The 128,972-nt window shown below is 41.9% G+C and overlaps 1 protein-coding gene across 1 annotated transcript; it reads left to right on the top strand.

Moving 5' to 3' along the window:
- Window positions 1-28,128: 28,128 nt before the first annotated feature.
- LOC145341212 (rho guanine nucleotide exchange factor 4-like) lies at window positions 28,129-86,489 on the top strand. The gene is made up of 9 exons (XM_080186134.1): window positions 28,129-28,174; window positions 41,665-41,738; window positions 46,011-46,208; window positions 56,774-56,953; window positions 64,090-64,322; window positions 73,400-73,529; window positions 78,316-78,447; window positions 85,154-85,400; window positions 86,365-86,489. The coding sequence occupies exons 1-9, from the start codon at window positions 28,129-28,131 to the stop codon at window positions 86,487-86,489; spliced, it is 1,365 nt and encodes a 454-aa protein (XP_080042260.1).
- Window positions 86,490-128,972: the final 42,483 nt, after the last annotated feature.

Consider the following 128,972-nt stretch of genomic DNA (forward strand, 5'->3'; position numbering starts at 1 on the left):
CCAGGAGTGTTACAAGCCTGGAGAACTGAGAATTAATGTAAGCCTGTGTGCCTCATTAACTGATTCTTATGATTAATTTACATCTCTATGGATATTGCTTAAATTGGAACTAATAGAATGAACTAATAGTTAAAAATTATACCTCATCATATTTAAATATTTCAATTGGTAGAAGTTATGCTAATACCTTTTGTTATATTTTAACTGTGTTGTTAAATAAAGTTTGTTTAATAAAGACTTCCTAGTGGGTTAATAGAATCACACCTGGAGTGGGACACCTTATGCTCACATTGATGCCAAATCAAAAATAGTTGGGGTCTAAGATAATTTCATAACATATGTTGGAGTTTCTCACCCTAACATTATGTTCCAATTGTTTTCACCAATGACCTTTCCCACTAACCTCGCCAGACTATGAGGGGTCATTGGGAAGTTACTCTAATTAAATATTGCCCACTGGAACCAGGATATAATGCTAAAACCAGAAACATAAAACAATTGAAAAGGTATAAAAGCAAAATACTGTGGATGCTGGGAGTCTGATATAGGAACAGGAAACGCTGGGAATCATCAACATGTCAGCTAGCATATTTGGAGAGAGAAACAGACTTAATATTTCAGATCAGTGGTCTTTCACCAGTCCAATTCTGACCAAAGGTCAGAAGCAAATAAAAAAACTTGAAGTAAGTAAAGGGGTGTCATTTTTAAGATTTACTACATCAGAAATCAATAGCTAATCGCTGTGTTCAGGCCACAATTGCTGAACTGTTGTCCCTCGGGTAAATGTGACCTCCACAATAGTGTTTGTATGAGGCATTGTGACATAGAATGTTAGTATCTATAAACCTTGAGTCTATAGTTTGCCACAATTGTTGAGATCACTTCCTGTTGGTTTATTACTAGAATTAATTTTGCACCCATCCCCTTTAGAACTTAATGTGTAACATTGGGATCTCTTGATTATACAGGCTGATTGAAACTGAGTGGACAAAAGGGTTAACTTTGTTTAAGCAAGGTTAACTTATGGGTAAGTCACGTGGTAGCCTACATGTTTTCAACTTCTTTCTTGCCCGTAGGTCTGAGTTGTTTCTCATTATGAATGATTGCATGTTAAGCTGCTGCTTGGGCAAACACTGGAAAAAGGGCAATAACATACATGGACCCTAGAACAATTCAGAAAGAGGTTTGTGAGAGATATATTCCAAAAGAACAAAATGTTTATTGGTTGGTTCTGAGCAATTTTGCAAGACCGATATATAATATAACAGACACTTCATTTAATGCTGAGAGGAAGTGAGAGAACATGCTGTTCCTTCACCTTTGAGTTCAACTTCCATCCCAAATAATACTTTAAACTATAAAAAGCCAATTCACAGCTCAGTACCAGCATCTGATGAAGGCATTAGCTGTTCAATGGGAGAAGGGCCACACAGTAGATGTGTAAGGATGAATGTCACAGGTACAGTTTAGCTGGTGATGGAGAAACATTAAGAGCAGAATGTGTATCAGGAATTTGCAGCAAGTTATTCAAGAGGCCCCAGTGGAGACAAGACTGCACAGTGGTTACTTTCAGGGTTAAATAATTCATTTAAGCCTATACTAAAACAATAAAAGTACATGGAAGAATGAAGTTTAAAAGCTTTCTTCGTGCAAAGGTTCAGATTTGACAGCGCCACATATAAGACCCCCTGTACAGTTCTGAAAGTCTTTTCTCTACTCTTGATACCAATCACACTCATCAAATTGGTTTCAAGTATTAAGCACCTTTATTGATTCTCTCAGCAATTGTACATACTCACAATGGCATTGTTGCTTAGGAATCCCACTAACTAGGATCCATCTCAGGTGGTTAATTCTCAACTGATCATTCAGCATAACTTCTATTAATAATACCTCTATTCAGTCAATAGCTCTTCACTGCAGCTCCATCTTCTTATCACCATGAGGCAAACTCTGCCGCAAGATTCCACCACGAGTATGAAAGGAGCAAAAGCACAGTTACATGATTAAACTTCATCAACAGAAAATTGAGCTGGAAAAATGGCCATTCAGGAATGTGCAAATTACCTCCTTCCTGCCTCAAGATACTCCCATTGTTGGCATGTGCCTGGAGTTACTCCCTACAGAGGGCAGGATATGACCGAGGATGTCCTGGATGGCCAGTGTGTGGTTGAATAATCCAATCAGATGATTTGATTTAAGCTATTACTTTATATGTCATGGACCAGAGTCAAGAAGTGTATAAAGACACAGCCCTCAAGAGCATTAGTACTGTGGTTGGTGGAATTGTCTGGTCAGTCTATTAATGATACCTCTAGGCCTTCGCCTCCCCAGAACGACCTTAATAGCTCTTACATATTGAGTGTCTGCACGTGTCTCCACTTGCTGGTGAGAACTCCCACACAATCGACAATGTTACTTCCTGTGTACAGGTCATCATGATGTGCACATGAACACCCAAGTCTCCCAGTTCCTACAAGGAAAAGGTGGGACCACAGCATCAGGTACACACGCTACTGGGAACAAATAGAAATGTAAAGAATTATTAGATTCTATGCATAAAAATGCAAGTTTTGATTTCACGAAAACACAATTCTAAACTGGAAGAGCATACTTATTTCAGAAACTAAAATATAATGTACTTTTTTTTTAAAGGCAAGTTCTGAACCAGGAATTCTCTGACATAGAAAATAACATCCCAGTGGAGCCATTACCAAACATGCAACAGGCTGGAAAACAGGTAATGACAACAGTAATCAGAGAGCCAAAGTCCCACCTTGAAAGTATACTTGGCAGATCAGGTCCAAGTTATATCATGGCATGTCTAACTTTTTGCTCAAAGGCAACATGACTGTTTGGCTCAATGCAAGGAAACTGATTTCCAAAAGGCAAAATATCGCAGACAGGAACAATCTGAAATATAAACAAAAGATGGCGGAGACACTGAAAGGTCAGATAGCATCCAGAGAAAGCAAAACATGGCTAGTGACATTTCATCACAACTGGAAAATGCTGCAAACATGACAGATTTTAAGCAAGTATATAAGCAGGGAAAGATATGCGTGAAGAACAAAAGGTCAGATTTGTGATAAGGTGTATTGCAGAAAGGATTTAAATGTTGATGATGAATAACAAAAATGGGTAGTAATGGTGCAGGTAGAAAATGAAGCAAAAGATGAAGTTAGAGGATCAGTAAATAGACTTCTGTCCATGTTGACTCAAACATATCAATGTAACAAAAAACGTTCATAAAAATAAGACTCCTATAGCCCAAGAGTAGCTTTCTTCTAGTATTTAGCACAGTTTGTACTCCATATACTGTATGTCTGTAGTGGGCATCCTGAGGCCCAGAGATCACATGCAGCCCATCTGGGTTCTGAGTACAGCCCATGCAATATTTTGTTGACTGTTGCCCATGTGCTGGGTTGCCACATTCCCGTCCACATTCTTTTTTCTCTAAAATTATATGCATGTAAAGCAAGGGCAAGTGAAGTGAGGTGCATGCTGATTGCGCACAAATTGACTGCAAGAGCTGTGTGTTTAAAGTGTAAATATTTCTTTTGTTTTTACCACTTGAAGTTGACAACAGTTATATTAATAAAATAAGATTAAGCATTTCCTATAACTCGTTATGAAATATTTGGCATGTGTTCGATTTATATAATCTTATTCATGAAGTCATGGTTAGTGAACAAGCCTGATTTCAATCTTGCAACCCATTGAGATGAAGGAGGGCCACTTAAGCTGTCTACTCACCAGCCTAGGTTGCTCAACACTGCTTGTATGTTAACTTCATTCTCTATCAAGTGACTATTAATGATGGCAGTGTCACTCAGATATTTTATGTTCATGGTTGCTCAACACTGCTTGTATGTTAACTTCATTCTCTATCAAGTGACTATTAATGATGGCAGTGTCACTCAGATATTTTATGTTCATGCTGTCTTTGCTCACTTTAACACATAAAAGATCGATCACCCCGAAAAATAGTGTTTGCATTGCAATAAATTTAAGTTTCAGTAGAAGCTGTATGCACTGAAAGCAAAGAACATGAAAATGAGACATTGGAGGATTAAGGAATCAATCATATTTGGAAGGGGAGTTGCCGCTGGCAAGGCAGCATTTATTATTGCCCACTCTAGTCACCTTTATGAGTATCAATGACTGGAACTATATGAAGGTTAAATCAAGTAAGGGCGGTTGTTTCTTTTCCCTTAAGGACATAAGCGAACCAGACAAGTTTTTATAACAATCTTTCATGATAACACTTTTTCTGGTGTCATTCCAATAGATGAAACTAATCTTATTTGCTATGATAGGATCTGTTTCATGCCTGCACTGCACTGTTAGTCTTGTATCATAATTGTATATAGATGTCACAATCTGCAATCAGTCAATTGATGGATTTCGCACTTGTTTATCTCTATAATTTCCTGGGATTATAGCACTTGTAGGGGTGGGGGGAGGGGGAGATGTAATCAAGTGGGGGGAGGGGGAATGGTGGCTGGGCCCGGGCATGTTCGGGGGCCAGTGATTGGGCGATGGGCAGGTGCATGGCCAGCGATGCAGGCTCACGGGGCTGGCCAGCGATCAAGCTAGCCAGCAATCAAGAGTTCAGCAGATGGGTAACTGCACATGCACCGATCTTGGCACTGACAGATTGGCACATGTGCAGTGGCCCACCCAGCGCTATACTGCCGGCTTCCTCAGCAGGGATAGACTACGTCCACTGATTTCTAGCGTGATTCACACTAGTGCAGTGCATGGCGTGTGGGGGATTCATTTTGAAACTCTCATTCCGGTGTGATTTATTGCAGTTTTTAACGTAAATTCGACACTTAGAATTTTTTTGGGAGAATCGCTTCCTTAATCTTTGTGTGCAGTTGTGGGGTGGGGAGCAGGATTGTTAGCCTATGCTGTACTCAGTCTCATTCACTTTCTCCACCCCAGGACCTGCTGGGAGTACATTGGGCCCAAATCAGCCCTCTTTAACCCAGAGAGCCGCCTTTCGATCACACAAATCATGTCCATAACTTGCCAAACATGTTCTGGTGAGGTCTGAGGCTTAATTTGGGTTAAGTGTCTGGCCTCCAGATTCCATATATGATGCATGATATTTGTTCTAGATCTAAAAATTGATTTAATAAACTTTCTACTTCGCAGCATTTTTCCTGACACCATTCCAAAAACAATTCCATCGTGGAAGACTTTTTTTTGATGCTAGCATAATATTATCCTCTGTTTCTCAAGCTAGATTATGATAAGAACCCAAAAAAACAAGTATGGAAGGCAGATTTGAAGACAACAAATGTGACAGCACAAACACCTCTATCCCCTATAGGCATGGTAAATAATGTATAATAAAATTGACATCCTAATTACCAGATATCCTTCCTGTAATATGGAAACAAGAACAGTGCACATGTTCCAAGTGCTAGTTTCTAATTCAATCGCTTTCGAAATAAGAATACAAAAATGTAAGAGATAGCATCAGGAAAGGTCATATGGCCTCCACTATTCAATAAGTTAATGGCTGAATTTTCAGATTGATTCCATTTTCCCGCTCTGTACCTCTTGATTCCGTTAGTGCTCAAAAGTCCAAGGGCACTAACGTGAGGAAGAATATTCCAAAGGTTCACAACTCTGACTGAATATTGTCAATTATATTGTAAAATACAATTTGTCTTAATTATTGCTTACTGTCCCATTCATTTTTGTAGCAACAGCAATCTTAGGGGATAACACTCAATCCCCTCATCTAAGTCATTGATACAGCTGAGGTCCAAACAGCATTCCTGGTGTCCTAGAAATTACTTTCTTATTCGTACTCTTTGAACCAAAGTGCTTTGTTTACTTTTTTATGCTCTTGTTAACCTACATCACCACTCTGTATATCTGTATCCCTGATCACTTTGCTCTTCTTTCCCAACTGGACTCTTATTTTCTAAAGTGTATATGACCTGTTTATTCTTCCTACCAAAATGGGCCAGCACACCAAAAAGCAAGTACAAGTTCAGGAGATTTATACGTATCCTCAACATTTTATGGACATCTTTCATAGATTTGATAAGTGGATCATCTGAAATCTTTTTAGAGGTTGCAACTCTTAGATGGAATAGACATTGGCAATGGATCACTTGGTATATCAAAAGATGAATGCAGTTCCTCTAATTGATCTTTGGGGTGTTTTCATGGCAAACCATCCATTGATGTTGGCAAAGAAGGAGTTGATTAGATTTGGAGGTGTTTAACAAAAAGCAGGGAAGTTCCAGAGAATTACCAAATAGAGGTGAGCAAATGAGATAGAGGATGATTTGTAATAGCTGAAGAAGAGATACATTTCTCTTCCTCAGCTATTATAGCTGACCAGTTGATATAATAGTGAGCAGAGGTAATATCAGGATGGAAATAAGCATATGCACTTTCCTTGGACCCTAGATTTGAGTTAGAAGAAAACAAAGGGAGACTGCGGCAGTGAAAGATTGAATCGGGTTCAGTGATAATTTATCGGTGAGTCCATGATGACAAAAGAGGAACTTAAGAACCCTAAAAATAAAAGGTCCCTGCAATATTCCTGCGAGTGTGGAATATAACGAGAATATATGGTATGGACACCACAAGTGGACAGGCTTTGCTAGCTTGTTAGTTTTTAGATTTTCTCAATGAATTTCCCATGTTGTCAAAGGGATGGTAATCTGTCAATACTGCAGACACTGAGAATTCACTTCATTGCTGTCACTGATGTCAGAACTGCTGAAGAGGGATGATGAGAGTCCAAACACATAGGGTGGAATATTTTGGCCGATCATGCCAGCGGAATTTTCTGGTCCCACTGCAGTGAACGGAGATGTTGCTGAGTGGCAAATTCTCTGTCCCCGCTTGGACTGGCAGCAGGGCATGAATAGCTGGTAAGATCGCGCCCATGGTATTTGGTGAGAATAAAACAACAATAGCAGAGATATTATGGTACTGGGTGTATAGGAGGAAATTTTGCAAGCAAATAACAGAAAGGTGCAAGAATTACAGAGCAGTAATGATGGGCAACTTCAACATCCTAATATAGACTGAGAAAATAGCAATGCAACGAGAAAAGAGGAGGAAGAATTCCTGAAATTTGTGTGAGAGAACTTTTTTGTTAAGTATTCTTCCAGCCCAATAAGGAAGGAAGAATTGTCTGATCGAGATCTGGGGGATGAAATGGGGCAAATGTAAATTGGGTCAGTGGAATAGGGGAAGAAATTGTGATTCCAGCTTCCAGAAAACCCCATAGTCTGCAATCGCAACATATCAACTATCGTGCCATTTTAATTATGTCTTAATTGATTAATGTTAATTCGTTATTAATAAACACTGCTACTCCCAGTGCAATTTACTACTGCTAGTAAAGGCTAGGTAAGAAGGCAAATGGCATGTTGACCTTCATTGCAAGGAGTTTCCAGCACAGGAGCAGGGATATGTTGTTGCAATTATACAGGGTTCCTGGTGAGGCAATACCTAGAAAGTTCAGTGCAGTTTGGTCTCCTTTTCTGAGGATGGATGTTCTTGCTCTCAAGGGAGTGCAGTGGAGGTTTACCAGGCTGATTCCAGGGATGGCGAGACTGATGTGTGAGGGGAGATTGACTAGGTTAGGATTGTTTTCGTCAGAGTTCAGACAAATGAGGGAGGGAATCTCATAGAGACTTATAAAATTCTAACAGTACTAGACAGGGTAAATGCAGGGATATATTCCTGATGGTGGGGGAGTCCAGAACCAGGGGTCACAGTCTGAGGATTAGGGGTAGATCGTTTAGGACGGAGGTGAGGAGACATTTCTCCACCCAAAGAGCGGTGAGCCTGTGGAACTCAATACCACAGGGAGTAGATGCCAAAACAATTAATGTTTTCAACAGGCGGCTAGATATGGCACTTGGGGCGAATGGGATCAAAGGTTATGGGGAGAAAGCAGGATTAAGCTATTGAGTCCGACTACTGAATCAGCCATGATCATAATGAATGGCTGAACAGGCTCAGAGGGCCAAATGGCCTCTTCCTTTCTTCTACGTTTCTAGTAAACCTTACAATGACTAATACATTGAGCAAGTTTTGAAGCTAAACAAACCAAATATTCACCAATTATTCATTTATCTGTTTTTCTGTCTTTGATTTCTCTCAGAATGCAGCCACTCTGCTCTGGAGCCACAGACTGGATTGGATACCTTCCGTGTGGTCCTGACTCCCTCCAGAACTTCTTTTCACCCACGCTTCTCAGTGGTGGTTCCATTTCTGGGTATTCTTTTGGCCTATTCAGAGCAGGGGGAAGTGGGATTGGATAGCTCTAACAAAGTGCCAGCGTAGGCTTGATGGGACTAATGGTCTCCTTCGTTGCAATATCATTCTATAATTCAATTGCTCATCCTCCAGATTTCTATTTTGGGTACCCTTTAGGTTCAGAACAACCAGCATTGTTTTATTCAGCTTTTTCAATTGATATCTTCATTCATATTTAACAGAGAGGTGTAGTGAAACAGATACCAACTGTTGTATTGAATATGTATAATTGCTGCTCTTACCCCATAACCAATCTCCTTAAAGAGTGCCTATCTGTCAATCAGCCATTGCTACTTTCATTTACCTTCTAAAATGTCCAAAGAAGAAACAAAAGAGGGAGCTTTCCTGTTATCATTTTAAGCATACCTTAAGTTGGTATAATTGTGTTTTCTACAGCTATTAAAATAGTGTATCTTTCTGTTCTTGAAGCCAATGACTGTGGAGGACCCATATAAGCTGAAGTATGAGGATCATGTATATCAATTGATTAATTTGAGAACCAGTGATGTCCAGAAACCTGAAGAAGAGGTAAACAGTAGATTTTAATAAATGAAAGAGATTGTAGCAAAAACCTATCATTTGTGGGTCCAGGCGACTGTCTTGTTTTTATGAAACAGGATCATCGATACCATTGCTGTAAGCTAACTATTATAAACACATTTTCAGAATATAAGCACTCAATTGCAAGGCATCTGCTGCCTTGTTGTAATTTCCTCCTGCATGTGCTACCTGACCTTCAGCCAAGTCCAGGTAGGGTGATCCCATGACGTTCGGAATGTACCATATTTTATCTAATACTGGAGACTTCTATCGCAATCACCCTCTTAACATGACAGCAGCAATTCACAAATTACAACACTGACTTAGTAATAATAGAATTCAGCATTAATCAGTTTAATCCAACAAATTTCAGAAGTGGTTTCAAAATATTTAGTGTTAAATTGGGCAGCGCCCAGAAATGGATTAAAATTTAAATAACCCACACCATCGCTTTCGGTATAATCACAAAATCATAGAATCCCTAGGGTGCAGAAAGAAGCTATTTGGCCCATTGAGCCTGCACTGACAATGATCCTACCCAGGCCTTATCCCCATAACCTCATGTATTTACCCTGCCAATCCCCTTAACATGAAGAGTCAATTTAGCATGGCCAATCCACCTAACCCATACATCTTTGGACTGTGGGAGAGAACCAGAGCACCCGGAAGAATGTACAGTCTCCACATAGACAGTCACCCGAGGCCAAAATCGAATCCTAGCACTGTGAGGCAGCAGCGCTGACCACTGTGCCATCGTGCTGCACCTACCGAGCAGGCCACTATTGTGCCACTTGCTAGTTTACATGATTAAGTTCTTCCTGCATTGAGGCAAACAGAACTGCACACAGCACTCTGGCCGTCGTCGAACCAAAATTTTGTACACTCCAACTTAAGCTCCCTACTCTTATAATCAATGCCACAGCTGAAAAAAGGCAAGTATCCTGGAAACTTTCTGAACGACTCTATTAGTCTGTTCTTCCATCATCAGGGACCTGTGGACAAGCAAACCAAGAGCCCTCTGTTCCTCTGAGCTGAGTGTCCTGCCATGCATTGATAACTCCCTTGTCTTGTTATTCCTTCCAAAGAGCATCACTTTGCATTTTTCAGGGTTAAATTCCATATGCCACTGATCTGCTCATCTAACCAACTCATCTATATCTTCCTGCAACCCAAGACCTTCTTCCTTACTATTAACTATACTGCCAATCTTCATGTTATCCGCAAACTTATTTATCATCCTCGCCCTACCCTGCCACATTTTCATCTATATTGCAATATGTATCATGAACAGGCGCCAGAATGTGGCAACTAGGGGATTTTCACAGTAACTTCATTGCCCTGTTAATGTCAGCCTACTTGTGACTAATAAATAAACTTACTTAACTGAAAAATAAGAGACCTAGCACTGATTCCTGTGGTATGCCACTGGGCACCAGCCTCCAGTCACATGAACAGCCTTCTACTACAACCCCCTGTCTCCTACCACTAAGCCAGTTTTGGATCCATCTTGCCAAGTTACCTGGGATCCCAGGTGCTTTTACCTTCTTTATCAGTCTCCCATGTGGGACCTTCCCAAAGGCTTTGCTGAAATCCATACCAACTACATTAAGTACTCTACCCTGGTCACTTCTTTGAAAAATTTAATCAAATATGTTAGATATGATTTCCCTCTGATAAAGCCTTGCTGACTATCTCTGATCATACCTTGCCTCTCCAAGGCAAGGAGATTCATTATCTCCTTGAATTTTCTCCAGTAGTTTCCCTACCACTGATGTAGAACTCACTGGTCTGGATTTCCCTGGTTTATCTCTACCACTCTTCTTAAAAAGTGGTCCTCCAATTTGATGGACATTTGCTGTCCTCCAATCCTGTAGCCAGAGTGGAATTAAAATTTTGTATCAGAGCCCCTGTAATTTCATCCCTTACTTCCCACAGTAGCCTGGGATACAGCACATCGGAACCTGAGGATTTATTCACTTTTAAGTCTGCCGAAACCTCCTCACTCCTTATTCAAGAGCCTCACAATTCCTCTCCCCAAATTCTGTACCTACACCATTCTCCCAAGTGATGACAGATGTGAAGTACTTGTTTAACATTGTACCAATGTCCTCCAGATCCACTCGCAGATTGCCCCCTTGTGGGCCCTAATGGGTCCTACTCTTTCCATGGTTATCTTCTTTCCTTTAATATAGTTATAGAAAATCTTGGGATTCTCCCTAATCTTACCCGCTAGTGTTTTTAAATGCCCCCTCTTTTCTCTCCTAATTTCTTCCTTACATTTCCCCCTGCAATTTCCATACTCCACTAGGGCCTCCGTTGATTTGTTCCCTTTGTACCTGTTCTCTGGGCTTGTCAAAGGGAACGTGTTGGGCCTGTACTGTCCTCACTTCCTTTTTGAATGCCCCCTTACTGCTCTGCTGTATATTTTCCCACAAAGAACTGTTCCCTGTCTATTGTTTGTTGATGTTGTACAATATTTAGTGCCATTCACAACTCTTCAGGTGTGGAAACAGTTTGCATCTGTATGCAGCAATACCTGAACAACATTTGTGCCACATAAGTGCTAGGCAATGACCATAAGTGCTAGCCAATGACCAATTGGCTAAGCTTCCTTCAACTAGACATAATTTAACCTTGATGTTCAACAACATTACTGTTGCTGAATCTACTACAGTCAACATCCTGGGGATTTACCATTGACTGAAAACTTAACTAGACCAGTCATGTAAATAGATTAGATTGAAGAGTAGGTCAGGGACTGAAAATATTGTGTTGAGTAGCTCACTTCCTGATTCTCTGAAACCTAATCATTAGGCACAATTCAGAGTGTAATGGAATATTCACCATTTGTGTGGATGACTGCACTTCCAACAACACTTAAGAAGCTCAACACCACCCAGGACAAAGCAGCCTGCTTGATTGGCACCCCATCCACCATCTTAAGAATTCACTTCCTTCACCATTGGTGCACAATCCCGGAGGTGTGTACCAGCTATAAGATGCTAAGCAATTGGCTAAGCTTCCCTCAACAACACAAACCTGCAGTCTGTACCATCTGGAAGAACAAGGGCAGAAGATGTGTGGGAACACCAACTGCAAGTCCCTTTCTGAGCCAAACATCATCCTGACTTGGAATTATATCACTGTTCTTTCACTATCGCTGGATCAAACTTCTAGAACTCCCAACCTAACAGCACTGTGGGTGTTCCTACACCACATGGACTGCAGTGGTCCAAAAAGACAGCTCACCACCACCTTCTCACAGAGAATTAGGGTGGACAATGAATGCTGACATTGCCAATAATGCTTATATCCCATGAATGAAATTTCAAAAAACTGTGTCAATAGCCCTCTCAGCTCAGTGCAACATATCCCATTCACCTACCAACAATTTCTATCAATCATTACTCATACCTAACAGTCATAGCTGCACATCACCCTCACACATTTAAAAACACTCTTACCAGCCTTACTGCCATATTCCATTGTTTGCACACACACCAAGCTATTTCATCATGATAGACATGTCACCCAAACATACTGCGCCACAATCAATTACACATTTGGTGGTATTTAATGGAGGCAAGGGAGGTCTTGACTGCTAGCTAGGAAGCCTGTGAGAGCACAGTGGTGCATTCTTTATGAAGGATGCTATATTAAATGCAAGCGGGCATTTAACTGGACAGATTTACCTGGGCCATGCCAGGATCAAGGATTCCCGAGGGTGGAAGTCTTACTCGCTAAGCACTGCCTGCCAATCAGAGACTGGCAGTTCTTCATTGATTGGCAGCTTCACCATGGAAACTGAGTATGGATGTGGGCAGCAAATGCAGATGTTCATTTCAGCGGGCCCCCTCTTTCCCATGCTGGGTCCATTGATCAGGCATTGATTATCTTTGAATAATAACCCCCCCCACCACTGCCTCCAGGAACCCAAAAGCAACAACAAACTACAGCAGTGTTTGTTTTGAGGACCCCCTGCATGGCAAGCCTCTGCCTGCAAACTCCAAAAGGATACAATATTTAGCAAAGAAATCTTATTGATAACCAAATAAAAACATTGTGAAAATAGATAAGCGTGAAAATGCATTACCTGACAAACTAAAAACAATATTGGATGAGAGAATCATATTTATTTCAGAAACGAAAAAACCTCTGCTTTTTTAAAGGTAGATCTTAGAGACAAGCAACCTAAACCTAATGGAAAAATTAAGCGCAGTCCAACACAAAAATCCAGAGCAGGGGAAGCAAGCCGTTTGGCCCAACAGGTCTGTGGATAGCGATCATGCTTTTTACGCAAGTCAATACACACGCACTTATGTCAATTGACTTTGCATTCTGAGGGCAGAGGGTGACTCCAGGTCAAAGTTTGTGCCCCATATCGATGTTTCAAAAAGGCTCATGGGGCTCAATAGATCGAGTCACATGCCTGGGGGAGAAGCAGCAAATTTAAACATTCCACAAGTTTTAATGAGCCTTGTGCCCGGTTTGTGCAGAGGATTGCCATCACCCCCCTGGAGTCAATGGGTAATGACTATTTGAGATGATGGGAGGTTAATAGGCACCTTATGATCACGGCATTAATGAGGTAAGGGGGGCATTCATTGCAGGCTGGAGAGCTGATGAGAGCCCTGTGCTGCCTCCTTTATGAAAGGCCCACTAAGGATTCCCAAGGGTGGAAGCCTCACCTGCAAGAGCTGCTAGTCAATCAGATTCTGGCAGTAATTCATTGATCACCAATGCCATCAGGGAACCTGGATATGGATGTGCACAGCAAATGCAGATGATGGCTTTCAGTGGGTCCCCTCTTTCCCATACAGTGTCAATTGATTAGGCATTAATTATCTTGGAATAATGAACCCCCACCACTGCCTCCAGGAGCCCAAAAGCAGCAGCAAACTCCAACAGTGTTTATTTTTAGGGCTCCCCACGTAACAAGCCCCCTGCCACCCAATGGGCAAATGGTTGGCGTGGTGGAATGAGGCATTAGTTATGTACTTAAGGCCCTTAATTGGCAACATGGCAGAAAGGTGGTGAAGTTCCCATCTGGCTTCATACCACCTGATTAAATGCCATCTTTCACCAAACCCACCATGAAGAATGGCATTTACTTCTGCCCGCCATTTAAGAAGAACAAGTGTATTTCTTCAAAACCTGGGACTGAATAGGGGAAACATTATTTAGTGATCATTTTTCATTCAAAGAGAATATTGCTGTCACCCTTTGTGAGTTTATCTCTCAGAGACATTTTTCCCAAGGGTATGTGCACCACTCATTTCAGATATATAACCTGTAAAGCACTCTTGATTGTACAATGCTATGTGTAATTATGTTGGGGGTTGTGGGTTTTAAACAAAAAGAAAAAGACAAGGTTTGCAGGTGGAGATTCAAACTAACAACAAGGTTTATGGCAAGAGACTCCAAAACACCCCAACGTCATCACCATTAAATCATGTGACCGGCTCTTAAAGTAATCACGCGACTGTTAAATATATAACATTCTGAAACTCCGAAAACAAACTGTAAATCCTTACTACTAATATTTAGTAAAAAAATCTTGCTGATAGCCAAAAAACATTGTGAGAATAGATAAGAGACAAAATGTATTCTCTGACTCAAACTAAAAACAATATTAGATGAGACAATCATATTTAATTCAGATACTAAAATAACCTCTGCTTCTTTTTAAAAGGTAGATCACACTGACCAGCAACCCAAATCTAATGAAAACATTAAGCGCAGTCCAACACAAAAACCCAGATCAGGGGAAGCAAGACAGTTGGCACAACAGGTCTGTGATAACATTCATGCTTTACACAAGTCAACACATGTGCATCTAAGTCAATTGGCCTTGGACTCTGAGGGAAAGAATGGCCCCAGATCAAAGTTTGTGTCCCATTTCAATATTTCAGTGAAGTTCACAAGGTTCAATAGCTCAAGTCACATGACTGGGGGACGAGAAGCTAATTTAAACATTAGCTTAATGATCCTTGTGCCCAATTTTTGCAGGGGCTTGCCACATATTTGGCATTAGTTTATTTATTAGTGTCACAAATGAACACTGAAATGAAGTTACTATGAAAATCTCCCAATCGCCACATTCCGGCACCTGTTCGGGTTCACTGAGTGAGAACTTAGCATGGCCAATGCACCTCACTAGCATGCCTTTCAGACTGTGTGAGGAAACCAGAGCATCTGGAGGAAACCCACATAGGCATGGGGAGAATGTGCAGACTCCGCACAATCAGCGACTCAAGCCAAGAATCGAATCATGGTTCCTGGCGTGGTGAGACAGCAGTGCTATCCACTGTGCCGCTGTGTGTCCTTCTGACACCTTAGTTGCAGAGTGCATCAGGCATTCAATATTAGACAGAGAGAGACTTGGATTTTCAAGACTAATGATGCAGATTTCTACTATTACACCATCATCGATCTGGAGTCAATGGCTAATGACTATTTGAAATGATGGGAGGTTCATACGTACTTTAGGATCACTGCATTTGATCAATTTTATAGCTGACCCACTTGAGCTTATTTATGAAACTGGGTATAACAAGGTGAATTGACCAGAATGGACACCAGAATTAATGAGATTTGAATAACAAAACACTGCAGCTTGAGTAAAACAAGATTTTCACCACTTTCTCCATAGTTACAAGCCCCTACTCCATTGCTTACCACGAAGAACTTTTGTCTAATATCTTGCTTGGTTACCTCTAAATTCCATGGCTTGTTTATTTTGTGAATATCATTGCATTTGTTATTCAATTGTCATGACTGAAACCAAACTAGTCTTTTTATTTGATTTATTATTGCCACATGTATTGGGATACAGTGAAAAGTATTGTTTCTTGCACGCTATACAGACAAAACATACCATTCATAGAGTACATAGGGGAGAAGGAAAGGAGAGGGTACAGAATATAGTGTTGCAGTTACAGATAGGGCGCAGAGAAAGATCAATTTAATATCTGGTAGGTCCTTTCAAAAATCTGATGGCAGCAGGGAAGAAGTCTTACTATTTTCAATATCACCAATTGCGAATCTGTGATGTGGTGGTTTGACAATTATTCTGTAGATTTCCCCAGTTCTTCTCTCCACTGAAAGGAAATTATTCACATCCCCTGCACAGGCCAGTTGATAAACCCTTTGGCCTCTGAATAAGTCATTTAAAGTAGTGACAAAATGAACTACATTAGATGGTTCAAGAAGGTGATTCACTATCACGTTCTCAAGGGACAATTGGGGATGGACGGACAATAAATGTTGGCCTTGCCAACAGTGTTCACATCCCTTGAAAGAATGAAAAAAGTTACAAATTACAACTTTGCTCTCTGACCTGTCATAGCTTGATTTTAACGAGGGAATTATTTTTTATTTCAGTTACAGTTTCAGTTACAGGGCAACACAATGGTTAGCACTGCTGCCTCACAGCACCAGGTTTGATCCTAACCTTGGGTGATTGCCTGTATGAGTTTGCACATTCTCCATGTGTCTCCTTGGGTTTCCTCTGGGTGTTCTGGTTTCCTCCCACAGTCCAAAAGATGTGTAGATTAGGTGGATTAGCCATGGTAAAATGAGAGGCGTTACGGGGATAGGGTGAGAGGGAGGGCATAGGTAAGATGCTGTTTTGGAGAACTGATGGCCAATTGATGTCCTTCTGCACTCTATTTCGATGGTTCTATTAAAATCACCTTTCATTTTGTTCTTGAAGCTGGAATATGAACGTAGGCAACGTGAAAGTATGAAGAAAAAAATGAAGACCAGACATAGCTTAGTAAAGAAACCTGAAGCGTCCACAGGCAAGGTAAAGATAATCTTAATCACAGAGAGACATGAATGAAAACATTAGGTGGTAGTAAGGTGCGGGTGACACGAGGCATACTTTTATTTTCTTTTGCCCATATTATTTTCTTAACATCAACTTCTGTACCATATTTTTTAATTTGGGCACCAAACATAGATGCATTTTCTTTTCATAATATGTGCTGCTTCACACATTTTCAATTTAAAAAAGCTTGCAAATATTGCACACCAGATGTCATTTTATAAATGCCAGTCTTAAGACCCACGTCAGAAACTCCAAGGTGCTCTGTGAATTTAGCCTAGACCCTAAGTCTCTAGCAGCTTCCAGTCTTCATACTTCAGAGATAGGAAAAAATACCTCTTTCACTCTGCTGTTCCCAAAACGGCAACACTCAAACAGCAGAATCTCCAACTCCAGAGAAGGGAAACAAGGATCGCTGCTCTTTCTCTCAAAGTAAAAAGTCTGACAACACCAGGTTTTAGTCCAACCTATTTATTTGATAATATACTCGCAAGCTTTCGGGTTAGCCCCTTTGTCACCTGACGAAGGGGCTAACCCGAAAGCTTGCGAGTATATTATCAAATAAATAGGTTGGACTAAAACCTGGTGTTGTCAGACTTTTTACTGTGTTTACACCAGTCCAACGCCGGCATACCCACATCATGACTTTCTCTCAAATCCAGACAGCACCTGAAAACAACTAAGCTGAAATTATCTGTGAAAACCTAACTTCCCAGTCATATGATCTGATCTTTCAATCACTCCAGTCAAACTCTACTCTGTAATCCCAGGGGAATACTAAAACAACAGGCCACTGCATTAGTTCAGATTGAAACAAACATGCTATCAATCATACTGCATCAGTAACATTAGAGGACACTGGTTGTAGACAAGATGGCTCTGAAAAAGAGCCAGGGACTATTTCAAACATCTTTCAGAGGAACTTGATTAAAATATAATTCTTAAAGGGACAGTATCATCACGCCAGCATGAATAAAGGTGGGAGAAAGGGAAGGCAGTTCATCTGGGGCATGCCCTACACACATTGGGGGCACCACCCTTTCTCCAAGATGCCACCCACCGTTCTTTGCCTGATGAATCATGGCCGTCCCCCCACCCACTCCCCTTGCTTACACCTTAGAACTTAACAATTTTGGGCAACCCTGCTCCTCTTTGATCTTCTTCCTGTAAAGCAAGGAGTGGCCATTACTTAGCTCTGGCACTGCTGGCAATGATGGAGCTGCCAGCCAGCTGGGTTGACCAGCAGTTCCTGAGGGTGGTACATCCTCCTGAAAGAGGGACAGAAGTCCCATTATTCACCAATTTAGACTGCATGCAGTGTACTGTGGTTGGCATGAGCAAAAGCTGACTTTATTTTGTGGTGAGGGTTGGGTGAGGGGGGAGTAGGTGGGTAAGGGGACATGAGCAGTCTGCCCTTCTTTAAAATGCGACCCCTTCTGTGGGAACTTGAAGTCCTTATATGTCTGTGCTGCACAGGAGAGGGATAAGCCAGACAATTACTTGCTAGAGAGCTCAGCATCAGTAGTGGAGTAACATTTGGAAAGAAATCAGTCGGATAGACTTTCTTGAATTTAAACACAAGCGGGGTTAGTTTTTATTGTGCTAAAAACCCACCCATGACCTACCATAAAAGACACACATCCCAAATCCTGCATACACGTACACTGCAAAAGAAAACAAGTTGCTATATGGAGGAAGCAGAAGTGATCTTTATGTTCCTACAGTGAGTCTCTGATGATGGTCTGTGGTTGCAGCTGTAATTTCTGAAGGCAGTCTCTTTTAACCTGCAATCCATCTTTTCCCAAAGTGATATGCTATGGCACTTGAATTTTCTTTAAATTGAAATTCTCCATCTCTGTGATGGATTCCAAAATGTAATAGAGATAGGTCTCTGAACTTGAGAACAGTAGAGAGAGGGAGATGCTTTTACTGATCTATTCTGCAAACTTTGATTTTTGTTTGACATTCATTCTCATTTTCTTTATCTCTGGCAGCAGGCAGGTTGGCTGATATGCCATGTGAATGGCCTTCACAGCACAGTCATTGTCCCCTCTGGCAGTGGGATTCTCTCACCTGTTGTGAGAAACTCTATAGCTCAACAGGTCAGATAGTTAATTCTGTGTATCCTGTTAACCATGATGAAAGCCAAGTATGATGCAATATTAATGTCTCAGTTAATCGAATTGCCATCAAAACAGATAGGGTCCTTAATACCCTCATGCATAAAAAACTTTGTTACTCTCTCAAAATTCCTGGTAGTCTCTGTAGTCGGAAAGTTGAGTGGTCCTTTGTCCTTATATTTTAGAGAGAGTTTAGGCAACGGCAGGTGTTAAGTCATTCAGGGAATCAGCCTGCAGCCATGCCTCTTTGCAAATCCACATTTAGTAGTTTCCACACTTGGCCAACTTGTACATAAGGCGGCCTCTGCCACCATTTTAAAGTCAGTGTCATTGCTTGGCAAAGTCCTTTTAAAGATGTTCGATATATTTCTGCTCAGTCAATAATGTTAAAGATTAACAGTTTAAGTTGCACATGACACAACTTCACCAACTTTTTGTCAAAGAGACATTTACTCCTGTGATCAGAATTATGGAAAGTAGATACTTGACAGAAGATCATTAATTTTCTATTTAGACAGGCCACGTTCTAGTATAGCTTGTATAGCTTGAGCTAGTTCCATTCTAAGCGATACTGGTGTGGTACCACAACACCCGTGAATGGAAGGTGTCACATAAACAATCAAGAATGAAAGAGGACAAGAAGATGGCATAATGATAGTGTCATTAGTGAAAGTCCATGCTCTAGAGACAAAAGGTAAAATCCCACCATGGCAGCTGGTATAATTTAAATTCAATTAATTCATAATCTGGAATGGAAAGCTATTCCCAATAATGGTGACCATGAAATTATCATTGATGGTCATAAAAAGCATTTTTGGTTTGTTAATATTCTTTAGGGAAAGAAATCTGCCATCCTTATTTGGTCTGCCCTACTTGTAATCCAGACCTATAACAATGTGGTTGACTCTTAACTGGCCTAAAAAAAAACTTAGCTCAAGAGTAATTGGGATAGGCAACAAATGCTGGTCTTGCCAGCAACATCCATATCTCCAGATCATGATAAAAGCAGCTCTCCCCCTGCTGTTCTCAAGTCCAGAGACTTAGCTCTGTTACATTTTAGAATCTAACACAGATAGAGAATTTCAATCTAAAGGAAATTCAAGTGCCATAGCATCCACTTTGGGAAAAGATGGAAAAGGAGACTGCCTCAAGGTATCTCCCTCCTCTTTCATTCTTCCTTGTTATCTTTTGATTCCTGCTGAATGGTGTGACCATCATTTCAGGGCATCTTACTGTGAAAGCAATAACTAGGGTGGGGAAATGAAGTAATTCAAGACTCTTAAATATTTCTTTTGCTTTTGTTCTTGAAGGTGAAGCCTAAAGAAAACATATATGAAACAATTGCAGGAGGTTCAAAATGGCAAAAGGAATCCATATATGACACAGTGACAAGTGAGACAGAGTCGGAAGAAGAAAACATATATGAAACAATTGCAGGAGGTCCAAAATGGCAAAAAGAACCCATATATGACACAGTGGCAAGTGAGACAGAGTCGGAAGAAGAAAACATATATGAAACAATTGCAGAAGGTCCAAAATGGCAAAAAGAACCCATATATGACACAGTGGCAAGTGGGCCAAGGTGGAAAGAAAAACACATAAATGAAACAATGGATGCAGGTCCAAAAAGGCAAAAAGAACCCATATATGACACAGTGGCAAGTGGGCCAAGGTGGAAAGAAAAACACATAAATGAAACAATGGATGCAGGTCCAAAAAGGCAAAAAGAACCCATATATGACACAGTGGCAAGTGAGCCAAATCGGCAAGAAGAACACATATATGAAACAATAGACGCAGGTCCAAAATGGCAAAAAAAACCTATATATGACACAGTGGCAAGTGAGCCAGGTTGGCAAGAAGAACACATATATGAAACAATTGGAGCACGTAGCAACATTCCAAAGAAATCAACAGTTAAGAAGCAGGTAAAGGGAAAACAGCAAAAATCATATTGAAAGAACTTTGATTGATATGGTGCTGTAACACTTCTTCAGGTAAAAGTTGAATGAATTAAATTTGAAGTATTATGGGGAGGTGGTGGCGTAGTATTGTCACTGTAATACAGAGAGCTAGGGTAATGTTCCGGGGACCTGGGTTTGTATCCTACCATAGTGAAATTTGAACTAGAAGTCTACTGATGACATTGAAACCATTGCTGATTGTTGTAAAAACACATCTGGTTCAGTAATGTCCTTCAGGGAAGGAAATCTGCCATCCTTACCTGGTCAGACCTACATGTGATTCTAGGTCCACAGCAATGTGGCTGACTCTCAAATGCCCTCTGAAAAGGCCTAGCAAGGCACTCAGTTCAAGAGTAATTAGGAAGGGACAATAAATCCTGGCCAACGACACCCGACCTCCTATGAATGAATGAAAATAACGTTTTGTTATATGGGAAAATGCAGTAGTCAATTTGCTCAGAGCAAAACGGCACAAGTAGCAAATGTGATAAATGGATAATCAGTGTGATTTTCATGATTAAATGTTGGTCAGGAGAATTGGGAAATGTAAATTCCTCACTGCTACTTTGAAGACGTTATCACATCTTTTACCTAACACATCGATGATACTGCCATAATGTCTCATACAAAGGATATGAATGCAATCCTCTCTTAGCACTCTTCATTTCCTGGTAGTGGGATTGGAACACATCCAGGTGACTTCCATGGACCATCCATTTTGCTGGGACAGTGACAGGATATAAATCAGTGACTTATTATCTGGGGATAATAATCACTTGTTGTGATTCTGGAACAAATCTTGATTTAGGTGGCCAGCACTCGGCATTATAGAACATAGAAAAACTACAGCACAAACAGGCCCTTTGGCCCACAAGTTGCGCCGATCATATCGCTACCTACTAGGCTTACCTATAACCTTCATCCTCATTAAGTCCCATGTACTCATCCAGAAGTCTCTTAAAAGACCCTATCGAATTTGCCTCCACCACCACCGATGGCAGCCAATTCCACTCACTCATCACCCTCTGAGTGAAAAACTTACCCCTGACATCTCCTCTGTACCTACTCCCCATCACCTTAAACCTGTGTCCTCTCGTAGCAACCATTTCAGCCCTGGGAAAAAACTTCTGAGAATCCACCCGATCAATACCTTTCAACACCTTATACACCTCTATCGGGTCACCTCTCATCCTTCATCTCTCCAAGGAGAAAGGACCGAGCTCCCTCAACGTATCCTCACAAGGCATGCCACCCAATCCAGGCAACATCCTTGTAAATCTCCTCTGCAACTTTCAATAGCTTCCACATCCTCCTGTAATGAGGCAGCCAGAACTGATCACAGTACTCCAAGTGGGGTCTGACTAGGGTCTTATAAACCTGCAGCATTATCTCCCGACTCCTAAACTCAATCCCTTGATTGATGAAGGCCAGTACACCATACACCTTCTTAACCACATCCTCTACCTGCGAGGCCAATTTAAGAGTCCTGTGGACCTGGACCCCAAGGTCCTTTTGATCCTCTACACTGCTAAGAGTCATACCCTTGATATTATACTCCTTCATCCCATTTGACCTGCCAAATGGACCACTACACATTTATCTGGGTTGAAGTTCATCTGCCACTTCTCTGCCCAGTCTTGCATCCTATCTATGTAACACTGCAACTTCTGACTTCCCTCCAAACTATCCACAACACCACCAACATTCGTGTCATTGGCAAACTTACCAACCCATCCCTCCACTTCCTTATCCAGGTCATTATACCCTAAGACCTGAAGGATGGCGGGAGTGTGGGGTCCGGGTGAGGGCAGTGGCTGACTGGCACAATGTGTGTGTGCTCCGAGTTCACAAGAATGAGGGTCCGATGATATTTTTAAGATTCAGATGACATTTCCACATTAATTAATACCACTATTTGTTTCTTCAAACCACCCACTATTCATGCTGCAAGTTGAAAGGTAGCCATTGACAATGCTACTTAAAGAGATCATGTCATCAGATAATACAGGAAATTATTATGACAATGTTGACTTGAGATTAAGCATGAGAGCTCTCTTATGTTTTCCCTGGTACTTCCATCTGCTATTCATTTTCACATCCAATTTTTCCATCCTTTTACAATATCCCTGCAAGCATATTTTGGTTTTTGTGCAAGCCAATTCCTCACCCTTCCAAAATTCGCAAGCTGTCTCTAAGCAGCATGAATGTCACTGGCAGTGAGCCTCCTGTATATGATACAATGCTGAAAATCCAAGGGTGAGGTATCTCACCCACCATCTGCCCAAGATAGGTAAGACACAAAAATCAACCTCACAACCTCCTGAGTCCAAGGGGTAACCATAAGAACATAAGAACATAAGAAATAGGAGCAGGGGTAGGCCATCTAGCCCTTCGAGCCTGCCCCGCCATTCAATAAGATCATGGCTGATCTGTCGTGTCTCAGTTCCACATTCCCGCCCTCTCCCCATAACCCTTAATTCCCTCGCTTATCAAAAACCCATCAACCTGCGTCTTAAAAATATTTAGCGAGGCAGCCTCCACCACTTCAACGGGCAGAGAATTCCAGAGATTCACCACCCTTTGAGTGAAGAAGTTCCTCCTCAACTCCGTTCTAAACCGCCCCCCCCCCCCCTTTATCTTGAGGCTGTGCCCCCTAGTCCTACTGTCCTTTCTGAGCAGGAAGAGTCTCTCCACCTCTATCCTATCCATCCCATTCATCATCTTATATGTCTCAATGAGATCTCCCTTCATTCTTCTAAACTCTAACGAGTACAAGCCTAGTTTATTCAGCCTCTCCTCTTAGCTCAACCCCCTCAACTCCGGTATCAGCCTAGTAAACCTCCTCTGCACTCCCTCCAAGGCCAAAATATCCTTGCATAAGTGCGGCGACCAAAACTGCACACAGTACTCCAGCTGCAGCCTCACCAGTGCCCTATACAGCCGCAGCAAGACCTCCCTACTTTTATATTCCATGATGTGGAGAAGCCAGCTTTAGACTGGGGTGGGCACAGTAAGAAGTCTCACAACACCAGGTTGAAGTCCAACAGATTTATTTGGAATCATGAGCTTTTGAAGCACTGCTCCTTCATCAGGTGATTCCAAATAAACCTGTTGGACTTTAACCTGGTGTCGTGAGACTTCTCACTCCAACGAATAAGCAGTACTCAAGCTGACACTTAAGAATTAAAAAAAAAGGTCAATACCCAGTGCAGGTCCACTATAATGTTACTGGTGTTATAGTAAAAAGAAAGGATTTTAGATGTTGGCTGGAATTTTCTGACATCACGTGTAGCCGGGATTCTCCAGTCCCGCTGCTGTGAATGAAGATTTGGCTGAGTGCCAAATTCTCCATTCTGGCTGGTAGCGGTAGCAAGGTGTACGAGACCAGGGAACTCAGGCCTTTTCCTCCTAGTGGAATTTTGAAAGATACGGAATGACAGGATCAAGCCTTTCAAGACTACAAGTGGTTCTGATAAAGAAAGTATTTAATATATTGTTTCTACTGGTTAGCAACCCAGCAATGAAAATAAAATAAAGACTTTCATTTATATTGTGGCAGGGGCTTTCCCAAAAAAATTCCAAGTGTCAAATTTGCATAAAAACTGGAGTAACTCAGGTTGGCTTTTTTAGCGAGATTTTCAAAACAAATGTCCCACACTCTGTTATCACAGAGCACCTCATAAAGATTTATACTGAACATGTAGGGGCAGGGACTATTCTCGCTGTAGAGGCCAGCAGCATAGGGCTGAATTCATAGCGGAGATAGGCACATGCGCAGTGGCCCTGCACTGCCAGCTTTCCAATGCTGGCCAGCCCCATGTCCCCTCATCACTGCCCCTCGGACCCCACCTTACCGTGATTGCTGGCCTTCTGAATGTCTCCAGGCCAGCTCCGAAACTCCCCGGCCCACTGGCAGTCATGCTCTCCCGATCTCCGCTCCACTCCACTGGCATCCTGGAATCAATACCCATGCAGTTCCGAGCCCAGGTAGGCCACCCCACTCCCCCCTCGCCCCGCAACTCCCCCCCCCATCCCACAACTCCGATGGACAGTCTCGATCAATGTCCTTTCTCCCTCTGGCACTGATCCCAAGTGCAGAGTGGCAGTGGGGCCGCCACCACCGATCTACCCCCATAGCCCCCCTTGAACTCCAGCCTCCCTCTGGCCACACTCTCTTGACACTGCCTAATGCCTGGTGGACAGAGCCAAGGTACCCATTGGGCATTGCCACTGCCCCTTAGGCAGTGCCAGAAGGTCAGATTGGCATTACCAGACTGGCAATGCCCAAGGGGCACTGGCCAGTAGTCAATGCCAGTGCGTCAGCCTGGCAATGCCAGGGTATCTGGTGGGAGGGGCTAGGCAGGCATTGCCCTAGGGTCACTGCCTAACTCTGTCCTGACCAACCAGAGTGTTTCAATGGCCTGTGGTCCCACTAGTGAAGCCATCACTTGTGGTCACCAAGATTATGGCCATACATAATCCTCACTGGTGAGGACCTTGAACAGTGAGCAGGTAAGGATGATAGCATCCAGGACTCACTAATTATACATAAATGAAGTAGTGAATATTGAAATCAGTTTCAAGGACACAAAAGCAATTTTCATCAGCAAAATGGGACCAATAACATCATGAGAGGTGAAAATTCAGGCAAGAACTTGATTTTGAACCTCTTGCCTGATTGTACCAGCTCACCACATCAATCAACCTGTAAAACAAGCTGGTAAGATCGCCCCGTATGTTTAGTTATGTGCCACTGTAGCTTTATCCTGTTAAAGAATGGTGTAACGGAATCTACTGTTACAGAAAGATGTGGCGAAATATCGCTTCTCGGCCTTTTGGCTAAGGTCAAGCCCAAGATGGGTTGTAATGTCTTTGCCTGTCAGCTTGGATCTAGTATGTCTCTCTTGTCGGGACTATGAATTGGATTCAATTTAAATTTAGTTTTTGGAGCAAGCAAGGAGATGGATTCAAGATTGCCCAGTCCACACTGCAAATTGGTTTTGAAACTTTAAGAATGGAGTAAAAAGCAAGACAATAACATTAGCCTAAGCAGATCATGTGAAGTGATACCAGTATAAAGCTTGACTGGCTCAATAAGCTCTTCCTGCGCTACAGGGTGAGCCCATATGGTGACAAACCACAATACACATAGATACACAATGTTTGCACATATATAAATAATTACACACTCATTTTGTGGTTTGAATCACAGAAGCGAAGGAACATCTTCAACAGCATTAAACATCATTGTTTAAGAAGGGTAGCAAGAATAATCCGAGTAATTACAGGCCGGTGAGTCTTATGTCAGTGATAGGGAAATTATTGGAGAGGATTCTTTGAGACAGGATTTACTCTCATTTGGAAATAAGTGGATGTATTAGCAAGAGGCAACATGGTTTTGTGAAGTGGAGGTCATGTCTCACTAACTTGATTTTTGAGGAAGGTTGATGAGGGTAGGCCAGCAGATTTTGTCTATTTGGACTTCAGTAAGGCCTTTGACAAGGTCCCTCATGGCAAACTGGTGCAGAAGGTGAAGTCACATGGGATCAGAGGTGAGCTGGCAAGGTGGAAAATGGCTCAGTCATAGAAGACAAAAGGTAGCAGAGGAAGGGTGTGTTTCTAAATGGAGGGCTTTGACAAGTGACATTCCTCAGGGATCAGTACTGGGATCTTTGCTGTTTGTAATATATATAAATGATTTGAAGGAAAATGTAACTGGTTTGATTAGTAAATTTGCGGGCGACACAAAGTTGGTGAATTTGTGGATAGTGATGAGGACCATCAGACGATACAGCAGGATATAGATCGGTTGGAGACTTAGGTGGAGAGATGGCAGATGGAGTTTAATCCGGACAAATGTGAGATAATGCATTTTGGAAGATCTAATACAGATAGGAAATATACAGTAAATGGCAGAACCCTTAAAAAAATTAATAGTCAAATGGATCTGGGTGTACAGGTACACAAGACACTGAAAGTGGCATTGCAGGTGGAGAAGGTAGCCAAGAAGACACACAGTATGTTTGTCTTCATCAGCTGGGGCATTGAGTTTAAAAATTGGCAAGTCAACTTACAGCTTTATAGAACCTTAGTTAGGCTGCACTTGGGATATAATGTTCAATTCTAGTCACCACACTACCAGAAGGGTGTGGAGGCTCTGGAGAGGGTACGAAAAAGATTTACCAAGATGTTGCCTGGTATGGAGGACATTAACTATGAGAAGAGGTTGGGGAAACTTGATTTGTTCTCACTGGAACAATGAAGTTTGAGGGGTAACCTGAAAAAAGTCTATAAGATTGTGAGGAGCATGGACAGAGTGAATAGTCAGAAGTTTTTTCCCAGGATGGGAGAGTCAATTATTAGGGGGCATATGATTAAGGTGTGAAGGGTAAGGTTTGAAGGAGATATACAAGGCAAGCTTTTTACACAGAGGGTGGTGGGTGCCTGGAACTCACTGCCAGTGGAGATAGTAGAAGCAGATACGATAGTGACTTTTGAGGGGCGTCTTGACATGAATAGGATGGGAATAGAGGGATATGGTCCCCAGAAAGGTAGGGGGGTTTTAGTTCAGTCGGACAGCATGGATAGTACAGACTTAAAGGGCTGAAGGGCCTGTTCCTGTGCTGTAATTTTCTTTGTTCTTTATTAAGTTGTTTATCAGCTCCATACATAAGGGTGGCATGAATATCATTAATTCAGAAATAAGGCACAAAAGGGAAACTAGTTTATATTTCTAATTCCATTAGAAGTAATTATCTGACTTTAGGGAACAAGTTATTGGAAAATATATTTTGAGAAATCGCACTTACGTAGAACTTTTCACAACTTCAGAGATTCTCGAAGTGTTTTACAGTCAATAAAGTGTCATCTTAAGTTATATGCAATAAATTCAGACTGTTTTCATTAATGTTGTGTTGCACAAGTGCTGATCTTCAAAGTGGCTTCCACAGTAGCTCCACTTTGAGTACACTTTTATGGCGAGTCATGTCAGAAGCCATATTGATGAGGATGTTAGTGCATACAGAGCAGACAGTTTACAATGTTAATCAGTGTACAACAGCATGCTTCAGGTAAAAAGCTATTTAAACTCACACAACTCAACCCGCATTAATTAACAGAAAAGACCCCCCACCAGTACAATGCAAAGGGATTAACCTCTTACAGATTCGTTTTTTTGTTCATTTCTACTGGCTGCTGCTTCAATTCTTCAAATATTTGGTTCTTGCTTTAATGTTTAAAATTGAAAAAGTCCTACCAGGGAATTGCATGGCAGGTAATGAAAGAACTTAAGGTATCTGCACAAACTAGTAACTTGCTCAATAGAATGCTTTAGTGAACATTTTCCTTGGAACACAGAATGACTTAGGCAATGAACAGAGACCCCACAAAGAAGGACAAGATGCTGAAAGAGGAAGGTGAGTGGGAAGGGCTTTGAATCAGAGTGTTGAGGGAGCTATTTTCCCACCTGAACATCAGTGAGGAACAAGGGATGACATTTTAATCTGATGCTAATGTACCAGATCAGAAAACTCAGGGTATACTATGAATCCAGACTAGACCCCCAACAATTTTGGTATTATTATGAGGATATCAGGGAAGCTTTTATTGAACCAAACTTGATTTAACAACACAGTTTAATTATCACAAATTAGGCTTAATCTTTAACAATTGAACAACATGACAAGATACAATTCTTAACTGCTAACCTATAACAATGAGTGCCAATCAAGCAAAATTTCCCTTATAGATTTAAACCTCTCTTTAAAATTAGTTAGCAAAACACGGATATATTTGTCTTGACTTTAGTTACCCAGCTTGGAGCTTTCTGTAAGCCTTTTAGAGACAGAAACAGAGCGATGTCACTTTCTTGTAGCCCAGAGAGCAACTGCTTGTATGTTAAAATGAAACTGAAACTTTTTCTTTCCTGCAAGATTAACTGTTCCCATTATTCACATGACTCTGTCTCTGCCAGTCAACCTAATCAAAGCTCTACTTTGAAACCCCAGGGGGACCTAAGTAAACACAAATGCATTAGCCCTGCTTAAACAAACATTCCAGGTGGGGTATTCCAGCCGCACTTGCCCCAAGGCCAGAAAATCCTGCCTGAGGTCAACAGACCTTTACTTGCTCTGTGTCCCACCACTATGATTCCCGTGTTGGGCGGGATTGGAAAATTCTGCCCTCCACATTTAAAATGAGTACTTATTTTGTTCTCCCAGCTACTAATTTAAATGTTTTCCTGGACAAACCATCACCCTGCAAAACAGAGATGAATTTTAAACATACCCCTTACAGAAATATGAGATAAATATATTTCTTAAAGGCACAGTATCATTACATTGAAAAACAATAGGTGAGAATGGATTGGATGGGGAATTAAAGTTGAAATATCCAGCCAAAACCTTTCACCAGTTTGTTCACTCTTAGCTTGAACTGAGGCCAAGAGGTGAGTAGGAACCAAATTCACTCCAAGGAGCTGAGTTGGTTTCTTAAATGTGGAATGCAATTGAGAGTCTCATTGTCCTTCAGCTTTACAAATTAAAGTCTGGTTGGTCAGTTTCCATAATGTCAGTTCATGTAGCAGCTGAATCCAAGGTGAGGGTGTGTCAGATTCAAGAGGTTAGTGTCTACCTACCTCCTAGGTGTCTATCAGAGGAGCAGCCATGACTGGACACTTTCTACTAGTCTTCTCCTTGAGGTTCTAATCACCCTATAAACCCTCATTCCTTCCCCTCCTGCATCACCAGCCCCCTTCCCTCCAACTGCGCCCATCACCACGTCTTTGATTTTTCATCCCTGTTCCCAGCAAGGATGGACATCCCATCCAATTAATCTGCTTCATGTGACTTGGATCAACTCCCTTTCTCTCACCAGGCCTGACCCCAGCTCTGGGTTCAGGCCGTCTCCCCCACTCACTAACTTCCTCTATCCACAACTGGCTTCATTACTCCCTCTGAGATCACCCCCCCCTCCCCCCACCTCCAGACTTCACCTACCCTGGGAGCCTTCAGAAAATGGTTATCCACCTGACACTTGGTCAAATCTGTCAATCAAACTTGGCTTCCAGGCAGACACCAATTGGTTGTGTCACAGTATGTGAGGGATTCCTGATTTCTGGGTTTTCTGTGACTTCTGTTCTTCCCCACCTGATGGATCAGTTAAGTAAAAATTCAATCCAATGTGTGGGAAGTCTATTAATCAGTAAGATTGCTCCCATTGAAATCTGCTAGCTTCTGCCACCTCAGTGTATTGCCATTGCCTGTGAAGGTGACCAGGAACCTTTAAGCGTCTAATCCCTTCCAGTCTGGAGCTGGTGATATTTATAATATCTCACAGTTTGCTGTCCACTGTTGGGTAAGGGAAGTCTCTGACACTCTCTGGTCATTAGGTGATTACCTCACTTCATTCTCTCTTGCCAGGGGAAAGCGGGAAGACCAAGACATGACTTCACCAGCATTGCAGATGTATCAGTGGTACAGGGTGTCATTGACTACGCACACAAATGGCTTGGTGGGCACCACATATCCACTTTGTTGTGAACCGTAACTGAAAAGGATTTCCCTCAATGTCCAGTTGGTGAGTTAGCGTAGGCAGAGAATCATGAAAGTCAATGCCCAGTATCCGGATAGCCTTTATTATGCCATCATTCTTCAGTAGTCTAGAATAGCAGCATTAGAGTCACTAATGGATGATCGCATAGCTGATGACTCCGGTGTCAAACTCATGCAAATGTGCGCAGCAAATATCCAATGAGATCCAGGCTGCCTCCTGTAATAAGGTTAGAGCTGAAACATGAAAGGTTTTGTAATTTCCACTATCTGGTCTATTCTGTAAGAAATGGGCAGTGCTGAGCATACCACATGTCAAGACTTGAGATGGGTCCCCAGTATACTGCACAACCTCACCATCATGAAGGGACAGTCATTGATACCAACTATGTAGTGAGAAGCTGAGGAGCAGGAGCACACAAAGGAGAAGGAAGAGGAAACAGAGCATGAGGAAAGAAAAGAAAGAGTGAGGGAGGAGGCAATCCAGACACCCCCATTCAGATCAAGCTCTCCATTAAGGAACTCACCTGAGTATGATGCCAATAACTGCAGTTCCAATTGTCCAATCACCAGCAGTCTTGGATCTTCCCTTCCCTCAGTCACAGATGATTACAGCCTCAACTTAGACACAATGGAAAAACAAACAAAAAAAATCAATATTTCAAGCAAAATTTAGCAATTAAACCGTAAAGTTATCTAATCACCCATGTGCATCCCCTTGGCACCTATGTTCCATGTATCTCTGCCTGTCCTAGCGCACCTACACAATGTCTGTCCCAGTGCATCTCCACAATGTCTGTCCCAGTGCACCTCCATAATGTCTGTCCCAGCGCACCTCCGTAATGTCTGTCCCAGTGCACCTCCATAATGTCTGTCCCAGTGCACCTCCACAATGTCTGTCCCAGTGCATCTCCACAATGTCTGTCCCAGTGCACCTCCATAATGTCTGTCCCAGTGCATCTCCATAATGTCTGTCCCAGTGCACCTCCATAATGTCTGTCCCAGTGCATCTCCACAATGTCTGTCCCAGTGCACCTCCACAATGTCTGTCCTAGTGCACCTACACAATGTCTGTCCCAGTGCATCTCCACAATGTCTGTCCCAGTGCACCTCCAAAATGTCTGTCCCAGTGCACCTCCACAATGTCTGTCCCAGTGCACCTCCATAATGTCTGTCCCAGTGCAACTCCATAATGTCTGTCCCAGTGCATCTCCACAATGTCTGTCCCAGTGCAGCTCCATAATGTCTGTCCCAGTGCAACTCCATAATGTCTGTCCCAGTGCAGCTCCACAATGTCTGTCCCAGTGCACCTCCACAATGTCTGTCCCAGTGCAACTCCATAATGTCTGTCCCAGTGCATCTCCACAATGTCTGTCCCAGTGCAGCTCCATAATGTCTGTCCCAGTGCAACTCCATAATGTCTGTCCCAGTGCAGCTCCACAATGTCTGTCCCAGTGCACCTCCACAATGTCTGTCCCAGTGCAACTCCATAATGTCTGTCCCAGTGCAGCTCCACAATGTCTGTCCCAGTGCACCTCCATAATGTCTGTCCCAGTGCACCTCCACAATGTCTGTCCCAGTGCAACTCCACAATGTCTGTCCCAGTGCAACTCCATAATGTCTGTCCCAGTGCACCTCCACAATGTCTGTTCCAGTGCAACTCCATAATGTCTGTCCCAGTGCAACTCCACAATGTCTGTCCCAGTGCACCTCCACAATGTCTGTCCCAGTGCAACTCCACAATGTCTGTCCCAGTGCATCTCCACAATGTCTGTCCCAGTGCATCTCCACAATGTCTGTCCCAGTGCAACTCCATAATGTCTGTCCCAGTGCAACTCCATAATGTCTGTCCCAGTGCATCTCCATAATGTCTGTCCCAGTGCATCTCCACAATGTCTGTCCCAGTGCATCTCCACAATGTCTGTCCCAGTGCAACTCCATAATGTCTGTCCCAGTGCATCTCCACAATGTCTGTCCCAGTGCAACTCCACAATGTCTGTCCCAGTGCACCTCCATAATGTCTGTCCCAGTGCAACTCCATAATGTCTGTCCCAGTGCACCTCCATAATGTCTGTCCCAGTGCATCTCCACAATGTCTGTCCCAGTGCAACTCCATAATGTCTGTCCCAGTGCAACTCCATAATGTCTGTCCCAGTGCAACTCCACAATGTCTGTCCCAGTGCAACTCCATAATGTCTGTCCCAGTGCACCTCCACAATGTCTGTCCCAGTGCATCTCCACAATGTCTGTCCCAGTGCAACTCCATAATGTCTGTCCCAGTGCAACTCCATAATGTCTGTCCCAGTGCATCTCCATAATGTCTGTCCCAGTGCATCTCCAGAATGTCTGTCCCAGTGCATCTCCACAATGTCTGTCCCAGTGCACCTCCACAATGTCTGTCCCAGTGCATCTCCACAATGTCTGTCCCAGTGCACCTCCACAATGTCTGTCCCAGTGCATCTCCACAATGTCTGTCCCAGTGCACCTCCACAATGTCTGTCCCAGTGCAACTCCATAATGTCTGTCCCAGTGCACCTCCACAATGTCTGTCCCAGTGCATCTCCACAATGTCTGTCCCAGTGCAACTCCATAATGTCTGTCCCAGTGCACCTCCACAATGTCTGTCCCAGTGCATCTCCACAATGTCTGTCCCAGTGCAACTCCATAATGTCTGTCCCAGTGCACCTCCACAATGTCTGTCCCAGTGCAACTCCATAATGTCTGTCCCAGTGCACCTCCACAATGTCTGTCCCAGTGCATCTCCACAATGTCTGTCCCAGTGCAACTCCATAATGTCTGTCCCAGTGCAACTCCATAATGTCTGTCCCAGTGCAACTCCATAATGTCTGTCCCAGTGCAACTCCACAATGTCTGTCCCAGTGCAACTCCATAATGTCTGTCCCAGTGCAACTCCACAATGTCTGTCCCAGTGCAACTCCACAATGTCTGTCCCAGTGCATCTCCAGAATGTCTGTCCCAGTGCATCTCCACAATGTCTGTCCCAGTGCACCTCCACAATGTCTGTCCCAGTGCAACTCCATAATGTCTGTCCCAGTGCACCTCCATAATGTCTGTCCCAGTGCATCTCCACAATGTCTGTCCCAGTGCAACTCCATAATGTCTGTCCCAGTGCACCTCCATAATGTCTGTCCCAGTGCAACTCCATAATGACTGTCCCAGTGCAACTCCATAATGTCTGTCCCAGTGCAACTCCACAATGTCTGTCCCAGTGCAACTCCATAATGTCTGTCCCAGTGCATCTCCACAATGTCTGTCCCAGTGCAACTCCATAATGTCTGTCCCAGTGCAACTCCATAATGTCTGTCCCAGTGCAACTCCATAATGTCTGTCCCAGTGCAACTCCACAATGTCTGTCCCAGTGCAACTCCATAATGTCTGTCCCAGTGCACCTCCACAATGTCTGTCCCAGTGCATCTCCATAATGTCTGTCCCAGTGCAACTCCATAATGTCTGTCCCAGTGCAACTCCACAATGTCTGTCCCAGTGCATCTCCACAATGTCTGTCCCAGTGCAACTCCATAATGTCTGTCCCAGTGCACCTCCACAATGTCTGTCCCAGTGCACCTCCATAATGTCTGTCCCAGTGCAACTCCATAATGTCTGTCCCAGTGCACCTCCACAATGTCTGTCCCAGTGCATCTCCACAATGTCTGTCCCAGTGCACCTCCACAATGTCTGTCCCAGTGCACCTCCATAATGTCTGTCCCAGTGCAACTCCATAATGTCTGTCCCAGTGCACCTCCACAATGTCTGTCCCAGTGCACCTCCATAATGTCTGTCCCAGTGCACCTCCATAATGTCTGTCCCAGTGCAACTCCATAATGTCTGTCCCAGTGCAATTCCACAATGTCTGTCCTAATGCACCTTCACAATGTCTGTCTGAGTGCTCCCACACAATGTCTGTCCAAGTGCACCTACAGAATGTCTGTCCCAGTGCAATTCCACAATGTCTGTCCTAATGCACCTTCACAATGTCTGTCTGAGTGCTCCCACACAATGTCTGTCCAAGTGCACCTACAGAATGTCTGTCCAAGTGCAATTCCACAATGTCTGTCCCAGTGCAATTCCATAATGTCTGTCCCAGTGCAATTCCACAATGTCTGTCCTAATGCACCTTCACAATGTCTGTCTGAGTGCTCCTACACAATGTCCATCCAAGTGCACCTACGGAATGTCTGTCCAAGTGCACCTACACAATGTCGGTCCTAGTGCTCCTACACAATATCTGTCCAAGTGCTCCCACACAATGTCCATCCAAGTGCACCTACAGAATGTCTGTCCAAGCGCACCTACACAGTGTCTGTCCAAGTACACCTACACAATGTCTGTCCAAGTACACATACACAATGTCTGTCCTAGTGCTTTTACACAATGTTTATTCTAGTGCTCCTACACAATGTCTGTCCAAGCGCACCTACACAATGTCTGTCCAAGTACACATACACAATGTCTGTCCTAGTGCTTTTACACAATGTTTATTCTAGTGCTCCTACACAATGTCTAGTCCGAGAGCTCCTATATAATGTTACCTCAGTGGCTGCAGCTTGGCTGCTTAAAGGCTGCTGACTTTCAGTGGTGGATACTGCCAATTACTTTCAGCAGCTCTGGGTCTCACAGATCCTGCGGAGGACAGATTGCTGGACTGCTATGAGAGTGCTTTTGAACACTATAATCTATAGCCATGATAGAAGCAGGCTGAGTTTCTACTGCAGCATTCAAACTTCGCCTGTTATTTGTGCTGCAATGGAAGTTGCAATCTAACCATCAGATGCTGCATATGATTGGTTCACAAGTGTACTAATCAAGATGGACACCACCTTCATGCTGGAAAGGATGGCTCCAAGTTCTATGCAAAACCCTGTGTCAAGCTGTTGCTGGATTTCTCTGTGCTCCTTCACATTGTCAGCCTATCAATGCACCAAGTATTTCTCATCAGTCTCCTTCTGCTGGCTGCTCCACTGAAATCATCATGTGAGTCCTCAGAAGCAGAACCCATGTGTTACCTTTCTGTCTGCTGCTATCTATACAATCCGGCCTCTGTGGTTATTGTAAACCACTCAGACCCACACATTGATACTACTCTCTGAATCACACTCAGTGTAATAAGGGTGGTGACATAATGGTAACATTAATGGACTAGTAATCCAAAGACCTAGACTAATGCTCTAGGGACATGAGTTCAAATCCCATCATGGCAGTTGGGGGAATTTAAATTCACTTGCGAAATAAATGGGAAAAATAATGCTAGTTACATCATTAATGATCATAAAATGACTGCATTTTCACTAAATATCCATCTGTTTCACCATGGGTTAAAATCTGTTATCCTTACCAGGTCTGGCTTACATGTGACTCCAGACCTACAGCAATGTGGTTGGCTCTTAACTGCTCTCTGATATGGTCCAGTAAACCACTCAATTGTGTCAAAGCACACATGAAAGTTGAATAAGAATAAAACCAGCTTGCCCACTCAGTATTGACATAGGCAGTGGAATTAACAAAGGCACACTCAGCCAAGTTGATCCTTAAAAGTCCTCCACACCGACATCTTGGGGCCATGACAAAATTGGGAGAGTTGTCCCACAGACCTGTCAAGCAACAGCCTGACCCAGTCATACTCATCAAATCTTTCTTCACAAAAATGTCTTAGACACCACCATCACCATCGTTGGCAATGTTCTGTCCCATCATTCTGTCAGTAGATCTGAATCCCATGCATCATTGGTTGCTAAGGGAATTAAAAGTAACAGATGCAATGGTCACAATCTTTCCATGCTCTTTAGATATAGGACTAGTACCATAGGAGTGAGGATTTCAGATGTTTCAACCCTAGCCCAAATAGAGGGGAGGGATCGACACAACTGCTAGCCAGCCAGCCTAATGTTGGTGGTGGCGAAAAAAATGGAGACAATAATGTGAAACAGAATTAATGGTCAGTTGAAAATTATGGGTTAATAAATAATAGCTACGGTGCATTTCTGAAATGCAAATTGTGTTGACTTGGTTGAGTTTTTTGATAAACTACTAGATTCAAAGATGACAGGTCAAGTGGATGAACCATGCTAAATTGTCCCTTAGTGTCCAAAGTTATGTATGTTACGTGGGATTGGCCATGGTAAAAAGGAGTGGGCCTGGGAAAGATGACCTTTCAGAGAATCGGTGCAGACTCGATAAGCTGAATGGCCTCATTCTGCACTATAAGGATTCTATGGTTGTCTACAGCTATGTATGTGGGGTTACAAGAGGTATTCTAACTGCTTTCACTCTGTAAAGTGTCCAATTTATTGCACTCACCTTTCTTGGATTTTCAGCATAAACTTTGATTCTTGACCAAGTCCTGTTCTTATGAAATCATTCTTGACTTCATGTCATCTGAATACTCTCAGTAATTCTCCTGACTAACTTTCCTCTGCTTTCAGTGCTTCTTGCCTATCAACATTTCTCCTATTCAATCAGGCCAGTGTAATGAATTGGGAGGTAATGATCGACTCATAACTCTTAGTTTCATTATATTTTCAAATCCCTAGCCTTCTGTCTCATGGTTAATCTTCAAAAGTCAGCAGAAGCAAGTGAAACCTTTATTTTGTTGTCTCTTATACAACATCCTTTCCCGAAGCAAGATATACAAACATGTTCAACTGGATCTGTTCCAATTGCAACATGTCCATATTGATGCTTCCCAAAGGATTACCCTTCGTCTTTTTTTTGTTAATGTTTAATTCAAATTTCCTATTCTCTGTGTACATCTTACCAGTTAATGTCTGAAATCTCTTTTAGCTGTTGCTGTAACAACTCACTGTAACATAATAAAAATCGTCAGTAAATCTGAGATTGACAGTCCAAAGATGTGCAGGTGGATTGGCCATGATCAATGCATGGGGTTATGGGTTAGGGTGGGGGAGTGGCTCTAGTTAGAGTGTTCTTTTGGGGCGGTTGGTGCAGACTCAATGGGACAAATGGCCTCCTTCTGCACTGTAGAGATTCACTAGAAATGCAGCCATGTCAGAAATCTTCTTCAGTATTAGCTGCAAGATTCATCACTGCTTCCAGCATTAGATTAAACAAATCAGACTACCGTTTACATCCTTGTCTCATTCCAACCATTCCATTATTTTTTTACCCACTCAAACAGTGCTCATGTTATCAGTGCTTTCAATTAGCCTGACAGGTTTCTAAGCATAGCATGCATCTTCAAGATATAACCCATGCAATTTTATTTTGAACCGGAGGGTTTTCACCTAACATTTTTCCTTCATTTTTCTGGTGGATTACAGGAGTATAGGAACACTATAACTCATCTGGCATTACATCAGAGTTAGTCAGAATGTGTTGTCTCTTTGCTAGTTAATTCAGTCACCCACTCCCATTATAATTAATTGGTTGTTCTGGTTCTTTTCTGCTTTCCCTTTATCTGCTTCCCAAATTATTCATTCTTGCTGGCAGCAGTGGTGGGGCATGAATAGTCAGAGAATTTGGCCATTCGCTCTGTTTTCCTCTCTGCCGATGCTGGCTGATTATCAGGGCATTTCCTGTCATTTTCGGTTTTTATCTGACTCTATTGAGTGATTATTGATTCATCAGATCAGTTGTGATTTGCTTTATTGTTTTATGCATATAAAACACAAGACGCAGATAAAATTTGCATAGAAAAAGATGTGTTGCCGAATGTATAATGGACACAAGCTTCTGCAATATTCTCAACACGAGAAAAAAATTGACATCCTGCAACGTCCTGGTTATAATGCAATACAATATTAAATCCTGAGCCATTTTTACACAAATCCATTATTTTGGAAGACACTGCATCAGTTTGGTCATTATACAGTACAGTATTTCTGCCACTCTCTGAACAGTGGCACAAGTAAGACACAGGATAAAGCTGTTTTATCTTGCATCCTACTCACTTACTCATTACAATTAGACAGCAGAGAAACATAGGAACAAGCATTGCTCATTTAGCCCCTTGATCTGTTTACCATTCATGGCTGATCTACATTTCAACTTACAGTTTATACATACGTTAGTAGGAAAGCAAAATCAGTTAGCTGCTAAAAGACATTCTAAATTCTAGGATATACAAAAGGCTGGACAGATGACAGGGCATCATTCTCTATTGTATGTGACATCATTAGAATGTGCTAGTAAGAATACTGCCTTTGTGTTCTGCTCTGTAGTATTCTGTGCCTATTATACACCAGTTAAACACAGGAAACAATTTTCAGTAAGGTTTCACCACTGAGCAAAATCCTCTAATCTTTGGCAGATAAAATGACAGGGGTTTCATGATAGAGAATGAAATTCAGAACCAAAGTAAGTAAAATTGTTTTTTTTTTCAAAACCAATGCAGTTCAGATATGTAAGAAAATAATGTTGCTGAGGTCTTCATGTAATGATGGGTAAAGTTTTCACCTCAAGTTACAGAAGTGACCTACCTATCAGCCATTGTATGATACAATTATGACACATCTAATATACAGCTACAACCCTGAGTGAATGGCTCACTTATACTGTGCATAATATCAGCCAAAGCTGGCACTAAGCAAAATTTAACCAATACTGGTTTGCTCATGACAACAATTTTGAATTTGATGTACAATTGGAAGCCTAATGAGGGGAATTGGAGCCTTTTCGGTATCAATTCTGACTACCACTTAGAATGGATGAATCAACAGGCTTTGTCAAGTCGACGTTAAGTTCATTTGTAAGTACTACCACTGGTAAACTGTAGATCATGTCAGCATTACTATCTTCATGAATACATACTAGCGCATTTTCATGAATCTCTAACAGTGAGTCAGAGAATAAACCATGTTGTCCTCTGATAAAATAATGCAGTTACTGAAAAAAATTAGACACAATTCTTTTAAAAGAGATGTTTCTTGAATGTTTGCTTCTTGGGAAATTCAAAAGTTTTTTTGTGCTACAGATATTACAGGACAACAGTCACACAGACAGTAGCTCATATGGTGAAACAACAAAGGCTCCCCTCCAACCTCCCAGAGCCATCAATATTTGTGCACAATATTCATCTATGTTGGCTGGCCCAACAAGCAAATGGATGGCTACTTTTGGACAGTGGTGTAGTGGGATAATGATGGGGCAGGTAGAGAGTATTAAGGAAGAGTGAATTAATTTCTTGAGGAGAAATGTTTTGTGATACTTTGAGGTATATGTAGAAAAAAAACAGTGGCAAGTTTTGCGTGTTTGAAGGTGAGGCATGATGGAAGCCATAAGACTTAATTTTGCCTGAGTTCCACTCCTAGTCCCCTGATCCTGCCTTTGCACTATCTAATTCTCTATACTCATCCTTCATCTTCCCCTTCAACCAATGATCAATCTGCTCCCTTTTCCATTGTTTCCTTCTGTTATTGCTCTTCCTTCTCTATCATACATGCAACATTCATCTCTCACTCCACAGTGTGTTCTTTTTGCACATTCCACAGACCTACATTCTAAAGTGGGGTCCCTAAAATTGGATTCAGTTTCCCTTTCAACCTCCTTTTTTTGTCCCCACAGTTCAGCTATTATTCTGCACAACTATCTTCCTAATATCCAAAGATCATGAAAGAAAAGTTACATTTATATAGCATCTCTCATGATCTCAGATATCCCAAAGCATTTACTGAAGTGTTGTCATCATTGTAATAACGAACCACCAAAAGAAACTGTTTGGACTATTGGGCTAGTGTTGGGTTTCTGAAAGAGCCAGCCACTTAGTCCCAACCAGTGCCTTTTCTTCATATACACATACATTTGGCTTTTTCAAATACATATGCACTTCCAATGGATAGGTATCAATTGATTGATCAGATTGGCAGAAAAGTCTTCAATGAAATTTAATCCAGTGAAGTATGAGGTGATACACTTGGGGACAATGAACAAGACACCAGGAGCTCTGAAACTCAGAGCAGAGCAGGGAGACCTTGCAGTGTATGCCTATCCCCAAAAGTAGCTGGACAGATTGAAGAGATTATCAAGGAGACATAACGGGATACTTTCCTTTATTGGCCAAGACGTAAAGTGTAAGTGCAGGGTGCTATGCTAGAATTGCACCCAACACTAGATGCACTACAGCTGGAGCACTGATCACAGTTCTGGTCATCACGCTATAGGAAGATTGTGAACAAATTAGAGAGCAGAGAGAAGAGATTTATCAGGATGTTGCATGGAGCGGAAAAGATGGGAGTTGTTTTCTTCAGAGCAAAGAAGGCGGGGGGGGGCAGATTTAATTGGTGAGAAAATCAACTCACACCAGTTAAAAATAGTCTAAAAGCAATAATACAGGGGTACCATTTTTCAATTATAGAAGACCAGTTAAGGTCAGTTTTACTGGTGCCAGTCATTTTCTTGTTTTACTGATATTGTCTTTATGATGTGGGGCCTAGATAGAGTGGATAGGAATAGACTATTTCTATTAGCAGTGGTCAATAATAAGAGGGCATAGATTTAAACTAATTGACAAAGGGTTTAGAAGGGAGTAATGTTTTTGCTCAGAGGAAGGTAGGGATCTGGAACTCATCCTATTACTGAAAGAATATTATTAAACTAGAAAGAGTGCAGAAAAGATTTACTAGGATGCTACAGGGACTTGATGGTTTGATTTGTAAGGAAAGGCTGGATAGAGTAGAGCTTTTTCCCTGAAGTGTAGGAGTCTTGGAGTGACCTTATAGAGGTCTATAAAATAATGAGGGGCATGGATAATGTAAGTGGTCAACATCTTTTCCCAAAGGGAGGGGAGTCTAAAACTAGAGGGCACAGATTTAATGTGAGAGGGGGGAGATACAAAAGGGTCCAGAAGGGCAAATTTTTTCACACATAAGTTGTTATCTGGAACAAGCTGCCAAAGATAGTAGTAGAGGCGGGTACAATTTTTGTCTTTTAAAAAGCATTTGGACAGTTACATGGGTAACATGGGTATAGAGGGATATAGGGCAAATGTGGGCCAGCTTGGAACTAGCTTCATGGTTAAAAAAAAGAGGGTGGTATGGACAAGTTGGGCTGAAAGATCTGTTCCCATGCTGTAAACCTCTATGACTCTATGATTCTAAGACACTGCCCAAAAGGGTGGCCCATTTAAAAACATTTATGGACCAAGATCTGGAAAATGGGATTCTTTTTCTTTTGCTTCAGCTGTTTCTCATCCAGCATTGACATGATTGGTTGACTAACTTAAGTTTGTGCCATAAATGTTTTTTATGTTTCTGTGGTTCTTATTAAACTATCATGGCTTCTATTTCCACTATTACTTATGATGAGGCATGTGATGCCTGAACAAGCCTTAGCATTTGAAAAAGAACTCTTAACATCTCATTTTCTTTCCTGATTTACTTTTACAGAACTTTTCATAATTGTGAGTGCTTCTAGTCGATACCATCTCAACGACCTTCATTCTAATTCTAAGAGCCCAAAGGTTTATTTATTCCTCCTCTTAACCTATTTCTCCTTGTAACGAAAGGTGCCCATTGGTGGCATTATCTTAGTATCTTCTGCGCTCACTCCACAATCTTGACATCTTTCCTAAAGTGCCTAAAACTGAACACAAATCTACCAACCACGGCCAATGCTGCCATTGAACAACTCCCTTAAGCCCCTGTTGGCTCAGATCTGTCTACGTTGCATCTTGCCTCCTTTCCTGCATCCCGTTCTTCCCTATCCCTCATTATCTCCCATCTTCCGCTTCCTTTCCATCTCCTTTCTTTGTTTCTACCTCACCATCACACTTTGCATTCTCATTGCCCATTCCTTGCCCATCTTCCCCTCATCACTACTGTCCCTTTGCATTCCCCTTGGCCATTCCCTTCCCCAGTATGCCCTTTATGTGGCTCTTCTATATTCCACTTGCACCTCTCTTTCTCTCCCCTTCTTTGGTTAAAGTTGAGAAATTGGTGTAGACTAAATGAGTGTGCAATGATCAAGGGTGAAAGTTTCCCATTGTGGGAAAAGGTTCACGTAGAGCTGAGACCCAAGCATGGTAATTATAGCCAATGTATGGGAGAGGTGGGTGTGGTTGAAGACTCGATGCTGGAGGCTGTGTATAATCAGGAAATACCAGGGTTAGATGAGTGTTGAGGGCATGCCTGGAGTAGTGGGGTGGAGGAGACGGGATAGAATCAACAGGAGGAGGGATAGGAATTGAAGGGAGAAGACATAGGAATTGAAGCCAAGTCGTTTGAAAACTGGTAGAGGAAGACAGGCTAGCCTATGAATGGGTTCAAGTTGGCAGAGGTTTTAAGTTTATTTATTATTGTCACAAGTAGGCTTACATTAACACTGCACTGAAGTTACTGTGAAAATCCCCATGTGAGTAATTTAAAAAAAGATTAAAAGTTAAAGTTAACAAAAGCCACTGAATATTGTAACCTGATGTTGTACACCACAGTGTTAATGAGGCTATATTAATCCTCACATTGCTTATCAACTATTGTTACAATATAGAATTGTTCAACAACAGAATGTTAAGTTGTGCAGACAGGAAAAGTGTGTAAAAAAAAGATGAGTATCTTATACATGCGATCCTTTTAAGCCATTAGTAGGCTAGATCCCAAGAAAATAGTTAGATATTCCATTCGTAGCAAATACCCATGGAGTTACTATTGTTTAAAGTGAGAATCAAGTGACCATTGCTTGAGTACTATTGACAGTAACTGGGAACTTTTGCTCCAAACTTCTAAGTATAACCCCTTACTTTAAAAAAAAGGAAGGAGGAACAAGGCAGGGAATTACAAACTGGTTAACCTAACACCAGTAGTGGCGATAATTATAAATCATAAAGGATATGACAACAGAACACTTTGAAAATAGTTTTTTTTTAATTTTTAAAGTTTATATCAATGGGATTAGACAAAGTCAAACATGGATTTATGAAAGGGAAATCATGTTTGTCAAACCTAGTGGCGTTTTTTGAGGATGTAATTAGTAGAATTAATAAGGGAGAAACAATGGATTTGGCCATAGAAGATCATGGAATCATAGAATCCCCACAATGCAGAATGAGGCCATTCAGCCCATCGAGTCTGCACCAACTCTCCAACAGAGCATCTCACCCACACCCTAACACATGTGTCTTCCCCACTAATCCCGCTAAAGACACTAAGACAATTTAACATGGCCAACCAACCTAACCTGCATATCTTTGGACTGTGGGAGGAAATTGGAGCATCTGGAGGAAACCCATACAGATACAGGGGGAGTGTGTAAACTCTACACAAAGTCACCCAAGATCAGAATTGAACCCAAATCCCTGGAACTGTGAGGCTGCATAAGAAACAAAGGAAATAGGAGCAGGAGTAGGCTATCTAGCCCCTCGAGCCTGCCCCGCCATTCAATAAGATCATGGCTGATCTGTCGTGGCTCAGTTCCACTTTCCCGCCCTCTCCCCATAACCCTTAATCCCCTTGCCTATCAAAAACCTATCAACCCGCATCTTAAAAATATTTAGCGAGGCAGCCTCCACCACCTCAACAGGCAGAGAATTCCAGAGATTCACCACCCTTTGAGTGAAGCAGTTCCTCCTCAACTCCGTTCTAAGCCGCCCCTCCTTTATCTTGAGGCTGTGCCCTCTAGTCCTACTGTCCTTTCTGAGTGGGAAGAGCCTCTCCACCTCTATCCTATCCATCCCATTCATCATCTTATACGTCTCAATGAGATCTCCCCTCATTCTTCTAAAGTCTAACGAGCACAAGCCTAGTTTATTCAGCAATGTTAACCACTGTGCCACAGTGCCATTTCCGACTCATAGAAATTCCTGCAGTGCAGAAGATGGGCATTCAGCCTATCAAGTCAACACTGACTCAGCATCTTACCCAGCCCCACACCCCTTTGCACTATCCCCGTAACCCCACACATTTACCCCTTTAATCCTGCTAACCTACACATTTCGGGACACTAAGGGACAATTAACCGTGGCCAAGCCACCTAAGCTGAACATCTTTGGGCTGTGGGAGGATACCAGAGCACCCAGAGGAAACGCACGCAGCCACGAGGAGAATGTGCAAACTTCACGCAGTTACCCAAGGTCGATATTGAACCCATGTCCCTGGCACTGTGAGGTAGCAGTGCTAACCACTCTGTCATCGTGCCGGTGTGTTTTAATTTTCAGAAAGCTTTTTATATAACCACACATAAGATGTTACTGTGAAGTTCAGTGGATTAGCCATGCTAAATTGCCCCTTAGTGTCCCAAGGTCTGCAGGTTAGGGGGATTAGCCGGGTAAATACGTGGAATTACATGGTGGGTCCCCTATCGGAGAGTCAGTGCACTCTTGATGGGCTGAATGGCATCCTTCTGCACTGTAAGGATTCTAAAAAAAACTCTAAAAAATTAAAGCACATGGGATTGGGGGTAATATATTAGCAAGGATTGATAATTGATTAGCAGACAAGAAACAGAGAGTAGGAATAAAGGAGTCTTTTTTAGAGTGGAAGATGGTGAGTAGTGGGATACTACAGGGTTTGGGCTCCAGCTGTTCATTTGGACCAGGGAACCAAATGTAATATTGATGACTCAAAACGTTGTGTTAATGTGAGTGGTAAGGAGGGTGTTAAGACGCTTCAATGTGATTGGCACAAGTCAAGTGAATGGGCAGATAACATGGCAGACTGCAGTATAAATTGTTTATTTATTTATTAGTCACAAGTAGGCTTACATCAACACTTCAATGGAGTTACTGAGAAAATCCCATAGTTGCCACACCAGTGCCTATTCAGGTACACAGAGAATTTAGTATGGCCAATTCACCTAACCAACATGTCCTTTGGGTTGTGGGAAAAAACCAGAGCACCCGGAGGAAACTCACAAAGATATGGAGAGAATGCGCAGATTCCACACAGTGATTCAAGCCAGGAACCAAACCCAGGTCCCTGGTACAGTGAGATAGCAGTGCTAACCATTGTGCCACCATGTGTGAAGTTGTTCACTTTGGACAGAGAAATAGAATGGCATATTAGTTAAATGATAATAGATTGGGAAATGTTGATATGCAAAGGGATCTGGATATTCAGGACACCAGTCAGTGAAAGCAAACATACAGGTACAGCAGCTAGGAATGCAAAAGATATGTTGGCCTTCATTGCAAGAGGACCTGAGTACAGGAGCAAGAATGTCTTCTTAGTGCAGCTGTGCAGGGCCTTGGTGAAACCATGCTTGGAGTATTATATCTGTTTTGGTTGCCTTAGCTAAGAAAGGATACACTTGTCATAGATGCAGTGCGGGAAGGTTTACCAGATTGATTCCTGGGATGTCAGGCTTGTAGTCTGTTGAGAGATCAGATCGATGAGGCTTGTATTGACTGAAGTTTAGGAGAATGAGAGAGGATCTCACTGAAATGTATAAAATTCTGCTAGTGTTAGACAGGGACATCTTTTTCTCCAGCTGGGGCATCTAGAACAAGGGGGGGTCACAGTCTCAGGATATTTCGAGTTTCTAAGGGCGTCAATGGCTATGGAGAGAGCCATGGCCGAATGGCATTGAGGTAGAGGAAAAGTCACCATCATACTGAACGGTGGAAATGGCTCAAAGAGCTGAATAACCTAGTCCTACTCCCATTTTCTATTAGATTTCATAAATTATTACGGGACTCGGTGGTGGAAACTGTTTCAGTGCATTCTCATGTCATTATGAACCTGATTTGAGACTGTTCTACTTATTATGGATGTTAATGTAGCCTTATCCTCTGTTCTTAAAGTTAGAGTACGATGGAGAAAGGAATGATTATGTTTTCTATGGAGAATACAGTGAGAGCCAATCTCTCGCGTTGCCACCTGCAACTGGAATGATTACTAATCCAGAGAAGGACAAGAAAAATGAGTACAGAAACCATGTTATCAACGAGATCATAACGGTAGAAAGAAATTATGTCAAGAACTTAAAAGACATCTATGAGGTAAGGTGCAATGAGCAGTTTCTTTCATGTTTAGCACTGCATAAATGTGGATTTTGTTTCCTGTCATTTTTTCCTCATCCTTCATTACAAAAGAGATTGTTGAGGCATTAAATGAATGGATAGAATAGAAGAGATAGGTGAGGCATTAAAAGAATTACTTTCTTCAGTGTTCACTAAGGAGAAGGGCCATGTTTTTGAGGATGAGTGTGTGATACAGGCTGATAGGATGGAGGAGGTAGATGTTCTGAGAGAAGATGAATTAGCAATTTTGAAAAACCTGACGGGTGATAAGACCCCTGGGCCTGATGGGATACATCCTAGGATACTCAGGGAGGCAAGGAATGAGATTGCGGAGTCTTTAGCTTTGATCCTTGGGCCCTCACTGTTCACAGGGATAGTGCCAGAGGAATGGAGAGTGGCAAATGTTATTTCTTTTTTCAAGAAAGGAAATAGGAATGAACCTGGTAATTATAGGCCAGTTGGTCTTACTTCGGCAGTCAGTAATTTAATGGAAAGGGTCCTGAGAGATAGGATTTATGAACATTTGGAAAGATGCAGTTTCATCAAGGATAGTCAGTACGGTTTCTTGAGGGGTAAGTCCTGCCTCATAAATTTGATTGAATTCTTTCAGGAGGTAAATAAATGTGTAGACGAAGGTAAGGTAGTTGATGTCGTATACATGGTTTTTAGAAAGGCGTTTGATAAGGTTCCCCATGGTAGGCTCGTAAGGAGGTGTGGAATAGAAGGAAATTTGGCTGATTGGATAAGTAACTGGCTGTATCGTAGAAGCCAGAGCGTGGCGGTGGAGTGAAAATTTTCAGACTGGAGGCCAGTTACCAGCGGTGTACCACAGGGGTCAGTGCTGGGTCCTCTGCTATTTGTGATTTTTATCAATGACTTGGAAGAGGGAGCTGAAGGCTGGGTTAGTAAATTTGCTGATGACACCAAGATTGGTGGAGTAGTGGATGAGGTGGAGTGTAGGCTGCAAAGAGACATTGAAAGGATGCAGAGCTGGGCAGAAAAGTGGCAGATGGAGTTTAACCCTGATAAGTGCGAGGTGATTCATTTTGGTAGGACAAACTTGAATGTGGATTACAGGGTCAATGGCAGGGTTTTGAGGAATGTGGAGGAAGAGAGGTCTTGGGATTCACATCCACAAATCTCTTAAGGTTGCCACTCAAGTGGATAGAGCCTTGAAGATCGCTTATAGTGTGTTAATGTTTATTAATAGGGGATTTGAGTTTAAGAACCATGGGGTTATGCTGCAACTATACCAGACCTTGGTGAGACCACATTTGGAATATTGTGTGCAGTTCTGGTCACCTCACTATAAGAAGGATGTGGAAGCATTAGAGAGAGTGCAGGCGAGATTTACCAGGATGCTGGCTGGTTTGGAGGGTAGGTCTTATGAGGAAAGGTTGAGGGAGCTGGGGCTTTTCTCTTCAGAGCAGAGGATGATGAGAGGCGACTTAATAGAGGTTTATAAGATGATGAGGGGGATAGATAGAGTGGACGTGCAGAGAATATTTCCTCGGGTGGATGTAACTGTTAGTAGGGGGCATAACTATAAAGTTCATGGAGGGAGATATAGGAGGGATATCCGAGGTAGATTCTTTACTCAGAGAGTGGTTGCGGTGTGGAATGCATTGCCTGCTGTGATAGTGGAGTCAGACACTTTAGGAACTTTTAAGCGGTTATTGGATAGGCACATGATAAGGAGTGGGATAGCTCAATCTCGGGTTTGGACATAGCTCAGCACAATATCGAGGGCTGAAAGGCCTGTACTGTGCTGTAATGTTCTATGTTTCTATGTTTCTAAAACATAATGGATGCAGATTCTGGATTCACAGAAGGCGTTTGACAGCAAGCGAGATCATCCCATTTCCCTCATCAGTTAGACTGTGTCCGGAAGATAGTGCTGCTCATGTTGTTCAGTGTCCCACCATATTCATTTACCAAATTACTTTGGCAGGTCCTGGCCATGTAAGATTAATCAAACCACATCTACCTCCCTGGTTGAATTTGTAAACTTCCAGGGTGCTGACAGGACTCTTCTTATCCCCAGATATCATTCGGCAGTTCCACAATGCAGTCATCCTGCTTTATTAAGGGAAAAAATTGTACCTTCTCTTTAAGCTCCTGCAAGCCCAGTGAAACCTACAGCAATGGCCATTTTCTCATCTCCTAACCAGAGAGCTGTCTATAAGGGAGCACACACCATGCTTCGCTCTGCCTCTACTCACTCAAATGAACATGGAGAAGTGGTGTCCTATGGGCTTGGTCACTCTTCCAATCAGCCATTGCTCTAGACCCTGCCAGCTTGGATCATTGGTCCCTGAAAACCTACTCTCCCTCAGATTTGTTAGACTGCTGAGTTGCAGGGGTAGCATGGGCCGTCATGCAATGGAAATACTCGTGGGGTTAGACTGCCTCAAGTGATGCCAAATCCCTTCAAGTACCTCTGAACTATCTCAGGTCTCAACTCCTTGGAAGAAAGGCACCCCACGGGTTCTAGAACGATCACTGGCAGCCTCTTTTATCCCATCTTTCAGCTCTAAGGAATTACTTCATAAAAATATTCCTCCTTCATTCCCAAGAAGACAACCATAGACTTCCACTGGAGTGTTCCATAATTATGCATAATATACTCTAAATTGGTCAGCTCACTTTAACAGCAAAGTTAAAAGGATGAAAAGGTTGCCACACGGTGGTTACTTATCCGATTCATGAAGCTGTATTAGATAGGTGTTGTCTGCTTGCAGTCCAAAATGGAAGAGAGGGTAAATCTATCAAATGCCTCTGATAATGTTGCCACGTAATCATGTGACACTACACAGAAATGTATTGATTTATGATACATAATAATGCTTGACAAAATGCTGCATAGTTTGCCTTCTGCAGTATGGCTGAACAGGAATCACTACTGCATTTACCGCCTGCCTTTAGGCATGCCAAAATAATTTACATGTTGATTATCAACTAGTTTGGCTATGTTTGAATGCACCTTTTGTGACCACCAAATCCCAGAGGAGAATTTGAACATGGAACTTCTAGAGATACTAACACTGCTGTACAGGACTTCCCCATAGAAACACAGTTATAGGAGCACCGCAGTTAGGCTGCCCAGATTAAGAACAGCTTGTTTCCTGCTGCCGTCAGATTTTTGAATGGACGTACCTTGTATTAAGTTGATCTTTCTCTTCCGCCCCCCACCCCCCCAACTATGACTGTAACACTACATTCTGCACTGTCTTGTTTCCTTCTCTATGAACCGTATGCTTTGTCTGCATAGTGCGCAAGAAACAATACTTTTCACTGTATGCTAATACATGTGACAATAATCAATCAAATCAGATCAAAATCAAATCAAAGTTTACAGAATCTGACTACTTAATGGGATTAGTACAACACCTTATTTAGACTGTGGGCAGAAATTTGTGCCTATCCTGTTGGTGAGATTTTCCAGTTCCGTCAGTCAATGGACCTTTGAATAGCTCGCCACATTATCCAGCCTCAGCTCCTCCCCTGCCATAAAATTCCACCCTGTGGCTTGCAGAGGAGGCAGCTCAACATTGGCTGCCAGTGGGATTTTCCAGTGCCGCTGAAATCTCAGGCATCATGTGTGACTTGCCTGTCCTATTGCTGGGGAACCCACAAGGGGGGATGGTCTTCAGCGGGAACAAAAGATCCTGTCAGTGGAAAGGGCTGGAAAATCCCACCCATAAAGTGCTGGAAATACTCAGCAGACCTGGCAGCATCTTATAAAGAGGAACAGTGTTTTGAGTTGAATATGGCTCTCCTCCAATTCTGAAGAAAAATATATTTCCTTTATTCTTCCATGGGGTGTGCACATCACCATAAGGCTAGCATTTATTGCCGATTTGCAATTTTGTTTGGGGTGGTGATGGTGAGGAAACTTCTTCAACTGCAGCAATCTAAGGGTAGATATTCCCACAGTGCTCTTAGGAAGGGAGTTCAAATATTTTGATCCAGTGACAGTGGAGGAATGACAATATAGTTCCAGGTCAGAATGTGAATAGCTTGGAGGGAAACTTGCAGAAGTCAGGAGATGAGTTATTTGCTACAGAATTCCCAGGATATGACTTATTCTTCTCGTCACTGTATTTCTATGGTGGACCCAATTATAACTCTGGTCAATAATAACCCCAGGATCTTGATAGTGGGGAGGATTCAGCAATCATAATATAATTAAATCTCAAGCTTTATCTGAGGGTAGCTTCTGAACTTGTAGATCCTCTGGCTGTTAGATGGAACAAGGTGTAAGTTAGGTTATTAGATTAAAAATACAAGGTTAAAGTAAAACTGCACATCAATTCCCAAATGTGCTGTAGATAAATCAGGCGCCATCTCTTTCGGGCAGTTCTGAACAAAAGGAAGTTTTGTGTGTAGTCAGGACAGGAAGAAGGTCAAAACTGCCACAACTCTGCTGCAAATCAGTTCTTGGCAGCCAGATCCCCAAGTGCCCATTAATCGTGTGGGCCTTGACATTAAGGCTGGAATTTTACCGGCCCACCTGCCACTAGAACCGGAATGGGCAAGGGGTGGAGCATGGGAAGGTCCATTGATCTTGGATGGGATTTAATGGTTTTGGGACGAGCAAGGCCGTAAAATCCCACCCTATGTGTTAGAAGACAGTCTGAAAATATTACGTTAAACAGACAAGAACTAAATGAGAAAAATAAGGGAATGGGTGATAATCAACACTTCAAAACATTAGAGTCAGGATTGAGCAATATGAAAGCATTCAGATACAAACTGCACAGTTTAGATGAATCATTAAGCATGGGGGGATATATATATAAATAGCAGTGTTGTTTCCAGCAAGAAAACCAGTGTATTTCTCTCCAGACAAATGTGTTTGTTTTCTCTTCAGATCTTACGACACTCTGCCAAAAGTAATCAAGGGTGCATGTTAAGTAACAGAAAAGAAAGAGTGGGGAAAAATGGATGTTTTTCTGGTTGATCTCAGGGATCAGTGTTGGGACCACAATTGTTTACAATTTACATAGATGATTTGGAGTTGGGGACCAAGTGTAGCATGTCAAAGTTTGCAGATGACACTAAGATGAGAAATAGTGTGAAGTGTGCAGAGGACACAAAAAGGCTGCAGAGAGATATAGATAGCTTAAGTGAGTAGGCAAAGATCTGGCAGATTGAGTACAATGCCGGTAAATGTGAGTTCATCCATTTTGGCAGTAATAACAGCAAAATGGACTATTATTTAAACAGTAAAATTTGCAGCATGCTGCTGTGCAGAGGGACTAGTGTCCTTGTGCATGAATTACAGAAGGTTGGTCTGCAGGTACAGCAGATAATTAAGAAAGCCAATGAATGGAGGCATGGAGTTCAAAAACAGGGAGGTAATGTTGTAGCTGTGTAAGGTGCTGGTGAGGCTACACCTGGAGTACTGTGTACAGTTTTGGGCTCCTTACTTGAGAAAGGATACATTGGCACTGGAGGGAGTGCAGAGGAGATTCACAAGGTTGATTCTGGAGTTGAGAGAGTTGGCTTATGAGGAAAGATTAACTAGACTGGGACTATACTCATTGGAATTTAGAAGAAAGAGGGGAGATCTTCTCGAAACATATAAAATTAAGAAGGGAATAGATAAGATCGAAGCAGAGAGGTTGTTTCCAATGCTGGGAGAAACATCATTAGAGCTAAGCTTGACAATGTCAAAGATCTGTCACCTTTGGTGTCTGATATGGGTAGCCCCCATCTTCAGTTTGACCCTAGCTGTCATCAGTGGTCAATATTGACATCAACCTTATGCTGGACCTTGACATCCTCCATTTACTATTGAGGATGATGTGGTCAATTTGGTTGGCAGTGTGACCATCAGAAGATCTCCTTGTCAGCTTTCTGAGGGAAAAGTGTGTCTCCAATGACACAGTTATTATTTATGCAGATGTCAATCAGCCTTTCTCCATTGTCAATGATGTTGCCTAAACCATGTCATCCCATAGTTCCATTACGAAAATAAAGATGGTCTTACAATATTTATATTTGAATTGGTAAAACATTTGAAACAGGTATAGTTTTAAGTGGGTTTAATTTAATGTTTCTATGGATGGAAGGGTAAAACCTTTAATTACATTTACACTGGACAAAGTGGGGTTTGATTCAGTTCCAGCTGTGACTCTATTGTGCTTAGAGAGGGTTATGGCATGAAGAATGAATAGAGGCTGACAAAAGTAACAGTTTTGTGAGGTAGGAAAGTTTTCATTTTTAGCTGAATTTATTTGCAGTTGAAGATAGGTCACTGAGGAGTGAACTTCTTTCAACTCTGCCAGAAGAAAGACTGAATAGGACAAGGGAGTTGCAAAGAGGTGGACTTCCCAAAGAACGTGTACAGTCTGGGCAACTAGGACATTGGAACAGAAAAAATGTCTTAAGAGGACTGAAGTTAAGAGAACACAGACTAAAGTATCATTCAGGAGAATTCAAAGGAAAAACAGACAGTTACAGTAACCAGAATTAAAGTGGGAAAGCAGACTTCAGAGATACATCAAAAGTTTGATGTCATTTCCACAGTGTGTGGGAACTGGTAGTTAAAGCAATTATGAATAGTTCACAATAGTTTGTACAATAGTCAAAACAAAGAAATTCTGAAGGAGGAATTAAAAATCCTAAATGATTGATTCTTCATTAAAATTGGAGTGGAAGCTTTGTCTAAGAGCTTCTAAAAGAAGTTAAACTTGGACTGGATTTCAAAATGCAAACCATTGATGAAAAGCAATGTTCATAGAATCCCTACAGCGCAGAAAGAGGCCATTGAACCCATCAAGTCTGCAACAAAGCAATCCCACCCAGCCCTGTTCTCATAACCCCATGTATTTACCTCACTAATCCCCTGACATTTAGGGGCAATTTAGCATGGCCAATCTACCTAATCTTTGGGCTGTGGGAGGAAACCCATGCAAACACAAAGAGAACGTGCAAATGCCACACAGAAAGTCACCAGAAGCTGGAATTGAACCCAGGTCTCTGGTGCTGTGAGGCAGCAGTGCTAACCATCGTGCCACTGCACCACCCTTCATGAAAGAAGACTCTAAAACATTTATTTGAGAGTGGAGTTTCTAAATTTTCTTGTAAAAACCATCTGCAGGAATTTTGAGGAGAAATCCACAGACATTCACTTGAGTTCAGGGTGGAGAGTATATTTGACCACAGCCAATTTGTGTGCTTAAAGGGACTTTGTGTTACTGAGACCATTGTAGCATAAGATGTTCTTCGTAATCCATATTAATCTTAAAATTGTGTGTATTTGTTAAACAAAGGGATTATTGCAGCATAATCCAATCTTTTACGTTTAACAAATAGTTTTTTTTATTGTTAAAACTAATTAGTGGCCCCATGATGCTGTTTCTCCACATTTTCTAACAAAAAATGAAAGTTATGGTCTTTTGAGCTAGGGTCCCATTCTAGGATCTTGCCATCCAGTTATAACGTCAATGGGATAATAACAGTTCTTTCATAGTCAGTGTTATCTGTTCCATCATTGTATTCATAATCAAGAGCATGTCGTGTTGTGTGACCTTGGACACTGCTTGTTTTAGTTGCTCAGAGCAATCATCCTTATCCTCTTCCTCCGCCTTGTTGAGAGGTGCGCAGAGCTGCAGGATATTAAGTTTGCAATATTTGGAGTCAAACCTTGCTCTGATTTGCCTTTTACAGAGGGGTTCCCATTCTAGGAAAGACTTTGTTTTGTCCTTGTTTGCATGTGTGTCACTCTATCTGAGAGAAGGATGATTGTCACCTTGCATCCTGAACCAATCCATTTACACTCACTAATGCCAAGAATGTCCAAGTTGTACCCCTGCATCTTTGTACTCTGTTTGCCATCTCATATATGGTGCGGATACTCCAATCTCTGAGACAGATTGTTGTTCTGAGCTCCAGAAAACTCCTCATCGAGCTCCTGTTTTCTCTGGCTGGGCTTTCATCTGAAGCTGTCATTACATAACATAAGAACATAAGAAATAGGAGCAGGAGTAGGCCATCTAGCCCTTCGAGCCTGCCCCGCCATTCAATAAGATCATGGCTGATCTGTCGTGGCTCAGTTCCACATTCCCGCCCTCTCCCCATAACCATTAATCCCCTCTCTTATCAAAAACCCAATATATTGGCTGGATCTCCTTATTGGGAACCTTGATGATGTTGCGGAATTTATCAGTTTCTGTAACTTGACATTGTTTTATAGGGTGGAGTTGTTGGCTCCATGCTCAACCACCAACCTGGAGGTCCAAGTGCCGTGTTAGTCTGACCCCTCACCTGAACCCTGCCTGGTATAGTTTGGCCTAAAACCCCACCAGCATGGCTGCCAGAATCTCTGGGTCTCATAAGCCCCACCACTGCAACAAGGTCACAGCACACGGTGAAGTATTGGCAGGGAACAGTGATAGAGTAAATATATTCTAATAATGTAAGAAAGGAATACATTGAAGCATAGGGTGTCATGGATAATTGGATTAAGGTCAAACAAAAATGTATAACCAAGGCCCTTGAAGACAATAATGAGGAAAATAGAATAAATGCTAGGGAAGGCATAATGTAAATTTAAAGGGGACATGAAAAGTTATAAAAGGAAATAGTAAGGGGTTAACTTAGCATGACCAAAGGGAAATAATGGTTCAATAGAAAGTAGATTGCTCAGAGGTGAAAGCAGGAATATAACAGAGAAATGATTACAATGTGGTGGGGAACTTAACTAAACATTGCCCAGCACATTTTACAAATGATGAAGGAAGTGAGAACGTAGATTTATGAGAATAAAATATAGAGGTATAATATTTTTGAGGGCGGAAGAACAATATAGCTTGGTAGCTGGGTCAGAGAACCTCCTGTTATTCATTCACAGTCCATAGGACATTGCAGACTGAAAATTGGCCGATGATTTAATCCATGCTAATGCACTGAAAAGCTAATCCAGTCATTTTAAAACGTTTCAGATTATCCTGAATGCACAATCTTTTACAGCTGGTATCATGTAAAAGGCCAGAGATGATGTTAACCTGGGAGCAGGGTGCTGCAATGGGTTACAACAGCATTTGATCCTTTGGTTGAATCAAGACTAAATTAAAATACTCTTTTGTTTGCTAGTCAGGTCATAATGAATCAATTGCAGTCCTATATTTCTCAGCACCCACAGGTCCACAATGTAATGCTTGCCATTTATAATGATGAGCTTTCAGAGAGATCAGAAGCGAATCAAAGGGGATTTATTGAGTGATCTATAAAAGCAGCAGCATGTTTGCAGCCAACTCTAAAATATCTCAGAGAAGTCCTCCTCCTGGGGTGATTTCCCACTCTTAATCCTGATTGGTCATCCAGGTCAGGTGACCTTTACTCTGCTGTGTTGTCCTTAAAGGGACAATCATCACAGTATTGTAGATCATAATTCAAAGACACCGAGCAGGGACAAGGAAATGTGAAGGTGACGTATTACCACTGTTCTTCTGAATTTGGACTTATAACACTTTTGGTGAGAATGGAATCTAAAGCACACCAGATCTATGAGAACTTGTATAGACAGAGAATGGTTCAGAAAATCATTTTAATTTCACAGCTGCGATAATCTTTTATGAGCAAGAAAGCTTATGCTCCAAAAATAAACAGAAAAAATATCCAAGGTTGCTCAATTTGATTCTTAAAAAATGCAGAATGTAGTACATATTGGGTAAAAGCTTCCTCTTGGTGTGACACTGTCCCAAACCTGATACTGGGGAGGCAGAAAGTTACGGATCATTGTTTTTTTACACTCAATTCTTAGCATAATCTGTCTTCCCTCATAATGTGCCAATTATAGAATAAATAAATAAGCAGATGGGTATTTGTCTGATCGTAATAATTCAGTTAGCTGAGGTATGGGGTTCCGGAACCAGTCAAGAACTAATTTCTCCATTGCAATGCCTCTACTGATCAGAGTTCACTTGACAACCATAGAGTCATCATAGAATAATAGAAGCCCTATAGTGCAGAAGGAAGCCATTCAGCCCATCGTGTCTGCACCAACCACAGTTCTCCCTGGGCCTTATTCCCTTACCCCCACATATTTACCCTGCTACTCCCCTTGACACTAGGGTCAATTTAGTATAGCCAATCAACCTAACCTGCACATCTTTGGACTGTGGGAGGAAACCAGAATACCCGGAGGAAACCCATGCAGACATGGGGAGAATGTGCAAACTCCAAACAGACAGTGACACAAGGCTGAAATTGAACCCAGGTCCCAGGGTGCTGTGATGCAGCAGTGCTAACCACTGTGCCAATCAGTATTCTCTTCTCATACAGTAGACAGTTGTTGTTTTGCCCAACATTGGTATTCTCATGAACAGTCCTGATCAGTGCAAGACAAAAAGCTTTACCTACATATATTAATTCACCATGCTTTTTGCTGACAGATAGAACAGGTACACACATTGTACCTGTATAGCTAAACAAAATAATTGGTAAATATCCACCTGCTTCTGCCAGTTCTACTTTGAAAAGCTCAAGTTGCAGAAGAGGACTTGAGATGAATTTTTGATATCTTTATCCTTCAGGGTTACTACAAACAGTGTCGGAAAAAACCTGAAATGTTCTCTCAGGATCGGTTAGTCACCCTCTTTTCAAACGTCTATCAAATCTACAAATTCCAGAAGAAGTTCCTGAAATGTCTGGAGAATTCATACAATTCAGTACAACCATACTTGTCTGAGTTTGGCCGTTGCTTCCTCGACCATGTGAGTAGTAATTTGGTATTTTCCACTAACAACATGCCTGCTCCTTTAATTTGGGACTTCCTTTTTAAAATTACTTGGAGAATGCCTCACTATGCTGTTGATGATAGGTTACAGCCACTAGGTTGGGCAAAACTCATTAATCATGGAAAACTATGATTCAGAGGAAAGATTCAATGTTTGGATTTATTCTATGCTCCTGAACATGACTGAAAGGTCAGTGGGGATGCCCCGTGGTCATTTTATGCTCGATGGGCATTAATTGGCTCAGGGCGAGTCTTGCACCACCATCTGGGGAGGGTGTCCCACCATCGAGAGCTGCCAACCAATCTATAGTCCCAGTGGTGCCAGACATGAATGGCTACTGGATCTACAGCCAGAGCCCAAAGAACAGGAGATAATGGAGCCGGATTTTGAATCAAATCCAGGGTATTTACAGACTAGCAGGCCCCAGTGAGGTAATGAGATGGGCGAGAGGGCACGAAAGGCCAGTGTTGAGAAGCCAAGGGGGTGGTTAAAAGAATAAAATCACTGTGCATTTTCATGTCACCTAGGTACACACACAGCTGAGTCAGGTCTAGCTCAACTCGATTCATCAGCCTTTCAAATGGGCCTAATGCACGTCTAAGTCGAAACGGCATGAATTGATACTGGTACAACCCATCTGGAGTTATGTAGATGGGGATCTCCCTCATGCAGCTGGTCAAAGAGACTTGCCAACATTCCTTTAATAAATCCGTTCAGTGATGTAGGCTACTCTGCCAATACAACCTTGCAGACAGGGGATTGAATAGGAAGCCGTTGTAGTAACTGCATTCATCTTTCAGTAATCAACTGGAAAAGTCCAGCTGCTATTACTGGTACCGATTAGATTGTGGCCCAACATGTATTTGATCTTGTCTGACAGCTGGCTCTGTTTCTCTGGATCTGGATGGCAGGTACTCTCTAATAGGAGGGTTCTCCCACATCCACATCGTACTGAGCTAAAGTGGTGCAGCCTAGCTTGCCTCTATAGGTTTCTATATATGGGGGGAGGGGGAGGGGGGGTGACTCCCACTAGCACAGTTGGCCTCATCTCTTGCCCAACACCAACCCGCACCCAGTAGGAAACAATGGAGAAATTGTGAGAATCCATTATTAAGGAAGTAATGACAGGACATTTGGAAAGTCAAAATGCAATCCATCAGAGTCAGTATGGTTTTATAAGGGGTAATTTGTGTTTGACTAATTTGCTTGAGTTCTTTGAAGATATAACAAGCAAAGTAGATAATGGAGATCCAGTAGATGTAGTATATCTGGACTTTCAGAAGGCGTTTGATAAGGTGCCACATAAACGGTTAATACACATGGTAAGATCCCATGGTGTTTGGGGTAATTTATTAGCTTGAGTAGAAGATTGGCTAGCCAACAGAAAGCAGACAGTTTGTATAATGGGTCTTTCTCTGGTTAGCAAAATGTAATTCGTGGGTGCCACAGGATTCAGGGCCTCGTGCCCTAACTGTTTACAATCTATAGTAATGACCCGGATGCAGGTATAGAAGGTACCATTGCTAAATTTGCAGATGAAGTAACTTTGGCATTTATTGCTAAAGGAATCGAGTATAAAAGAGTGTTGCTGCAACTGTACAAAGCACTAGTGAGACCATACCTTGACTATTGTGCACAGTTTTGATCTCTTCACTTGAGGAGGGATGTAGTGGATTTGGAGACCATTTAGAGGGGGCTCACTAGATTGATTCTAGAGATGAGGTGTTTGTCTTATGAAGGGAGACTGAGCAGTTTAGGCTATGCTCGCTGGAGTTAGAAGAATGAGAAGAAATCTAATTGAGGCATATTAGATGATAAAGGGGATTGACATAGTTGACATAGGATGTTTCCTCTTGTGGGGTAATCTAGAATGAGAAGTTTTTGTTATAGGATAAGGAAAAGCAGATTTAAAACAGAGTTGAGGAAAAATGACTTCTGTCAAAGGGTGGTGAATCTGTAGAATTCACTACCTCAGAATACGTTGGATGCCGGGACATTGAGTAAATTTAAAGAGGAGATAGACAGATTTTTAATTAGTAATGGGTTGCAGGGTTATGGAGAATGGACAGGAAAATGGAGTTGAGGTTAAAACAAGGTCAGCCATGATTGTTGCGCCAGTCAATACAATCATGTCTGACCTTGTTTTAACCTCAACTCCATTTTGTTGCGACAGTCAATACAGACTCGAGAGGCTGAATTGCCTGCACCTGTTCCTAGTTCTTATGTACAAAGTTTCTTCTCTTTCCAGAATTTCAATTCAGCATCTTTTTCAACAACCATTTTATCATATTGCTTTTTTACAGTCCCATATGTGATCTTAACAAGACCCTACAAATTACAGAATTTCCTCTGAGCTCTTATTCTCTAATGCCTTCCTAATAAAGGCTAACGTATCATTCACTTTACTAATTATTTGCAATATCTCCATATCAACCCTTTATATTTTGTATACACAGTTACCCAAGTCCCTTCGAAGTTGACCAATTCCAAATTATTCTCCATTCTAAAAATATTCTGTTTTTATTACTGAAAGTGATAACTTCGTATTATATTCCTAGGGAACCAATAATATTACCGGGTAGTCATCCAGACTTGCCCAGGCTAATGCTCTGGTGACATGAGCAGCTCAGTGACACAGTGGTTAGCACTGCTGCCTCCCAGTACTAGGGACCCAAGTTCAATTCCAGCCTTGGGTGACTGTCTTTGTATAGTTTGCACATTCTCCCTGTGTCTGTGTGGGTTTCCTCCAGATGCTCCAGTTTCCCCCAACAATCCAAAGGTATGTGGGATAGGTGGATTGACCATGAGAATTTGTCCCTTTGTATCCCATTATGTTAAATGGGTTCACCATGGTAAACGTGTGGAGTTATGGGGATAGGGTGAGGGAGAGGGCCTGGGTAGTGCTTTGTCAGAGAGTTAGTGAAGATTCAATGGGCTGAATGGCCTCCTTTTGCACTGTAGGAGTTTTATGTGCTAAAATCCCACTATGGCGCTTGTGAGATTAAAATTCAATCTCACTGGAATGATGGAGGTTGAAGGGCGACCTGATAGAAGTCTACAAGATTATGAGAGGCATGGTCAGCGTGGATAGTCAGAAGGTTTTTCCCAGAGTGGAAAAGTCAATTAATAAGGAGCACTCGTTTAAGGTGCGAGGGGCAAGGTTTAAAGGAGATGTACACGGCAGATTTTTTACACAAAGTGTGGTGGGTGCCTGGAACTCGTTGCTGTGGGAGGTAGTGGAAGCAGATAAGGTAGTGACTTTTAAGGGACATCTTGACAAATACATGAACATAATAGAAATAGAGGGATATGGTCTCCAGAAGAGTAGGGGGTTTTAGTTAAGTCAGTTAGCATGGTCGGTGCAGGCTTGGAGGGCAGAAGGGTCTGTTCATGTGCCGTAATTTTCTTTGTTCTTTGTTCAATAAACCTGGAATATAAAGCTTGGCTTAGTAACGGTGAACATAATAACTATCATTGATTGTTGCAAAAACTCATTTGGTTCACTTATGCTTTTTGGGGAAGACAATCTGCTATTCTTACCTGTCTGGCCTACATATGACTCTAGACTCGTAACTGCCCTTAAAAATAGCCTAGCAAGCCACTCATTTCAAGGGCAATTAGGGTTGGGCAATAACTGCTGATTATGCCAGTACTGCCCACTTCCCAGGAAAAAAAAATCTACCATGTGTTTACCAAATTACTTCCCTAAATCCTTTGTAAAACATCTCACATTGCAGCATACTTTCCCATTGTGTACGGTCAGCAAAGTTGAACATATCTATCCATAGCGTCTACCACCTCGAAGGGCAAGGGCAGCACGTACCTGGGAACACCACTATCCGCAAGTTTCTCTCCAAGCCACTCATCTTCTGATTTCATAGAATCATAGAAACACTACCATGCAGACAGAGGCCATTTGGCCCATCGAGTCTGCACCAACTACAGTCCCACCCAGGCCCTACCCCCATATCCCAAGATATTTACCCACTAACCCCTCTAACCTACACATCTCAGGACACTAAGGGGCAATTTTAGCATGGCCAATCAACCTAGCCCGCACATCTTTGTGCTGTGGGAAGAAACTGGAGCCCCCGGGGAAACCCACACAGGCACGAGGAGAATGTGCAAACTCCACACAGACAGACAGTGACCCAAGCTGGGAATTGAACCCAGATCCCTGGAGCTATGAAGCTACACTACCGTGATTTGGAAATATATTGCCATTCCTTCACTGTTGCTGGGTCAAAATCCTGGAACTTCCTCCCTAACAACAATGTGGGTGTATCTATACCGCATAGACTGCAGTAGTTCAGGAAAATGGCTTATCACCACTTTCTCAAGGGCAATAAAAATGCAGTCCTAGCCAGTGACATCCACATTCTGTGCAAGAATAAAAAATATTACGCTCAATCCCTTCATCTAAGTCGTTGATATGGTTTTAAAAACCTCTGGCACATCCCCTAATCCTGAGGATACCCCACTAGTTTTATCCTGTCAACCTTAAAATATTCAAAATATTTTCTGAGGTTGGGGCTGAGGCTGGAAAATGTGGCAAGCTTTTCAAAACCACATTGACTTCAGTGGGACTGAAACGGCCTGCCAGTGGGAAGGGCTATAAAATTCCGATTTGCTGTCCATGAAAATTTAAAATCCACTAATTAATCATTTAGATCTCTGGAAATATAAAATTATTTTTCTCCTCCATGTTTGGTTACACTTCCCCCTGCAGTTCTGATCCTGGGTACCTGCCACAGAGATGGGTGGGGAGGATGGAGGTCCTTTTCATTAGCCAGCTCTGGAGCCTGGCCAAGATCGTCATCAACAGGTCCAGACAGTGGGTGATTGAGGGGGTTTTCTGACCTGACTGGCTGCCCTGTACCATGGCTATGTTTGCGGTTGTGTGGCCCTTCAGAGGGACCACGTGGTGTCCGCCAGTACACTCCCGATCTTCCCCAACAAATAAAATTCAGGGACCTTTATGTGAACGAATACTGTGGCTTATTTCAAGCGTCTGACAATATCTCCCTTCCATTTGACTGGAGCATTACATACAGCGACCTCTTCCCATCCTAGTCTTTGGTGAAGATAGAAGGAAGGAATCAATTGTTGGGTAGTAGGGGCAGGAGTGCATCATGAAAGAAACCTTATATTTGTGATTAGATTCTAATGATTGTTTGGGTGCTGCTGCTTTAAACGGGATTTGGATGTGACTAGTACAGAAATATTCAGGAATTTTTTTCTGGAGAATTGCACATAGAACAGCCTTATACCTCAGCTGATTGTGCTGGTAACCTGACAAATTAGACATCAAGGGGTGAAGCATGGTGCACTTTGGTTAGCACTGCTCCCTCACGGGGCCAGGGATCCTGGTTCGATTCCTGGCTTGGGTGACTGGGGGAGTCTGCACATTCTCCCTGTGTCTGCATGGGTTTCCTCCCACAGTCCAAAAGACGTGCTGGTTAGGTGCATTGGCCACGCTAAATTCTCCCTCAGTGTAACCGAACAGATGACGGAGTGTGGTGATTAGGGGATTTTCATAGTAACTTCATTGCAGTGTTAATGTAAGCCTACTTGTGACACTGATGAATAAACTTAAATTTAAGTGGGATTATGGCAAGGAGGGTCATAATTACAGGGAATTAGATTGGTTTTGCTCCCAAAATGGTCTGCCATGGGTTCTGGTCTTATTATGCAGTGGTAGTGTCTCTATCTCTCGGCCAGAAGCTTTCGTGTTCAAGTCTCTCTCTAGGCCATGATGACCCTGGAAATTGCATTTGCAATGTGGCCAAATAGCCTCTAAAAACATCCTTTCAATATGCTTGATGACAGGCAGTTAGAATGGAAAAGTTTTCAGGTTAGACATACTCCAGAAGGCAACAGCAAACCACTACATTACTTTCCAAAACATAATTCTGGACCAATCCAATGGAAGTCCTTGGTTATTTAGGGCATGATACCCGAAATAATGGAGGGGGACATGTGTAGGCAGCGAAGGCAGCCTCTGTGGCACCAGCAATTATGTGGAGGTGATGGTTTAGTGGTATAATTGCTAGATTATTAATCCAGGAACTCAGCTAATGTTCTGGGGACCCGGGTTCAAATTCTACCACAACAGATAGTGGAATTTGAATTCAACTAAAAAAATCTGAAATTAAGAATCTGCTGATGACCAAGAAACCATTGTTGATTGTCAGAAAAGCTCACCTGGTTAATTTATGGGAAGGAAATCTGCTGTCCTTACCTGGTCTGGTCGACATGTGACTCCAGAGCCACAGCAATGTGGTTGACTCTCAACTGCCTTCAGGCAATTAGGAATGGGCAATAAATGTAAAATTATAGCTACTAGAACAGGAAACATGAATATAATGACTGTGTCTGCATAACAGGAAGAATTTGATGTGATTATTGACAAGTCATTGAAAGTGTCCAATCGGTCACCTCTTTTTATCAGTGATCTGAGGGGACTGGCTTTAATAATTCCATCTTTTTCAACATTGAGAAAATAGTGGGGCTGATTTATGGCTCCCTCAAAATGGGGCATTAGAAAGGTGTTAAAAAAAACAGAAAAACTTGATCATCAGATCTGGCGACATCTGCGGAGTGAGCAACCGGGTTAACTTCTCAAGTCCAATACAACATCTTGGGAAGGGAAGAAGATACCAATTGTGTGTGAGGAAGAACTGTACTGTTGATTGTCTGCTTGTTCCAATTTTATGGTTGAGCTCAATTCAAGTGATGGGAAATGCGGCTGAACGCCAGTGGGAGGGGCAGCTTGGCACATTCATGAAAGTCAAGATGCCAATGTTATTTTTGTCTCAATAAGTTTAATAGAAAAGCAAAAAAAACATAGATTGTTCTTATTGCTTTGTTTCGATCAAACAAAATATAGCATACCAATCATTAAGGATCTGAATACAGTCAGTTACAGAGATTGAAAGGATCAATAGGCTTAGTCGGGCCTGAACCACATTGTGTAGTCAGCTTTGCGGAGTGCAGTAAGATTGTATTCTGCTCTTGTTTCATTTATCTCAGGATCAACTGTAAAACAGCTGCCTTTTTTTCCCTTTACTCACACCTTAACTCTGCTTGCTACTTTATTTCCCCTTCTGCAGCATCAAGGTTTCCTGATCTACTCTGAATACATCAATAATCACTCCAATGCTTCTGCTGAAGTCTCCAAACTCCTGAAGATGCAAGAATATGCATTATTTTTTGAGACTTGTCGATTGCACCAGCGCATGTTGAACCTCTCGCTGGATGCGTATCTAATAATGCCAGTGCAGAAGATCTGTAAATACCCGTTGCAGTTGACGGAGCTGCTGAAGACCACCATTCCCTGTCACATGTAAGTAGCAGAATATTGAGCAATCTGTTATTGCAGTAGACAGAATAATGTAATAGATCAGTATTCAGTCTAAAAGCTAGATTTTTGATTCCCTTTTCCAGTTTAAAGTTTTTAAAAGAACAAAAACAAAGAACAAAGAATAACCCAGCACGGGAAACAGGCCCTTCGGCCCAACGAGCCTGCGCCGCCGCATCACCCTACACCTATTCTACCCTGTGTGTCTACAAATGGAACCCCTAACTTAGCCAGATTCAGGGGAGAATAGTGTCAATTTGGTAAAAACCAATCAGCCTAAGAGCACATCTTTGGGGTGTGGGAGGAAACCGGAGCGCCCGGAGGAAACCCACGCAACCACAGGGAGAATGCGCAAACTCCCACAGACACAGGCCCAAATCCATGTATCTGCACAGCTAGCAGTGCTAGTCACTGAGCTGTTGCGGCGCCCGTCTACCGGTCCAGGATCAAGCACACACACCGACACAAAGTACTAGGCCACTCCCGGAACCTCCAAGAGCAGCCACGCACGACCCACCATGTGCATGCCCCTCATTTGACAACGAGGTGGACCTCCACCTGCGGAATAAAAAGACAAAAACGTTAACTTACAAGACTCAACTGCATTTCCAGTGTCTCCCGAGGTTCCGACCTTATCTAATAGCCCTTACCATAACCCTCCATCCTCGTTTCACTCATGTGTCTATCTAACTGAACCTTAAACAAGTCCAACGTTCCTGCCTCCACCACCCTACTCGGTAGCGCGTTCCATACCCCCACAACTCTCTGCGTAAAGAACCTTCCTCTCATGTCCAAATTATACCTCTCCCCCCTCACCCTTAAATCATGACCTCTCGTATTTGTACCCAGTCTAGGAAGGAGTCTCTCACTATCTACTCTATCTATTCCCTTCAGTATCTTATATACCTCTATCATGTCCCCCCTCAATCTCCGTCTTTCCAAGGAGAAAAGTCCCAGTTTCTCCAACCTTTCCTCGTAACCCAACCCCTCCATGCCAGGCAACATCCTGGTAAACCTCCTCTGAACCCTCTCCAGAGACTCCACGTCCTTCCGGTAGTAAGGTGACCAGAACTGGACGAAGTACTCCAAATGCGGTCTAACCAACGTTCTATACAACTGAAGCATTAGACGGCAGCTTTTATACTCTATACCCCTTCCTATAAAGGCTAGCATCCCATAAGCATTCCTAACAACCTTCTCCACTTGTGTCGCAACCTTCATGGATTTGTGAGCCTGCACTCCCAGGTCCCTCTGTATTTCTATACTCCTAATCTGTCTACCTTTTATCTCATAGCTCCTCTCTGCATTATTCCTTCCAAAATGCATCACCTCGCATTTGTCAGGATTAAATTCCATCTGCCACCTATCTGCCCAATGCACCAACCTATCTATATCCTGTTGTATCACCTGACATTCCAATTCAGTACCCGCCAACCCTGCCATCTTGGTGTCATCAGCAAACTTGCTGATCACACCACCTACGCTCTCTTCCAAGTCATTTATGTATACTACAAAGAGGAGATGTCCCAGTACTGAGCCCTGCGGCACACCACTGGTCACTGGCCTCCAGCCCGACAAGGTCCCCTCCACAACTACCCTCTGTCTCCTATTACCCAGCCAGTTCTCAATCCACCTAGCTACCTGACCTCGTATCCCATGCGCCTTAACCTTTTCTACCAGCCTACCATGAGGGACTTTGTCAAACGCCTTACTGAAATCCATATAGATGACATCAACGGCTCTCCCATCGTCAACCGTTTTTGTCACCTCCTCAAAGAATTCCACCAGATTCGTAAGGCAAGACCTCCCTCTAACAAAGCCATGTTGCGTATCCCTAATCAGATCGCAACACTCCAAATGCTCATACATCCTACCCCTAAGTATTTTTTCCATTAATTTCCCTACCACCAATGTCAAACTCACTGGTCTATAATTTCCAGGGTTCTCCCTACTACCTTTTTTGAACAGCGGTACCACACTTGCTACCCTCCAGTCTTCTGGGACCTCACCTGTGTCCAAAGAAGAGACAAAGATTTGCACCAGAGGCCCAACAATTTCATCTTTCACCTCCCTAAGCAGCCTGGGATAAATACCATCAGGCCCCGGAGCTTTATCCGTCCTTACGCTACCTAAAAGCCCTAGCACTTCCTCCCTCGTAATAGATATTTCCTGCAACTGATCCTCAGCTCCCTCCAAGAGACCGCACGATTCCGAACCCCTCTCCTTCGTGAATACCGACGCAAAGTATTCATTCAGGAGCTCCCCCATTCCCTCCGACTCAATACATAACTCCCCTCTTTTGTCCCTAAGAGGACCAATTTTCCCTCTAACTACTCTCTTGCTCCTAATATAGGAATAAAATGCCTTTGGATTTTCCTTAATCCTACCAGCCAAAGCCATTTCATGCCCTCTCTTCGCCCTTCTAATTCCCCTTTTTAGCTCCCTCCTACTCTCTCTATATTCCTCCAGCGCACTCTCCGTACCCAGTCGTTTCGACCTAACATACGCCTCCCTCTTCTTCCTGACCAAGTCCCCAATACCCCCTGTAATCCACGGCTCTCTAATTCTACCTTTCCCATCCTTCCGCTTAACCGGAACATACCTCCCCTGCAACCATTTCATTTTGCCCTTAAAAGCCTCCCACTTGCCAACCGTGGACTTGCCAGCTAACAGTCCCTCCCAATCTGTGTCCTTCAGCTCCCTCCTAATCCTGCTATAGCTCGCCTTTCCCCAGTTCAGCACACTCCCGTTCGGCCGGCACTCATCCCTTTCCATTTTTATCCTAAAGTAGACGGACTTGTGGTCACTGTTAGCCACATGTTCGCCTACCTCTACCTCAACCACCTGCCCCGGCTCATTACCCAACACTAAATCCAGTATAGCCCCTCCCCTAGTTGGGCTAGTTACATACTGCTCTAGAGACCCTTCCAAAACACATTTCACAAACTCCTCTCCCTCCGTACCCCCAGCTCTAGGCCCCCTCCAATTCACTCCGGGAAGATTAAAGTCACCCACTACAACCACTCTATTCTTCCTGCACCTGTCCAAAATGCCCCTGCAAATGCCTTCCTCCACTGACCTTGGGCTGTTGGGTGGCCTATAGTACACCCCTAGCAACGTAATCTCTCCCTTTTTATTTCTCAACTCCACCCACAGTGACTCAATCCCTAACTCTTCCATAATGTCCTCCCTCTGCACTACTGTGATGTTTTCCTTTACTAACAGTGCCACCCCTCCACCTCTCTTCAACCCTCCTCTGTCACACCTAAAACACTTGTACCCAGGAACGTTCAGCTGCCAGTTTAAAGCTTATTTATTAATCACAAGAAAGCTTACATTAACACTGCAATTAAGTTACTGTGAAAAATCCCTTGTTTAACAACAATCATTTAAAGTTCTATTGCTTTGCTTATTTTGCCAACAATTGTTGAAATTTTTTGAAATAAGTACAAAGGTTTTTATTTATTCGTTAGTATTACAAGTATGCCTATATTAACGCTGCAATGAAGTTACTGTGAAAATCCCCAAGTCGCCACACTCCTGTGCCTGTTCGGATACACTAAGGAGAATTCAGCATGGCCAATGCACATAACCAGCACATCATTTCCATGATTTACAGCAATCAGCCTTATTGTCATGGTGCTATGAAGAACAAACAGGAGAGATTCACTGCAAGCCATTCGTTTAATCTCCAAGCAATCGCCTCAGGATTAGATGTGGCTTAGGTGGTTTACCAATCTCATCGCTTGGGGGTCTATTGATTAACTAATCAACAAAGATTCTCGAGATCAGTGGCTTCAGTTGTCACCTTGGTAATTAATTAGGAAATGAAAATGAACAGAATATCATGCTTTTACCTTTGAAGTGAAGGATTGTTTCAGGCAGATGGTTTCTCATCTGAATACATCTAGAGAGAGAGCAATCACCTAAGTGTACTCAACAAATCAGCACTAGCGCTTCTGATCACTTATTTTCTATTAAGCAATGTTTGATTTGTATCTTGGAAGCAGTTTAAAAATGTTTGTGTAAAAAAAGTAATTGGTACTATCTTAAACTACCTGAGGTTGTTATCCAGCAGTGAAAAAATCTAAACTTCAGGCTCAAATCAAGCAGATCTTGTCTAAGACATTAAAAATGATAGATAGCTATGCATTGACCAAAATCTTTACTGAGCAATTTGTTTTACATTAACCCAAAGACTTGGCCTGGAATTCTCCACCATGCCCCGCTACTGCTGCCATCAAGAACAGAGAATTTGGTGCTTAGCCAAATCTATATTCATTGCACCGAGACTGGAGAATTCCAGCTGAGGGCAAGGTTGGAGAAGCCAGTCCTGGGATTTGTATCTCTAGTAATGCCAATTCCCAAGCCTTCGTAACGTCAGTAAAAATTGGTCAAATTGTGATACTGCTTTGTGATCCAGAAATGAAGTAGCTTTCAACATCTCAACATGACCCATTGCATACCATTGAATGTTTCCAGAGCTTTAATGAGATATACCAACTCAAGTCATTGAAGTTGGTAAATATGTTGGGTTCCTGAATCACAGGTAACAAGGATATATAACGAAAAGTAACATGCTCTCTAGCTTAGCAACTACTTCAACATTTGTGCTCTGCCCGCACCTCCAGGCTAACCAACTCCTGTGCTCCTGACATGTGACCTCTTATGTAGCCCCATTGTCATGTAAGGCTAGATTGTAATAAAGTCCTAGAACCTTGTGTTTGATTTGCTCAGGCAGTCTGAGTGGGTGGTTATACTGATTGGTGTGTTGTAGTCTTTCTCTGGTCAGTGTCCTGAGTGTAGACAACACGGTACATTCCATCAGCATATTATTTGGGTGCAGGGCTCACTGCATTGGCTTCTGGAAGCATTTGTATGTCTGCTGGTGCAGGCAGCCTGTGCCATAGGCTGGATGATTGAAGTGCTGTATTATTTGTTGGTGCTGGTTCCAATACTTATAGGAGGTGGTGGTGATTGTATCAGTGTGGACACTGTCTGAGGCTGCCATGTAACTGTTTGGCTGCTGGGCAAGGTTGTGTACCATTGCCAACTGGTCATGACCATGTGTGATCTAAACCCTGATCATTTAACCAGGCATTAGAGGGCCAAGTCTGTGGGCATTTCGATCATCGTGTGTTTTGCTTTTCAATCTGTGTTGCATGACGGCATCGTTCACATTGGTTTGAAGTTTGGGCTGCAGCACAGCCTTTTTAGTAGGAATTGTGGCCAAGGTTCACCTTGAAAAGAGTCATTGTGCTGATGAGGGCAGATCCTGTTGTGGCAGACTTCGCAGACTAAAGAGTGCAGCATAATAATCTGTGCGATCCTGAGCACATTTCTCTAGAAGATATTTGGCTCAGCATCCATTCTGCCAGACTCTTTGAGGATATGAGGGGCTGCTTGTGATATGCTCCAAGTTCCATGTGTGTGCAAAGTTAAGAAATTCCATGGAGACAAATTGGCGAGTCTAACTGACATGGGTTTCTGAGGGATGCAAAGTGTCTCTTGAGTTGATGATGATTGTGTTACTCATCATGTTTGGCAGGTAGTTGAGTTTAAACCAAGTTGAATGAGCTCCAGTGTAATGAAGAGATAATATTTGCCTTACATTCTGATTTGATTTGATTTATTATTGTCACATATATCAGGGTACAGTGAAAAGTATTGTTTCTTGTGTGCTATACAAACAAAACATACTGTTCATAGAGTACATAGGAGAGAAGGAAAGAATAGGATGCACAATATAGTGTTGCAATTACAGATAGGGTGAAGAGAAAGATCAGTTTAATATATGGTAGGACCATTCAAAAATCTAATAGCAGTAGGGAAAAAAGTGTTCTTGAGTCGGTTGGTATGTGTATCTTTTTCCCAACGGAAGAAGGTATGTTTGGGATGCATGGGGTCTTTGATTATGCTGGCTGCTTTCCTGAGGCAGTAGGAAGTATATGCAGAGTCAATGGATGGGAGGCTGGTTTGTGTGATGGACTGGGCAACATTCACAATCCTTTGTAGTTTCTCGTGGTCTTGGTCAGAGCAGCAACCATACCAAGCTGTGATATATCCAGAAAAGATGCTTTCTCTGGTGCATCTGCAAAAATTGGTGAGTGTCATAGTGGACATGCTAAATTTCTTCAGCCTTCTGAGGGAGTAGAGGCATTGGTGGGCTTTCTGAACTACAGTGCCAGCATGATGGAACTAGGACAGATTGTTTGCAATCTGAACATCTAAAAACCTGAAGGTCTTGACCATCTCTGCTTCATCACCATTGATGTAAACAAAGGCATGTCCACCACTACATTTCCTGAAGTTGATGACTATCTCCTTTAGTTGATCTTCTGGTCAAGTATATGAAACTTCAAACAGCCCTGTGTGCAGTGGAGGTTGGCTAGACTGTCAGTGTGGATGGTTTGTCTACCATAAGCTACAAAGTTCATGTAGGTGCTGAGTTCTGGTGGTGCAAATGGGTCTAATTCCCATAACATTTGGCTGGGTAACACATTAAACTTTCCCCCAGTGTCAGTCTTGTGTTACTGTAAAATATGTTGAGGATGGTGAAGGTTTCAACCTTTTCTTTGACAGTGTTGACAGTTTTGCAGCAGTGCCTTGTTGATGACTCTCTAGCTTTGTTGCTTTGGCTGAGCTTCAGTTCATTCATGTTACTGACGTTCATATGTCTGGAGGACCGACCAGCTGCTCTATTGCTGATGGCAGAGGAGAGCTGCTGTGGTTTCGATCTGCAGCATTAAGCAAAGTGATTCCATCTTCCACATTTGTTGCATCTCTTGCCAAACAAGCTGTTCTGTTCTGACTGTGTGGCCACTGCAGTTGGAGCTGTGTACTGTGAGTAGATCTGCTGCCTGCAATCGCTGCTTCTCCTTTCTGATTGTCCATTTAACATGCAGATACTAATGGCTGTTTTTAACATTAGATCTATTCGCAGAAGCTGCTTTCAGAATAAATCAATGTAAATTTTACAAAGTATTCAATCCCTGATTAGCTCATCAGTGAGAGTTTCAAATGCACATTTCATTGCCAATATTTTCAGACTGTGTTGTTAAATTGCTTCATCCACTCTTTGGTTTGTTGAATTGAACACACGTCTATCTAGGACTTTTTTTTCAGGAGACAGATATTCTTGAATATTTTTTGGTATAAGAAATAAGAACATAAGAAATAGGAGCAGGAGTAGGCCATCTAGCCCTTCGAGCCTGCCCCGCCATTCAATAAGATCATGGCTGATCTGTTGTGGCTCAGTTCCACTTTCCCGCCCTCTCCCCATAACCCTTAATCCCCTCTCTTATCAAGAACCCATCAACCCGCTTCTTAAAAATATTTAGCGAGGCAGCCTCCACCACTTCAACGGGCAGAGAATTCCAGAGATTCACCACCCTTTGAGTGAAGAAGTTCCTCCTCAACTCCGTTCTAAACCGCCTCCCCTTTATCTTGAGGCTGTGCCCCCTAGTCCTACTGTCTTTTTTGAGCGGGAAGAGTCTCTCCACCTCTATCCCATCCATCCCATTCATCATCTTATACGTCTCAATGAGATCTCCCCTCATTCTTCTAAACTCTAACGAGTACAAGCCTAGTTTATTCAGCCTCTCCTCATAGCTCAATCCCCTCAACTCCGGTATCAGCCTAGTAAACCTCCTCTGCACTCCCTCCAGGGCCAAAATATCCTTGCGCAGGTGCGGCGCCCACAACTATTATTTCAGGGTCCTCTTTTCTCTCCTCCATTTGGAAAACAAATGACTCAAACTTTTCAATGGCCTGTTATGATGAATAGAGTATAAGCCTATATCTTTTCTGACTTGTCAGACAGTGCAGCATCATAGTAAATACACCATTCCATCACAACCTTCCCAAACTGTCTGCAATATTTTCATCAAAGACAAGTGGATTGATGTGGCAAAGTCCGTGTGCCATACTGCCAATCCTGACGCCATGTAAATGTGTTGGGTTCCAAATTACAGACAACAAGAATTTAAAATGTTGAATAATTTAACTTAACAGTAATCCAAGACATGGGGTGGCACAGTGGCACAGTGGTTAGCACTGCTGCCACACACGCCAGGGACCAAGTTTCAATTCCCAGCTTGTGTCACTGTCTATGCAGAGTTTGCATGGTGTCCCCATGTCAGCTTGGGTTTCCTCCGGGTGCTCCTATTTCCTCCCACAGCCTGAAAGACGTGCTGATTAGGTGCATTGGCCATGCTAAATTCTCCCTCAGTGTATCCGAACAGGTGATGGATGTGGCAACAAGGAGATTTTCACAGTGACTTCATTACAGTGTTAATATCAGCCTACTTGTGACAATAGTAAAATAAACACTTGTGCTCTGCCCATACTCTCAGTGATAACCAACACCTGTCCTCCTGACATGTGACCTCTTATGTCCACATCATCACGTAATCATATGACCGCTCAGTCTATAGATTCTATGGAAAGGAAAATCAGGACCTTCCTATGCTGGAAGAGCATTTTTGTGTAATAGTTCAGATGCAGATCATCTATGTTGTTGCTCAATATGTTGTTCAAGGGGCAGAAGAAATGGGCAATTTGACTTAAAGATTCTGGCCTACAAATTCTGATTTCAGGCCTGTAGTTGCATGATTTTAGTCTGAGGTCAGGAACAGCACTCTAATACATATCAATGCTGCACTCCAGGGGGATTTGTAACAATTTGAACCTTTCTGTGGGGCCTGTAGCAGTCTATTAAGGATGTGGGCCTAGTTTGCCTGAATGGTAGGTAGCTGCATTTAAGACAATGCAGTTTTGCACAGGAGCTGTCAAATTGGCACTGCACCTATTACTTTTATATACTAATTGCTTAATGCCTATTATAGGCATGGGCCCTTGATACATATTTGTTGGTCTCTACTGATAATACAGTATGTGGGAGAACATGCTTCCTACCTACCGTGGTGAAGGCTTAGGCACCTCCAGAAGAAAGCGAGTGCCATCAAATTTCGAGTTTAATCTTCATGTTTAAATAATGCTTTTGCCATCAATTCTTTCTGGAGCAATATAATATATTAATTGTCATTTCTTCATTAATTAAGGGATTACAAAAACGTAGAAGGAGCTGTGGCAGCAATGAAGAACGTTGCCAACATGATTAACGAACGCAAGAGACGAATTGAAAGCCTTGAAAAACTCCCTCGGTGGCAGAATACGATTTTGAATTGGAAGGTATTAACTGAGACAATTTAATAAATCCTGTTCCTCCTCTTCTCTAACCTCTATCTCCTCACTTGAGTAAGATTAATTTTAATTACCTTTTATAAATTATATAACTAACACTATATATATTTTCATTTTCATTGAAATGACATTCGTCAATTCAATATATCAAGCTATTTCAATGTAAATTTAAGTAATCTGTAATATATTTTCAAAATCTATTTTTTATTCCTGAATGAGTGAATAACTAATACAAATCTGATCTTGCTGTATTTCTTTATTCAATGACTTTCTAATTGCTCAAAATCAGTCTCTCAAGTTGTATAGCTTCCTTCAATTGTTCTTCGCACTTACCACTTCTCCTGGACTTGCTTCTCTTTTAAAACCAAGCATTTACTTCTTTCCAATGATCCCATGGCCTCTCTTGGCACCCTTCATCATTCCCTTTGACTTTCCCAGTGCTGCAACACAAACAATTTCACCAATCACTCTTAGTGACAGTTCTATCTCAGAGTCATCTGTAATTCCTCCCCATGTCTCTCACAGCCTCCACTTTTGATCTTGCTTGATTGATTACTTCCCACCAATTTTGCCAACTGGAACATTTTTTTTCAGCTGCTAACAAAACTTATTCAACCCACAAGCTTGCCATAGACAAACCCATTGACAGCCTGATCATAACCAAAATATGATTCACACTACTGATTCTTTCTCCATCCCTGAATTCCCCCCACCTAAACGTCCTTTCCAACACTTGCCCCACACAAGGCATCTCAGTGATATCATAAACCTTATCACCAAATCATACCTTTGAACAACTCAACCCAACCATTCCTTCAATCTTTTAAAATCCTTTCTATATTCCTGTGAAGACTCATGTCAACTTAGTTTCTGTGACATCTTCCAATTTACCTCTGCCAATTGTCTTCTCATTTTTGCTGACTTCAGCTTTAGTCCCTCTCCTCTTATTTCTTTTCCCTTCTGCTGCCAATCTCATCCTTGCATAAAATCTCTTTCCCATAAGCTCAGTGGTTCACTCAACCATCCCAGCATTCCATGGTCACTGTAAAGATCACTTCTTCATCACCAGCTACATAATTTTACTCCCACCACACTCAAAAATACTTTCTCCTGGACCGCCCCCATTAATTATCAAACTTACAATTCATTTTATATAGCTCTCACCTGCCACATGTGTACCTATTTATTTGTCCTCACTCCTCTTTCTTTGATTCCCCGTTCCCACCATATAGTCAAGATCTCTCACCCCTATCATACCCATGGTATGATCATCAACATTTCTTCAGATCAGAAGACTGTAAATTTAAAGACAATTGGGACACATCCATTCCACAGTCAGACCTTGATGATACCAAGAAATAAAACTCAAAAATGTTGGTCAAACTCTGCAGGTCTGGTTAAATCTGTAGAGAAAGAAACAGAGTTAATGTTTCAAATCTGTATGACTCTTCTTTAGAGCTGGAGAGAGGTAGAAATGTGGTGGGTTTTACATTGATGAAAATGTTGTGCTGGCAGTAACAAGTATTATTATGGCTCACAAATGTCAGTTAAAACCATTTACTACCCTAGGATCTTCCTGAAGAACAAAATTTCTCTCCTTGACATCAAACCACCTCCTGAAATAATATCTGTCTGCTTATTCAGCCCTTAGCTATAATTCCTAGTGTACGGGAATCATTGACTTCTTTTGTGGACAACATTTATGCAGCTCCCTCCATTCCTACCTCCCACCCTGTTTCCCCAGCACCCCGCCCCCCCCCACCCCCACACTTCCAATCTCCTTGGAGTTCCCCATTCATTCTTGCTTTAATCCCCAGACCTCTTTTTCATCCCCATCGCCCATTATTCACTTCCACCAAGAGACATTTTGTCTTCTATCCAATCTCTTCCCCATGCAATTTCTGACCATTTAACCAATCCACCTGGTTATAATGCTGCCCGTAGATGGGTTCCTTCCCTCATGTATTATCCAACTGCCCACAGTCCTATCAAAACTCTGAATCAAATTCTCACTCCAGGATTTGTGCCCTTCACCTCAGAGCTCCTTGCTTCAATTCTTTCAAACTTCCTCTCTGCTCAGAGCATTGCTATGACTTTGTGCAAACCTGAAAATCTCTGATTGCTTGTGACAGTGGAATGTGAACCCACCCCATTCACTGCAACTCTGCTGTAGCATTTGAAGCATTGGAACTCACCTTCCTTTTCTATTGCTCTTCTCTTCTCCATTGCTCAGCTCATATAGGACAAGTCTTAAATGGCTTCAATCCTATCCACATGAATACGGTCAACACAACTCGAACAATGGCATCAGCACCAACCCTGTCACTCCTGGAGTACCTATCATTGTACCCCAGTTCTTTTCCATCTGTCTGCTTTCCCTTTGTAACATTATCCACAGGCTTGGATGCCACCCAGTTCAATCTCTCCACTACCTCCCTTGATCTAACAAGTGATTCTGTGCAGTGAAGCTGTCCTCTCAAGTCATAAATGTGCCACATCACCTTCAAATTTAACATCAGGAAAACCAAAGCTTTGTTTTTGACCATCACTGTTAACTCTGCTCCTTTCCCAATCCCTTTGCTAACCCTTCCGTTGCCACTACTTCAGACTGAACAAATATTGATGCCCCATTTAACCCTGACCTGATCTTGAATGTTCACATCATCATCACTGTCCAATTCCATCAAACATTATGCACCTTGATCTCTCTGCCACTGAGACTCTCACCCGCACCTTTGGTCCCTCTGTATTTAGTTAACACAGTGATAGGAATTTTACAGCCTTACTTGAGCGCAACCGGAAATTCCCAATGTCAACGGACACTTCTGTTGTGCGCCCCTCTCCTGCTCCGATTCCATGGAGGGTGAAGTGGTAGAATTCCAGTGATTGTCTCCATACTCCATAAACTCCACCTCATCAGAGCCATTGCCATATTTATCTTATTTAGCAATCACTCCTGTCCTCCCTCCCAAAAGCTCTTCGTTCTCCAACTAATGCTCTTGTTCTTGCTATGGTAATGACAGTGAAATTGGCAACGGTCAGGATTTTGGATATGCACAGAATAATTTGGAAATCTAGAAGTTGTTGTCAAAGGTAGTACTAAATTGGCTGATGACACAAAGTTAGGTAGGAAAATAAGTTAGGAAAAGGTCATAAGGAGGTGACAAAGGATGAAGATAGGTCAAATGAATGGTCAAAGATCTGGCAAAAAATGTGAGAAAATGTGAAATCGTCCAGTTTGGAAGAAATGAAGCAAATTACCTAAATGGTAAATGATTTCAGAGCTATGGGATTTAGAGAGACTGGGTATTCTGGTACACAAATTGCAAAATGTTAGTATGCAGGTACAGAAAGTAATTAGAAAAGCCAACAGAATGTGTCATCTTATGTGAGAGGGAATTGGATACAAAGGTAGGAAGGTTATGTTTCAGTTATACAGAGCATTGGTGAGACCACATCTCTGCAGTATTTTGTACAGTATTGGTCTGCTTATTTAAGGAAGGATGTAAATACAATAGAAGCAGTTCAGGGAAGGTTTACAAGATAATACCTGGAATGTGTGTTGTCTTATGAGGAAAGATTGGACAGGCTAGGCTTGTTTCCACTCAAGTTTGGAAAAGTATGAGACAACATGTGATTGAAACATGTAAAATCCTGAGGGGCATTGACAAAGTCGATGTGGAAAGAATGCTTCTTCTTGTGGGAGAACTTAGAACTAGAGGTCATTGTCTAAAAGTAAAGGATCCCCATCTAAGACAGAGATGAGGATAAATTCTTTCTCTCATAGGGTTATCAGTCTTTTCATTTCTCTTCCTCAAAAGATGGCAGAAGCAGAGTCTTGGAATATTATTAAAACAGAGCTAGATAGATGCTTGATAACCACCAGGATAAAAGATTATTAGGGTAGGTGGGAATGTGGAGTTGAGGTTACATTCAGATCAGCCATGAGCTTACTGAATGGCAGAGCGGGCTCAAGGGGTCAAGTGGCCTACTTCTGCTTCTAATTTGTATGTTTGCATTTTCAAATGGACCACCTGGCATCAAGCTGGGCACCAGAAATGAAAATGGCACAATCAGCCCTGTCAACCTTGCAAAGTCCTCATTACCAGTTTCTGGGGGCTTATGCCAAAATTGGGAAACAGTTGTTGAGCAGACCAGTCAAGCAATAGTCTGACATAGTCACACTCACAGAAACATATCTTACAATACCCCAACACCAACACCATCTCTTGGTATGTCCTGTTTCGCTAGCATTTTTCCTACATTAAACATATTGTATATATGCAAATTGATACACATTGATAAAGGATTATGAGGGAATCCACCAGTAAAGCCCCTTTAATCCTAACCATAACCATAACCCCAAAAGCAAGAGATAGGGCTGCAATGCTTCATATTTGTGGCTAGCAAAATTATGGCTGGAACTTTACCATCCCACCCATCACGGGAATTGGAACAGGCAAGGAGTGGACCATGGAAAGGTCTGCTGACCTCGGGTGGGATTTTGGGATGAATTTTGGGATGAGTGAGGCCATAAAATCCCAATAGAGCCTCACGATTTCATATACGTCCTTGGATTTAGGTGCTGTCATTTTGCAAAATAAGGATTTTCATTCACAAAAATAATCCAAAGCTGTTTTTATGAACTTTCCTCTCTATAGTATCCATTTGATTATAACTTTCAACTGCTTTGGTCCCTACCTCTCAATTCAAAATGAGGTGTTGTGTGTCAACCATTATGGTAAACTGTTCCTCATAGGTTTCTTTTTGTTAGGGAGAAGATGTTATGGAACGTAGCTCAGAACTAATCCAAAGTGGTGAATTAATTGTGATCATGAAGCCACAAGGCAAGACCAAAGACATGATAGTTTTTCTCTTTGACCACCAAGCAATCTTATGTAAGAAGGTAAATTCATAGCCAGACAACAATCTTTGCTTCTCTATTTGTGTCACTTAAAAAGACAGTCACAAAAAAAGTACTAGCAGGGCCTACAAGATTGTGTGTTTGCTTATTTGGGACCACAAATGCAGTGCACAGTCAGAATCAAGAAATTCTATAATCCATATTTCCTGTTTGTGTTTGATTTGCAAATTATTTTTATTGCTGTTTGACAGTTGAATGCACATTCTGCACTGAAGCTTTAGGTGGTTGATAATGACCATCAGAAATTCGGATACAGAGTTACGAGGTAATATTTGTAAGTGAACCCAGTTAAGGTTAATTTAAACATCAGTGAATTTAGTGGAAAGGAGGATGCAAAGAAGCTGGATTAACATTAAAATTGATTAATTGTCCATTCAGTTGTCATTAAATATAAATGGGTTGGTTGTGCCTGAAACTCGAGGCCTGAGAAATGATGGGAATTAATCCTCTAGCCTCATTACTCTTCGGGTTTTGGGCTGCAATCTTAGTAAGTGTATTACGGGCTTGCCATAGTCATGTGATGCTGCCTGAGGCAGGCTGCCTGGAGGGAACTACTTAAGATCATTTCGATGAAGCAGCGCAGTGAAACAAGACGCTGAAGACTGCTGTTTTTATACATGAAACTATTATGTATGCACTCACTGACTTATGGTGCCTAAAGAACCACGAGGTAGACTTGATAGCTTGAACACTGTGCACACTGTTCCACAGTCAGATCTCAGATTGCACCACTGGGTCCCACATTGGAGGGAGCTAATCTCCAAGGGGGTCACCTGATCCATACTCTTAAAGGGACAGAACACACCCCAAATCCCAACATACATTATATACAATCACAGAAACAATTACTGTACTCTACACAAGCAGTCATATGAACATATGTATGAATTAGGAGCAGGAGTTCAAATCCTTCAAATCTGACCTGTCATTCAACAAGATTGTGGCTAATCTGATTAATCCTTTATCTGTAGTAAGATACATTTCATCAATAAGTTCACACCTCCAAAGCCAGAACTTTCAACTGTAGGCTTCAATTGCACACCAGCACATCAGAAATATTTACTGAATTAATTGGCTGTGTCTGTTCAAGGGGATGGTCTACTCATCACAAAATGAGGAATGGCAGTCTCTTTGTGGTGAACTTCAAACTCAAGCAGCTGCCACAGTCCATAAGTCAGCTTATGGATGTGCAAATTAGGTTGATTGGTCATACTAAATTGCCCCTTAGTGTCGGTGGAACTAGCAGCGTAAACATGTGGGGTTACAGGGATAGGGCCTGGGTGGGATTGTTGTTGATGCAGACTCGATGGGCCAAATGGCCTTCATCTGCACTATATCCCTGTAACTCCACATGTTTACACTACTAGTTCCACCGACACTAAGGGGCAACTTAGTATGACCAATCAACCTAATTTGCACATCCAGAAGCTGACTTATGGACTATGGCAGCTGCCTGAGTTTGAAGTTCACCACAAAGATATTTTCTTGTTACGGAAACAAGATTCTAGCTTCTTAAAAATAATCTCTAGCAATACTTTGAAATTCAAATAGGAAATCCTGTTCAAATCATGTAACATCTACTGTTTCTGAGCTACGGTGCTCCTACTGATTATGACAGGTTTGACCTGTTAAGATCACACTGTATACATCATTAAGAAAGATATTGTAAATGTCTGTCAAATTGAAAATGCAAAATATAAATTGCCAATAGGCTCAACTTTCCCAAGTCAAAGAGGACAGCAGGAAATCTGAGAAAGGTGCTTCAAAACAGAAAAAAAAGGGAGCATCTTAGAGATGTAGGAAAATTATTACCCTCATGGAATTTAATCAGAACTGATAATTTCTTAGACTAACCTGGATACCAGTTATCATTTAGAATAATTCTTTACTGACAACTGGACATAAACACAAAATGATATTACCATATTGCACCAGCATGCTAAAATCAGGTTTTGATTATTCTTTTAAAAAGAGGGAAAATTTCAATAATAAAAGAAAATATCTTGTTATGGAAACACCTCAACAATTAACATGTCGAAACATTAAACTGAAATGTTACAAATAGCAAAAACTAACATAAAGGCAAAACTTGCTTTAACTCAAGTAGAAACTTCCTGTGTGTCCACCTATCATCAATTAACATGCATAATAGTTAGAGGCAATGAATGTGGCAGTGCTGAGGGGAACAGGGGCACAGAATAGAACAGGACTTATTATCAAAGAGGATATCTAAGCATGCAGGATAGTAATATGCATTTATTAGATATAAGTTATGTTAAGATACACAGGTGAAGTGAATTGGTGAATTAAGTCATTAGAGCACTCATAAAGAGAGACTGGAATACAGTGTCCACTGCACATTCAAGGCTTTTCATGACTGGTGAGTACTGCTGGAGTGTTTCTTCATCCCACAAAATAATATTTTGGTTTAGTTCAATAAATTTCCTTTAAGTTTCCTCCTTTAAGAGGTGAATAATTTAAGTTGGTAATTGGTTAATGAGTCCAACTTCCTGTGATCAAAAGGGTATAAAGAAAGAGAGGCAGCGATGGCAGTGTAGTACTAAGCATTGCTGCTTCCAAAGCAGTTAACCTGTGTTCGATTCCTATTGATCACAGACCTTGATTCATTAAAAAAACTAATTGGTAGTTCCAGGTGGCCAAATGAAGCAGATATAAAGAAAGAGAGTGAGGCAGTAGGTGATCAAGGGGTTGCTTGGCTGTCTGTTTGCTCTGTCTGACCTGATCATGTTTATGGCTGGTGTCTGTGGAAATGGAGCATACAGTTCCACTGACATGTTGAGGCCTTCTGTGATTAGTGGGTATCACAGGGCCTAGGTTACAACATTAGTCCTCAAAGTGACTTTTTTTTGTTTTAATTTGAAAAATTTCCTTAAAGATTTTGTCTTTCCCTCTGGTGCCTCTTTAAGGGGCTATTACCTTTATTTAAATTGGTAATCAGTTAATTAGTCCATTTAGTTTTTTTGTTTAATCTAAAGAATACAAAGAGAGATCAAGACATTGGGCATCATCCTGCCCAATAGTTTGCTTCTCTTCTCTGTCCATACTCAGATGTCACTGGAGAGGGAATATGTAGTGTCCACAGAATCATAGGATCCCTACAGTGCAGTAAGAGGCCATTTGGCCAATCAAGTCTGCACTGACTTTCTGAAAGAGCCTGTCCCTGTAACCCCAAATAATTACATGCCTAATCCACTTAATGTATTCATTGTTAGATACTGATGGGCAATTGAGCATAGCTAATACACCTAACCTGCATGTCTTTGGACTGGGAAGAAACTGGAGTACCTTGAGGAAACCCAAGCAGACACATGGAGAATGTGCAAACTCCACACAGACAATCCTGAAGGTCCAATTGAACCCAAATTCCCTTTGAGGTAGCGATGTTGATGACTGTGCCATCATGCTGCATAAAGTGAAATTATGATTTCTTTGACTGAAATTTTAAAATATCCCTTACAAATTGGGATATATAGGTGAAATGCCAATAAATTGTAAATGCATTAAATTATAAGTACATTAATTTGACATTTTGATTTATTATCATTGTAAAATGAAACAGAACTTAAATTATTTTTGTTGTCAATTTGTATGCTTGATGTCTTCCACTGCAGGAGGTGGAGTAGCTCATTGGCCCTCAACAACATTTTAACTTGGTTAGATAAGGTTCCTTTGAAACTCTTTATTTTTGTTACTATGCCCCTTTTAAGTGATGTTAACTTGTTTGAATTGATTTGTTAAATTTGTTTATGTTTTATTGACATTATCAAAAGATTATGAAGACAGACTGTTGGGATATTGTTGATAAGAAGCAAACACAAATAATGCTGCATTCTGTGAATAAATCTATTAACAATTGGACAAAAATCTGAAGGAGGGAATTAACCTCTACTTGGAAAGGAAGGAGTTGATTTGGGATAGTCACCATGGCTTTGTCAGAGGGAGGTTATGCCTAATAAATTTTATAGAATTTCTCAAAAAAGTGATTGAGTGGGTGGATAAGGGAAGTGTAGCTGATGTAGTTTGTGTGGATTTTAGCAAAGCCTTTGCAAGATCCCACATGGGAGACTGAGGAGATTGAAGCACATGGAATTCAACGAAACTTGGCAAGATGACTTAGCAATGGGACACAAAGGATGGTTGAGTGATTGGAAGCTGTGTCACGTAACATACTACAAGGTTCACTGTTGGGTCCCTTTTTGTTTGTTATATACATAATTGATATAAATGAGAATGTGAGGGGAATGGTAAGTAAGTTTGTAGATCACCCCGAGATGGATCCAAAACTGGCTTAGTAATAGGATACAAAGGGCAGTGGTAGAAGGCTGTTCATATGACTAGAGGCCGGTGTCCAGTTGTGTGCCACAAGGATCATTACTCAGCCACTTATTATTTGTTATATACATAAATGATATAGATGAAAATATGGGGAGATTATTAAGCAAGTTTACAGACGACACCAAGATTGGTAGGGTGGTTAATAATGAAGAAAAATGTTGTAGGTTCCATGACGATATAGTTGGGTTGATCAGATGGGCAGAGCAGTGCCACATGGTGCTTAACCCTGATAAATTCAGGGTGATGCGCTTTGGAAGAAGTAACAGGACAAGGGTGTATTCAATGATTGGCTGGAGACTAGGAAGCTCAGAGGAACAGATGGATCATGAGGTACTTATTCACAGATCCCTGAAGGTGACAGAGCAGGTGAATAGGGTATTTCTCAAGAGCACTTGCTTTTATTAGTCATGGCATTGAGTATAAGAGCAGGGAGGTTATGTTGGAGTTGTACAGAATGTTGGTTAGGCCACAGCTAGAGTACTGTGAGCAGTTCTGATCACCTCCCTATAGGAAGGATATGATTGCTCTAGAGGGAGTACAGAGAAGTTTCACCAAGTTGTTGCCTAGGATGGAGAATTTGAGCTGTAAGGTGAGACTAGATAAGCTTGAATTGTTCTCTTTAGAGCAGCAAATGTTGAGGGACGACATGATTGAGGGGTATAAGAAATATGAGGGATTTGGGCAGGGTGAATAGGAAGCAGCTATTCCCCCTGGTTAAGGTGGGGTGGGGGTGCGGGGTGTCATAGTTTTATGGTGGGGGGCAGGAGATTCAGAAGGGATTTGGGGAAAAGAAAACACTCAAAAAAATGGTGAGAATCTGGAATGCACTGCCTGGAAATGTAATGGAGACTGGAAACCTTAAAACTTTGAGAAGTATTTGGACGAGCACTTGAAATATCATAACATAAAAGGATATAAGACAAGTGCTGGAAAATGGGATTCACGCAACTTTAGTGGTAGCTATTTTCAATTCAGACTCAATGTCCTCAGGGCCACTTATGCACTGTACACCACTTATGAAACTAATAGGCCCACACGTGTTGGGATTGGAATAATAATATGCATCTAAGTAATTCTGCAAAATCTACACACAGTTATTACTGGAGAAAAAAATCTACATTTTAATGCAAGGTTTGCTATACAACATTACATTGCTGGAATTTTAATAAGATAAGGATTGTCATAGAGTAAATAGGGAGAAACTGTTTCCAGTGGTGGACAGGTTAGTTACCAGAATATGCAGAATTAAGATAATGAGCAGGGAAAAGAGGAAAAAAAAATGCAGCAAGTTATGATGATCCAAAACACACTGCCTGAAAGGATGACAGAAGCAGATTCAATCATAATGTTCAAAAGGAGAATGTATAAAAGGCCAAAACATTTCAGTATTATAGGGAAAGAACAGGAAAGTGGGGCCAATTCACTAGCTTTTCTAAAGTGCCAACAGAGAAATGATGGGCCAAATGGACTCCTTCTGAGCTGCAAACTTTTATGGGCTGAATCTTAAGACCATCCCGAGCAGAAAAACAGGTGGGTGGCCCTATAGATTTGGGTAACATGCCTTTGCTGATATGTCTGTCACCGCCATACCCGCTCCTGCTACAATTTTACGAGTGGTGGGAAAGGTGTTAAGTTCACAGCTCGATCATGACTCAATTTGAGGTCTTTAAATGAGTAATTAATGCTCAATTCAGGGTCTCATCCCTCCCCTGCTCTGATACAATAGCTGGAGGGAAAGGCCTGCATCCTACATGTGCCTGTTGGGTTTAATCCTGTCAGCTCTGGTTAGTGAAAGGACAGTAGGTGTACCTCCTTCCCAGGGCCCAATCAAAGACTGCCATCTACATTAATGCCTCCTCACATCCACCTTCCCCTCCCTGCCTGTCCAAAATGCCTCCCTTAACACTCTTTGGGCTTGCCATTCCAGCACCAGCGAGATCACGGACATAATTGAGTTTGGGGGCATCCCTGGTTTCTTTTCCTCCCAGGTATCCTATAATACTGACAGTGGCCACTGATCCTCGTGTGGTGCAGAACTGTTGCCGTTCAATTAGCCGTCAACTCTGAGGTGAGACTTCCTCCAGGAATGGATGGATGTCTGCATCGAAAAATTAAAGTGGGGTAAGTCAGCCAAACAGAAATGGGCTTGTCGCACTCCCCCCAACCCACCCCCGCCCACCATTTACAAGGGAGTTCAAATGCACAATCTCAGCGTATAATCCAGCCTCCTGATCCTGTAAAACAATTTTAGATAATTATACCTGATGCCGGACTAACAAATTAATAGATGATATTCTAAATAATCCATTGTGTTGTGTGCCATATTTCATAGGATCTTCTACGGCGTGACACATTATACTACAAGAACAGAATAGATGTTGACAATGTGCTAGTAGTAGACATAAAAGATGGAAAAGACTGGGAATTCAATGTCAAGGTTAAAAATGCTTTCAAACTTCAAAACAAGCTTGTAGATGATGATGTGCAACTATTTTGCGCAAAGAAACCCTCAGAGAAACTGTTGTGGCTTCATGCCTTTGAAGATGAAAGAAAACGGGTTAGAACTGATGAGGAATCAGGTAAAAGCATGCTTTATACTAGATTTCAAATACTTGTAGACTGGATTGTGGCAAACAAGATTTATTGATTGGTTGATTCAGACCAAGCAGCGGTCTAAGACTGCTTTTTGTCTCATAAAGGTTATATTTTATAATGAACTGATGCAAATCCCAGTTTCATTACGCTGAGCTACCCTTAATCCTCAACACTGTCACAACACATGGAGTTGCTGTGTTTTATTACTATAATAGCTATGATAGTTTTGCTTGGGTAATAGTGTTCTCTCTTCTAGTCAATGAGCTAAATTGGTGGTCCTTGACAATATATTAAAATACAATCGAGAAGAGGGAGGAAGGCATCTTCCATCAGTCACTGTTCTTTGAAAGGATTGCTTCTCTTGCTGGTTCCTGGCTACAGTTCAACTTGCACAAAACAGGAACGACTGATCTTGCCAGAAGTAAACTCTATCTGGGAAAACAGTGGAGTAGTGGTACTGTTGCTGGATTAGTTACCCAGACACCCAATATAATGCTCTGGGGACCTGGGTTTAAATCCCACTCCAGCCGACTTGAATTCGCTAAAAATCTAGAATTAAGCCTAATGATGACCATGAAACCATTGTTGATTGTTGTAAAAGCCCATCTGGTTCACAAATGTCCTTTTAAGGAAGGAAATTGCTGTCCTTACCTACATATCTCCAAATTGTCACTCACAAGAAAATAAAACAAAATCTATCTTGTAATGGTAAATAACCAAGTGCAACAAATACAGTAAATTTACCAGTTAAAAGTTTAGAAGAACATTAAATTATTATTAATGAGACCTTTCATTTTCTTATTTAACATAGTTCAAATATTGAATGCACAGATGCAAATAGCACAACTTTAATATGGTTTCTTTGTAATGATTAAAACCAAGATCAATTGAAACCTAGTTCCAATCGCTTTGAGTTGTGCTAATATATTACATTATGCTACTTTAAAGGTTTTGTCATCACAGAAGCCCAAAAGCAGAGAGCAAAAATGCTTTCGAGAAAGCAAGTGAAGAAGAAAAGAGGTGATTTTGCTGAGATTAAATATATAAATCGTAAGCGTCTACTCTGGAAATAAAACACGAGACATGAAACAGTCGCTACATCTCTATTTTACAATGTTCAATATGGACCATGTGGGAAAGACTTCCTCTGCATGTCATGTATAATAAATCATAAACCTGTTTTGAATAATAGATTTATGATTTTATTACAGATGTAGAGAGGAAATCATTTCCCTCCTTTTGAGGGAAGTTGAGTACTTTAATGTTTCCTAAAAGTTGTGGCTTATTCCTTTAATGCTATCTTTTCAGAGTCTTAATATTTAAAGTCTAATGACAACAGTAGAAAAGGTAAAACAATGATTTACTTTTATCCTCAGGTTTATTCTATTGAAGATCCTATAGTCACATAGGCCATGCATATTCTTCTGAAACTAAGCAAGAGTGGTTAAGAAAAACAGCTTTGAACAAAGGAACATGCCTATAGTTAAGTTTACGTTGTATAAAGTCAACCTCCCATGAAATTGTACTTGAGAAGTCAAGATCAATGTCATCTTGTTGAGAGACATGGTTGCACAGTACAATTTGGTACCCATTTTAAAACCATGGGAGCAATTGTCCCCAAAAAATTCTAAGTGCCAAATTTGCGTAAAAACTGGAGTAAATCATGCTGTTTTTCTTTCAGTGGGAGTTTCAAAATGGATCTCCCACACTCTGTGCACTGCAGAGTGCACGCACATTAATCATGCTGAAGATTGGTGAGCAGGGCCAATTCCTGCCTGGGAGACCAGTAACATAGTGTTGAGTGGGCCATGGTACATGCGCTGATCTGTCAGCACTGAGATTGGTGCATGCACAGTGGCTCCTATCTGCTGGCCTTCTGATCGCTGGCCAGCCCTGTGACTCCACATCACTGCTGTGTAACCCCCTCCCCCAAACCGCACAGTTGCTACCCCTCAACCATGTCCAGCCCCTGCTACAACCAGCCCCCCATCCCTGAGACCTCACCCCCCACAGTATCAACCTCACTCCCTCCACTCTGATCGTTGGCCTCCCTCCTTCCCCCACCTATTCTATCTGCAATATGGCAGCGGGACCCCCTACGCCCACCAATCACCCCACCAGGCCAAGGGGCACAGGTTGGTACTGCCAAGGTGCCAATGCCCAGGGGGCATTCCCCCGATGCCCAACCCTCTGAGAGGCTCCGATTGCTCTTCCTTCACTCCAGCAGGGTCGGGTCGCTAGAATTAAAATTCCCCTCCTTGTGTACCTAATGCAGCCCCACACTATTTCCTGCATAGAGCTGATAGCACCAGAAATCTGATGTTGAGAGAGGTGCTTGGGACCGGAAACCCAGTGCGAATCTCGCTAATCCAGCCCTCTGAAATCTCCCGGCTCATTGTGCTGGGACAATCGCCTCCCCATATATCCATTTCTTTATTCTTATATAATACTTTGATTTTATATCATCATGGTTAAATAGCAAGACTTACCGTAATTTGGGAAGCAGAGGAGTGCTGTTGGTTGGAGCTTACAAATGCTATACTAAAGAGAGTGAGGGGCTGGAAGATGCAAAGCTGAGCACTATAGTGCCACCATTGGTTAGGAATTTCTGGAGCGTATACGGAATGGTTTTCTGGAGAAATATGTTGAGGAACCAACAAGGGAACAGGCCACCTTGGACTGGGTATTGTGCAATGAAAAAAGATTAATTGACAATGTAGTTGTGAGAGAAATCTTGGAAATGAGTGACCATGTTATGGTAGAATTCTTTATCAAGGTGGATAGTGATGTAGTTGACTCTGAGACCAGGGTCCTGAATCTCAATAAAAGTGACTATGATGGTATGAGGCATGAATTGGCCATGTCAGACTGGAAAACATTACTGAAAGGAAAGATACTGGACAGGCGATGGCAGGTATTTGAAGAGTGAATAGGTGAACTCCAGAAGTTGTTTATTCCTGTTTGGTGCAAGAGTGGTAAGGGAATTGTGGCCAAACCATGGCTTCCATGGGAAATTAGAGATACATCAGATTCAAGGAAGAAGCATGCAAATTGGCAAGATAAAGCAATATGCCTGAGGATTGACAGCAATTTAAAATTCAGCAAATGAGGATCAAGGGATTGATTAAGAAGGGTAAAGTAAGGTAGTGAAAAGCATAAAAACTGACTGTAAAAGTTGCTATAGGTATATAAAGAGAAAAAAACAAATATAGGCTCCTAGTGGTCAGAAATGGAATAATTCATAATGGGGAACAATGTAATAGCTGGAGAATTAAATTCATACTTTGCTTTAGTCTTCGCAAAGAAAGACATGAATAATGTACCAGAAATTCTGAGAGAAACAACTTTTAGTGAGGAGCTAAGGGAAATCAGCATGAGTGGAGAAATGGTTTTGGAGCAATTGACGGTGAATAAATCTCCAGATCCTGATAATCTTCATCTCAGAGTACTTAAGGAAGTGGACCTGAAATAGTGGATCCATTGGTGATTATTTTCCAAAAGTCTTTGGACTCTGGACTAGTTCCTACAGATTGGAAGGTAGCTAATGTAAGCCCGCTATTCAAATAGGGAGCTATAGACTAGTGAGCCTAACTTTGGGTACTAGGAAGGTGCTAGAGTTCACTATCAAGGATTTCGTAACTCAGCATTTGGAAGGCAGTGGTATAATTAGACAAAGTCAGCATGGATTTACAAAGGGGAAATCATGCTTGATGAATCTATTGGAATTCTTTGAGGATGGAACTAGTAGAGCTGACCGAGGACAACCAGTGGATATGACTTTTGACAAAGTTCTACATAGACTACAATATAAAGTTAAAGCACATGGGATTTCAGATAATGTCTTGAGGTGGATAGAAAGCTGGTTGGCATAAATGGATCTTTTTCTGATTGACAGTCAGTGAGTAGTGGGATTCTTCAAGGATCCCAACTGTTCCCACAATATATTAATGATTTGGAAGAGAGAACTATTTGTATTATCTCCAAATTTGAAGATGATACGAAGTTGGGTGGGAGGGTGAGCTGTGAGAAGGGTGCAGTGATGCTTCAGCGTGATTTGGACAGACAGTGTATTTGCATGGCAGATGCAGTATAATGTGGATAAATGTGAGGTTATCTGCTTTGGTAGCAATAGTAGGAAGACAGATTATTACTTGAATGGGTGTAAATTGAGAGAGGTGGATTTTCAGCGAGACCTTGATGTCCTCGTGCATCAGTCGCTGAAAGTAAGCATACAGGTACAGCAGGCAGTAAAGAAGGCAGATGGTACATTGGCCTTCATAGCAAGAGGATTTGTGTCTATTTTGCTACAATTGTATTGGGCATTGGTGAGGTCACACCTGGAATATTGTGTGCAGTTTTAGTATTCTTATCTAAGGAAGGATCTCCTTGCTCTAGAGGGAGTACAACAAAGGATTATCAGGCTGACTCTGGGTTGGCAGTTCTGTCACATGACGAGAGAATAAATTGGGTAGGATTATATTCACTGGGGTTTAAAAGTTGTTCTACCAAATTCAAATTTCACCACCTGCCACAGTGAGATTTGAACAGAGGGAATTATCTGGGCCTCTGGATTACTGCTCCTGTGACAACACCACTATGCTACTGCTTCCCCCTTTTAGAGTTTAAAAGAGTGAGAGGGAATCTTTTATAGAAACTTCTAAAATTTTAAGAGTTAGACAGGGTAGATTCAGAAAGAATGTTCCCAGTGGTGGGAGAGTCCAGACCTAAGGGTCATAGTTTGAGGATATAGGGTAAACCTTTTAGGACTGAGGTGAGGAGAAATTTCTTCATCCAGAATGTAGTGAATGTATGGAATTCACTACCGCAGAAAGTATTTGAGGCCAAAACTTCTGATTTCAAGAAGAAATTAGATTCAGCTCTTGGAGGCTGAAGGGATCAACAGATATGGAAGAAGGAGGGATCAGGATATTGAACTTCATGATCAGTCATGTTCAATACAAATGGCGGAGCAGGCTTGAAGGGCCAAATGGCTTAATCCTGCCTCTAGTTTCTATGTTAGAAGGTGTAATTGCAGTGTGATTAGTTCAAATAGGAAGTTATAGTTGCAAATATGGAGTTGACAGTTTATAAGACAAAAGTATAACTAAGGTAAAGTTATTGTTAAAACATTTGGGGTTGGGAAGGACCAAATTGGCATCTGTTATTCTCCAATGCTCTGTTGTTGTTCGTGTCAGATTCAAAAAGCCAACGTGACCAGGAGCGTAAATTTGAATATATTAATTGCAATCAGCTTTGGGATACATAATTAGCTAATTTCAAAGTTATTGGTAAGGGTGTCATAGTTATTACGTACATAGGAATAAAAATAGTCCAATATTTAAGCTTGGGCTAACAAGTGGTGGTAACATAAATGCCATTTCCAACAAAAGAGAATCTAACCATCTCACCTTGATATTCAATGGCATTATGATTGCTGAAACACCTACTATCAACATCCTGGGTATTTTTAACCAGAAACTGAACTGGACTACCCATATAAATACTGTGGCCCCAAGAGCAGCTCAGAGGCTGAGAATCCTGCAGTGAGTAACTCACTTCCTGGCTCCCTGTAGCCTGTCATTACCTACCACGCACAAGCAAAGAATGTGATGGAATATTCTCCATTTTCCTGGATGCGTGATGCTCCAAAACATCCCAGACATATGACACCATCTAGAACAAAGTGGCCCACTTGACTGGCACTCCTTGAGCAAGAATTCATTCCCTCCATCACCAATGCACAATGGCAGTAGTGTACACCATCTTCAAACTGCATTGCTGGAACTCAGCAAGCTTCCTTAAAAAAACACCTTCCAAGCCCATGACTGCTACCATCTAGAAGGTCAAGACAGCAGACACATTGGAATACAAACACTTGGAAGTCCCCCTCCAAGCCTCTCACTATCCTGAAATGGAAACATATCACCGTTCCTTCACTCACGCTGGGTCAAAATCCTGAAACTCATCCCTTACTGCACTGTGATTGTACCCATACCACATGGACTCAGCAATTTAAGAAGGCAGTGTACCACTACATTCTCAAGGGCTATTAGAGATGGACAATAAATGCTGGCCTAGCTGCTGATGCCCAGATCCCAGGAATTAAATTTTTAAAAAGTCAGCACCACAAACCTGTTTCACCATTCTATTCTGTCGTGACTGATAACCCTATCAAATAAAACCTGTCAATCTTGATATTAAAATTGACACACACCAATAGGTTTTGTTGGAGAGATTTCAGATTGCCAATTTTGTAGAATTTCACAACTTGCTGTCACATGTTGACCCTCTGAAATCCCTCAATTTCTAGTTCAGTACTATAACCGCAAGACTGAAACTGGAAACATCTGGAAAAAGTGAAAGTGTGTATCAGTCAGATGGACTGTGGTTCCAAATGAACAGATTAGCATCGATGGCACTATCAGGCAAGTGTATTGGTGGCAGATGGCAGAATACTTAAGCTAGGAAGGACAAGGGACTAAGGTTGGTACAGATGTACAAAATAGTTTGAAAGGTTGAACTTTCAGGTGAACTGGTGCGGTGACAATCTTTCCTTCAATGTCAACAAAATGAAAGAGATTGTCATTGACTTCAGGAAGCATAGAGGAGATCATACTCCTGTCTACACCAACATGTATGAAGAAGAAAGTGTCAAGAGTTTCAAGTTTTTAGGTGTCCAGATCGCCAACAACCTGTTCTGGTCCCCCCATGCTGACACTATAGTTAAGAAAGCCTACCAACACCTTTACTTTCTTAGAAGACTAAGGCAATTTGACATGTCAGCTATGACTCTCACCAACTTTTACAGATGCACCATAGAAAGCTTTCTTTCTGGCTGTATCACAGCTTGGTATGGCTCCTGCTCTGCTCAAGACTGCAAGAAACTATAAGAGATAATTTGTTCTTTGTCATGAATGTTGCCCAATTCCATCACGCAAACCAACCTCCCATCCATTGACTCTGTCTGCACTTCCTGCTGCCTTGGCAAAGCAGTCAGCATAATTAAGGACACCACACACCTCGGACATTCATTTTTCTACCTTCTTCCAGTGGGAAAAAGATACAAAGGTCTGAAGTCTTGTACCAACCGACTCAAGAACAGCTTCTTCCCTGTTGCTGTCAGACTTTTGAATGGACCTACTTTGCATTAAGTTGATCTTTCTCTACACCCTAACTATGTCTGTAACACTACATTCTGCACTCTCTCGTTTCCTTCTCAGTGAATGGTATGCTCCGTCTATATAGTGTGCAAGAACCAATACTTTTCATTGTATTTTAATACGTGACAATAATAAATCAAATCAGAATGTTGAGATAGTAAGAAGAGACGCATAGTACAGGAAGACAATGATTAACCTTGAAAACTCTCATACAAGTAAAATTTTAAAAAAAATGAAGTGTGATTGTCTTTACTCACCTGCTGAAGAAACCCTCAACCATGCCTTGGTTATCTCTCTAGCTCAGCTGCTTTAGTGCACTCCCAGCTGTTTTTCCATGTTCAATCCTCAATGAACTGGAGTCATTCAAATCTCTAATGTACATATCTTAACTTGCAACAAGTCCTAGTCACCCACAATCCTTGTGCTTGCTGACTTTAAAATTCTTATCCTTCTTTTCAAATCCTTCCATTGTCTTGTTCCCTCCTTTCTCTGTAACCTCCTCCAGTGTCACAACCCTCCAAGATATCTGTGCTAATCCAATTCTGGCCTCTTGTGTATCGCTCATTATAATTACAATGAGGAGAGCAAAGGAAAGTTACTGGTGCAATTATAGACCACAGCCCACCCCACTTCACTGAGCATATGACTGACATTAGACTTTACAGTGAAGCAAAAATAGTATTCAGTTAATGTTGGAAAAACTATCTATTCAAACATATAATGATGGTTGGGTAGTTGAGGGGAAGAGAGTCAAAACTCTTTTGCATTTTTGACCCAACTTAATATTGACCAGCAACAAGCTCATTACTGTTGGGGAACAGTGATCATCAAGTTAAATACTGTAATTGAATAGAGAAACTAAAATAAAAGCAGTAAGAGTAGATCACTGAAATTTAGGAAGTAATATTTTAATAGTATGTAAAAAAAGAATGGAACAAAAGCAACAAGGCTCAAGTAACTTAAAACAAAGAGAATGCAGCTACTGAATATATAAGTAGGAGACAGGAGAACAACTGTTATTAAAGACAGGGAAGGTTGAAATCATTATTGGAGGTGACAAATTCAGATGTGAAAATTGTCTTGGACAAAGTACAGTAAGGATTAGTATAACAAAAACTTAGTGTAAAGAGAGCATTTGGAATTACAATTCTAAGGATATTACAGCAACTCAAAATGAAGAAAAATAAATATAAAACAGATAATTCGACTACTACTCGCAGAGATAGAAATCACAGCTAGTAAAGATATGGACATGGCCAGTTTGACTAAGTTCTTCAGCTCAATACGTTCAAAGACACTTCTAGGATAGTAACAAGATGGATATTCCCAGAGAGAGAAATTGAGCAGTGCAATATTTTGACACATATGCTGGAATTTTACTGGCTCACTTGCTTTGGGAATTGGAGCAGGTGAGTGGCGGAGCATGGGAAAGTCCGTTGACATTGGGTGGGATGTTACGGCTTTGGGATGAGCAAGGCCATAAAAGCTTGATCATAGTTAAGCTGATACTGCATATTTGAGTGAGACTCAACTAAAGTAATAGGATACACTCATGGATTCTTAAAGTATGTAGGAATGAGACACCAATGTCAAAAATAAACGTATTTATGAATGAGGGCAACATGGTGACAGTGTTTAGCACTGCCTCACAGTGGCAGGAACCCAGGTTCAATTCAGGAAGACTGTCTATGTAGAGTTTGTATGTTCTCCCCAAGTCTACATGAGTTTCCGCTGGGTGCTCCAGTTTCCTCCCACAGTCCAAATATATGCAGGTTAGGTTGATTAGCCATACTAAATTGACCCTGAGCATCAGGGGGATTAGCAGGGGGTTACAGGGGTAGGCCTAGGTGGGATTGTTATCAGTGCAATCTCAATGGGCTGAATGGCATCCTTCTGCACTGTAAGGATTCTATGATTGCAGAATGGCAAGTGTAGTGTCAAAAATAAGAGAGGATGAGGGTCACAGAATATCAATTAGTCTGATATAGTAGCAAATAAAATTTTGGATGTAGTTATCAAGGTCAAGACCAAAACACTTGTAGGCTGGAATTTTACTAGCATGCCTGCCCTAATTCTGGGAGTGGGCGAGGCTCAGTAAATGGCAATCTCCCTTGGCCTCGGGTGGGATTGTACAAACCTTGGGCAGATGTGCCAGTAAAATTCCACCACTAAAGACTGTCATTCTCTTCCATTCTATTTAGTTTCCCTTAATTGTTTCCTCCAGGTGCTCCAGTTTCCTCCTGCAATCCAAAGATGGATTGGCCATGCTATATTGCCCCTTAGTGTCAGGGAGACTAGCTAGGCTAAATGCATGAGGTTATGGGGGTAGGGCCTGGGTGGAATTGTGGTCGGTGCAGAATCGATGGGCTGAATGGCCTCCTTCTGCACTGTATGATTTATTATTCCATATGTTTGTATTGCAATTCATTTTAGGTACATTACTTGCTCATTTAAAATGACATATAAATAAACAACGATAAAACAGAGTCAGAGATCTAACTTTAATGAAAATATATATTAAAAGCTATTTCAATGCTTTGAAATGAGTCCCACCCTAAATTCAGATCTTCATCCACACCTCAACACCTGCTCAATGTCCTGAAAGGGCACAATTGAATTGGGGACTGATTTGATCTGCATCTGATGGATTGTAATCTTCTCCCTGAGTGCAATCAGCAGTTACACCGAATTAAGGGGTAATCTCATTATCCATGACGTTCAAGTTTTATCAAACTTCTTCAAGCAGATTTTGTCATGAAAGATCTGCTCTTCAAAGACATTTTCTGCCTGGTTCAACGATCTCTGTCCTCTTAAAGAGTCTGCTTTCCTAAGACAACAGTACCAGCTCAGATATCCTTTTTGGATATCTGAGCACTCTCAACTACAGACATATAAAATGTTGGATCATATGTCGAGTCCACGACAATCCAGACACTGGAAGATCAAAGCCACTATCCTTAATTGGCTTTTTCCTAAAGTTCACAACTAGTTATTTTACCTCATTCTTGCTTTGTTTAAATGATTTGTGACGCACAATTTCACAAACTTCTCCACTGAGTTTCTCTCACTTCATTCATTATTTCTCATGAGACCCATAAGAACTGTATCGTTCGCATATGTCAGCATTGTTATATTGTCGTACTCTGACAGTCATTTGTGTAGAGGATGAGAAGTGAAGGTGTCAGTTCATAACCAGTCTTCGTTAACATGGACTCCAAGTGAATCCCAGAAACTAATACCTGATGGATCTGAGGGAATTCACTGATCCAGAATCGGGAGAGAGGATTGACGTCAAGCTTTTTCAAATTTTCAATAAGGTTGAATGGTTACATGACATTAAAGGCCAAAGAGGAACCAGCAAATGTAACACCAACACAATTGCTTCATGTGTGCTTTTGTATCAAATGGACAAAGGTCAGAACAGTATCATCCACGATATGAGTTTGACATGCAAACTATAACTGATCTAAATGTGGAACAAAAGGATCTAAAAGATGCTTTGATACATTTTTAAAAAATCATTTATGGGTTGAAGATATTGCTGGATAGGCCACCCTTTGGTGTCTATCCTTACCTGCCCTTAAGAAGGTAGTGATGAGCTGTTTTCTTCAACACTGAAGTCCCATTCACTCAGACTATTTAAAAACAGCAATTTACAAGAACAATCACTCAGCTCAGCAGACTGTGACTTCTTTGGGATTATTTGCCCAAGAAAATTGATACTGCTTGTCTCTAAAGGCATCTTTGATTATCTGAATTTTACTTGTCATGTTTTTAGTTCATCCTGGACCCTCTACATGAAACACAGTTTTGCAACGAGACATAGGTGGGATGCAAGACTGGGCAGAAAAGTGGCAGATGGACTTCAACTCAGATAAGTGTGTGGTGATTCATTTTGGCAGGTCAAATAGGATGACGGAATATAACATAAGGGTAAGACTCTTGGCAGTGTGGAAGATCAGAAGGATCTTGGGGTCAGGGTTCATAGGACACTCAAATCAGCTTCGCAGGTAGAGGATGTGGTTAAGAAGGCGTATGGTGTACTGGCCTTCATCAATCGAGGAATTGAGTTTAGGAATCGGGAGATAATGCTGCAGCTTTATAAGACACTGGTCAGACCCCACTCGGATTACTGTGCTCAGTTCTGGTCGCCTCATTACAGGAAGGATGTGGAAGCCATAGAAAGGGTGCAGAGGAGATTTACAAGGATGTTGCCTGGATTAGGTGGCATGTCTTATGAGGATAGGTTGAGAGAGCTTGGTCTTTTCTCCTTAGAGAGACGAAGGATGAGAGGTGACCTGATAGAGGTGTATAAGATGCTGAGAGGTACTGATCAGGTGGATTCTCAGAGGCTTTTTCCCAGGGCTGAAATGGCTGCCACAAGAGGACACAGGTTTAGGGTTCTGGGGAATAGGTACAGAGGAGATGTTGGGGTAAGTTTTTCACTCAGAGGGTGGTGGGTGCGTGGAATTGGCTGCTGGCGGTGGTGGTGGAGCTGGATTCGATAGGGTCTTTTAAGAGACTTTTGGATAAGTACATGGGACTTAGTAAGATAGAGAGTTATAGGTAAGCCTAGTAGGTAGGGACATGTTTGACGCAACTTGAGGGCCAAAGGGCCTGTTTGTGCTGTATTTTTTCAAGTTCTATGTTCTATTTGTGTCATTGGCAGACTTCCATTAATACTGCAATGAAGTTACAGTGAAATTGCCTTTCCTTCATTATTTCTTTTAAATCCTTTGTAAGCTAGGATTTCTCATTTGAATTGATCCGATTTGTTTTAGTTTGAATATAAAGGGCAGAATTCACCCAAGCCCCTACGGCAGCGGTAGGTGGGGTGGGGAGGGTCCGGGGGAGGGGGATGAGGGGGGAGTTTGGTAGGAGGCCCAAAAATAAGTTTCACACTGGCTTGAATTTACAGCAGGCTTTTCTGCTGGTGCCTGCCATAGCAGAACCTGCTGGAGGCCACTGTGAAACTCAATGCATTTCCACAAATGAGATGCAGGTGAAGGCTTGATCACCCATTCTATATGGCACCAGCAGGAAAACATGCCGCTTTGAAATACATCTGGAATAACATGGTGTACAGATATCGGGACTCACCTGAATAACACTTGGGGCTGTGGAAATCCTGGACCCCAGAACAACACAACAGTGGATGGAGAGAGTATCTACAGGTGGACCAGAATTGGTGTCCTGCAGGGGATCCAATATCCAGCTTCAGTATGATCCTGGACACTGATCTTGCTTTTCTCTTTCTCAGGAGGTTCACCTTTCAGTCTCAGAGTACACCTGAAGATCCATTTTCACTTTTGGGAGATCCACCTTCTTTCAATAGTGGGTCAGTGATTTGGACACCTTTTCAATGTGGTGCCTGGATGGGGCCACTATTTAAGTGCCATCAGACCTGCCCAATCAGACATATGGAACAAAACAGCCAGCTGCATAATTAATTGAGATCAGGGCCTGAAGATTTGGCATGCTTTCCCATTGGCCACCATGGTGGGAACCACTCCACGTTTCCATCCCCTTCATGGAACGTAGTATCAGGATGGAAAAATTTCACCCAAACCTGTTCATAGAAGATGATATCATCATTTATAATATCTATTCTCTTATATATGTCTTTATCCCACATAAAAATATCCCACTTTGTGTCATTAAGATCATTCAGATCTTGAATGGCCGTATTATTCGAAACTTTAACCATTTTCCCACCAAGTTTTACTATTTTCAATTTTTATCAATAATTAAGGAGGAGATGTACAACATTAAGACCTGCATCTCAAATTCCTACTTGAGTCAAAGAGTTTAAGAGTCAAGAATGGAGCAAAAACATTGATTCAGTGTAGTCTCTCTATGAATTGGTTTGTCAACACACATAGCGTGTTACAGAGAGTGTTCCTCAGTGATTAATACCACCAAGGATTTCTTTTAAATCCTTTGTAACCTAGGATTTATCATTTGGATAGATCTCATTTGTTTTAGTTTGAATATAAAGGGCAGAATTCACCCAAGCCCCTATGGCAGTGGTAGGTAGGGTGGGGAGAGTACGGGGGAGGAGGATTGCAGGGTATTTGGTAGAAGGCCCAAAAATAGGTTTCACATACTGAATGTTAATAAAGCGTTGCCTTTTCTTGGATAACTTCATAAACACCTCCTGCTGCCTCCTCTGCATAGGCATCTAGTGGAGTATTGACCAAAATAATTAATTGATTTCACAATACAGATAGAAGGGCCTGAAAACCATGTATAGTAATTCAATGCCAGCAAAGACAAAATGCTTCTTAACCTGAAAGTATCAGCACCAACATTTATTCAAATACATAAAAGTGCCACTTCAGCAGGATTTATTTATTGCAGTAGCTGATCTATCTTGGCATAGATAAAGTCCATTAATAACAATTGCTTTGTCTGGAATATCTGAGGCTAACCAGGTTTCAGTTAAATACAGCACACTCAGCTCCCCGAATTGACAGAAATCTCATCTGCAGATTCAAATCAAATTTAAAGAGTCTATGGGTAAAATTCTCCCCTCAGCATGTTTCTTGGTGATGGGAGATGGTGTGCCAATCATTGGTGGTTGGATCCATTGGTTCCACTGCTGTCAATAGGAATTCCTATTGAAGCCCCCCTACGCCACCAGGAAACCCTAGCAGTGGCGTGTCCCCGGTGGGGCCAGAGAATTCAGCCAGCAAAAGTGGACTCAAGGGAAGTCATGGAAGAGATGTTTAGTGGAATAGTTTGTAAAGAGAAGCCAAAGATACAGATAGGAATACTATTTGGATTTTGTAAGATATTTTTCCAAGATACTTTATAGAAATCGAGGAGGATTATTTGTCGAAGATTCTTTGCAGAAATTAGCAGAGACTAAATTTGTAAAGGGAATGTGAAAATTGTTGGGTGCTAGGTGGCAGAGGGTCTTTGTGAATTGGATTAAAGATTAACTGGAAAATCCATGGTTTAGATATTGTGGATGTCTAAAAATAACAGTCGTTGTCATTTTCTAATCAGCTAAATGGGTGCAGGCAGGAAACAAACATTGAAGAGAAAGAATTATTAAATCATTTCAAAGTGCTGTAATGAATTTTATTGTGACTTTTTAAATGCACTTCTATAAACAGTCTGGAGTGCCACTTTGTAATGGATAGGCAAACTATATACAGAGGACCAGTACCTTCTATGCATATTTAAACAAAGTTAGTGGGAATAATTTTAATTTTGTTAACTGCGGACTGATGGATACTTTTTGTCTTAATCCAAAACCTGTTTGAAAAGCTGGATGTGACACTAAAATGGGGAAACTTAACAGACATTTACATCTGTCAGTTGCATATAACTGATCAGAAGATCTACTTCAGTGCATTTATTTGACATAACTGAAGGAAAAGTGTGCATGAAATTGCAAATTCAACAGTGAAATTTCAGCCAAGCTACATACTGAAAAAATTCTTGGGTCCAATTCCCTGAGATAATTGAACACTTAAGTTTTATATGAAGATCCCCATTGCTCATCTCTCAACTTTACAAAAATCCTACAACCATTCTGTACTATGGAGACCAAAACACTCTAGATGTGGTCTCATCAAGACCATACAAAATTTCAAGATCACTCCTTTTGAATTATAAATCTCAGCCTTTGTTGTAAATTATAACATTCTATTTGCTTTCTGATTTCCTATGAGCTTTGAACTGGTATTTAATAATCAGGCTAACAAAATTCCCAAACCTCTAAATTTTGTTTTAAATATTATTTAAAATGTATTTTGTACTCACGCCCTTCCCTCAAATCTCATCACTTTCGACTGACCTATTGATTTCCATTTCCCACCCCTACCAATTGGCCTAGCCCAATCTCTGAATTTCAGCTCACATGATTGACCATTGCAGTATGTTATGTTATGCGCAGTGCCAACCTTCTATTTTGAGCAGGAAGAGATGACCAGAGTTAGACCCACTCAGTCCCTCGCAGGCTTGCTTATTTTGTGGTGCTGCTGCATGAATATAAAATAACTTGCACGTTATTATAAAAATCTAAGGACAGTAATGGACAAGAAAATTCATAGAATCATAGAACCCTACAGTGCAGAAAGAGGCCCTTCAGCCCATCGAGTCTGCACTGACCACAATCCCACCCAGGCCCTACCCCCATATATATTATACCCACTAATCCCTCTAGCCTACGCATCCCTAGACACTAAGGGGCAATTCCTTAGCATGGCCAATCAACCTAACCCGCACATCTTTGGACTGTGGGAGGAAACCGGAGGAAACCCATGCAGACACGAGGAGAATGTGCAAACTCCACACAGACAGTGACCTGAGCCGGGAATCGAACCCAGAACCCTGGAGCTGCGAAGTAGCAGTGCTAACCACTGTGCTACCATGCCGCCCATAAAATTGTGACTGGATCCAATGAGATTCATCTCTTAAACTACCCAGAGTAACATTTAATTTACATACATATAGCATTGCTGAAAAATGAGACATGTCAAAGTCTTTCACTCATCAGGACATTTCACAAGAAAACCAGTATAAGGGGGAACAAAAGTAAATCTTTGACATGTTTCTTTTTCAGCAATGTTCAAGTTCTGTGCCACCAAAAAACTTTCCATACATTTAATTGAATTCTTGATCCTTATTACTTTATTATAAAGCAAATTATTCCAAATTTAAGTTCTGCAGTGATATTAACTTCTTCCATTGACTTGGAAAATATTGCCAAGGTTTCTGACTTCAAATCAAGTAAAAGTGACAGGGAGACTGGGAAACTAATCTCCAAAGGGAGTTTGTCCACGGAGTGGACAGAAAAATCACCTGCTGATTCACTACCATTTCAGTTTTCAACTGTCTGGCCAAGACCAATTTCACTTCTTTTACACAATGTGATAAGCATAGAAACATAGAAAAACTACAGCACAATACAGGCCCTTCGGCCCACAAAGTTGAGCCGAACATGTCCCTACCTTAGAGATTACTAGGTTTACCTATAACCCTCTATCTTACTAAGTTCCATGTACTTATCTAAAAGTCTCTTAAAAGACCCTATCAAATCCGCCTCCACCACCATTGCCAGCAGCCCATTCCATGCACCCATCACTCTTTGAATGAAAAACTTACCCCTGACATCTCCTTTGTTACCTACTCCCCAGCATCTTAAACCTGTGTCCTTATCTGTCCTTAAAGCCCTTTATACAATTTGATAAAGTCTACCTCAAATTTTCTCTCTAGACTGTCGTACCTGAGCTTCTGTAATCTTTCCTCATAGCTCCTCCCCATTATACTTGATCATTTTTGTTGGTTTTCCCTGCACAATTTCCAATTTTGCAAATCCTTTTAGAGTGTCATGATCAAAGCTGAATATGGTAGTCCGGCTATAGCCCAACCAGTGCATAAAAAGCTTTAGCATTAGCTTGTACTCCACTGTCCTGCTGTACATTACAACAATCTATTAGTTCCCTCATCTAACCTGGGTCAAAAGTTCCCAAACTTTGTCTTTTGCTGGATCTCTGCTTGAACTCTCCTGCCCCATGTACTGACCCCCAACAATTGCCAGTAAATGAGCGGGAAATGTGCATACTTCAATGAAGTTGAATACAATCATTGAATTAAATCCACAGAAGAATAGAAAATTGAATGCATACAATTGACAAAATGTAAATGAGCACTATATATAGCTCTCGCACTAATTGATTAAATGACTCAGGGCATAATGCACTTTTACCGGATACTTGAAAATGCAGTTGCGTTTCCATTGTATTGTTGGCAAAACTAGTGCTGATGAAGTGGGGGTAGGTTTGGGGAATTTCCTGGCTACTATTCCCAGCATCCTCTTTACAGACCAATATAACCTTGTCATGCCCTCCCATGGGGAGCACTCCCTAGTTTGGGAACCTATGATCTAACATTAACCCTACGTAGCCTTTTATTTGCAAGTATCTTTACAAGTTTCTATTAATTATTCATTACTTATTTAGCAATTATATGTCCTTACATTTGTTGGTAGTAAAATTAAATTGTCAATTGTTGTTCCAGTTGTGTAACTGATCTAAATACTTCACTAAGTCGTTAGCTGCATCATCTGTTTCAACTGTTTCTCTGTTTTAGCATTGTCTACAAATCTGGTATGCTCAGTCATTCCAACAATAATTATTTATATAGATTAGGAACCAGAGGTGTCTGAGCATTGACTCCTGTAATACATAACTCATTGTCATCTCATTAACATTTTTAATATTGGTTAGATATAAAGACCAAAGGAAATTAGGTTCCAATCTCAATTGCTGACCATAATCATAACTTTTAGCTTAATCGAACTTCTGCAAGTGCAAATAAGCAAAATGACAAAAGCTCTATCATTTATTTTGAAATACCCAAGGGAATATCATAGACTCATAGAATCCCTACAGTGCACAAGGAGGCCATATGGTCCATTGAGTCCACACCAATGCTCTGACAAAGCATCCCACCTAGTACCTATTCACGTAACCCCAAGTATTTACCCCACTAATCCCCCTAACCTACGCATCTAGAGACACTAAGGGACATTGAACTGTTTCTCAAACAGAATCTTCTTGTCTTAAGTCCAAGCTTTTTCTTGTAAAGTTATCACAATACAGGTATCCTTCAAGCCCACATTTTGAATAGTAACCATAATTTAACCTGATAATAATAGCATGAGCTACAGTTATTGGAACTCTGTCCAGATGTTCAACGTAAAAATACTTGCCAATTAAAGTAAGATATTTTATATGTCATCATCCAGATGTTGATGGTAAAATTAAATAAAGATCCACTTCAAACAATCAAAGCTTTTGACTTTGATCATGATTCTGACTAATGGTAAAGAGTTCACTTTTTCCAAACAAGCCTTCACTGATTAAATTAAAACAATTCAAATCAATGCAACTCTTTCTCATAGATGGAAAAAGTAGGACATCATAGAGCAGGATTGTTCTTGAACAGGGTAACCAGTAAGTCATGTCAAAACTTATGATGTTCGTGCATCTTTTTGTAACTTGTCTTCTAGAATTTTTCCCCTGGTTTAATATGTGGCAGACTATGGCCAACTGTTCCTATATCTCCTCTCTCTCAGCAGCACACTCACTGACTTATGTACTCATCATACCCATAATATTTCTAGACATTGTATATATTGTAAAGAAATTGTGCCTGGCTCCTGTAGCATTACTATACTTATAACTATTATGCTATACTAGACTACATTAATTAGAACTAATTCTCACTTACCAAGACTCAAGTGCACTCCGTCTTTGTATTTTACCTCAAGTCTACAATGAATTGATATGATTGGATTACTGAACTGGTATCCTAGGTAATCTTCTAACTTTAACTATTGTTTTGATGGTTGATCAGCTCATCATGAAGTGATCCAATCTGAAAGATTAAGAAAATCTACCAGGTATAAATTATTAATAACCATTTTTATTTAGAACAATTTGAACATAATTTGTGGTTCTTACTTAACAATCATATCCAATGGACGTTTTCCAATTATTAAAAATCTAACCCATCCCCTTTTCAAAGTAGGGCTTTACAAGTTAAAGTATTCTTCAAACTGGAGAAATAAACAAATCCATTCAGAGTTAAATCAGTTCAGTTAACCTCCACACTCACATCAGGATCTTTATCCCCGTTGATCAACTGGCCGCAAATTGTGTGTGCTATCATATCAATGAAGTCAATGTTGAAGACAAATAGTCTAGCCAGAACCACAGTTTATAACCACCATACAAAGAATGCCCAATGACAATCACAAGTATCATACATTTTCCCTGTAAAACCAATTCCCACATGATCTTAGCATGATGTATAACCAATAACTATCAGCTTTGATCAAGTGTACTTACCTATATTGTCAAATTTTTGCATCAATGGAATGACTTAAATTAATAGTTTTCTTTTAAACTACTCAAATGTACTTTTTGTGTGGTGTAAGAACTTTTACTTCACAAACAACAAATCATTGTCTGCTGCAGTATGTTTTTAAAAGGACAAGTAAGACTTGGTTACTTTAGTGAATGACACCATTTACTGATCGAAAACAGCATACTATTATTATTATAACATACGAGTCGGACAGAATCTTAGGGTACTGTGTGTCATTCTGTTCTTCAAATATAGGACCGTTATCATTGCAATCAAGAGCATTCAGAGGTAAATGATAAAGATGATCTGAGTTGCAAGGAATTTGTTTGGATGAAAGATAAAGTTGAGCTTATTATTTTTTGGAAAAGTGGAGAATTGCAAGTGACCTAATTGACGTTTTCAACATTTTGAAGGAGCTTTATGGGCAATTGAAGTCTTTGCCATGCTGAACAGACATTTAGGAATTACAAACTTTTAAGGTAGGAATGAGAAAGAAAATCAGGAAGAACTTTTATTTTTGCACACTGGATAGATAAGTTGTGGAATTAGTTAGCAAAATGGTTCAAACAATCATAAATACATTAGGAATGCAAATTAATCAATTTGAGAAAAGAAATTGAAGTATAATGGTGAGAAGTTTGACACACTCCCTGATCTTCTGTCTCAAGATCTTGTTTTGAATGGTTAAGACGATAACAAAGATAGTGAGGAAATTTCCTTTCACACCTGTGATCAATGTTTTTGCCTGTGTCTTTCATAAACAGGAAGGTACAAACAGCACAACAAGTGTCCAATGAGTTCCAAATGTGAAGCAATGCCAATAAAAGGTTCAACATGTCCTCATCAACATAATTTTGGAAAGCTGCCCCAAATGTCTTCCTCTAGCTCCTCTTCAAGTACAAGCAGCACAGAATCGTCAACATCATTAGACCCAGGAACAGAATCAGATGCAATTTCAAATCGCAGCATTCAATGATGAGGATGTTTTGCTTTGCTTAAAATAATTGACGCCATAATACTTCTGTATTGAATGGTTGCCTATGGAGCTTGACTGAATGCAGATAAAAGGTGAAAATGAGTACAGTACATGGGAAATTGACATGCTCAATATTGCAAATGGCACACAAGGTTTAAAAAGTTATTGAACCATCAGAATCAAACGGGTGTGCTCTCCTCCTCACTCATCAGGTGGAGCAGTTAATTCCTCTGCTGGTAGGTTTTGCACACAACACCGTTTATCTTTGTCCTTCTCAAATATATTAACTGTGGTCCATCTCCTTATTCATATTACTTCTCAAAGTAAGAAAGGTATCAGCATCCGTTTTGATAACGTGTAATTTATTTATTGTCTTAGGGAAATTTTTACTCTGTAATTCTGATTTTCATTTTGTGGAGATTATGTCATGAGCTCACATTTGTCTATTTCAGTCCCACAATTTCTTCAGAAATATTAAGAAAGAAATGTACTCTAAAGAATCACCCATAGAGGTTATTGCAGAAGGTAAGGGGGCATGGAGTTGGGGGTAGGGTGTTAGCATGGATAGAGGATTGGTTGTCAAATAGGAGGCAGAGAGTGGGGGTTAATGGGTGCTATTCGGATTGGCGGTTGGTGACTAGTGGAGTGCCCCAGGGGTCGGTGCTGGGGCCTCAGCTATTTACCATTTATATAGATGATCTGGAAGAGGGAACCGAGTGTATGGTGTCGAAATTTGCTGATGACACCAAGATTGGTGGAACGGCAAATTGCACGGAGGGTGTGGAGAGTCTGCAGAAGGATCTAGATAGGCTGGGCGAATGGGCCAGGAAATGGCAAATGGAATTTAATGTTGGCAAGTGCGAGGTGGTCCACTTTGGTAGGAAGGACTATTACATATGGGGTGAAAAACTGCAGCAGGCGACGGTGCAGAGGGACCTCGGGGTCCTTGTGCATGAGTCGCAAAAACCCAGCTTGCAGGTGCAGCAGGTGGTCAGGAAGGCAAATGGGATGCTGGCCTTCATAGCGAGGGGGATTGAATATAAAAGTAGGGAGGTCTTGCTGCAGCTGTATAGGGCATTGGTGAGGCCGCAGCTGGAGTATTGTGTGCAGTTTTGGTCGCCGTACTTACGCAAGGATATTTTGGCCTTGGAGGGAGTGCAGAGGAGGTTTACTAGGCTGATACCGGAGTTGAGGGGGCTGAGCTATGAGGAGAGGCTGAATAAATTAGGCTTGTACTCGTTAGAGTTTAGAAGAATGAGGGGAGATCTCATTGAGACGTATAAGATGATGAATGGGATGGATAGGATAGAGGTGGAGAGACTCTTCCCACTCAGAAAGGACAGTAGGACTAGGGGGCACAGCCTCAAGATAAAGGGGGGGTGGTTTAGAACGGAGTTGAGGAGGAACTTCTTCACTCAAAGGGTGGTGAATCTCTGGAATTCTCTGCCCGTTGAGGTGGTGGAGGCTGCCTCGCTAAATATTTTTAAGACGCAGGTTGATGGGTTTTTGATAAGCGAGGGGATTAAGGGTTATGGGGAGAGGGCGGGAATGTGGAACTGAGCCACGACAGATCAGCCATGATCTTATTGAATGGCGGGGCAGGTTCGAAGGGCTGGATGGCCTACTCCTTCTCCTATTTCTTATGTTCTTATGTTCTTATAACAATTGCTTCAGAGGGATGATTTATTTTACTTTATCATGTAGAAACAGCCCAAGAGCCAGCCTTGCCTATAGCTTCCCGAAATTTACTCACAACTGAGTGCTCATTTATGAATTCAGTATAACCTCTCTCATAACATTTATTATTCTGTAGTAATTCACTATGGTACATTTCCATTTTATTCTCATGCTTTAAAGGTCTTATGAATGCAATTCTCCATTTGTTATCACCAATAAAAATCAATCATTTACTGTGCAAGTTCAAGTGGCTTATTTCTGACAGTAAACTATCTCATGGAGGCAAATTGTTGACAACCCAACATGGCAGCAACAGTGAATGAAAGTGAAAGAAGCTGACTGAACATCAGCTATTAGACCAAACACTAGATCAAAGAGCTAAGTTATAAGGAAGGCCTTGAAGGAAAGAGCAGTGGAGAGACTTGGGGAAGGAGTTCCAGAACTTGGGACCTGAAGGCTGGGCTGCCAATGGTGGGGTGAAAGAAATGGGGGAAGCACATGGCACATTTATCAACCGCGTCACCATTAAAGCCACAAATTTTCCAACTCCATCCATGGTATCCGGGTCCTGTTTCAGCATCAAGGAACAGTAGGACATGCACAGGAAAAGTGATCAGACAGATCAAACTAACAGTCCTGGTGAAATGTGAATCTTTCATGCTAGGTAATGTTTGTCATGCTCAAAGTTCTTCACATTCTCACCAAAATCCTTGTGTGGTTCCGCATTTCAAAATCCCTATCCATTTTTCTCTAATTCCAATGTTACATTTGCATACACCATTCTTCCAATTCAACTACACCACCTAAGGCAGCACATCCTCAGATTATTACATCCCTGCTGTTGGGAATTCTCTCACAAAATAACTAATCACTTAAGAACATAACATAAGAAATAGGAGCAAGAGTAGGCCAACTAGCCCTTCGAGCCTGCCCCACCATTCAATAAGATCATGGCTGATCTGTCGTGGCTCAGTTCCACATTCCCGCCCTCTCCCCATAACCCTTAATCCCCTCGCTTATCAAAAACCCATCAACCCGCGTCTTAAAAATATTTAGCGAGGCAGCCTCCACCACTTCAACGGGCAGAGAATTCCAGAGATTCACCACCCTTTGAGTGAAGAAGTTCCTCCTCAACTCCGTTCTAAACCGCCCCCCCTTTATCTTGAGGCTGTGCCCCCTAGTCCTACTGTCCTTTCTGAGCGGGAAGAGTCTCTCCACCTCTATCCTATCCATCCCATTCATCATCTTATACGTCTCAATGAGATCTCCCCTCATTCTTCTAAACTCTAACGAGTACAAGCCTAATTTATTCAGCCTCTCCTCCTAGCTCAACCCCCTCAACTCCGGTATCAGCCTAGTAAACCTCCTCTGCACTCCTTCCAAGGCCAAAATATCCTTGCGTAAGTACGGCGCCCAAAACTGCACACAGTACTCCAGCTGCGGCCTCACCATTGCCCTCTACAGCCGCAGCAAGACCTCCCTACTTTTATATTCAATCCCTCTCGCTATGAAGGCCAGCATCCCATTCGCCTTCCTGATCACCTGCTGCACCTGCAAGCTGGGTTTTTGCGACTCATGCACAAGGACCCCGAGGTCCCTCTGCACCGTCGCCTGCTGCAGTTTTTCTCCACGTAAGTAATAATCCTTCCTACCATTATTCCTACCAAAGTGGACCACCTCGCACTTGCCAACATTAAATTCCATTTGCCATTTCTTGGTCCATTCGCCCAGCCTGTCTAGATCCTTTTGTAGACTCTCACCACCCTCCGCACAATTTGCCTTTCCACCAATTTTGGTGTCATCAGCAAATTTCGACACCCTACACTCGGTTCCCTCCTCCAGATCATCTATATAAATGGTAAATAGCTGAGGCCCCAGCACCGACCCCTGGGGCACTCCACTAGTCACCAACCGCCAATCCGAATATCACCCATTGACCCCCACTCTCTGCCTCCTATTTGACAACCAGACTTCTTTACCTTTTTTCCAAAGTCCTCTCAGAATTCCTTTTATTCTAGCTAACTTTGTTATTATCAAGTGCTGAACTAAATGCCTACATTAGTTTTGTTGTTAATTTGATTTGCTGGGGCTTCTTAAACATTTTCTGTTCTGATAATAGAATTGCAATTTTTGCTGTAACATTGTATAACTATTAAGCAAATAATGAAGTGAATTAGCAATTACATTTTATCTTTATTTACACTGGAAATTCTATTATCCATTTCCTTGAAAGGGAAAGCTACAAAAGATTGTCATGTTTATATTGAAGTCTTCTTCCATAAACAACTTCTGCATGCTTTGCTTTCATTCTTCTCGTATTTTTTATGAGCTGGAAGTGCCAGCTATTCAACCTCCTAAAATGACAATCTTTTTGACTTAAAAGTTCCTCCCAATTTGTTCCTTTTTATCTATGCCCTTTGAGATTTTGCCAAGGCGACTTACACATTCACAACTGCACCTTGTGATGAAACCTATACTTACCTTGTTGAATTCGTAGGTTAGGAACTCTAGATCCCCAAATCTCTTGGGGCTTTCAAGCATGCATCAGGCAGGAACTGGCCCTATGTGCACAGTCTGGGTATTTTACTTTTTTCAGGCCAAGATGCCTACACAAGAAGGAGGAAAGAGAAAAGTGTGTAAGGGGCAGGTCCAATTACCTGGTGCAGAGTGCCATTGCTGAATGAGTGTTCAAGGGAGAGAGACACAGAACAAGGACAGAGAGAGGTGCCAAACCAGTGAGGGAGACAGGGATAGGTGCCAAAGGGAAATCTTAGCTAAGGGAAAAAGACAGGGTCAGAAATACGAAACTAAATGAGCAGAGAAAAAAAGCACAAAATTAAAGAAAGAGCTGTAACAGAAGAATTTAGGCAAAGTGAGCATAAGGAAAGCCCTGAAGACAAGAAGATAGCCAAAGGATGGTGACTAAGTGCTTCTATTCAGGCAGGGATACCCCTTTGAGTTAGTGGTATTCTGCTTTGTATCATCAAAGTTCTGAAATTGAGCTTTCAAAAAGATGTTTGAGCATCTTTGGAAATCCAGGGGGAAAGAATCTTGGAAGGTGAGATAGAAACTCTGAGAGTGAGTCACTGTTGAAACCAAGTGGGAGAGAATTTTGAAGAGAATTCCAAGGTGGTGACTGGAAACTCTTGTGAGAAAGTCAAAGTTTCAGTGAGATTGGTTTGCACGCAATGAGACATTTACATGGGTTATACAGAAATCCATGGAATCAGGTTTGGTCACATCAGATATTTATTATGTAGTATGATGTGTTCAACAACAGTTCACTGATTAATTCACATGCACCTCAAAATTAACCTGAATCTTAGAATATAAGATAGATATTGTAAGGTGTATTCTTTTCTGAATTGGTATTGTAAAGTTCCAAACCTGTGAAATTTTATGCCTTTATTCCCTTGGTCTGTATTTTGTATCTCAAAATTTGTCTACTTCAAACAAAACATTATTAGTCCCTAACTGGGCATAGCCCTCAGCCTGCGGTCTGGCCAAGGACCATAACACACTTAAATCAAAAAAAAATCATAGCATTATCATATCCATAACTAAATAAATCACAGTGGCTGCAAATACTTGAATTTAGTGATTCTCTTAATTCTTTTACCAGGGAGACTGTAATAAAGCACTTAAATTTAGTCCAAGCATATATCTTGAAAATTGTAAAATGCAATATCTGATATTAAAGGGCAGGTCCCAGGACAGAAAAAAAACAGCATTATCTTTGTTTATTCATTCATCCATTCAGCTGGTGAGGTAAGGCAGATAGTCATTGATAGTGGATCAGAAACTGTTTTGGAAATTTCAAGTGACATCCAAATTCGAATAAACCACCCAGAAATTTAAACTATATGAATAAGCAGCTGGATGCATTAGCAGGCCTGCCACAGAACCTCTTATCAATGTCAAGAGCCACTGTGGAATTTGGCTGTAACATGACACAGAGTTTCAAACAAAGCTTGGGGCCCAGCCTTTCAAGCATAGAAGTAGCAGCCAATTCCATGACAGCACTTCCAGATCCAACTGTGATGCAGTTTCTAGTGGCCAACACTTCAACTTGCAGCACAGGTAGAAGCCAGCCAACATTTCAGTGTCACAGCGGGAACTCAGACAGGTTAGAGATCCTTGCTTGCTACCATCAGGCTCAGATAATTGCCATGGGCTACAGGTGCCTGAAGTGCTCAATGTCACATACAGACTCTCATAACAGTTCAGCAATCAGTGTTCCAGCAGATGACTAAGGTTGCTGAGACACTGCCTTGGAAACTGTAAGTGGTTCTGTTCAGCTGGAACCTATTGTTGTCTTTCAAGACAACAGGTGGCACAGTAGCACAGTGGTTAGCACTGCTGCTTCACAGCTCCAGGGACCTTGGTTCACTGACTGTGTGAAGTTTGCACATTCTCCTCGTGTTTGCGTGGGTTTCCTTCCGGTGCTCTGGTCTCCTCCCACAGTCCAAAGATGTGCAGGTTAGGTTGATTGGCCATGCTAAAAATTGTCCCTTAGTCTCCTGTGATGTTTAGGTTAGAGGGATTAGTGGGTAAATTGTGTGGGGATATGGGGTGGAGCCTGGGTGGGATTGTGGTCGGTGCAGACTCAATGGGCCAAATGGCCTCTTTCTGTACTGTAGGGTTTCTACAAAGATGACAGCATTCACGTGCCAACCACTGCCACTTGGCTTGGGCCCTTTTTTGTTGCCAGGCAGTTGCTGGCAATGACAAGATAATGCTGTCCAAAGCCTGGCCTTCTGCTAGAGAACATCTGCCCTCTCTCCCAATAAAATCAACAGCCTTCCACCTGCCGTGGTACATAACTACTTGGTTGCACTGCATAGGAGCACTCGGTCAGGTAAAGTGATCACACAAGGTGGACGCTGCACGGTTGAATTTTGCAATCGATGTGCGGTGAAATTGTAAATGCATTCCCCATTGGTATGTTTACAACTTAGATAGACATCTTGCACGAAGGAAACATTCCCTCTACATCTTAGCACCAGATTGTTTATATGTTAAATTTACTCATTTAACAAGCATTGGTTTTTGTACTCTTCCATATTCTTTCCATATGGCTGTTCCATTCAGCAAAACAATTATTTGTTTGTGCTCATGAGCATCCTATTTCAATTCAAATATCAAACTGTCCTTTAAACATGCTCATTTTACTTTAGGGAACATGTATTTTTTTCCCCAGTATTTGAAGACTTCATAATTGGACATTCCATCAACAAATACAGGTTTGACATCTTACCTTTCTGCTTGATTATTAACAAGGGCAAAAGTTACTGCTAAGAAACTAGTCTTTGATCAAATATCCATATGCTTGTCCTGCAGATGAACGCATTGAAAGTAACTATGTCTATTTGGCAGATCGATAATAAGAGAAAACAGCCATTGACCATTGATGGAGACAGAATGGTAACCAAGACTCCTTTTGTGATGTCACCAAGACTTGTAAATGAACCTCTGAGCTATGGTTTGTGAGATAAGCAACCCAGATTAAGGATAATGCTAAAAACAACCCGTGGTAGTAATATTTCTTAAAAGCCAAGTTACTGAAAGAAACCTCTTAATCTTTTCAATTAAATAAATGATCAAATCCTCCATTTTATCAAGGGAAGCAAAATGAGGAGAGGTTATACAGCGGAAGCAGGAGGGGGTGGAAGGCAAAAGGGGTCATTGAAGGGCAGTAGGGAAATGTAAAAAGTGAGAAAAAGTGGCAAAAAGCTGCAGGGCTGAGGAAGTGAGGGGAATCAGCAAGATGGGGAGCAGGGGGGTGGAAGATGGGGAGAGGGGAGAGGGGGGTGTTGTTGGAACACCAGCATATGAAGGGATTTTCTTGCCTGTCTTTGTTTTACTGCAGGCAGCTACCCAGAATGTCAATGTCAGTGATGTCCCAGGCACTGATGCTGCTGTTGCACATGTGAAGAATGCTCTCCCCCTAGTGTTGCAGCACAAATGCAGCCTTTCAAAATAAGGAACACACATCATAATTTCCAAATATAGTACATAATTTTACCCAAAAATTGACTGAGAAGTTAGGCTGCATTTATAAGTGGTGACAAATCGAGGCATGGTTTTTCTTTGTAGCCAGTAAGTGGGCCTCAGTAAATGTTTGCAACCTTTCCCAAGCAAAGGTTGGATTTTCTTTATTGAACCCACAGATCTCAGGCCAGATTGTAGTCTCTCTGCCTGAAATTCTATCAGGGCAAAAGGGTGGAAACTATTACAAGGAAACAGGAAGGCTATCGTAAAAACAAAAAATACTGCCTGCAAGAGGGTCTAACAATGCAGCCTGCAGTAGTTCCTTCAAGATCAGCTTAGTGACAGTTCTCCTTTGAGGTAACCATCTGAGGATTATCAGGCTTCCACCAAAGGACTCAACTGGCGTCATAATGAGTAGGATTTCATCCAGAACTTTTAATGGGATGACTATTTCATGTTCCAGCTCTGTTAGTTGGTATGTTATCCAATGACGCATGTGTGAGTAAAGGCAGCACAGGAATCTTCTGGGAGATTGAATCTCCCCCAAACAGGCCTCCCCTGTTTTAAGGGAGTGGAGAGCTATGGAGGGATTTGAAAACAGAGATGAGAAATTTTAAAATTGAGGCAGGGGTACTACCAATATTTTGTGTTTCTTCCTGCTCAGTTTGTTGTATGTCGGGCAAATGTTGTAAGGTGGTGTTGAGAGATGGATTCATTTTTAGCAACAGTCAATTGCAATGGGGATGTCTATAGAACAACAAACAACAACCTGATTTCACTCAGTACAGTGGAACTGGAGGTCCTTCAGACAGTATCTGAACATAACTCTTTTCTGGGAAATGGATGCACTCAATTAAGGGCTCATCCTCACAAACATAGAATCATAGAAACTCTACAGTGCAGAAGGAGGCCATTCAGCCCATTGAGAATGCATCAAATCCTGACAGAGCGTCTAACCCAGGCCCAACCCCTGACCTAACTCCATAATCTCACGTATATACACCACTACTTCCGCTAACCTGTATATCTTGTGACACTAAGGGGCAATTGAGCATGGCCAATCCACCTAACCTACACATCCTTGGACTGTGGGAGAAAACCAGAGCACTCAGAGGAAACCCTTGCAGACATGAGGAGAATGTATAAAGCCCACATATTAATCTAAGGCTGGAATCAAATTTGGGTCTCTGGTGTTGTGAGGCAGAAATGCTAACCACTAAGCCACCCACCTTAAATATCTTCAATTTATTCAGTTTCCCAGAAGGCAAGGCAAATCTGTCTCATGTTTTCTGCCTTTGTGGTGGAAGTTCAACTCAGTGGGTATGTTTAAATTTCAGCTGTCCCTTGATTCAAGATGACATCTGCTCAGGATTGCCAATTTCTCTTGTGAGTCTTCAGGTTGATTCTTGACCCCAGATCTTTGGCCACATTGGACTATACATCCAATGGGATAGTAGGGCCTGGAGTGCAGGATGTGCTTCCTCTTCTTTCCTTCTCTACTGTTCTATTAATAAGACATTGTAATTTAATGTGTGATGCAGCTTGGCAGACAAATCCATCATCTATTTTATGCTGCGCCGGGCCTGGAAATACTGAGCCTCGAGTCACTTACAACTACACTTTCCAAATTCAAACTGTTGGAGCCAATAGACCTACATTATGAAATTTCTGCAGCTATCTACTAGCTTAATAATACACACTCTGCCACATCCAATGCTCTTGTTTTCATTAAAACCATTACTCTCCACCTGACCTTTCCCTAGTACGGCTGTCATCTTCAATCCCATAAGTTAAGAGAGCACATACTTGACGTCTTTGGTGGACAACTGGATTAACCATATATCATTAGGTCTGGCTGGTTTATATAAAACACTATTGGGTCCTGCTCTCCTTTGTTTATACCTGTTCATTATTCAAAAATCATGAGGGAATGCAACGCTAAATGTTGACTTCTCTTCTACGATCTTCTGAAATCCCCCAGCTCTAATAATTAGTGCATGGAGCTCCTTGACCACTTTGTCATCTAGATTGAAACCATCACTTCAGCTGCATCCCTCCCATCCCCTACTCCACTGGCTAATCCTCTTCTAAATCTCCACACTGCCCAAGCCCTGATCTCACATCTTTTTCCATGTTCTCTCCCATCTTCCATCATACCATTCCCAAGGTAATTTTGTCCACAAGACCCACCTCTTGTTCTCTTGAACTTATTCCCTCTAAACTGCTGATCACCCAGTGTCCCATGTTAGCTGATACTATAAATATTCCCTCTCCTCAGGTAGCATCTCCCCTACCTTCAATTCTATCATTGAAGTCTAAAGGGTTAACAGGTGGGAAATGCAAACATATGATGTAGATGATGATGTAATACTGACAGTCAGTCAGTCATGTGTTGGACTGTCTCTGGTTAGAATCATGCCTGGAAGCAACATCCTGTTTAGATGTAGTAATAATAAACATGTGTTAAGCAGATAGTAGAGTATGTCTGCAGCTTGCCTAGTAACCAAACCCCATGCCTAGAGACCAACATCAAAGTACTTTCTTAGAACAGTGATGGCAGCAGTGGCGACATTGATGTAAAAAACACATCAATGTTATCAAAGGAGCCAGAGTGAAGAAGCAATTGAAAGCATCTTGTAAAAAATTTGGCAGAAGGAGGCAGCACCCTGGAGAGAGGCAACAATAACTATATATGGTAAGCAGCCTTTCCCTTTGTCTCACCTGTTTGACTGCCTCAAGGCCTCACAGAGAGTCCAGCAGTAGGAGTTATGGGAACCCCATGTTCTGGTATCAAGCAGCAACAGGCTTCCACCAAAAAGAAAAATAGCTTCAAGTCAGTTCCTTTCTTTGTGCTGTAAGTCCAATAACAAATGACGTTATCCTATGGCAGAGAATCCAGGAGTCTACCGAGAATTTAAGTACATTCTTATTTTAGTCATAATTTATTGAGCATGTTTTAACTAGTGGTTGCAATGATCTAGGGAATTGATTCAATTATTTCTAATCGACCTGTATTGCTTAGCTAGGTCGCCATATTAAGTTCATTGATATCTCAAATTTCCAATGCCCATTCTGTCATCAATATACAGACATGGCTATGATAGTCTTCCCTGGAGTTTAAGCTCATTTCTCTACTGACGCTTTTGCCCTATGTCCTGTGAGGGAGCAACAAGTCCCACAGAGTGTCTTGAAGTCTTCTCCTCTTGCCCCAGAGGTTCCAAAGGCCAATTTTCTTCAGTCCTCTGCCTTGAATCAGACTTTGATTGAAAAGTCTTTGTTGCCCTTGGAGTTGAGTCATCTTGCAAACTGCACTCTGTTTCCCAGCAACACTGACACCAATGATGCTGAAATGTCATCCTTTTCTGCAGATGATGATGTCCTACCAAATGTAGCGGAAAATTCTCATGCCTCCAAGATGACTCCCATAAGGGCCAAGAATGCTGTGAGAAGTTAAACACCCCAGAACTGTGATTTGGGGAAAGGAAGAGTAGGAGTTGAGTCAAACTTGGAGCTGTAAAAAGGGAGGTACAGAAATGTAATGTAAATAGTTAAAAATGGCATTTCATGCTGTTGTTAAAAAGTGGATGGTATACTTGGGGGAGGTGTAGTATAAAGGGTTAACAGATGGGATATGCTAACTTATGGTGTAGATGTACCACTGATATCAGTCAGTCATGCATTAGATTCAGTTTTGGTAGAGAGAGAGACTGGAATCATGCCTTTGGGCAATGTGCTCTAAGCAAATTCTATTCGCCAACCCAGCTGTCTAACTGGCAAAAATCTAACTTGGTATTGTTTTTGGTAGCAAGGTGAGCTTCTGACCAGACATCCATTTAACGAACAAGGCTACTTATTTCAAACTCCATAACATATCCTGACTCTGCCCTGGTCCCAGCTCCTCTGCTGCTGAAAAAAAACCCAACCATTCTTTGTCACTCCTCTAGACTTGTCTATTCCAATTCTCTCCTTGCCAGGCTCCCACCTTCTACCAAACTAACTGGAACTTGACTGCTCAGATAGTAACTCACACCAAGTCCCATTCACTTATCACCCCTTTAATTATTGACTAGCAATGGCTGCCAGTCTGGCAATGCTATAATTTTAAAGTTCCCATCCTTGTTTTCACATTCCTTCTTCCCCTTGAATGCTCTTCTCCTCCAGCCAAACCCTCCTATTGCTCATCTCTTCCAATTCTAGTCTCTTGCACATCCAATTTTAATGTATGCATAATTGACCATTGTTCCTTTGGTTATCCAGGCTCTTGCATTTGCTCCATAAACCTATTCTCTTCTCCTTTATCTACCCCTTTAACATCTTCCTTAAAATTTACCTCTTTGATTAGCTGCCTTGATACCTCCTCCTGTGGCTCTTAGTCAAATGTTACTCAATATCACTTGTGAAGTGCCTCGGACCTTTCCAATTAGTCATATCTATAGAAGGATTACGGAAGAAATGCAACACTGAATAGATGTTGCTGTGAGGAGTTGATGCGACTATGAATTATAAAACTCCCAGCAGGTTTTCCTCAGTATCTGCTTTGGCAGCCATCATTTGCTAGGAGATATGATAATTGATTCAAGATAACTGCTTGAATTTCAGCATAGTATCTCTAGCCTGTAATGTGACCTGTCAGCAACTGTTTGCTGACACCCACAGCACAGCAGTGATATTGCAGGTGAAACTGCGTGAAATATATAAAAACTGAAAATGCAGCAAATTGTCATAGTTCCCCCACCCCCCCACCTCCCCCTGCAAAAAAAAACTTGGAAATATAAAATCCAGGATTGTCCAAAGGCGCTACCCATGAACAGTCCAGCGGGGAACACCTCAGCGATGACAAGAAGAATGGTCTGGTAAGCCATAGAAACCTCAAAACTTTAGTTTGAGGGAGAACAAAGAACAAAGAACAACACAGCACGGGAAACAGGCCCTTCGGCCCAACGAGCCCGCGCCACCGTCCCATTGTCTCAGTGACCTATTCATGATTTTAGTCGACGCCTAATGTGCGAGGATCAGGGAGGTCCAATATAGGGACAATTTGTTACCCAATCAATCAGCCTAAAAGCGCATCTTTGGGATGTGGGAGGAAACCGGAGCACCCGGAGGAAACCCACGCAACCACGGGGAGAACGTGCAAACTCCCACAGACACAGGCCCAAATCCATGTGTCCGCACAGCAACAGAGATAGTCTCTGAGCTGTCATGTTGCCCTGGAGATGGTCCAGTTTAAGCACACTAACGACATGAAGCAATAGGCAACTCCCGAAGCAACATCCAAGAGCAGCCCACTACAACCTGCCGCATGCATGCCCCTTGCTGGTCAACAAGGTGGACTTAAATGCCTGTGGAGACAAAAAATTCATTATTAAACAGGCAAAGACTGTAACATCCCTGAGGCAAAAACGGAATCCCAAGCCTACAATGTTTAGTAAGGCCTGCTATATCCCCCTATATGTAGACCGCTCATGTGGCTGTCTAAGTGACTCTTAAACAACCCTAGCGTGCCTGCTTCCACCACCTTACTCGGCAGTGCATTCCACACCCCCACTACCCTTTGCGTGAAAAACTGCCCTCTAATATTTGTCTTATACCTAGCCCCCCTCACCCTAAGCCCGTGACCCCTCGTTCTATCCATTTCTAATAGCGGAAAAAGCTTACCACCATTTACTCTATCTATCCCCTTCATAATCTTATAAACCTCTATTAGATCCCCCCTCAGCCGACGTCTCTCAAGGGAAAACAGCCCAAGTTCGTTCAATCTTTCCTCGTAAGACAGCCCTTCCATACCAGGCAGCATCCTGGTAAATCTCCTCTGCACTCTCTCCAGGATCTCTACATCCTTCCGGTAGTACGGCGACCAGAACTGGACGCAGTACTCCAAGTGAGGCCTAACCAACGTTCTATACAACTGCAACATCAGACTCCTACTCTTATATTCTATACCCCTTCCTATGAAGGCTAACATACCATACGCTTTCCTCATCACATTCTGCACCTGCACCGACACCTTCAGGGACTTGTGCACTTGCACCCCCAGGTCTCTCTGCGTATCTATACTCCGGATAGTTCTACCTTTTATCGTATAACTCCCCTCCACATTATTCCGGCCAAAGTGCATCACCTCGCATTTCTCTGGATTAAATTCCATTTGCCATCTATCTGCCCAATCTACCAGCCTGTCTATGTCCTGTTGCATTGCCAGGCACTGCTCTTCAGTACCCGCCAATCCAACCATCTTAGTGTCATCAGCAAATTTGCTGATGCTGCGTATCCCTGATCAGATTGCAGCGCTCCAGATGTTCATACATCCTGTCCTTGAGGATCCTCTCCATTAGCTTGCCTATAACTGAAGTCAAGCTCACCGGCCTATAATTCCCTGGGTTATCCCTCTGACCCTTTTTCAACAACGGTACTACATTTGCAATCCGCCAATCCTCTGGGACCTCACCTGTGTCCAAAGAAGAGACAAAGATTTGCGTCAGAGGCCCAGCAATTTCATCCCTCACCTCCCTTAGCAGCCTGGGATAGATGCCATCAGGCCCCGGAGATTTATCCGTCTTTATACTGTCTAAAAGTCCCAACACCTCTTCCCTCGTGATGACTATTTCCCTCAACGGATCCTCAAACTCCTCAAGCACAGCACCAGACATCAGGCCCCTCTCCTGCGTGAATACCGACGCAAAGTATTCATTCAAGATCTCCCCCATTCCCCCAGGCTCCAAGCATAGTTCCCCTCCTCTGTCCCTGAGAGGACCAATCTTCCCTCTAACCATCCTTTTGTTTCTAACATAGGAGTAAAATGCCTTAGGATTTTCCTTAATCCTACCCGCCAAAGCCATTTCGTGGCCCCTTTTTGCCTTTCTGATGCCCCTTTTAAGTTCTCTCCTACATTCTCTGTATTCTTCTAACGCTATCTCTGTCCTCAAATGCCTAGATCTAATGTACGCCTCCCTCTTCCTCCTGACCAGGTCCTCAATATCCCTAGTTACCCACGGCTCTCTAATCCTACCCTTCCCATCCTTCCTCTTGACCGGCACATGTCTTTCCTGCAAAGATTTTAGTTTTCCCTTGAGAGACTCCCACATACCCAGCGTCGACCTGCCATCAAACAGCTTACCCCAATCCGTATCTTTAAGATCCTGCCTAATCCGGTTGTATCTAGCCCTCCCCCAGTTTAACACCCTCCCCTTAGGACAGACTTCATCTTTATCCATTAATATCTGAGCCAATGGGCTCTCTTCTTAATTGATGCCTTAAAGGTCTGAACCACTTACTCTGCCAACCCATTGGACACCACTTGATAAGGTCCTGTTTTAACATGCCCAATCTCCCCTTTGGTTGTAAAAAAATGCCTCGCTGTCGAAAGTTGAGCCGTTATCTGGCAACTCATAATTGTCAAGCGTCTGCTTCTCTGTCATCACCATTGAGGCTGTGAATCTCATCACATATACAACCATCCATTTTGAATGATAAGAAACATGGCACGTAGAAATGATCCCGTAAACTCAATACAGATCCGTGTCTACAGTTGGCTAGGCCATTCGTAGCACAGTGGTTAGCACTGCTGCTTCACAGCTCCAGGGACCTGGGTTCGATTCCCGGCTCGGGTCACTGACTGTGTGGAGTTTGCACATTCTCCTCATGTCTGCGTGGGTTTCCTCCGGGTGCGCCAGTTTCCTCCCACAGTCCAAAGATATGTGGGTTAGGTTGATTGGCCATGCTAAAATTGCCCCTTAGTGTCCTGGGATGTGTAGGTTAGAGGGATTAGCGGGTAAATACATGGGGATAGGGCCTGGGTGGGATTGTGGTCAGTGCAGACTTGAAGGGCCAAAGGGCCTGTTTCTGCACTGTAGGATTCTGTGATCTATGATTCCCAAGGGAGTAACTGGGCTGGCAGGGGGTTGCTGCTGCTGCAGCTGGTATAGGTCACATCGCTTGACCACACACTCAATGTCCTTGTCCAGGCCTGGCCATTAGATGCAGCTGCATGCCAACATCTTCATCTTAGTCATACCAGGGTAGGCCTGCATATAATTCCTGTAGCAGCGGCTTCCTGACTCGGGGAAGAATGATGATCGGTTTTATAAGGACTGGAACAAGATAAGGGACGCCATGGTGGCCAAGGTGTCAGAGAAATAGACAAAGAAACTGACTTAAAAATGCTGGGAAATTTCAGCAGGTCTGAAAGTATCTGCGGGGAGCAAATAGAGCCAATGTTTCTAGTCTAGATGACCCTTCATCAGAGGTAAGAGAATCTGCTGAGATTTATACTATGAGGATGGGGCATAAAATGGGACAAAGACAATGTAAATGAGGATGCAGAAAACTGAGAAAGTCCTAAAAGCGTCCACTAAATGATCGGAATGTGTGAGTGGCAGAACAGAGGGACAGATGGATAAGGGACTGCCTGGGATTACGGTAGTTGCCTTGAAAGTGTTGGGGTGGGGGGGAGATGTTGTGGTGGTGAAGAAGGAAAGCTGGAATGGAGAAGTGGAAAAATAGAAGTGAGAAAGAAGGATGATAAAATGGATGAATGAGATGAAACGAAATGAGATAAAATAAATAAAAATGGGGTGATGGTGGATGAGGGAGCTCACCCTCTGAAGTTGCTGAACTCAACGTTCAGTCCAGAAAGCTGTAAAGTGCCCAATTGGAAGATGCATGCTCTCAAGTTGTTGAGCTCAATGAGAAACTGAGTTGTTGCTTCGAGGTCAGGTCCACATCACTAAAGCAGCTTGAATGGGGCAGCAGATAGCAAGTTTTGCCAGGCCAGTAGGTTTTAACAAGGTGTCAAGTGTTACAACCATGAAACACATTTCACTTTACACTCAACTGCTCTTTTTGAAATTGATAGGTCTGATACTGCTCAGACTTGTCATCATTTTAACTGCAAAGGAGCATTCTTTTTACCTTTGCCTGTGCTGGGTCTCTCTGGGCCCAGGTCTGGATTTGCTGGGCAGAAATCAGTAGCATATCCAAAAGGTCCAGGGCGTGTATGATCTCTTGTAGTGCTGTCGGTGGTAATCACTCTGTGACTAGGGCAGGCAACTGCGTTTGAACTGAGTACTCGGTCTACGGTAAAATGAGTACTCATAGGTACTCATAGGCAACGTCCAATGCTGGACTCTGACTGAGGCAATGGGAGGAATGGCTTTATCCTCTTGAACAAGCCCAATAATGGTTTGAAGTTCCACCCACATATGTATTGGTGAGATGTTTTCACCCCGCAGACCACCACCAAACCCTTCTTTTAAATCTGGGAGTGGCCTCTCTCTGCATCTGCTGAAGTCTTGGATGTGAACGCCATGGGCCACTTTATTCCATATCCCATCTCGTGTGACAACACTGTCCCTACTTCACACGGTGACAATCTGACATTAACACAATCTTTGCTTTCCGGTCAAAATGCACCAACAAGTCGGAAGATTGTAGGGCAATTTGAACATTTTTGAAGGCCTCTTTCTGGGGCTTATTCCAATACCATTGTTGGTATTATTTTGGTAGCTGATGTAGAGGTGTTAATAGTGTTGACAGACTGGTATGAAACACCCATAATAATGTACCATGCCCAAGAAAGACTTCAGCTCAGACACGGGTGGAACTTCGCAGACCTGATAATTACACATCTCTTGTTTGAGCCTTATTCCTGCATCCTTAAATCTCTTCAGTATGTCCTTGATGTTTACCAAATGTTTCGCTTGGGACACCCTGTGACCAACATATCATCTAGATACAACAACACTTAAGTATATCCTACAGTAAACTCTCCATGTTTCGCTGGAAAATGGCACAAGCCGGTGAAACTCCAAAGGGCAACTGGGTGTATTGGTACAGACACCTGAGAGCAGTTTTTGTCATTTACTTAATTGAGTCCTCATCCAGCTCCGACTGTGGTATGTATAACTCATGTCAAGTTTGGTAATTTTTTGTCCTCCTGCTAACTTTGCCGATCGGTCATCAATCTTTGCGGCTGCATAACCATCTATCTTGGTCACTTGGTTTGTGGTTAATGTTTAATCTCAGTTTATGGGAACCATTCTGCCTGGCTTCACCACAAGGACAATAGGGGCTACCCACTCTGAGAGTTGTACTGGTCTTATTATTCCCAACTCTTCTTTCTACTTCAGTCCACCTCTACTGAAAGTGTAGTGAATTGGCTGAGCTCTAAAAAAAATTGGGAGTAGACTCTGAATTAACATAGATCTTACCTTTGACATCCCATATTTCCCCCGGCTCATTACAAAATACCTCTTGGTATTTCCTTAAAACCTCTTAGAAACTATTGTCAGTTATACTGATGGTTTCTGGCCAATTTCATTTTGTCTGGCTCAACAAATCTTGTCCCAATAGGCTAGGCCTTTGACTCTTCACAATGTTGGTAAATAGTTGATCCAATTGATGCTGGTACATCACTAGCATGGAAGTTGTTCCCAATATTTTTAGGGATTGTCCCATTCATGTAGCTAACCTCACCAAGGTCTTTCAACCTAATCACTTGGATACAATCTTTTAAATATTTATACGCATGTTCTCCCATCACTGTGGCTGAAGCTCCACTATCTACTTCCATGCAGAGAAGGCCATTGAGTGACAACTCAATTATGATAGGATTTACACACACTTAAATTATTCAACTGTATTACCATGGGCTCGTATTCGGAGTTGCTCGACAAGACGCTCTTCATATTACACACCCACCCGCCCCCGGCCTCCCCTCACCAATCATTTCATCCACTCTCTGCAATGAATGCAGATGAAGCATTTCTGGTTGCATCCAAAACACACTACGCTCTTAAATCTACACACTTTTTGATTGTGCTCTCCCCTGCACTGGAAACAGTTACACTCTCTGGATTGACTGACCCCATCTCCTGTTCCTTTGACTCTACTCTTATTCCATGCCCTGGCTTGTACGGCCCTCCACTCCTTCAAAATCACTATGGGTCCCTCCCCCAAGCCGATTCATCTCACAATGCTGCACACTCTGTAGGCCCAAAGTACCCATCTCAGCACCCTTCAAAACCTATACAATCTCCATCATTTCAGCCAACTGTCTTTTCTGTATGGTCAAATTGTTCACCCCATAGACTAGTCTGTCTCTGAGTATATTTTCAAGCATAATTCCAAAAATGCACTGCTCTGACAGCTGTCTCAATCTGGCCACAAACTCTGCGATAAGAGTCTCCCAGGTTCCTGCTAATTAAGTTAAATTCATACTGCTGCATGATTAGACAGTTTGGGATGAAGGTACTCCTTTACAATGCCACCAACTGCTCAAAATGTATAGTATCAGGAGCCTCCAGAGAAGTTAAGCTCTTGATCAATTTATATGTTGGGCTCCATGTATTGGCAACAGGATAATTCACTATTTCTCCTCCCCCTCTACAATGTTGGCTCTAATTAATAATTGGAGGCGCTCCATATATTGACACCAGTAATCCTCATGGGGATCAAAAGTTTCAGGTTTCCTAATCAAAGGCTTACTTAACTCACACTTTGCTGTTGCACCTAAATCATGTAGAAGCCTTGTCTTAGAAACATAGAAGATAGGAGCAGGCGGCCTTTCGAGCCTGCTCTGCTATTCATTATGATCATGGATGATTGTCCAACTCAATAGCTTAATCCTGATTTTTCCCCATAACCTTCTATCCCATCACTCCAAGTGCTATATCTATACATTTAATGCTTTGGCATCCACAGGCTTACCACTCTTTGGGTAAAGAAATGTCTCTTCATCCTGGTCCTAAATGGTCTACCCTGAATCCTCAGATTGTGACCTCTGGACTCCCCCACCACTGGGGGCATTCTCCGTGCATCTACCCTGTCTCGTCTCTCAATTTACCCCTCTCCCAATTTACAGCCATTCAGGTAGTAATCTGCCTTCTTGTTTTTGCTTCCAAATAAATAACCTCACACTTATCCAAATTATACTGCCATCTGTCATTGATTTACCCACTCACCCAACCTGCCCAGATCACTTTGAATGATCTCTGCATCCTTGTCATAGTTTACCCTTCCACCCAACTTGGTAACATTTGCAAACTTTGAGATGTTACATTTTATTTCCTCATCCGAATCATTTACATATATTGTGAATAGTTGGGGTCCCAGTACCAATCCCTGTGGCAGCCCACTAGTTACTGCCTACCAATTTGAAAAGTACCCATTAATTCCTATTCTTTGGTTCCTCTCTGCCAACCAGTTTTCTGTCTATTTCAATACATTTCTCCCAATCCCAGGCCCTTTAATCTTGCATGATAATCTCTTATGCGGGACTTTGTCAATTGCTTTCCAAAAGTCCAAATATACCACATCAACTGGTTCCCCCTCACCAACTCTACTAGTTGGATCTTCAAAGAATTCCAACGGATCTGTCAAGCATGATTTTCCCTTCACATATTCGTGTTCTGTCTGATCCTGTCACTTCTTTCTAAATGGTCTGCTATAAAGTCCTTGATAATGGATTCAAGGATTTTCCCCTCTACAGATGTTAAGCTTACTAATCTATAATTCCCTGTTTTCTCTCTATTTCCCTTTTTGAATATTAGAGTGATATTAGCTATGCTCCAATATGCAGGGACTGTTCCCTAGTCTATAGAATCCTGGAAGATGACTACCAATGCATCCAGTATTTCTAGAACCACTTAAGTGCTCAGGGATATAAATTATCAGGCCCTGGGGATTTATCTGCTTTTAATCCCATCAATTTTCCCAGCACCATTTCTCTACTAATATTCCCTGAATTCTCAACTAATTCTCCCTCAATTCTTCCCACTCACTATATCTTGCATTGTCCAATATTCCTGGCATCTGATTTGTGTCCTTTTGTGAAGACAGAACCAAATTCTTGAATTGTAGCTGGCCACGTAGGTTTTCTAATTTACCCTCATCGCCAATGTAGTGCAGCAAGGGAAGGCTCAAACTCCAGTCAACAAATTACAGGTTTAACAAAGAATAACTAGAGACATTACAGAATAAGGGAAAAAAGATCTAAACTCTCCACAGGCCCAAAACTCTGGCGACTGGAATAAGTCCAGGCAAGTTGGAATGAGTCCCCAACTCAGTTCCCGATTGGACTGGTAGGTCACATGCCCCTTTCAGAGAAACGCTCCTTGAAGGGCCACCACAACTGACTTCCGAGAGTTCCTAGCCAGCAACTCAAATATAAATCCTCCATAGCCTTCACTCTTCCAGACCTATGCAACCCCTCCAGTGTTATCTGAATTTTATTTCAACTCTGATCCCTTGTGCTTTATCCACTCTTCCCATGCTCCACCATTGCTTTCAACCACCTAGGTTCCCCTCATTGAAACTATTTCCCACAGACTCCGTGTATCTTCTCTAAACCCATTTTTTAAAACTAATCTTTGATGATCCCAGCATCTCATCTTTGGTCAATATCGTTTTATTCCTGCTTATCCTTAGCGAGGTGCCTCAAGATATTTTCCTACACTAAAAGTGTAGAAATACAGGAGAAAGGCTTTCACTAAATTTGTGAAACTGAGCTTTCTTATACTACACAGTCACAGATTTTTGACTACTGAAGATTCTGGTGACAATCAAGTTAGAAATATAGAAATAGAATTTTTAAATATTTAATGTAAATTTAACAAATGTGTTTAAAATTGTTGACAAAGTCACATGGGAAAGGAAGCTCTGAGGAAATCGTAAAGAGGCTACAGAGATATAGTAGAGAAATGGAAGCTGTGCCTAGTCTTAATGTTCCAATCATCATTGTAGGATTAACAAATACTTTTCAGCCCAATTCTGCAGAATGATGTACCACTGTCAAAGCATGCCATTTGCGACTTTGATTGAGGGCATTTAAGTCCTGTGGAAGAGAGGTGGGCATAGACGTTGAATATGCAAGCAAGATCCCTTATTTGGGCAGGGAACATGGAGGGGGTGGGGGGGGGATGATAACAGCAGTTTTCAAATTGAAAGATAATAGGGGATAGGAATAGTAATAATGATAATGATCAAAGGAGGATATAATAAAACAGTAAGGAGAGTGATATAGTGAAATGGTCACACTAGCGCTGTAGCGATTTGGGAATAGCGTAGCTGGATGGCGATGCATTAGAAAGGGTCATGATTTCAATATTTGCAACTCAAGTTTGCCAGTCATTTTATCAATGCAATCATTGGCAAGGGCCTGAATGGCTGGACATTGTTGGGGATGGGGGAGGAGGGGTGTCAGTCTGCTGGCAGGATCCAAAGGCAATGAGGGTAGGACCTTGGATCAAATAAGGTTGGCAAGAGTAGCCTTTAAGTGCACTAGGAGATGTGCAAAACACAGCTGGGGTGCATTGTTGTGTTTACTGGGATCTTTACAGAGAGCTGAGAGGAACAAAGAATAGCTGTGACCCAATCTAAAGGGGAATCAAGCAAGAATAGGAAGTAGTGAAAAGGTTTGGGGCAGGGATTTAGGAAGAAAAGGTACCATGATTGGGTACTGAGATGGAAACAGGAGAGAAGACCCAAGAATAACAAAATGGGGTTTTGGGGAGGGAGATGAGGTCAGAGAGAGAAATGGTAGCGCGAATGGCTAAAACATGCATGTCAATAAACATACGTTAATTATCTTCTGACAATGTTTAAAATTAACACTTAAGACCAGGAATGCAACAACTTGCATTTATATTGCACCTTTAACATAGTAAAATATTTCAAGACTGCAGTAATCATAAGTGTTACAAGGCATCTGGCACCATTCACAAGAATCCCATAAGATTAATTATATCCTTCCACAACACTGCCAGTTAATATTCAGTTCCAGATGGCATTTTTCAGTTCAATACTTCAGATGTTAGAGCTCAGAGTAAAATCTGGAAATAGGTTCATTACGTTACAATGAGGAGCAAAAATAGAGGCCTCCAAGTGCAGAAAAAAGTACGTCCCATCTTCTTTCCATCAAGGCTGTCATATTACAAGCAAAATTCAAGCCATCATACACTTATTTCAACTTAGAAATATGCAATAACTTCACAAGCTGAATTTGGTGTTCCTTCTTTCCTCACCTGACTGTCCTCAAAGATAACGGGAGATTTGTTCTCAGTACAACACTTGATCATTTCTCCCATGTAGAAATCTTTGACAGCCACAACTGAATGTGTCCTCAATGCTCAAGCAGCATATTCCAGATCCTAAAGAGAGATAGCTTAAAAAATGTTTTTCTTCATATCATAGAATCATGAGAGTGAAGGAGGCCATTCAAACCCATCAAATCTGCACTGATACTCCAACAGAATATCGTATGCAGGCCCACCTTCCTGCTCTATCCCACAACCCCACATATTTACCCAGCTAATCCCCTCCCCCCCAAAACAAAACATCTCGAGATAGTAAGAGGAAACTTAGCATGGCCAATCCACCTAACTTCACTTCTTTGGGCTGTGGGAGGAAACCAGAGCACCCAGAGTAACCCTACACAGACATGGAGCAAACGTGCAAACTTCACTTATTCAAAGCTAGAATCGAACCCACCACCCTGATGTTGCGAGGCAGCAGTGCTAATTATTGTGCCACCATGTCTCCCACATTGTCATTGGTTTTTTGCCATTCATCTTAAATTCATATCTTCTGGTTCTTAATTCTTCTGTCAATAGGAAGTTTCTCCCGATTCACTAAGTCTATACCTCATGATTTTGAGCACTTTGATAAATCTCTTTTCAACCTTCTCTTTGAGAATAGCCCCAGCTTCTCCAGTCTATGCACTGAAGCTCCTTATCTCTGGAAACACTCGAATCTTTTCTGCACCTTCTCCAATGCTCTTATACCCTTCTTAAGACATGTCCAGAATTTGTACACAGTACTTCAGTCAAGGCTGATCAGTTTTATAAAGATTCACAATCATATTCTTTTGT

The sequence above is a fragment of the Carcharhinus amblyrhynchos genome, chromosome 3, assembly GCF_965287045.1.
Source record: "Carcharhinus amblyrhynchos chromosome 3, sCarAmb.v2.hapA, whole genome shotgun sequence".
NCBI lineage: Eukaryota > Metazoa > Chordata > Chondrichthyes > Carcharhiniformes > Carcharhinidae > Carcharhinus > Carcharhinus amblyrhynchos.

Coding starts and splice junctions, on each gene's coding strand:
- LOC145341212 (XM_080186134.1), top strand. CDS start 28,129: ATGAACAGAGACCCCACAAAGAAGGACAAGATGCTGAAAGAGGAAG. Junction 56,954..64,089: donor GCCGTTGCTTCCTCGACCAT/GTGAGTAGTAAT, acceptor CCCCTTCTGCAG/CATCAAGGTTTCCTGATCTA. Junction 78,448..85,153: donor AAGCAATCTTATGTAAGAAG/GTAAATTCATAG, acceptor CATATTTCATAG/GATCTTCTACGGCGTGACAC.